This window comes from Heptranchias perlo, chromosome 37 (genome assembly GCF_035084215.1).
Source record: "Heptranchias perlo isolate sHepPer1 chromosome 37, sHepPer1.hap1, whole genome shotgun sequence".
NCBI lineage: Eukaryota > Metazoa > Chordata > Chondrichthyes > Hexanchiformes > Hexanchidae > Heptranchias > Heptranchias perlo.
Window position 1 is genome coordinate 13,113,592 of NC_090361.1, and position 144,179 is coordinate 13,257,770.

Consider the following 144,179-nt stretch of genomic DNA (forward strand, 5'->3'; position numbering starts at 1 on the left):
TCACTCAGACTGAATGTGTGGTGAGCACCCTCGTGTACCATTTGACCCAAATCTGAGCTTCAAAACCCAAATCTTAATCCATCACTAGGACAACAACACTACGTTATTAAATACAAGACTGCTTACTTCCACCTCAACAACATCACCTGTATCTACCTCGACTGCCCTCTCATTGTTGTTGAGACCTTATTCTTACTGTTGTTACCTCCAGACTCAACTTTCCAACATCCTCCTCTCCAGTCTCCTGAGCCCCACCTTTTAGGAACTCCACATGCCCCGTCCTACACTAAATCCTGCTTCCCCATCACCCCATCTCCCCAATCTCCATTGCCTTCCTGTTCCCCCAAAGCATTGAACTCAAATTCCTCACCCTCACTTATTCCATCTCTGGCCGCGCTACCTCCATCTGCATCCTACCTCCTTCGGCCTTGTATCATAGCCTGTGCCATTTGTGACTCCAACATGCACCCCTCCCCCCACTCCGCACATCAGCCACCCTCCCTCGACCCTCTAATCTAACTCATTTCCAGATCAAACGATCTGACCTCCTTTTCCGTAGACACCGGCCCCCATTTTGAAATCCGGTAAGGAGAGCCAGCTTCCATTTTAACCTTACTAATGTATAAGAGCACTGTACAAAATAAAGCCAGACGTTTTCCCTATTTGATATGGAATGAGGGCTTTGTGTTGACGCACACATCGGGCTTGTACAGGAGGGTTGGGTTTCGAGCAGCGAGCTAAGCAGAGTGATGGAAGGGCCAATGTTTGAGTGCAAGATACGCATTGCTGACAGGAGAGCCAACTTTCATCCGTGCAGTGTCAGATGGAAAATGTATTTATATAAATAGCATCCAGCTCTCTGAACTAATCATTCATTCCATCTATTGCGTTGACAGTGTAAAAACCAAAAATATCATCGTTTGATTCACGAATTCACAGCAATTAAGAACCAGGATCTTTGACAAGCCCAGTACTGGAGTAATCCTTCAAAGGATTATTGTAGGATTTGCACGTGAAAATGAAGAAAACAATACATATAAATGTGTGAATTCGTACAATTGCTTTCTGGTTTTTTGCAAGGATGTTCGGAGATGAGAAATATTTGGTCGATTTCTATCATTTTGATGCATCAGATTTCACATTTAGAAATGTACAGAATTCAAACTGATCCTATTTTGAAATCTTTTGTGAGTTTTTCCTGGTTCTGTTTGACGAGGCTTATGTAGGGATGCAGCTGGATGTAGGTACAGTGACATAGGTAGAGGGAGAGAGACACACAGACAGTCAGATAAGAGTGATGGAGACAGGGAGATGAGTACCTGGAGAGACAGAAAGTAAAAGGGTTAGAGAGCAAGGGCAGACAGTAAATTGGCCCCCTCGTGGAGGCTGGCCCCCTCGCGGAGGCTGGCCCCCTCGCGGAGGCTGGCCCTCTCACTGACAGTACCCCTGTCAGACCATGCAGCTCCGACAATTGCTGTGGGCTGGCTACTCCTCCCAATGGCGGTGGGGCAGGACTATTGTCTGCCCCTGTGACCCTGCCACTAACTGCAGCCAATTAAAGGAGCAGAGTGAATATTGACACCACTGTGTCAGCCAATGAGTTGGAGGTGGAGGCGGGACTTGTGATTTTAATTTACGGCTGCGTACAGTGACAGCACAAGTCCCGGCCAGGCTAATGGTGATTGGGTAATTCCTCCGTCAATCACGTTTGGAGACCGCGTTGCTGCAAGTAAACTGGGATTGATTTTATGCACATAATTTGCATTTTGTAACTATTCTCCACTCACTGCGTTTGACTGGAGAAATAATCCGACTGTCCTCGGGATACTCTGCTTGCTGTAGTTTCGGCCATGAGTTCAGAGGCTCTGTAAATTAAGGAGACTTCGCTTTTCAGCAAGCATGTCTAAAGGAGCAGAGACCTCGAGAGAGAGAGAGAGAGAGAGAGAGGGAGGGGGTTGGGGGGAGGGGGTGGAGGGTGGGTGGGGGAGGGGTAGTGGGGGAGGGGGTGAGGGGGAGGTGAGAGGGGTGCGGTCAGCAGCAGGAAGCCACCCAGGTTCACTAACGCATCCTTGGAAATGTTGCTGGCTGTAGTGATAATGAGAAGAGATTGTCTATTGGTCTCTCAAGGCCATTCAGCTTCTGAAAGCAACAGGCCTCTCTTTATTGCGATATTCTGCAGTACAGAGCATGTTACAATGATTATTGAGACTCTCACTGGGCTGCACTGCACCGGATGTATCTAAGCACCTAAAACAAGACATGAGAATTCCAATAGTCTCCTCGGTCCCACTTCTTGCAGTGGTGTGGGCCTCACTGCATCAGTCTGTAGAAGCCATACTAGCATCGTTAGCCATGAAGACAGGAGATAGCCTTGACTATCAATCGACCAGCCCAATACATGGCTACGAGTCATGAGGGCAGGCATGGTGGATTGTCACATGATGAAAGTTTCTTCGGCATCAAACACGATGAGGTGAATCACATCACACACAAGCTGCACATTAATAGAGTGAAAGCCTTTTCTATTCATAAGATTGAGGGGGTTGTCATGTGGAGCTTTGAGTGCCACAGGTATTCCACCAAATGCTGCTTGCACCTATGGGAACCCTGCCAATCTGTAGAAGTGGATAGCTCTCTGTCTCTTTGTTTCTCTGGTTTGAATTATGCAATCATCTTGAATGCACCATCAGTGAGTGATCTTCTTAGTGCAGTGGTGAACTGCTGCCTGGCTAATGTGGCAAAGGTCAAAAGATGCTGCCTGGAAAGAGCTAGTTGCAAAGAAATTCAAGGCAGCAGTGACCTTGACTGGTGTTGAAAATATTGTTCTCCAGGTGGAAGTGAGCTGCAGGTCTTCATTTGACAGTTGACATATCTCCTTAATTACCTCCGGGGTGAAGCACAGATTTCTGAGGCACCGACATTCAGAAAAGTCGAAGTAAGATCTTTTTGTTGTACAAACTCTGGTGAGTGGTTATGGATGTGGAAGCAACAAACACGTTCTGTGATACCTCACTCTAAAAGCCTCCAATCTAGCGTCTTCTATCTCCTCTTTCTCCTTCTCTTCATAACATGGCAATGAGGGCGATCCCATTGGGAATTCCATGCCTCCAGTGCAAAGCTGTGCTTTGATTGGAACTGACTGGATGTAACAGCCAGTATCATGACAGAACAAAACATACATACAGGTTACAACACTGAAACAAGCCATTCGGCCCAACCAGTCCATGTCAGTGTTTACCCTCCACGCGAGCCAATAGTTCTAATCACATTTGCCCATCTGTTTCCACATCTTTGACATCCCAAAGTGCTTTACAACCAATGAAGTACTTTTGAAGTGTAGTCACTATTGTAATGTAGGAAATGCGTCAGCCGATTTGCTCACAGCAAGATCCCACAAACAGCAATGTGATAAATGATCAGAGAATCTGTTTTTAGGTGTTGGTTGAGGAATAAATATTGGCCAAGACACTGGGGAGAACTCCCCTGCTCTTCTTTGAAATAGTGCCATGGGATCTTTTACATCCACCTGAGGCCTCGGTTTAACGTCTCATCCGAAAGACAGCATTCTACAACAGTGCAGCACTCCCTCAGCACTGCACTGAAATGTCAGCCTAGATTATGTGCTCAAGTCTCTGGAGTGGGACTTGAAACCCACAACCTTCTAACTCCAAGGCGTGAGTACTGAGTTACAGCAGACACTGTGAAAGGAATTTATATGAATACAAGTCTTTCATTCTTTCTATAATTGAGGCAATCGAAACTGCCCATAACATTCTAAGAGTGGCTTAACCATTGTTTGGTAGAAATTTACAGTGTGATACCAAAACATGACACAGAAATGGTGACATCAGAATATTATGGATTTGAAATGCATGCTATCATATAATTTTTAATGTACTATTGATAGATATACAGGTAATTAGATTTTTGCAACACTGTTTCCTTGGCTTTACAGGTAAGTACAGTGCCTGAGGGCTGGTACCAAGCTAGACGTACAAAATCAGGGTCTATGTTGTGTTAGCTATTCTCAGCTATGGCAAAAATTAAAACAATATCTATAGCGCCTTTAAAGTAGAAAAGCACCCCAAAGCGCTTCACGGCATAATCAAAAAAAAAGGGCGCCAAGCCAAAAAGGAGGGGAGATCAAAAAATGTTAAGCCTCCCTCTCCATTAAGACCCTCCATAAAACCCACCTCTGACCAAGCTTTTGATCAGCCCTCCCAATATCTCCTTCTGTGGCACATCATTCATTTTTTTGATTGTGCCGTTGTGAAGTGTTCTGAAGTATTTTTCTACGTTAAAAATGTTATATGAGTGCAAGTTGTTGTTGAGGGGAGAGAGGAGGAGAGGTTTAAGGGAGGAATTCCAGAGCTTGGGGCGTAGGCATCTCAAGGCGCCAGCCGCCAATGGTAAGACGAAGAGAGGTGGGGGATGCACTAGAGGCCAGAAAGAGGGCTGGAGGAGGTTACAGAGATAGGGGGAGGGAGGTGAAGCCATAAAGGGACTTAAACACAAGGATGAGAATTTTAAATTTGAGGTGTTGGGGGATGGGGAGCCAATATCGGTCAGTGAGGACAGATGATGGGTGAGCGGGACTCGGCGCGGGATAGGATATGGGCCAGCAGGGGTGTTATCATGGGGATCAGTGTCCCTGGGTAAGGAACGGTAAAATCAGCCACCGTTCCCACTCTTGAGGCATATCCTGCAGCTCTGGTGAGAAGTACATGTGCATGGACAGAAAGTGAGGACGGTTTCGGACTCTACTGTGATACCATGAAAAATGGCACCCTTGGCAAAATACTGGTCTCCAACAAGGTGCCGATAACTAAGAGCAGAGGAAGAAGGTATAGCTTGATAGAGAAAGGAGGAAGCAAAGATTTTAGAGATATCCTGAGGCCTTTCTGAGTGAGACGATTATTTTGGCGCTGGCTATTTGAAATTGAATGTCTTACATTTAACCCAGCTCAGATCAAAATGAGTTTAATTTACTAACCCTTTGCTAGATTACCCTCAAGCTGCTGAGTGAGTGAATTAACTCGTTTTTTGCCAAATCACCAAGGAAAAAAACAGACCACAAGTTATGTACTAAAAACTTTACAATTCACTTATAGTTAATGTTGGGCACACAAACACTAAGTAGACATGGATAAGTGTAATTGGAGTTATCTAGCAGTTGAGCCACAAATCATTAATGGACAGAACTACTTAACAAAATGAGTAGCAAAGGTTACACTGACAATTCAGTGTATCACTGTAAATCAGCAGCAATGATGCTGAGTATTAACCACAACAGTTACCAGAGTCTTCAGTTATAAATTGGTGAGGTTACTTTAAGAGTAATTCCTTAGACAGCTGATAAGTTAACAGCTTTGAATAGCCAGTCTGTTAAATAGCTCAAGTCTACGTCTGCGATTATCAACGTTCAGAGCTTACATGACCTCGTCCTCATGAACAGTGTAGTTGAGCCAATCTTCGTCCTTCCCTGGGACTTAGACGTTTGCTTCTTGACTGTTGAGTCGATGAACCCCCTTTCAGCCTTCGGGTTACCCGTTCTTCAGATCTTCAGTTCTGACTGAACCCACCTTACATACGGGTGATAATTACAGAGAATTATATAGAATTTACAGCACAGAATCAGGCCATTCGGCCTAAGAGGCCCATGCTGGTGTTTATGGTCCACACGAGCCTCCTCCCACCCCCCTTCACATAACCCTATCAGCATAACAGTCTATTCTTTTCTTCTTCATGTGTTTATCTAGCTTCCCGTTAAATGCATCTATGTTATTCGCCTCAACTATTACTTGTGGGAGTGAGTTCCACATTCTCACCACTCTCTGGGTAAAGGGGTTACTCCTGAATTCCCTATTGGATTTATTAATGACTATGTTATATTTATGGTCACTAGTTCTGGTCTCCCCCACAAATGGAAACATCTTCTCTATGTCTACCCTATCAATTCTTTTCATGATCTTAAAGACCTCTATCAGGTCATTCCTCAGTCTTCTCTTTTCTAGAGAAAAGAACCCCAGCCTGTTCAATCTTTCCTAAAAGGGATAACCTCTTAGTTCTGGTATCATCCTAGTAAATCTTTTTTTTGCACCTTCTCCAGTGCCCCTATATCCTTTTTTTAATATGGAGACCAGAACTGTTCACAGTACTCCAAGTGTGGTCTAACCAAGGTTCTATAATATAACTGCCTCCTTTTCAACTCTGTCCCTCTAGAAATGAACCCCACGGCTTTGTTTGTTTTTTATATTAACCTGCGTCGCTATTTTTAGTGTGTATCTGTACCCTGAGATCCCTCTGCTCCTCCATCCCATTTAAACTCTTATTTTCCAAGGAGCATGCGACCTCCTTATTCTTCCTACCAAAAGGTACCACCTCACACTAACCATGCCTGAGCTGACTTCACTTTCGCCTTTCCCTGACCTCGGGCATTATAAAGTTAAGTGACACTTTGCTTTGCCTACAATTGGCTGTCATGGCCACACAAGCTAACTTGGTATTTTGTTCCTTGTCCTGAAACGCTGCATTTGTAAAGACACCTTTCTGTGTCTGCTAGATAAAGGTTCTCACAGAACAAAGAGAAGCTAAGTAAACTAACAGAAAGGCTGCTGCTCCTACAAATACAAAGAGAAAGACAGCTTGATCTCTCTAAACAACGGTTACTACAGACTGTCCACTATTGGTATTGCTACTGACTGCTCAATGCCTAACATACAAACATACAAAATTGATGGTAGAATAAGGCCAGCTGGCCCATCAAGCCTGCCCCACGCACCATGATCCTGATCAGACACTTCCCACCCTCCCTGCAGCCATGTTATCTCCTGGGAGAGGTAAAAACAGAGGAAAACATCCCAGGGCCAATAAGGGAAAAAAATATGCTGGAAATTTCCTCTCCGACCGCTCAGGCGATCGAAACCAGTTCTCGAGATCACATGACCACGTGTTATCTGTAAAGACACTGGGATCTAAATTGGGCCACATACTGCCTGTTGTGTCGACGCTATGCGGACTCCTAATGACCCAAAATGGCGTCCGCGATGCACGCGCACATTTCCGGCGTGGATTGTGCAGCACGCCATATTGCTAAAGGTGTTTGCGCTCACTTAACGAACGCTGGCAGCATGTAAAGTAGGGAATACGTGGTAGCTCAGCGTGCAACGCTGATTTAAAGGGACTGCTGCTATTTTGGAACTCCACGTTCCAAACTCGCACAGCTCAACAGGTCTTAAAAAGCATGGGGGAGTCCCCACCAACCCTATTTAAAGGGATCATGCAGGATTTACAGGTTCGTTGCCGGATTATTGCTTCTGGCTGCTGATGCATTTGTTTTTGGAGGCCTCCTATACTTGAATACTTGGACTACGGGATATAGTCTAAAAGTTAGAGCCAGGGCTTTCAGGAGCGAAGTTAGGAAATGCTTCTACACGGAAAGGGTGGTAGAAGTTTGGAACTCTCTTCCGCAAATGGCAGCTGATGCTAGTTCAATTGTGAATTTTAAATCTGAGATTGATAGATTTTTGGTAATCAAAAGGTATTAAGGGATATGGGGCTAAGGCATATGGAGTTAGGTCACAGATCAGCCATGATCTCATTGAATGGTGGAACAGGCTCGAGGGGCTAAATGGCCTCCTCCTGTTCTTATCTTCCTATGTTCCCATAATAAAGTTTCAATACTCTACAGGGAGTGGGCTGGCTGGCTGACAGGCAACAGCAAGGGCACTGGTGGAGTGGCAGGGGTGGGACAGGAATACTGTCATCCTGAGAGAGGACGGCAGGTTCATGTTCCATGGAGCCACTGCCACTTGCTGCCTCCTGTTATGCGCCACCTTCTCCTGCAAGAAAGCGGGACGTGTGTCGGTGAGTGTCCTGCAGGATGTTTGGGTGTTGTGGCTGTCATGGTTGAATAGCTGCCAGTGTGTGTGACCTGTGAGTTGTGGGTGTGCGGCTTGCAACAGTGGCATTGTGCAAGGGTGAGAGGAAGCATCTGATTGGAAGAGTTGAGTACTGATCGAAAGAGTATGTTGGTATGTGGGTGATGGGGGATGTAGTGAGTGGAGCAGTGGATGTGGCTAGTGGTGCAGTTGGTATGAGACGCCACTTGACAGTTGACCTCACTCACATTGACTACTTGTGTCAAAGCATTGAACTTCTTCCTGCACTGCATCCATGTGCGTGGTGCTATGTGCCTGGCATTGTCTTCGTCCCCTACTGCCTCCCACTGCCTCTTGCCCGCCCCCGTGGATGTCGAATGTCCCTTCTCCTGTCCATCTCTTGCACCAAGGCCTCTAGTGCGTCATCAAAGAACCTTGGTGCACAGTCTCTCAGGCCCGGTACCAACTCAGATTGGCAGATTGGTGGGGTCTGGTATGCAGATTGGAGGGTGTGGGATTTCGTGGTGCACAACCTTTATTCAATGTTTTGAAATAACTCAACAGTTTGTAAACATAGGGACGGAACCTGCATCTGTGTTTTATGCGTGCGATTTCTGATCTATGTTCAGACTCCACGCGGACCCGTATCTTATATTTTGCAAATATCACAGTCCCGCAAACATTGACCAGTCCAGTTGCTCATTAAAAATTCCAGCGTTCCCATCATCACCATGGTCCAGTATATTAAAGCACAGATTCACTCCCCAATTCACTTCCACCGCTTCCTGCAGCCACAGTGCACCTCCCCTTTAAGAGGTGCAGGCTGCCTTTGAGTGGTGCCAGCCACTAGCGATATCTGGAGAGCAGCCACTCAACAACAGGAAGTTGGGCTGGCTGCACGCAGCAAGCACAGAAATCATCAGGCAGCACGGATGACATGTGCTGCCTGCATTTCAACAACCACGCACATCGACCCCCACGCCCGGTTTTGGGGGTAATCCAATATAACCCCCACTTACTTTCTATATGATAACTAACACTGATTAACCTGAAGGGTGCAAAAACCCTTGATTTTTCTATCTTCATTTTAAAGGGAAGTCTCCCTGCATTCACTTAGCCGATTAGGATGACACTGGTGCCAGAAGGACTCGGACCCTTTCTCCTCTTGCCAATCAAAGTTGATGACTGTGGAGCACTGCGGCTGCCATTGAGTCACTGGGACCTGGCAGTTCCTCCAGCGACAGATTCTGTGGGCCAGAGATTGCTCCGGCCAGCATGGCAAAGCCCACAGCAGCCCCTACGAATGAAATGAACAAATTTAACTAACTCATGGCATATCAATGGCGTAGAATTGCTTGAATTGAGAGGCTGGATATAAATCAGAAGATCAACCCAGCCTTGAACAGCATGGGCTGATGCGCACAGCAAATGGCTGTGAGAATAAAAGCCCCGCCCACAAGCAGGTAAGTATAACTCATTCATTTAAAGTGACATTCCCTATGTTAGTGTAAATAAAAATTTAACATACCTTATTATAAAAAGCCAAGGAAATTATTTAATTTACTGAAACTTACAAAAGTTGAAAGCAAAAAAAAAGTTTTTAATTTTACATTTTTTTTAACGATCAAAAAATATTCAAATAAGAGTAATTTGACAGTCCACATTTTTAAAATTTAATTTTTTATTGTTTCGAAGTCATTAACAGTCACCGTGCTTTCCAAAAGTAGTGTAGGGCTGGTATTTTCCAGCATACCTTTTGGGTAAGTTTACGAATATTTCCTGATTGTGTTTGCTTGTAGTGTAGGTGGTCCTTTAACTCGTTACTGTCAAAACATCGGTGAACCAGTCAGACCGAGTTCGCGATTTCGGGGTTTCACTGCGCACGTGCGCATTCGCGAACTTACTCCATTGATTCGCTGGCGGTCGGAGAGGACGCCCTTGCAATACGGCGTCCTCGGGTGAGTAATTTGTGGCCCTTCGTCTCTACAGAGAGAGATGACATTGTTTTGTTCCATTGGATGTTCTACCTCAGGCCTGAACTAAGGATAATGGAATCTCATGCCTGTTAGAAGTGTCTGTAGTATAAACACAGATCTTCCTGGTGCAATTAATCTAAAGGTTTTATGGCTTTAATTGCTTTGGGGCATTTAGCTTAGAAGATTTTATAGCGAAGTTATCTTTGAGAGTCCATGGCCAAAAGCTTGGGTGATGCTTAATTTTGTTTGTATTAGATAAAGGCCTTTACCCAGGATTCAGTTCAACAGTTGACCTCCATTTTGTGTGGTCAAGTTCAAACTAACTCCATTTTAGGCACATTTCAAGGCACTTCCCCCATGAAACTTGAAGGAAATCTTTGGTAATTTAAGGGGCGCAGTTCCTATGCACCCCTTCCTCCACCAGCGCACTATGGCTGCAGTAAGTATGATCTACAGGATACACTGCACCAACTCACCAAACTTACTACGACAATAACAACTCCCTTTCCTTCAACCTCTACCACGGAGAAGGATAAGAGTAGCCATGTTATGGGGATACCATCAAAGTTTCCCTTCAAGCCATACAGCATCCTGACTTGGACATATATCGCCATTCTTTCAATGTCGCTGGGCCAATATCCTGGAATTCCCTGCCTATCACCATCATGGGAGCACTCCAAGGGCTGCAGCAGTTCAAGGAGAAGGCCACCAGCACATTCTCAGGCCAATCATCAACAGGCAATTAATGTAGCCTTATCAACATCTCCCACATAAGAACATAAGAAATAGGAGTAGGCCACATGGCCCCTCGAGCCTGCTCCGCCATTCAATCAGATCATGGCTGATCTTCGACCTCAACTCCACTTTCCTGCCCGATCCCCATATCCCCTGATTCCTCTAGAGTCCAGAAATCTGTCTATCTCAGCCTTGAATATACTCAACTCAGCATTCACAGCCCTCAGGGGTAGAGAATTCCAAAGATTCACAACCATCTGATTGAAGAAATTCCTCCTCATCTCAGTCTTAAATGGCCGACCTCTTATCCTGCGACTATGCCCCCTAGTTCGATCTTGAGTTAACATCTCAAGAACTCACAACCTTCTGTTGCGGTGAATCACTGCTCCTTGATCTCTTCCATGCCCTTTGATTGGACAATGAAAATCTTCTTTCCTTCCTTTTTTAAAGCTTTTAGTTTTGATGTTAACCAATCTTCACCACTGGCGTTATTTGCCTTACTACCCTCACCCTGAGCCTCCTCACTGCCAAAAATTCCCTCGGGACTTCTCCCATTCTGCCACCCTAACTTTGGCCGAAACCCTAAAAGAAACCCTATAAAAGGGGTTTCCGCCAAAGTTAAGGTGGCAGAGCAGGAGAAACCGCAAGGAAATTCCTGGAGTTACTGTCAAATGCAGCTCCCACATCTCCTCATTGCCGAAGCTGTCTTCAAGAAGCTTGGTTTTCTCTTTCATGTTAAACAATTTTCAAGAACATAGTGGCTGAATGCTCCCAATGTTAAAAAAAATGTCCTACTCTACTCTCATACTCCCCAATCCCTCTCAATACCAAACATCTATCTCATTCCCCTTTGAGTTTGCAGACACTCTCTGCCTCCTCTGTCTCCCCAGACAGTCAATTCCATATATTCAGCATCCTTTGTGTGAAGCAGTTAAATCTAAATTATCTTTTGCTGTTCCATCTTCTGAGATTGAGTCCATGCCCTCTTGTTGTAGAGTTTGAAATTGCAACCAAGCATATTGTAGTAGCTCTGTTGAATACCTCAATATGTTCTCCTCTGAGCTTTTCTCCTGTGTAATTGTTCCTTTCTCCACAGTATGTCCTTGTAGCTGAGGTGCCTAATCCAAGGCATCATTGTAATTGCCCTTCACTGTACCCTCTCCACTGAGAGACCTCCTCACTGATATAGTGTGGCTAGAGCTTTACTCAGTACTCCAAGTCAGACTGGACCAGTTTCTCGTGCAACTTTTAACTCTCTGTATTACCTAGTTCCACCCACAATTTCAACGCTGCTCCCATATCTATCAATGATTTTCTAATATCTTTTCACTGTACCTGCCCTGGGAGTGTTTGATGCGACAGCGTAGAGGGAGCTTTACTCTGTATCTAACCCATGCTATAGCTGCCCTGGGAGTGTTTGATGGGACAGTGTAGAGGGAGCTTTACTCTGTATCTAACCTGTGCTGAAGCTGCCCTGGGAGTGTTTGATGGGACAGTGTAGAGGGAGCTTTACTCTGTATCCAACCCGTGCTGTACCTGCCCTGGGAGTGTTTGATGGGACAGCGTAGAGGGAGTTTTACTCTGTATCTAACCAGTGTTGTACCCGTCCTGGGTGTGTTTGATGGGACAGTGTAGAGGGAGTTTTACTCTGTATCTAATCAGTGTTGTACCTGCCCTGGGCGTGTTTGATGGGACAGTGTAGAGGGAGCTTTACTCTGTATCAGAGTTTTTGATGCTGATGATAAGTGCTTGAAATGTTCCATTCCCCCAGTACTAACTTCCCCTGGGAAGAATGTTTAGGAAAAGGAAAATGTTTGTAGAGTGAATGATTCTGCATCCCAGTGAAGCCTGCCACTCACCTGCAAAGTCAGAGGCTTCCTGGAGTTAGTCGATCGGTGACCCTCCCACCAGTGGAAACAGTTTGTCCTTATTTACTCTATCAAAACCCTTCATGATTTTGAAGGTCCCTATTAACCCCTTAACCTTCTCTGCTCTGAGGAGAACAATCCCAGCTTCTCCAGTCTCTCCACATAACTGAAGTCCCTCATCCCAGGTACCATTCTGGTAAATCTCCTCTGCACCCTCTGTAAGGCCTTGACATCCTTCCTTTTTTTTTATTCATTCATGGGATGTGGGCGTCGCTGGCGAGGCCGGCATTTATTGCCCATCCCTAATTGCCCTCGAGAAGGTGGTGGTGAGCCGCCTTCTTGAACCGCTGCAGTCCGTGTGGTGAAGGTTCTCCCACAGTGCTGTTAGGAAGGGAGTTCCAGGATTTTGACCCAGCGACGATGAAGGAACGGCGATATATTTCCAAGTCGGGATGGTGTGTGACTTGGAGGGGAACGTGCAGGTGGTGTTGTTCCCATGTGCCTGCTGCTCTTGTCCTTCCAGGTGGTATATAGTGTGGTACATAGAATTGGACACAATACTCCAGCTGGGGCCTAACCAGTGATTTATAAATGTTTAGCATAACTCCCTTGCTTTTGTACTCTATGTCTCTATTTATATAGCCCAGCGTTCCATATGTTTTTTTAACAGTCTTATCAACTTGTCCTGCCACCTTCTAATACTTGTATATGTACATCCACAGTTCACATTGTTCCTCAGCCACTTTTAAAATTTTACCATTTAGCTTATACTGCCTCTTCTCATTCTTCCTTCCAAAATGCATCACTTCCCACTTTTCCACATTAAATTTTATCTGCCATGTGTCTGCCTATTTCACCAGTCTGTGTCCTCCTGAAGTCTGCTACTATCCTCCTCACTGTTCACTACATTTCCAAATGGCTTAAAATATGTCTATTTATTCCACATGATGTATTTTATCCAGTGACGTCTTCATTAATCATTGACTGTCTGGAGGTGGCCAGCATTTTCCAGTCACAAGATATGTTATTAATGTAGATTCAATGCCAAAAAGCTCCACAGTTTCACCGCTGAATGCTCAGGGTTTGGTAAAGGAGAGTTTTTAGAAAGAATATGAAGTATATGCTTGGAAAAATACCTTGGGCAATTTGTAGCGGTACTTTTTATCTATTTGGTACCGTTTAAATTATTACAAACGTAACCCTTTTCAAATGATACCTTTATGGTCTCTGGAGACAATCATCAGGAAGAATAGAGCCCGTGACAATCTATTCTGGATCACATTTGTGCAACAGTGACTGATTTCCAAGGATCTGGCTTTATTCTTCCAGTGTTATCCTTATCCATATCCTAACTCACACCAGGTCCCATTAACCCATCACCTCCTGTGCTCACTGACCTACATTGGCTCCTGGTCCAGCAACGCCACTATCATAAAATTCTCATCCTTCTGTTCAAATCCTTCCATGGCCTCGCCTCTCCCTATCTCTGTAACCTCCTCCAGCACCACAACTCTCCAAGATCTCTGCACTCCTAAATTCTGGCCTCTTGCACATCCCCGATCTCCTTCGTTCCACCATTGGCGGCTGAGCCTTCAGCCATCGAGGCCCTAAGCTCTGGAATTCCCTCCCTAAACCTCTCCGCCTCTCCACCTCTCTCTCCTCCATTAAGTCGCACCTTAAAACCTACCTCCCTGTCCTAATGGTCCTTATGAGGCTCAGAATCAAATTTTGTTTGATAACGCACCTGTGAGGCGCCTTGGGACGTTTTACTACGTTAAAGGCGCTATATAAATGCAAGTTGTTGTTGTTAATCACACACACACACAAAAAAAAAATCTCCATATACATGTAAAGATGGAGCCCTTTAAATTTAGTGAGGCACCAGCACAGATTCTCACTGGAAGGGGCTGTGGTTCATGGAATTGGCTGTACAGGAGCTGATTTTCCTAACTCTGATGGCCCGTCAAATTCCTTGCTTTTTGCAACAACCGAAAAAAAGAAAGCAAAAAATGGAATCAATATTTAATTTTTTTAACCTTCCTTTGAAGAAAATGAAAAAGAAAAACTTTATTTATTTATTTTCCCACACAGTTGAGTGGGCGCTAGTTAATAAACCTTGGATCGAATCACTCCTGATTGCAGCAAAGAACTATTCAGATTAGTATTGATTTTAACACTGGGCGCAGTGTGTTGGGGAGTGACCCAAAGCTAATTTTAAATAACTCTATTAGAATTGATCCGACTGTGTTCACAGAATCGAAGAATTACATTTGTGTTACGCTGAGGAACAGGTTCATGAATCATTACACATTCATCACGGGCTGCTTAGAAAACTGGAGTGAGAAAATGCTTTCTAATCAGGAGTCAGCAGTCAGCCCAGTGTTAAAGGTGTGATACATCATAGTAAAACACTACACTGCTCTCAGTCTCACTTTAGAACAGCAGTTTATCATCATTCCATGTGAAAATCGAAACTGCAACATCAAAACTGAAGAACCTGCACTTCATTTCCTGTAATGCAAATATATATCAATTGGAATAGGCCGCAGCAAAAGATTGCAGCCTGAGTCCCATGCAGCGCATGCGTTTGACTTCTAGATTTCTGCTCTGCTTCTCCTCCTCTTCTGACTAAGGAGTCTGTAAAGGGATATAGATAGGTTAAGTGAGTGGGCAAAAAAATTGGCAGATGGAGTACAATGTGGGAAAATGTTGACTTGTCCACTTTGGCAGGAGGAATAGCAAAGCAGTACATTATTTAAATAGAGAGAGGTTGCAGAACTCTGAGGTACAGAGGGATCTGGGTGTCCTAGTACATGAATCACAAAAAGTTAGTATGCAGGTACAGCAAGTGATTAGGAAGGCAAATGGAATGTTGTCATTTATTGCAAGGGGAATGGAATATAAAAGTAGAGATGTTTTGCTACAGTTGTACAGGGCACTGGTGAGACCACATCTAGAATATTGTGCGCAGTTTTGGTCTCCTTATTTAAGAAAGGACATAATTGCTTCAGAGGTGGTTCAGAGAAGGTTCACTCGACTGATTCCTGGGATGAGGGGGTTACCTTATGAGGAAAGGTTGGACAAGTTGGGCCTGTATACATTGGAGTTTAAAGAATGAGAGGTGATCTTATTGAAACTTATAAGATCCTGAGGGGCCTTGAAGGGGTAGATCCTGAGAGGATGTTTCCCCTTGTGGGAGAGACTAGAACTAGGGGCCACAGTTTAAAAATAAGGGGTCTCCCATTTAAGACAGTGATGAGGAGAAATTTTTTCTCTCAGAGGGCCGTGAGTCTGTGGAACTCCCTTCCCCAGAGAGCGGTGGAGGCAGGGGCATTGAATATTTTTAAGGCTGAGTTGGATAGATTTCTGATTAACAAGAGAGTCAAAGGTTATAGTAGGTCGACGGGAAAGTAGGGTTGAGGTTAAATCAGATCAGCCATGATCTTATCAAATGGCAGAGCAGGCTAGAGGGGCCGAAAGGCCTACTCCTGCTCTTAATTCGTATGTTCGTATGACTCTTTTTGGGATATGGTTCCTGGGGCATCCTCTGGTCTCACTCAAATAACCATTTGTCATTACTGGGTCAGGTGTGGCTCAGTTGGTAACACTCCCGCCTGTGAGTTAGATGGTTGTGGGTTCAGAGTCCCACTCCAGAGACTTGAGCCCATAATCCAGGCTGACACTCCCAGTGCTGGTACTGAGGGAGCATTGCACTGTTGGAGGTGCCGTCTTTCAGATGAGATGTTAAACTGAGGCCCTGCCTACCCTCTCAGGTAGAAGTAAAAGACCCCATGGTGCTATTTTGAAGAAGAGCAGGGGCGTTCTCCCCAGTGTCCTGGCCAATATTTATCCCTCAACCAACATCGCTAAAGAACAGGGTACCTGGTCATTATCACATTGCTTTTAGTGGGATCTTGCTGTGCGCAAATTGGCGAATGCATTTCCTACATTACAACAGTGACAACACTTCAGAAAAGTACTTCATTGGCTGTAAAGCGCTTTGGGACGTCCTGAGGTCATGAAAGGTACTATATAAATGCAAGTTCTTTCTAATTTCTTCAGTACATCAGTAGCTGCCTGCTGCTTTCTCAATGCCTCCACTCGGCTGGCTTGGTTCATTGCTTGATCTGAAAGTTAAATCAGCATCCAGCTGGAGCCTGTCTGACAGCTTTCCATCTACTGTTCTGTCACAAGTCATCTCATCACCGAGTGCTCCACTCCCACCACGTGAAAGGCTGTCACCCAACTGAACATAGACTCTCCTTCACTCTATCACTTACACTGGGTTTTTCCAAATGCATTATTTTTTTTTCGCTGATTACAAAATGAAAACAAGGCAAACTCAAGCAAATTAATATCCGTTCATCTGTGGTAATCACAAGAAGGAAGTTGTTTATCTCCACATTGATCCACCATTAAATATATTAGTTGCCAGGTTTTATGTCTTCATATCCAACCAGAACTATTCAAGTTTTAAGATCAGAAAAGTGTTTGGTGCAGTCGGGGGCTGATATAAGGGCTGAGACACACTGACGTGACAGTGTAGAGGGAGCTTTACTCTGTATCAAACCCGTGGTGTACCTGCCCTGGGAGTGTTTGATGGGACAGTGTAGAGGGAGCTTTACTCTGTATCTAACCCATGTACCTGCCCTGGGATTGTATGATGAGACACTGTAGAGGGAGCTTTACTCTGTATCTAACCAGTGCTGTATCTGCCCTGGGAGTGTTTCATCGGACTGTGTAGTGAGATGTTTTACTATGTTAAAGGCGCTATGTAAATGCAAATTGTTGGTGCTGTTGTTGAGTCCTGAGAATGAAATCAGTTTATATTACGAGATAATGCAGTAACCCTTGATTTCAACACAATGAGGGTGGATGTTGAGAGGAACAGATTGTAATGGCATGCCCAGCCATTACAGATCTCCACCCATTGCAAGCGTAAAATTAGACCTGTTCCACAAACCTAGCAGTGTTGCCAACATCACTCATGATTCATTCGAAGGAAAGTCCGGATACGATACCCAAGTGGAAGTTTTAATGTAACACCAAAATCAAGCCAAGGGAGATTCCTTCAATTCCACGTCAGTGCGACACCAACACTCTTTTTTGGATACTGTATCAGGAATCTCTTTGAGTAAATCACTGGCTGCCGGAGACAAGGTTTGGCTCAATGGCCCAGGCCCCTCAGTGCTCCCTCCAGCCCTCCTTCCCATAGCCTCAACTCTTGTTTCAGTCCAGGCCCAGCACAAGACTCACCCCCTCACCCAAGGGTTGCCAACCCTTCAGGATTGCCCTGGAGTCTCCAGGATTGCCCTGGAGTCTCCAGGAATTAAAGACTAATTTCTAGGACACTGACGCGAGCAAACCAGGAGAAAGATCATAGGGGCATTAAGAAATTATGTTTTTAAAAGAAAATTCTTTCAACACTTTTCTTTATTTATAAAAATATCTGACATGGGAAAAAAGGACAATCAAGTATTATCCAATCAGGTAATGAAGATTCTATTCACTTTCTGATTGGCATGGGAAGGCGGGGCATCATGAGGATGGACATGTCAGGCGACCAATGGTGGGAGTGGGGGGGCGGGGCAGTTGGAGGCAGGAGGTCATGTGACGAAACCTCCCGGAACACGTCCAACCAGAGTTGGCAACCCGACCTTACCCTGTAACCTTAACTTCAGACTCAAATCAGGGGCCTTTCCAAAATTCCGGCCCCGCTTCCCTCATAGGGTTTGGACGGCAGGGGGAACGAGAGAGGGAAGTTGAGAGAAACAGCGACCGCAGTAACACTGACAGAAGGAGGAAAGCTTGCAATGGACGGAAGGTCATGGAAGGACGCTTGAAATATATGTCATTTCTTGCTGCTTTAATCATAGTAACGTGCAAAATTGATGGGTAGGAAAAGACCAGATGGTCCACACTCATAATCATGGCTAAACACTTCTTCCCTCCCACCCACCCGCAGCCTTGTAATAATCTGGGAGAGGCAAAAAAAAATACTCTGGAAAATTCCTCTCCGACCCCCTCAGGCGAGTGAAACCAGTCCAGGAGATCTCATGGACCACATGTTATCTGCAAGTATTATCCAATCGGGTAATGAAGATTCTATTCGCTTTCTGATTGGCATGGGAAGGCGGGGCATCATGAGGATGGACATGTCAGGCGACCAATGGGGGGAGTGTGGGGGCGGGGCAGTTGGAGGCAGGAGGTCATGTGACGAAACCTCCAGGAACACGTCCAACACATGCGATCTCTGCCTCAGTCAGGAACTGGTCCAGCTCCCGCTTGAAGGCAGAGAGTCGGCACCCACCACACCAGCCGGTAAGGTATTAAATGCTGCAATAACTCTGAGTGCCACATCCCAATGATCCCTCCTCTCCCCACACCCCCATCACTGAGATAGAGTTGAGTGTGCCTCTTGCTGTAATTTATCCAATCAGTTTGCTTTCAGCAGTAGGCTTTGATGTGTTGGTCTTCTTCACACACCTCTGGATCTACACACCATTTCTACAGCGCCTCCAATCACATAAAAACACCTTCGCAAAACCTGCCAATTTTACCGGGAAATAATGGCTCAGCTTAAAATGGTCAGGGAGGGGCCTGAGGGGAGTGGAGTTGGGGGGATGGGGAGGGGAGGGCAGTGGAGGTCGGTCACATCACTGACATCTCTCTCAGACGATGCAGTCGGATGATGGAACGAAGCCACCAGACACAAATTTACTTCTTCAGAGAAAGTAACTGGGAGGTCGCGATCAAACGGTGCAGTGCTGTGGTCAGGCCCCACCTTGAGCACGGTGTCCTGCTCTGGTTGCCAAGAAACAAGGGAGACATCCAAGCGTCTGAGTCATGAAGAACGATGGGAGCGACGCGGGTTTTTCAATCATGAAAGGAGGGGTGGTCTTATATAGAGATATACAAGGTAGCTGGAGTAAAGATAAGGTTAACCTAGAATATTACTTTGAATTAAATCGTGAGAGTAGGACAAGGGAGCCACAGGTTTGAATTAGTAAAAGGCAAATTTAGGACTGATATCAGGAAGCTCTTCTTCACACAGAGGGGTAGATTTTGACTTTTGGTCGGCCGCCTATTCCGAACCCCGCTTCCCCCGTCATTTTGAGGCTCTGGCCTCGTTCACATTCGCCAGACGAGCTGCAGGGAGCCAAACGGGCCTCCTGACACAGCTCGCTAGAATCAGCACAGGAAACCGGGCCGAGCTGCCGCCGGGGGGGATGGCGATCGTTGAGGGTGATGGTTCCAGGGAGGCAGCGGCCTAGATTATTTTTGTAGACCCTGGAGGTGAATTCTTGCTCCTTCGGGGCCCACAAAAATAATTGAACATTTATTTTCGCGAGGCCTCTTCTCTTCCAACGCCCATGGAACTGACCGGAGCCTGCACTGCACAGGTTCCGACCAGTTCCGGTCTAAAATGGCAATCGGGGTCCTTTTTAAGTCACAGGACCTCGATTTCCATTTTAAAAGGGGCCGATCGCCTGAACCTGGCGGGCACTTTGGACACCCGACGGTAGGCCCCCTCTCAAAATGGCGCCGGCCACATCGCCGGTTGTAACGGGGTCGGTGAAGTGACCGACCCCATTTTAGGAGCTTTGCCACCTCGTTAACGCCAGGCTAAGGCCCACTCAAAATCCACCCTAGTGAGCGACAAACACATGGAGTCGATTTTCCTCTCGTTATCATCCCGTTTACACCTGTAAACAGGACAAAAAATTGCTGGAGGACCGCTCGTTCCGATATTTGGGTGGATCTTGATTTAGACGGCCAGAAACAGGCAGGATAAAATTATAAAGCGGAAATAGGGGTAATGGGACTAACTGGACAGAAAATAGGAGCAAGAGTAGGCCATTAGGCCCTTCAGGCCTGCTCCTCCATTCAAAATGATCATGGCTGATTGTCTAACTCAGTACTCTGTTCCTGCTTTTTCCCCATATCCCTTGATCCCTTTAGCATTAAGAAATATATCTATCTCCTTCTTGAATACATCTAATGACTTGGCCTCCACTGCCTTCTGTCGTAGAGAATTACACGGGTTCACCACCTTCTGAGAGAAGAAATTTCTCCTCATCTCGGTTCTAAATGGCATACCCCGTATCCTGAGACTGTGACCCCTGGTTCTGGACTCCTCAGCCATCGGGAACATCCTCCCTGCATCTAGTCTGTCTAGTCCAGTTAGAATTTTATGTTTCGATGAGATCACCTCTCATTCTTCTAAACTCGAGTGAATATAGGCCTAGTCAACCAAATCTCTCCTCATACGTCAGTCGTGCCATCTCAGGAATCAGTCTGGTAAACCTTTGTTGCACTCCCTCCATGGCAAGGACATCCTTCCTCAGATAAGGAGACCAAAACTGCACACAACACTCCAGATGTGGTCTCACCAAGGCCCTGTATAACTGCAGTAAGACATCCCTGCTCCTGTATTCAAATCCTCTTGCAATGAAGGCCAACATACCATTCGCCTTCCTAACTGCTTGCTGCACCTGAATGCTCGCTTTCAGTGACTGATGCACAAGGACACCCAGGTCTCATTGCACCTCCTCTTTTCCCAATCTATCACCATTCAGATAATAATCTGCCTTTCTGTTTTTACAACTAAAGTGAATAACCTCACATTTATCCACGTTATACTGCATCTGCCATGTTCTTGCCCATTCACCCAACTTGTCTAAATCACATTGGAGCCTCTTTGCATCCTCCTCACAGCTCACATTCCATCCCAGCTTTGTGTCATCTACAAACTTGGAAATGTTACATTTAGTTCCCTCATCTCAATCATTGATATATATTGTGAATAGCTGAGGCCCAAGCACTGATCCCTGCGGTACCCCACTAGTCACTGCCTGCCACCCGGAAAAAGACCCATTTATTCCTACTCTCTGTTTCCTGTCTGTCAACCAATTCTCAATCCATGCCAGTATATTACCACCAATCCCATGTGCTTTAATTTTGCAAACTAACCTCTTGTGTGGGACCTTATCAAAAGCCTTCTGAAAATCCAAATACACCACATCCACTGGTTCTCCCCTATCTATTCTACTGGTTACATCCTCAAAAAACTCCAGTAGATTTGTTAAGCATGATTTCCCTTTCATAAACCCATGCTGACTTTGTTCAATCCCGTTAATGCCCTCCAAGTGTTCTGTTATCACATCTTTTATAATAGACTCTAGCATTTTCCCCACTACTGATGTTAGGCTAACTGCTCTGTAATTGCCTGTTTTTTCTCTTCCTCCTTTTTTAAATTGTGGGGTTACATTTGCCACCCTCCAATCTGTAGGAACTGTTCCAGAGTCTATAGAATTTTGGAAGATGATCACCAATGCTTCCATTATTTCCAGGGCCACTTCCTTTAGTACTCTGGGATGTAGATTATCAGGCCCTGGGGATTTGTCAGCCTTTCGCCCATTAATTTCCTTAGCACTATTTTTTTTACTAATACTGGTTTCCTTCAGTTCCTCCCTCTCACTAGACCCTTGGTTCCCTAACATTTCTGTCAGGTTATTTGTGTCTTCCTTTGTGAAGACAGAACCAAAGTATGTGTTTAATTGTTCTGCCATTTCTTTGTTCCCCATTATAATTTCCCACATTTCTGACTGTAAGGGATCTACATTTGTCTTCTCTAATCTTTTTCTCTTGACATATTTATAGAAGCTTTTACAGTCAGTTTTTATGTTCCCTGCTAGTTTACTCTCATACTCTGTTTTTCCACTCTTAATCAATCTCTTTGTCCTCCTTTGCTGAATTCTGAACTGCTCCCAATCCTCAGGCTTGCCACTTTTTCTGGCAATTTTATATGCCTCCTCTTTGGATCTAATACTATCCCTAATTTCTTTTGTAACCCACGGTTGAGCCACCTTTCCTGTTTTATTTTTGCGCCAGATAGGAATGAATAATTGTTGTAATTCCTGCACACATTCTTTAAATATTAGCCATTACCTATCCATTTAGTAAAGTTCCTAAATTTATCATAGCCAACTCGCACCTCATACTTTCGTAATTTCTTTTATTTAGATTCAGGACCCTTGTTTCGGATTCAATTACTTCACTCTCCATCTTAATGAGGAATTCTATCATGTTATGGTCGCTCCTCCCTAAGGGACCCCGCACAACAAGATTGTTAATTAATCCTTTCTCATTGCACAATACCCAGTCCAGGATCGCCTGTTCTCTAGTTGGTTCCTCAACATATTGGTCTAGAAAACCATCACGTACACACTCCAGGAATTCCTCCCCCACAGATTATTGCTAATTTGGTTTGACCAATCTATGTGTAGATTAAAGTCACCCATGATTATAGTTGTACCCTTCTTGCATGTGTCTCTAATTTCCTGTTTAATGCCCTCCCCTACATCTCCACTACTGTTTGGGGGCCTATAGACAACCCCCACCAACGTTTTCTGCCCCTTGGTGTTTCTTAGCTCCACCCATACAGATTCCACATTGTGATTTTCCGAGCCAATATCCTTCCTCACTATTGCATTGATTTCCTCCTTTACTAACAACGCTACCTCACCTCCTTTCCCTTTTTGCCTGTCCTTCCTAAATATTGAATACCCCTGGATGTTCAGTTCCCATCCTTGGTCACCCTGCAGCCATGTCTCGGTAATCACAACTATATCATAACCGTTAATATCTATCTGCGCTGTTGATTCATCTACCTTATTGCGAATGCTCCGCGCATTTAGACACAATGGGCCCGATTTTACCAGGGGTGCGGGTTGGCAGCGGGTGGTCAGTCGGGCTCGAGGAAAACACGCTGTGCGAATTGAGTGCGTTGCGCGTGCGATCGCGGGATGATTGATGTAATTAGCCGGCAGTTACGGGTTCCGCGCTTCTCAGCTGCGTGCCGGCGGCCTGCGCATGCGCATTGACGTCTGAGCTTTGGTGGAGCTCTATTTAAAGGGGCAGTCCACCAAAGCCCCTCCAGCCACAAACTATACTCCATGAAGGATGGAGGAGCGCAGGGGTAAGGCTGCTCCCCATTTCACGGACCACGCCCTCCAGGTGCTGCTGGACGGGGTCCGCATGAGGAGGGAGACGCTGTTCCCCAGGGATGGAAGGAGGTGCCCTGGCAGCGCCACCAAGAGGGCATGGGAGGAGGTGGCCGCGGAGGTCACAAGCAGGGGCAACACCACCCGCACTTGGATTCAGTGCCGCAAGAGATTCAATGACCTCACCAGGTCCGGGAAAGTGAGTACACTAACGCACTCTGCCACACTCCGTCTTCCACATCACCTCAAACACCTCACAACCCCATCTCCACTGACAGCACTGCGCTCCCGCACCAATCCTCACAGCCACCCAACTATCAGCCTCACAGTGCCTGCACGTACCCACCGTCCCTGTCCCCACTCGACCACTACCACACACCCCAATGCCCATACAATGGGATGGCCATGTGGCACACGCATCCTCCCATCCATCTGGCACACGCTCAACCCAATCACACCAATGCTTGAAGCGTCTCACATTGTAATCATCACTCAATAACGTTTTTGTGTTTTGCCCTCACAGGAGAAGAGGGCCAGGAACGCACGCGATAGGGGGCCCGCCACACGAGGTGGCCCTGACAGACGCCGAGGTCGAGGCGTTGGAGATCAGCCGCACGCTGCATTGCCTGTCGGTGGTGGATGGCGAGTCTGGTTCTGGCGAAACGGCCGGTAAGGGAAAGCTGGCACTCATGACTCATGAGCGCGAATGATCTTAGCATCACATGGCATATGCCGCACCGCCGCATTTGGTCACATGCCTGATATTGCCCTCTGTTCTCTTGCAGGACCGTCTGCGATCGACGTTTCGGTTGAGGGCGATTCCTCAGAGGACATGCCCGTCTCTGAGGGTGCATCGTCACACATGAGCCTTGCATCCACCAGCACAGATACACACACCTCGGTGGGTCCTCCCCCCTCAGTTAGTTGGGATTGCACATGGTGAGTCACCGCGCACACGTGAGCATGAGCAGACCCTGGTGGCAGGGTCAGCCGCGGAGGGTCCGCGTCGGTGGGAGCACTCTTCTCCAGGCTCTGCTCAGCCGGACCCAGATGCTGAACCCAGGGGGCCACCAGTCAAAAGGAGAGTCGTCGAGGGGCACCAGCACATTGCTGAGGTACTGGGAGAGGTGCCACGCGCACTCTCCATAATCGCACGGAGGATGGAGGAGTCCAACTCCTGCATGAGGGGAATGGTGGCACAGGTGCAGGAGGGTATTGCCGAGATAGTGTCGCAGGGACGTGAAGGCATCTCTGAGATAGTGTCACGGGTAGGTGTGGGAACGTCTGCGGTGGAGGACAGGCTAGCCTCCCTCGAGCGTCACGCACAGCTCACCAATGAGTCCATCCAGGCCCTCACAACGGCTGTTCGGATTCAGGGTGAGCAACATTCTGCCGCCATCAACAGGTTGACAGATACATTGGAGGTGGCCTTGCAAGGTCTCACCCACGTCATCCAAACTGCCGTCCAGCAGGGTGGAAGGGGTGATGTGGGCCTTGGCCATGAGAGGGAAGATGGTGAACGGGGAAATGGAAGTGTGGACGCTACTCAAGGTGCCCCCACGTCTCACCCGTTGCCCCCCTCTCAACCAGTGCCCGCAATAGTCCATCCTCTCCAGGTGGCCGAGTCTGCCCCTGCACAGGTACAGGAGGAGCAGTCTGTGGAGGTGCCCTCACGGGGGGCTTCGGCCCAAAGAATCAACCAGGTCAGGGCACGAACAGGAGCAACCTGCCACCACCTCTGCTGGAGCCACAGGGGTAGCACCACATAGGGGTACCCGGAAACGAAAGCCTAAAGTTCCGTGAGCACACAGGGATTGCACCAGGGTGTTTGTCTATTTGTTTTTTTTTAATTTCCACTCTTTGAATGTCAACACAAAATAAACTCACTTTTTCTCACCAATGCAGCCACCTCTTGTCCATAATTCTGCGGCTTGTGCAATATGTCCCTTCCGTGCGCCTCATCATGACGACGACCACCCCGTCCCACCCATTGGGCATAATACAGTGGGTGCAGGTGTACAGGCACCACTCTTCTGTGGAGGGAGCCTGTATGGACCCTCGTCTGTGCACGTTATGACTTGTGAACGCCTCACACAGTGTGATGTAAGGAGAACCGTTGGCATATGAGTGCCTCCCTGGCCTGACGAGCACGCAGGTGAGCCGGTGTTCGGCCCATGGGTCGTTCCTCCTCCTCTCCCTCTTCCTCCTCCTCCTCCTCATTGTCGTCCTCAATGTGGGTGGCGGGTGTGCATGGGGCCTCCTCCAGCAGCACCCCTCTCTGTAGTGCCATGTTATGCAGGGCACAGCAGACAACTATAATTCGTCCCACTCGGAGTGGCGTGTATTGGAGCGCTCCCCCGGAACGATCAAGGCACCTGAAGCGCATCTTGAGCAGCCCTATGGCCTGCTCAATTGTAGACCTGGTAGCAATGTGGCTGTCATTATACCGACGCTGCGGCTCGGTAATGGGGTTCCTCAGAGGTGTCATAAGCCACGTGTGCAGGGGATATCCCTTGTCGCCGAGGAGCCAGCCGTTAATGACCTGAAATACCTAGATAAATACACTCAAGTGGAACCCCGCTGGCTTTAATTGCCTGCGGGATTCCCACCAGCGGGGGCTACGCACGCACCCTCGCACGTCAGCGCGGAACCCGGAAGTGGGCGGGATCGAGGCGCAATCCGGTCCCGCTCCTCGAAATCGGGATTTTAGAGGCCCCCCCGCCGAGAACGCACCCGGGACCGGGTGCTAAAATCGGGCCCAATGCCTTTAGACTTGTCTTTTTAAGATTGGTGGTCATCTTAATTTTATTTTGCACTATGGTTTTCTCTCCCTTCCACTATTGCTTCTTCCCTTTCTGTCTTTTGTTTCTATCCTTGTTTCCCCCTCCTCTGTCTCCCTGCTCAGGTTCCCACCCCCCAACAGCACTAGCAAACACCCCCATGAGGCCATTGGCCCCGGTCCTGCTCGGGTGTAACCCGTCCCGCTTGTACAGGTCCCACCTTCCCCAGAACCGGTCCCAATGTCCCAGGAATCTAAATCTGTCCCTCCTACACCATCCCTGCAGCCACGCATTCATCCTGTCTGTTCTCCTGTTCCTATACTCACTAGCACGTGGCACTGGTAGTAATCCTGAGATCACTACCTTTGAGGTCCTGCTTTTTAATTTATCTCCTAACTCCTTAAATTCACCTTGCAGGACCTCATCCCTTTTTTTTACCTGTGTCGTTGGTACCGATGTGGACCACGACTACTGGCTGTTCACCCTCCCCCTCCAGAATGCCCTGCAGCCCCTCCATGTCATCCTTGACCCTAGCACCAGGGAGGCAACATACCATCCTGGAGTCACGTTTGCGGCCACAGAAATGCCTATCTGTTCCCCTTACAATTGAATCCCCTATCACTATAGCCCTGCCACTCTTCTTCCTTCCCCTCCTGTGCAGCAGAGCCACCCGTGGTGCCACGAACTTGGCTCTTGCTGCTTTCCCCTGATAAGCCATCTCCCCCAACAGTATCCAAAGCGATATATCTGTTTGAGAGGGCGATGGTCCCAGGGGACTCCTGCTCTACCTGCCTAGTCCTTTTACTCTGCCTGGCGGTCACCCATTTCCTTTCTGCCTGCGTAATCTTTACCTGTGGTGTGCCCATCTCACTGAACGTGCTATCCACGATAATCTCAGTATCGCGGATGCTCCACAGTGACTCCACCCGCAGCTCCAGCTCCCATATACGGTTAGCCAGTAGCTGCAGCTGGACACACTTCCTGCACACATGGTCGCCAGGGACACTGGTCGTGTCCATGATTTCCCACATAGTGCAGGAGGAGCATATCACGGGTGCGAGCTCTGCCTTAGATTTACACCGCGCTCACCTCTCGGACTCTCCTTTTACACTGCACTCACCTCTCGGACTCTCCTCCCGCTCTCTAGACTCTCCTTTAACACTGTGCTCACCTCTCGGACTCTCCTCCCGCTCTCTAGACTCTCCTTTTACAAAGGACCCATTACCCAATGAGCCACTTGTGATTCTGAACAGTATGGTAGCAGGTGATTCAGCGAGGGGAGGGGGGAGGCAGAGGAGGAGGGGATGGGAGGAGCGGGAGGGGATGGGAGGAGGGGGAGGGGCAGACCAACACCAACACTTCATGCTTCCATTGGTCTTACAAAGAGCCAGCATGGGCTTGATGGGCCGAATGGCCTCCTTCGGTGCTGTAACCATCCTGTGATTCTCTGAGATCACACGGTTAAGACCCCTCTACGCGATCTTCACGTCAATTGGTGCTAATTCCTCGACCCGCCCACAAATCAAAGTAGGAAGGCAGCCATTTCCAGCGCCACTTAAAGGGATCATGAGCTGCAGGAAGTGAACGATGGAAGCAAATCTGGCACTCAATTTTCCTCGACTCCCTTGGGAGCTTTGTGTTTCGAGGCTTCCTTAACGTCATCTCCTTGCTGCTGAGCGTGCTCTTTATCACACTGAAATTAGCTGCTCCGATGACACCCGCTGCCCTCCCCACCCCAATCTTTCCAGCCCTCCCCTTTAAGGCTTTGCAGGCCCATGTTCAGTGTCTTCCACGCCGGATTTCCCGCCATGCCAAACGGCGAGTTGCCTTTAAACATCACGCTTAGCGCTGGCCAGCTCGTCCATTCACCACGAATGTGGCCCCACCACGAACATCGATCGGGCCTCCACCTGATGTCATCTTCTTAAGGCCCTGACTCTTACTTGTTGCCAGGTGACCCGTTACCCAATGAGTCACGTGTGATTCTGAACAGTAGTGGTAGCAGGTGATTCAGCGAGGGGGGAGGGGGAAGGGGGAAGGGGGAAGGGGGAAGGGGGAGGAGGAGGGGGAGGGGGAGGGGGAGGGGGGAGGGGGAGGGGGAGGGAGGAGGGGGAGGGGGAGGGAGGAGGGGCAGACCAACACCAACACCAACACTTCCTGCTTTCATTCTGAGCAGTAGTGGTAGCAGGTGATTCAGTGAGGGTGCAAGAGAGGGGAGAGGGGGGGAGAGGGGGAGGAGGAGGAGGAGGAGGGAGGGAGGGAGGGAGGGAGGGAGGAAGGGATGGGGGGGGGAGGAGGGGCAAACCAGCACCAACACTTCCTGCTTTCATTCTGAACAGCTCCACTTTTGTTCTCAAACTGAACACAATCATTGAGGTCAATTCTTGGTAAACCTCCAACTGCAATTAAAAGATTAAATAGACAATAATGGAAAGATTGGGCCGAGATTGAAAGAACAACACAATTTCAGCACTGAGATGACATCAGAGACTGACAGCGAGGCTCAAACAGCTTAAGGACGTTATCTGAACCCAAACATTGTCTTAAGAGTTTCACTCCCTCCTACCTGCGGTGAGTCGATGTTATGTTATATGTGTGGACTTTATTTTAATTCTTCAAAGCTGCTCATTCACTAAAGATTTGCCATCAATCAGAGATTCCGTCAGCTTCTCTTGCTCTACCCAGCAGGAAGGGCACGAAACAAATCTTCAAAAGTGCAGCAAAAGGATTTGCAGATATCATATAGAAACTGAGTTAGATATTCAGTCATTCACCATGAAAGACACTGTAACACTCTCTGATATCCCCCACACCCCTCACTGTAACACTCTGATATACCCCACACCCCTCACTGTAACACTCTCTGATATCCCCCACACCCCTCACTGTAACACTCTGATATACCCCACACCCCTCACTGTAACACTCTCTGATATCCCCCACACCCCTCACTGTAACACTCTGATATACCCCACACCCCTCACTGTAACACTCTGATATACCCGACACCCCTCACTGTAACACTCTCTGATATATCCCACACCCCTCACTGTAACACTCTCTGATATACCCCACACCCCCCACTGTAACACTCTCTGATATACCCCACATCCCGCTCTGTAACACTCTGATATACCCCACACTCCTCAATGCCACACTGATATATCCCACACTCCTGAATTTACTAGTCTGATATACCCCACACCCCTCACTGTAACACTCTCTGATATAGCCCACACCCCTCACTGTAACACTCTCTGATATAACCCACACCACTCACTGTAATACACTCTGATATACCCCACACCCCTCACTGTAACACTCTCTGATATACCCCACACCCCTCACTGTAACACTCTGATATATCCCACACCCCTCACTGTAACACTCTGATATACCCCACACCCCTCACTGTAACACTCTCTGATATACCCCACACCCCTCACTGTAACACTCTGATATAACCCACACCCCTCACTGTAACACTCTCTGATATACCCCACACCCCTCACTGTAACACTCTCTGATATACCCCACACCCCTCACTGTAACACTCTCTGATATACCCCACACCCGTCACTGTAACACTCTCTGATATACCCCACACCCCTCACTGTAACACTCCCTGATATACCCCACACCCCTCGCTGTAACACTCTCTGATATACCCCACACCCCTCACTGTAACACTCTCTGATATACCCCATACCCCTCACTGTAACACTCTCTGATATACCCCACACCCTCACTGTAACACTCTCTGATATACCCCACACCCCTCACTGTAACACTCTCTGATATACCCCACACCCCTCACTGTAACACTCTCTGATATACCCCACACCCCTCACTGTAACGCTCTCTGATATACCCCACACCCCTAACTGTAACACTCTCTGATATACCCCACACCCCTCACTGTAACACTCTCTGATATACCCCACACCCCTCACTGTAACACTCTCTGATATACCCCACACCCTCACTGTAACACTCTCTGATATACCCCACACCCCTCACTGTAACACTCTCTGATATACCCCATACCCCTCACTGTAACGCTCTCTGATATACCCCACACCCCTAACTGTAACACTCTCTGATATACCCCACACCCCTCACTGTAACACTCTCTGATATACCCCACACCCTCACTGTAACACTCTCTGATATACCCCACACCCCTCACTGTAACACTTCCTGATATACCCCACACCCCTCACTGTAACACTCTCTGATATACCCCACACCCCTCACTGTAACACTCTCTGATATACCCCACACCCCTCACTGTAACACTCTCTGATATACCCCACACCCCTCACTGTAACACTCTCTGATATACCCCACACCCCTCACTGTAACACTCTCTGATATACCCCACACCCTCACTGTAACACTCTCTGATATACCCCACACCCCTCACTGTAACACTCTCTGATATACCCCACACCCCTCACTGTAACACTCTCTGATATACCCCACACCCCTCACTGTAACACTCTCTGATATACCCCACACCCTCACTGTAACACTCTCTGATATACCCCACACCCCTCACTGTAACACTCTCTGATATACCCCACACCCCTCACTGTAACACTCTCTGATATACCCCACACCCTCACTGTAACACTCTCTGATATACCCCACACCCCTCACTGTAACACTCTCTGATATACCCCACACCCCTCACTGTAACACTCTCTGATATAACCCACACCCCTAACTGTAACACTCTCTGATATACCCCACACCCCTCACTGTAACACTCTCTGATATACCCCACACCCCTCACTGTAACACTCTCTGATATACCCCACACCCCTCACTGTAACACTCTCTGATATACCCCACACCCCTCACTGTAACACTCTCTGATATACCCCACACCCCTCACTGTAACACTCTCTGATATACCCCACACCCCTCACTGTAACACTCTCTGATATACCCCACACCACCCAGTCTAATGCTCTGACAATGCATATTTTGATGGACAGCAGTTGTCAGTTGACGATGAGGGAATATCTTTAAATCACTAAACTAAACCTCTGTGCTGAAATTTCATTCCATCCGGCAACTGAAGAACAAACTGTTATCTCCTGCCAGCATCGCTGGTACAAAAAGTCCACACTTAATCCCTGCGAAGCTGGTTGGGTCACTTCTTCTTGTAAATCCCTCTTAACTTTGGAAGAACTATGAATGGAGTCCTAGATTTATGCTCGTCTCCGCTGGCTATTTTATTAAGCATTAAATATTTACAGTGGCTTCCTGCAGTGCTCAGCTTGGCTCTGTTGGTCACTCCCGCCTCTGAGTCAGAAGCTCATGGGTTCAAATTTAGTGCCGGACTGAGGGAGTGCTGCATTGTCAGAGGTGCCATCTTTCAAATGAGATGTTAAACTGAAGCCAGCGGTATTGTAGTTGGATGATGAAGATCCATTGACTCTACTTGAAGAAAAACAGGGCGTTCCCTTGGTGCCCTGGCCAACATTCCTCCCTCAACCCAACACAGATGATTTGGCCTTTTATTGTTTCGAGGACCTTGCTGTTGGTATCGACATTGGCCCACATAACGCAGCAGTGACTCAGTTCAAAAGTAATTCATTGGATGTGTTTTTAGGTTCCAGAGGATTTGTTAAGGCACTATATAAATGTAAGTTCTTCATTTACTCTTCAGCCACTTCACAAGATCCAGCTGCCAAAGAAAATTGACTATGGATAGTTTTTAAAAGAAACTCTTATGTTCTGAACAATTTAGTTTGAGTGGACAGCAAGGGATCTATCTTAACATTTCAATGCAGTAATGATGACATTGTTCCACTAACTGGATAGCCATGAAAGAAAGAAAGATTTTGCATTTATATAGCACTTTTCATGACCTCAGGACATCCCAAAGCACTTTATTAGCCAATGAAGGGTCAAATTCCTGGAACTCCCTTCCTATCAGCATTGTGGGAGAACCTTCACCACACGGACTGCAGCGGTTCAAGAAGGCGGCTCACCACCACCTTCTCAAGGGCAATTAGGGATGGGCAATAAATGCCAGCCTCGCCAGCGACGCCCACATCCCATGAACGAATAAAGAAAAAGTACTTTTGAAATGTCGTCACTGTTCCAAAGAAGGAAATACAGCAGCCAATTTGCACACAGCAAGATTCCACAAATAGCATTGTGATCATGAGTTTTAGATATTGGTTGAGGGATAAATATTTGCCAGGAAAATCTCCCCTGCTCTTCTTTGGTTAGTGCCATGGGATCTTTTACGTCCACCTGAGAGGGCAGACAGGGCCTCAGTTTAAAATCTCATCCTCTGACAGTGCAGCACTCCCTCGGTACTACACTGGAATGCCAGCCTAGATTTTGCGCTCAGTTTTCTGGAGTGGGAATTGAACCTATGACGTACTGACTTTTAGACCAGCGTGCTACCCACCGCGCCATGGCTGTCACATTATGAATAATTGCTTTGAAGAGGCCCTAAACAGAGGTTCAGGATGCTCCTTGCAGCTGGCATAAATAATGACCTGGGAGGGGAGCCATCTCAGTGGAGAAGGACTTTCTCATCAGAGGTGGTTGTATTGTATATTGTTGGGCAAACCCCTTCTGTGATATTCTACCACTTAATGCTAGGGATGTTGTTACTGCCCTTGAGCAGATGTATTGGTGAGCAGCAGAAATATCAGGAAGAAAGCCATTGTTTCAAAGTTGAAGTAGTGGGATTCACCTTATATGGGAGTAGAGGCCTAACCACTTGAGGTGGGTAATGGGGAGCTCGCCGCCATGTTTTTCTTTGCAATAGTTATGTCCCTCCTCTCACCATCCCACTGCACAATTCTTCCTGGTGGCCCTCTCATCTCTTTAAACGTGGTTGTGTATCTTTATGATAGTATCAAACCCAGGATGTTTTTTTTAAGAATTTGTTCTCAGGATGTGGGCGACGCTGGCAAGGCCGCATATATTGACTATCCCTGGTTGCCCTGAAAGGTGATGGTAGGGTGCCCTCTTGGTTGTTTTTATAATCCTTTGGTTTGCTAGGACACTTCAGATGGCATTAAGCGGGCAAATTTCTGCGTGGTTTCTCCTGCTCACCCATCACACCTTCAGTGGAAGAGCCACGGAAACCTCGGGAATAAGAGGGGTAAATGCCATTGTGCCATAGTTATTCCATTAGTCTTTTTGATTACTTTTTGTACCTGTGCATTAGTTTTTTGTGATTTGTGTACCTGGACACCCAAATCCCTTTCTTCCTTCACAGTTCCTAATCTTTTGTCTTAAGAAAATTTTCCAATTAATCTCTCTTGGATCCAAAGCGGATGACCTCATACTTCCCCACATTGAACTTTGTCTGTCCCAGTTTGCCCACTCACTTATTCTGTCTATGTACATTTGCAACTTCCTGCTCCAATCTACATAACTTACTGTGCCTCCTAACAATCTAGTCCCTTCATTATTTTATGGACCTCAATCAAATCGGCCCTGAGCCTACGTTTCTCTAAAGTGTATAAAACCAGTTGTTTAAGCCTTTCTAGGTAGCTAAGGTGTTTTTAACAGGGAATCAATCTAGTGGCTCTCCTCTGAATCTTTTCCAAAGCTTCAATATCAACTACCATGAGACACAGTAAAGAAAGAGAGAAAGAACTTGCATTTATATAGCGCCTTTCATGACCTCAGGACCTCCCAAAGCACTTTACAGTCAATTAAGTACTTTTGAAGTGTAGTCACTGTTGTAATGTTGGAAACCCGGCAGCCAATTTGTGCACAGCAAGATCCCACAAACTGCAATGTGATAATGACCAGATAGTCTGTTTTTTAGTGATGTTGGTTGAGGGATAAATATTAGAATCATAGAATCATAGAAGTTTACAACATGGAGACAGGCCCTTCGGCCCAACATGTCCATGTCGCCCAGTTTATACCACTAAGCTAGTCCCAATTGCCTGCACTTGGCCCATATCCCTCTATACCCATCTTACCCATGTAACTGTCCAAATGCTTTTTAAAAGACAAAATTGTACCCGCCTCTACTACTGCCTCTGGCAGCTCGTTCCAGACACTCACCACCCTTTGAGTGAAAAAATTGCCCCTCTGGACCCTTTTGTATCTCTCCCCTCTCACCTTAAATCTATGCCCCCTCGTTATAGACTCCCCTACCTTTGGGAAAAGATTTTGACTATCTACCTTATTGGCCAACACACCGGGGAGAACTTCCCAACTGTTCTTTGAAATTGCACCGTGGGATCGTTTTTGTCCACCTGAGAGGACAAATGTCTCATTCAACATCTGGGTTAACGCTTTTGTTTTAACGTCTCATACGAAAGACGGCACCTCCGACAGTGCAGCACTCCCTCAGTACTGTGCTGGTGTGCCAGCCTAGATTATGTGCTCAGGTCTCTATTCTAAAGGAGGCCAAACCGAGGTCTTGTACAAGGACAAAATGGAATGTTTTGTTTCATACTGAATAGTCCTGTGGAGTCAGCCCAGTACCCTATTTGCTTTAGATACATCTTCGCTGCATTGGTCGTGAACATTTAAAGAGTTATGAACTATGACACCTAGATCTTTTTCTCTCACTGTTGGCTTCAGTCCGTTCCCTGTAGGATGCATGGATATTTAACATTGGTCCTGCCTACGTGCATAACACTGCTCTTGTCTAAGTTGACATTGGGACCTGCTTGCAGTAGTTTTGGCTCCTCCACTGTCCTAACACTTGCACGTATCTTGGTATCATCTACAAACTTGCAGATCATTCCCCCATAAAACTTACATCTGGGTCATTAATAAAGATAGTAAAGAGCAAAGGCCCTAACACCAATCACTGAGGGACTCCAACAGTGACCGGATTCCAAAGAGATTCACAGCGATTGACAACAAGCTTCTGCCTATAGGCATGCAACCAATTCTTATTCCGTTGTCATAAGCTTCCCACTAATTCCACAGGATTCTATCTTGTAGAGTAGCTTATTGTGCCGTACCTTATCAAAAGCTTTCTGAAAGTCAAGGCAGACAATATCTACTGGATTACCCTCATCCACTAACCTAGTGACTTCTTCAAATAATTCGATCAAATTCGTAATACATGGCCTTCTTCTCCAGAAGCCATGTTGAGTGTTGCTGATGACTCTTTCTCCATCCAGGTGATCATAGATGGCACTTCTTATGATCAAATCCAGCATCTTACCTATAACTGAACTCAAATTAATGGGTCTATAGTTTCCTGATTCTGTCTTGTCACCCTTTTTAAAAATTGGAACTACATTAGCATCTTTCCAATCCGAGGGAACAGTCCTTGACTCTAGGAGAGCTGTTAAAGATATGGGCAAGGGACTGCAAAGCACTTGTCCCGTTTAGTTAAGCATCCTCAGATGGATGTCATCCGGGCCGGCAGCCCAATCTGTTTTGAGGCTCCCTATTCTGTCTCAGATCTGTTTTAATATTTACAATTTTCCTGTTAACAGTGCAACATACTGTTGATAGTTGAGCATCATCTTCAAGAATAAAGACTGATGGCAAGTAATCATTTAGAACCTCTGCCATACCCTGGAAGTCCATTCAAATCTGTCCCAGGGAATCTTTCAATGGCCTTATCCAGTCCATCACAATTGACTCCCTGACCCCTGAAGAAAGAACTCCAGAATGTCCATCTGACCTAAAATGCTTGACCAGTTGCCTTCTTTGGCCTAACATTCTCTTGTCCCCAACAACTCAGGAACCATAATGTTCCATCAACTCCAGCTGTACCTATCCTTCTAGCCCTCAATCCTGCTCCTCACCAGCTATTCACCCAATTGACAGTGTCAATCAACATGGCATTAGACCTTTCTTCAAAAGTCGCATTGATTATGGAATTCAATTTGGTGCCAAGTCTCACTCAGCAACGTGACAAAGCTTTCGGAGGAATTATGGGTTGTAGTGTAATGAAAGTGCTTCATTTTAAATCTGGTCGGCTTGTCCCACATTCCTTTTTAAATGTTTTTTTCACTCACTTTTATCTGTCCAACCCCGTGAACACAACTTAATGAAGTCACTCAGGAGACAGAACATGAAGGTTTGACCCAATTGTAAATCTTATGTGGGAGTTTTAACTCCCGGGCAGTTGGCCAGAAGAACGCATGGGCCTGATGCCCAGGAAAGGCCTGGGCCATTTCAATGGCCAGGCTCATTGAAACATAAATGTGCCCGCTCGAAACGAGCATCCAGAGGCTGGGTTCCGGTGGCGAATATCGAGGGGCCCCAAGGCTACCCGGGCGGCACTCATGTAAATTGTCAGAAGGGGAAATGGGGGTTTCACGAATCTGGAAGAGGAGGAGGCCAGGGGGCAGCTGTGGCCCAAATGTGGTTTCCTTACCTTAGTCTCACCTGGTATGTCCTCCACTTCTTGCCCACCAGGCTTTACTCAGCAGAGCGTCCGCAGCAGACGATCCACCCAGTGGGCGATTAAAAATAACTTCAGGGTCCCACGTATGTCATAGGGCCTCGATTTATATGTATTGATACGGCCCCCGTCCGAGTCAGACGGGCGCCTTAACTACTCGAGAAAATGGCGGCATGAAAATGGCCGCGGGGCTGCAAGAGAGCTGCGAGTATCACATATACCACTTGGATTTCAACTCCCGTTCTGCCCGGTTACCGAGGGAGTTAAAAATACCCTCTCCCAACTTCGCAAAGCGCGGGCAAGTAACATCTCGGATGACCCGGGAGGTGGTGGTCAGGGGGAGAGGAGGGGAGCTGGTGTCCCGAAGCAAACCACGTCATTGGCAGTGGCCCCAAGAGTTAAATTGTTTGAAAGGGAGCTTCCAGTTATTGAGCTAACACTGCCAACCAAAAATTTGTGTGAACAGCCCTGCATTTTGAGCAACCTATAACTGTTACGTGAGTGACTGCAGACCACAGGAAGCTGACTTCTCTGCATACTTGCTCGGCATTCAACAATGGAAATGGTTGAGTAGCTGCCTGGATTCATTCTAAGGAGATACCAGACCCCCTAAAGCTCACAGCTTTGCAATACCATTGAAAAATCATTAGCCTGGCAGAAAAGAGAGCACTTTACATAAACTAAATATCAGGATACTGTTAGTTCTTCTCACAATGCAGGGATGGCACTACTGGCTTTGCAAGGTTAAAACAGCATATTAAAAACTCTTTTGGGGACAATTTAAGTCCCTTATCTTCTACATTGCTAATGGAATGTGGGTTTTAAGAACGAGTCTGTTTCGGGGATTACTAAATTATCACTTTTCCTCCAGTAGCCTGAGACGTTTTAATCCCCGAGAGGAACTGCTGCAGATGGGGCGGGGGGATTTCATTTAGAAGAAAGGGTGATGTTCCATTAAAAGGTGCAGAGTGTATTTTACACAGCAGCGCCCAATCAGCAGGGCGAACGAGAGCCCTGCGACTGAATGCCTTTCCTCCACTGCACAAATCAGAGCAAATGTTGACATGTTAAATTTGCACATCAAAAATGGCCAATGCGTTAGCAACCTTCTCACCTCAACCGAACTGGCACCGTAAAAGCGTCTGAGCCATAGAATCATGGAATCATAGAATGATACAGCACAGATGGAGGCCATTTGGCCCATCGTGCCTGTGCCGGCATATAAACACTCCACCATAATGGGTGATAGAGTGCTTCAGCTTAGTGGTATAGGAAAGGAATATTGCCTGCCTGCTCCTCAATCTAAATCTGCTAATATATTCGACTGCATCTTTATAACTGCTCAACGTGTTTAGTGCTTGATAGGGAGGTTGCTTGCTGCTTGGTAGAATTTAAAAGGGATATTTTTTTAAGTGCTTAAGTTTTATCGTCAATTGGAAACATTTCACACTTGTTTATGTTGGCAATTTACTTTCTCTTCTCTCCGGAGCGTATCGATTCCATGCTCGGCATGATCCCACCGATGCCAATTCAACTGCCAATCCTCCATGCGTGAGCCTTGACAGGAAATGTCGGCAGGTTAATTGACTGCAGGCCTCACCACGTCCCGAAGCCTGATCCTGTCCTCACCCCAACACATCCTGTCGTGTGGACTTTCCAGGGGTCACTGGACTTGTGATCAGCAACGGGACCCCGGCCAACATTCCCCCGCTCCCGATCCCAAGGCACTGAGGCCAATTAAAGCACTGCTGCCACTGCTCCGGCCTACAGCTCTTAGCTTGGTACAGATCGCAACTGGGAATTCTTTGTCCAAATTGATTAATTTATCAATACCGCAAACAGCTAATCAGAAGAGCTTAACTTCAAATCTTTAATTGATCATTCAACAAACTAATTTTCTGCTTTACAGAACCAATTTCCTCTCCTTAAAGTTCTAAAGATGGTTTCTAAGGGGTAAAAAATCAGTTCAGATAAATTTTAAAAGTTATACATGCTGCAGTGACCAAATGGTAGGTTAATTTTGAAAGACTTTTCCAGTCCTATTGTTGCACCTAATGGCTTAGTGGGTAATTGTGCCACTCAGCATGGTGCTGAGCTGTTCAGACCACAAATTCCGAGGCGTGATCCCTGCTTTGATTATCTGACCCAGGGCAGCAGATGTAGAACTACAACTAACCTTAGTGCCCATTGGTTAGAGAGGAGGAAGAAGCAGCTCAGAGTTCCCAACTGTTGGTTGTTGTCTGTTGATCTTTTCCACAAAATATGTGAACACTGGGTACAGGCAGCTTCATTTGGCAGTGATACCATCCACAGTTAAATAGCCCACTAACGCTCCAAGCTCACAACTGAAGAGCGAGCCCTTGGGCAAGATTCTAGATTGCTTGCGGAACTGTGCCCCAAAGAGAGTCAGTGCCTTCAGGAAATGAGGAGAGAACATAGCTTGCCTGTTATCTATTCCTGCACAGTCTTGCGTTTGGCCACTGTCAATGCCAGGTTCCAAGCTCTTCAACCATAGATTGCAAATATAATTGTGATTTTTTTTTTCTCTGGGTAAATTTCTTTCCCTCAGAGCAGATCTGAGTACAGGTTCTTGGTAAGTAAATGCACATAAACTGAGGACTGTGATCCAAGCTAAAGCAAAGAGATCTGTGCATTTTACTGATGGGAAGCCATTTCACTCATTCAAAAGGTGCTGCCATTTAATATACTATTGGAACTAATGGGATAGATCTTTCAGAGGCATGATGGGCCGAATGGTCTCCTCTGTGAGACCACTCCTGGAGTACTGTGTACAGTTTTGGTCTCCTTACCTAAGGAAGAATATGCTTGCCTTAGAGGGGGTGCAATGAAGGTTCACTAGATTGATTCCTGGGGTGAGAGCCTTGTCCTATGAGGAGAGATTGAGTAGAATGGGCCTATACTCTGTGCAGTTTAGAAGAATGAGAGGTGATCTCATTGAAATGTATAAATCTCTTAGCGGGCTGGGCAGGGTAGATGCTAAGAGGCTGTTTCTCCTGGCTGGAGAACTAGGGGGCATAGTCTCAGGATAAGGGATCGGCCATTTAGGACCAAGATGAGGAGAAATTTCTTCACTCAGAAGGTTGTGAATCTTTGGAATTCTCTACCTCAATGAATGCTGAGTCGTTGAGTATATTCAAAACTGAGATCAATAGATTTTTGACTCTAAGGGAATCAAGGGATATGGGGTCAGGGCGGGAAAGTAGAGTTGAGGTAGAAGATCAGCCATGATCTTATTGTGTGGCACAGCAGGCTCGACGGACCGTATGGCCTACTCCTGCTCCTATTTCTTATGTTCTTATGATTCCGTGATTCCATGATACCCCCTCCCGCAACCCACCAGCAACTGCAGGCGATGGGCAAGAGACCATCATCTATGACTGGAATCACAGCAAATGAAGTCGTTTTCAAAGCAAAGATAAACATTTCTACAGCAAATAACTATCGTGGAGCAACTTGATTCCTGGTGGAGAGATCTGGAGGTCCCTCCTGATGTAATGGTGAGGGCGGGGGCAGAGGCACATTTATCTGAATTGTTGAATGTTCCTCAAAATGGCAGTTGGCAATGGATTTGGAATCATCTTCATGAAGATACAAATCTTGTAACACTCGAGGTTGAAAATACTCTCAATCTACTGAGAATCAATTACAATACAATTGCCTTTGAACTCTCAACAAGCAGTTTCCTCATCAATAAACCTGGTCCATACCAACATTTTGAAGGAATTCCCTGGTGGTTGTTTTTTTGATCACTTTGCACATGTCACTTGAGAAGTCTCCTACAGCCACACATGTTTTCTGCTGAGGTGACCATTGCCAATGTCCATTAAGATCTCTGTGAACCAAATCTAGGAAGGATTGCATAGCTGCAGAGGAGAGGGTGCAAACTAAAATTATTTTTAAAATCCTATCCGCTTCACAGATGAGCACCATAATTTGACTCCCATAGCCCACTTAGGTGTCAGGCTTGGCTCAGTGGTAGCACTTCTGCCTTTGAGTCAGAAAGTTGTGGGTTCAAGTCCAACTTCATAGAATCATAGAAAGTCACGGCACAGAAGGAGGCCATTCGGCCCATCAAATCCGTGCTGGCCGAAAAGATAGCTGTCCAGCTTAATCCCACTTTCCAGCACTTGGTCCGTAGCCCTGTAGGTTATCACACTTCAAGTGCACATCCAAGTATGTTTTAAATGAGTTGAGGGTTTCTGCCTCTACCACCCTTTCAGGCAGTGAGTTCCAGACCCCCACCACCCTCTGGGTGAAAACATTTCTCCTCAGCTCCCGTCTAATCCTTCTATCAATTACTTTAAATCTATGCCCTCTGGTCACTGACCCCTCTGCTAAGGGAAATAGGTCCTGCCTATCCACTCTATCTAGTCCTGTCATAATTATGTACACCTCAATTAAATCTTCCCTCAGCCTCCTTTGTTCCAAAGAAAACAACCCCAGCCTATCCAATCTTTCCTCATAGCTAGAATTCTTCAGCCATGCCAACATCCTCGTAAATCTCCTCTGCACCCTCTCTAGTGCAATCACATCTTTCCTGTATAGTGGTGACCAGAACTGTACACAGTACTCAAGCTGTGGCCTAACCAATGTTTTATACAGTTCTAGCATAACCTCCCTGCTCTTATATTCTGTGCCACGGCTAATAAAGGAAAGTATCCCATATGCCTTTTTAACCAATTTATCTACCTATCCTGCGACCTTCAGGGATCTGTGGACATGCACTCCAAGGTCCCTTTGTTCCTCTACACCTCTCAGTATCCTCCCATTTATTGCATACTCCCTTGACTTGAGCACATAATTTAGGCTGACACTTCAGTGCAGTTAATGAGGTAAAGCTGCACTGTCAGAAGTGCCATCTTTTGAATGAGATCTTAAACTGAGGCCCCGTCTGACCTCTCAGGTGGACGTAAAAGATCCCATGACACTATTTGAAGAAGAGCATGATCTCATTGCTGTTTTTGGGACTTTGCTGTGCGCAAATTGGCTGCCGTGTTTCCTACATTACAACAGTGACTACACTTCAAAAGTACTTCGTTGGCTGTAAAGCGCTTTGGGACGTCCTGAGGTTGTGAAAGGCGCTATATAAATGCAAGTTTTTCTTTTATTTTCTTTAACTTTCAGATCTGATAGTCCATTAGCGGCAGCGCTAAAGGCCGTTAGCGAACTGGTGGCCCATTTTACACCCGCTCGACTTACTTTTCTGTTGACTTTCAGGGGACAGAAAATCAGACGGAGTGTTAAACGGGCTGCCGATTCGCTAATGACCATTTTGCGCTACTGCCCAATGTCAATTTTATCTCTCCATAGAGTACTTGCGATGATCTCAGTCAGCGCACCCAACTAAGGTCTTTAGTTCACTGCGTTTCTCGGTGAATTTTTTTCACACTGGTAGGAATTAGACATGAAGGGCAACCCACCCAACTCACGGCTCTCCCAATTTTACCAGTCATTAAAATGAATAACCGGAGAATTGGGAGGCCCATGAATCGCCAGTGCTAACCTCCACCTCTGAATATTCAGGCTGCTCTCCAGTCGAATGAAGATTCTAAACCAAAACCATCAGAGAATCTTACAGTGCCAAAGGAGCCATTTGGCCCATCGTGCCTGTGCCGGCTCTTTGAAGGAGCTATCCCATTAGTCCCACTCCCCTGCCCTTCCCCCATAGCCCTGCAAATGTTTCCTTTTCAGATATTTATCCAATTCCCTTTTGAAAGTTACTGTTGAATCTGCTTCAACCGTCCTTTCAGGCAGTGCATTCCAGATCATAACAACTTGCTGAGTAAAAAAAGTTCTCCTCACCTCCCCTCTGGTTCTTTTGCCAATGATCTTAAATCTATGCCCTCATTAAAATGATCACTATAAACACACCTCCCGTTGACCAATCATAGACCAAGGCATAGATCACAAGGACACAGTCGTCAGGCAACCTGGGATGCCTCACTGTCTCGCTGAGGTACAGAGAACGTGGGATACATCCAAATATTTATGTTTGACAGAATTTCAAAATTGCTTTTCAAGTTATAGAATCATAGAAAAGTTACAGCATGGAAGGAGGCCATTCGGCCCATCAAGTCCACGCCAGCCCTATGCAAGAGCAATCCAGCCAGTCCCGCTCCCCCGCCCTATCCCCGTAACCCTGCAACTTTTTTCCTTTCAAGTACTTATCCAGTTCCCTTTTGAAGGCCATGATTGAATCTGCCTCCACCACCCCCTCGGGCAGTGCATTCCAGATCCTAACCACTCACTGTGTAAAAAAGTTTTCCCTCATGTCACCTTTGGTTCTTTTGCCAATCACCTTAAATCTATGTCCTCTGGTCCTTGACCCTTCCGCCAATGGGAACAGTTTCTCTCTATCTACTCTATCTAGACCCTTCATGATTTTGAACACCTCTATCAAATCTCCTCGCAACCTTCTCTGTTTCAAGGAGAACAACCCCAGCTTCTCCAGTCTAACCATGTAACTAAAATCCTTCATCCCTAGAATCATTCTAGTAAATCTCTTTTGTATCCTCTCTGAGGCCTTCACTCCTTTCCTAAAGTGCGGTGCCCAGAACTGGATACAATACTCCAGTTGAGGCCGCACCAGTGTTTTATAAAGGTTCATCATGACTTCCTTACTTTTGCACCCTATGCCTTTATTTGTAAAGCCCAGGATCCCGTATGCTTTTTTAATCACTTTCTAAACCTGCCCTGCCACCTTCAACGATTTGTGCACATATACCCCCAGATCTCTCTGTTCCTCTCCCCCTTTTAGAATTGTGCCCTCTAGTTTATATTGCCTCTCCTCATTCTTCCTACTGAAATGCATCACCTTTCATTTTTCTGCATTAAATTTCATCTGCCACATGTCCGCCCATGCTACCAGCCTGTCTATATCCTCTTGAAGTCTATCACTATCCTCCTCACTGTTTACTACCCCTCCAAGTTTTGTGTCATCTGCAAATTTTGAAATAGTGCCCTGTACAGCCAAGTCCAAGTCATTAATATATATCAAAAAAGCAGTGGTCCCAGCACCGACCCCTGGGGAACACTGTCGTACACCTCTCTCCAGTCCGATAAACAACCGTTCACCTCTACTCTGTTTCCTGGTCACTTAGCCATTTCTGTATCCATGTTGCTACTGCCCCCTTTATTCTATGGGCCGCAATCTCGATGACAAGCCTACCATGCGGCACTTTATCAAACTCCTTTTGAAAGGCCATATACACCACATCAACTGCATTGCCCTGATCTACCCTCTCTGTTACCTCATCAAAAAACTCTATCACGTTAGTTAAACATGATTTGCCTTTAACAAATCCGTGCTGACTTTCCCTAATCAATCCACACTCATCCAAGTGACTGTTAATTCTGTCCCGGATTATCGTTCCTAAAAGTTTCCCCACCACTGAGGTTAAACTGACTGGCCTATAGTTGCTGGGTTTATCCTTACACCCTTTTTTGAACAAGGGTGTAACATTTGCAATTCTCCAGTCCTCTGGCATCACCTCTGTACCTACAGATGTTTGGAAGATTATGGCCAGTACCTCCGTAATTTCCACCCTTACTTCCCTCAGCAACCTAGGATGCATCCCATCAGGACCGGGTGACTTATCTACTTTAAGTACAGCTAGCCTTTCTAGTAACTCTTCTTTATTAATTTTTAGCCCATCCAGTATCTCAACTATATCTTCCTTTACTGAGACTCTGGCAGCATCTTCTTCCTTGGTAAAGACAGATGCAAAGTACTCATTTAGTACCTCGGCCATCCCCTCTGCCACCCTGAGTAAATCTCCTTTATGGTCCCTAATTGGCCCCACCCCTCCTCTTACTACCCATTTACTGTTTACATGCCTATAGAAGTCTTTAGGATTCCCTTTTATGTTGGCTGCCAGTCTATTCTCATACTCTCTCTTTGCCCCTCTTATTTCATTTTTCACTTCCCCTCTGAACTTTCTATATTCTGCCTGGTTCTCACTTGTGTTATCAACCTGACATCTGTCATACGCCCCTTTTTTCCGCTTCATCTTACTCTCGATCTCTTTTGTCATCCAGGGAGCTCTGGCTTTAGTTGCCCTGCCTTTCTGCCTTGTGGGAATGTATCTAGACTGTACCTGAATCTCTTTAAAGGCCGCCTGCTGTTCAATTACAATTTTGCCTGCCAATCTATGATTCCATTTTACCCGGGCCAGATCTGTTCTTATCCCACTGAAATTGGCCCTCCTCCAATTGAGCATTTTTACTTTAGAGTGGTCTGTGGCCTTTTCCATAGCTATTCTAAACCTTATGATACTATGATCGCTGCTCCCTAAATAATCCCCAGTGACACTTGCTCCACTTGGGCCGCCTCATTCCCTAGAACCAAGTCCAGCGATGCCTCCTTCCTCGTTGGGCCGGAAACGTACTGGTCAAGAAAGTTATCCTGAACACATTTCAGAGATTCCTCCCCCTCTTTGCCCCTTATATTATTACTACCCCAGTCTATATTAGGATAGTTGAAATCCCCAGTTATCACTATGGCTTTTGCACCTCTCTGTAATTTCCCTGCAAATTTACTCCACTATATCCTCCCCACTAGTTGGTGGCCTATAGAATACACCCAGTGTAATGGCACCTCTATTTTTTCTTAACTCTAACCAAATAGATTCTGTCCTTGACCCCTCCAGGACATCCTCTCTCTCCAGTACTGCAATATTCTCCTTAATCAATACTGCCACCCCCCTCCTTTCTTCCCTTCCCTATCATTCTTGAACGCCTTGTATCCAGGAATATTTAGTACCCAATCCTGCCATTTTTTGAGACAACATCATATTCCTCTATGGCTATTTGTGCCTGCAGCTCACCAACCTTGTTTACCACACTTTGTGCGTTTACTCACATGCACTGCAAACCAGTCTGAGGCTTTCTTGTATTCTCTCTTAGTCTGACCCCACCTAATACTGTACTATTTCTTGCTTTAGTGCTATCTTTCTCTCCTGATCCTTTGTGCTCCTTGTTTCTCCTTTCTAATGCTACATCCTGGTCCCCATCCCCCTGCCAAATTAGTATAAACCCCCCCCACAGCGTTAGCGAACCTCCCCTCGAGAATATCGGTCCCAGCTCCGTTGAGGTGCAACCCGTCCGGCCTGTACAGGTCCCACCTTCCCCAGAACTGGTCCCAATGCTCCAGGAATCTAAAGCCCTCCCTCCTGCACCATCTCTCCAGCCACGCATTCATCTGCTCTATCCTCCTGTTTCTATACTCACTAGTACATGGCACTGGGAGTAATCCAGAGATTACTTCCTTTGAGGCTCTGCTTGTTAATCTCTTTCCTCCCTCCTTAAAACCTGCCTGTAAGACCTCATTCTTCTTCCTACCTATGTCGTTGGTACCGATATGGACCACGACCTCTGGCTGTTCACCCACCCCCTCCAGAATGTTCTGCAGCTGCTCAGTGACATCCTTCACCTTGGGACCAGGGAGGCAACATACCATCCTGGAATCACGTCTGCGGCTGCAGAAACCCTGCCTGCTCCCCTAACTATTGAATCCCCAATCACTATTGCTCTCCAGACCTTTCTCCTCCCCTCCCTGTAGAGCTGAGCCACCCATGGTGCTGTGGACTTGGCTCTGGCTGCACTCCGCTGAGGAACCCTCTCCCTCACCAGCATTCAGAACTGAATACTGATTAGAGAGTGAGATGCCCTTAGGGGACTCCTGCACTACCTGCCTGGTCCTCCTTGTCTGTCTGGCGGTCACCCAGTCCCTCTCTGCCGCTGCGGGATGACCACCTCCTGAAACATGCTATCCACGTGGCTCTCAACCTCGCGGATGCACTGCAGTGACGCCAGCTACTGATCGAGCTCCGAAATCCTGGAAGCGTCCTGGAGTTCCCACATGGCACAGGACGTGCATTCCAAGGGACTTTCCATTACAGCAGAGCCTCTCCGTATCACTGTCATTGCGAGCTATTCAAATGGCATCTTCAGAGTGGGATGTGTTACAGAAGAAAACCATTCTGGTGAGAGTGCTGTTATGAAGAGGGGACAGTAAGCTAAAAAAATATGAAGTGAAAATTGTGCATTAGCTGTTCAACAGTAACTGAACATACCTTACTGCTTAAAGTGCTTCCTAAGAGTCGCATGAAGAGGAACGATAAACGCCACAAAAAGATGCTCTAAGTTGTCAGCTCTTCACTATAGTGAATGGCTCCATGTTTAAAGTTGAAGAAGGGTCTTTATTTTTCCATTAAAATCAACAACAACTTGCATTTATATAGCGCCTTTAATGTCGTAAAACGCCCCAAGGCACTTCACAGGAGCGTTATCAAACAAAATTTGACACCGAGCCACGTAAGGAGATATTAGGACAGGTTTGGTCAAAGTTTTAAAGAGCGTCTCAAAGGAGGAGAGAGAGGCGGAGAGGTTTAGGGAGGAAATTTCAGAGCTTAGGGCCTAGGCAGCTGAAGGCACGGCCGCCAATGGTGGAGCGATGTAAATCGGGGCTGTGCATGAGGCCTGAATTGGAGGAGTGCAGAGATCTCGGAGGGATGTAGGGCTGGAGGAGGTTACAGAGATAGGGAGGGGCGAGGTCATGGAGGGATTTGAAAAGAGTTGACGGTAGCACCTTGGATTGGCAGACCTCGGACCTCGATTCAAGTCCTGGTCATGGTGATGGGACGAGTGCCTCCCTTCATTGTTGCCAGGAAGGTTCCTGGGCAAAAATAGTGTTTGGGGGGCCTTGTCCTAGTGGGCATAAGCCAAAAAAATGCCCAAATTCAAAGCCAACTGCCTCTATATTAACAATTTGTCTGAAGATGGCAGGTGTGGGCAAGGGGAAAATTGACATTGATGCAGTAGGGGAAACTCTTCTGAAGTTTGTCTTAAGATGTATTGACAGAGCATAGAGGTAGCTTTATCCTGCACCTAACCTGTGTTATAGGTGATCCTGGAGTGCTCAGTGGGTCCAAAAAGTGACAAAATGTCCCATTCCCAATTACTACCTAATGAATGGCGTCAGGCTGGATAGGGGAGAGACCGAATGAGATCTGGGAGCAATAGTAGGCTCAATACGGATCACGTCCATTCATTTTGAAGCAGCAAACAGAATGCTGGGCGATATTGCCAATCAGTAGAGTAAATGTCTGAGGTTGTCCTCTTGAAGCTGTATAGGGCACTGGTCAGGCTGCACCTTGAGCACTGCTTTCTGTTCTGCTCAACAAGGCCCAAGGGAAAAGTCTAAGCCCTAGAAATAGTTCAGAGAACTGCCACGAGGCTGGTCCCTAGTGTCAGAGCCTCGGGATATCAGGAAAGGTCAGAAAAACTTGTACTCTTCAGCTCTGAAAGGAGGCGATGAGAGGGGACCTTATAGAGGTAAATAAGGTACAAAATGGAAGGGAAACGGTTAATCTTGAGCACTGTTTGAAGTTAAATCGTGATTTACACGGGAAGGAATATAGGAACAGGAGTAGGCCCACTAGCCTGTTCCACCACTCAGGTAGATCATGGCCGATCATGACTTCAGGATAATGTAACCCAGGCACAAACTGATCAAAGGGAAAGTTCAGGAATGTTATCAGGAAACACTTCTTCACAGACGGAGTGATCAATACCTGGAATGGGATCCAGGGAGGGGCGAAGAGGCAAAAAGTCTGGAATCGTTCAAGAGGCAGTGGGGAAGGGGGGGTACTGGAGGTTTCTACAGAAGAGTGTGCTTGACGGGCCGAATGGCCTCCTTTATCGATACGTATCTTCCTGCAACTTGACGAGCACAGAATTCGCCAAAAAAGTAATGATTGAAGCTTTGGTCCGTGCTATTGGAGAGGAAGTAAATTCTGCTCTAAATGCGCCTTGATTTGAAATAGGAGAACAATGTCCTAATGCATACAGTAATCCAGCATCAGCATCTTCATTAGTATTAGCCTGCAACACATTTGGCACAGCCTTATCTCACACTCCGTATACAGGAGGCAACAGACCACAGCTTAGACTGTTCGACTGCCGTGGCGTTTTCCTATTGTCCCTTTATATTGGAGTGTGACATTTTACATAAAAGGCAATTTAAAGGGAAAGAATGAATCTGGAAATGAATAATTTGTTTAAATATCATCTTTCAATTTCTGTTACTATGGAAACATTCAGGAAAAATGCTTGATCTGTTTGGTATTAAAACCTTGCAATTCTATTGTAGTGTCCGCATTGTGACACTAGCCATCCAATTCAAAATGGCTGGCTATTGGGGCCAAATATAATTCATAGGACGACGCAATGTTGCAGTGGGTTAGACACTGACCTTTCAACTTTGGGACGTGGGTTCAATAACAGGCCACAATGATGGCATCAAATTCTCCTCTTTCTGCTGGGTGTAAAAGTCCCAGATGAAATGAGTTGTTCAGTCTCAAACTTGTTCCTACACCTTAATGAGTATAAAAAAAAATCACCCCACCAAAAATCCAAAAGAAATAAAAGAAGGTTTACATTTTGTGAATTGGCAAAAACGCCTTCTGATTATTGTTGAAAATGTAATTTGTTGTTAGCCTCAAATTAACTGTATGGGACAGTTTGTTAACTGTGCTAACTTTTCATCGTTTTTCATGTGGAATCTTGTTTGCCTGCACTGATGAAACAAAGGTTTTCTCTCTCTCTCTCTCTCTCTCTTTGATGAGTTTAAATAGTACTAAGTGGTAGACTTAGTCCAGCTCCCAGATCCAACACTCAGTGTTTGAGTTTGGACAATCTCAGTCCCGTTCCCCACACTCAGTGTTTGAGTTTGGACAATCTCAGTCCCGTTCCCCACACTCAGTGTTTGAGTTTGGACAGTCTCAGTCCCGTTCCCCACACTCAGTGTTTGAGTTTGGACAATCTCAGTCCAGTTCCCTGCACCCTGTGTATTGAGTTTGGACAGTCTCAGTCCAGTTCCCCACACTCAGTGTTTGAGTTTGGACAGTCTCAGTCCAGTTCCCTGCACCCTGTGTATTGAGTTTGGACAGTCTCAGTCCAGTTCCCTGCACCCTGTGTATTGAGTTTGGACAGTCTCAGTCCCGTTCCCTGCACCCTGTGTATTGAGTTTGGACAGTCTCAGTCTAGTTCCCCACACTCAGTGTTTGAGTTTGGACAGTCTCAGTCCAGTTCCCTGCACCCTGTGTATTGAGTTTGGACAGTCTCAGTCCAGTTCCCCACACTCAGTGTTTGAGTTTGGACAGTCTCAGTCCCGTTCCCTGCACCCTGTGTATTGAGTTTGGACAGTCTCAGTCCCGTTCCCTGCACCCTGTGTATTGAGTTTGGACAGTCTCAGTCCCGTTCCCTGCACCCTGTGTATTGAGTTTGGACAGTCTCAGTCTAGTTCCCTGCACCCTGTGTATTGAGTTTGGACAATCTCAGTCCCGTTCCCCACACTCAGTGTTTGAGTTTGGACAATCTCAGTCCCGTTCCCCACACTCAGTGTTTGAGTTTGGACAGTCTCAGTCCAGTTCCCCACACTCAGTGTATCGAGGTTAGACAGTCTCAGTCCAGTTCCCTGCACTCTGTGTATTGAGTTTGGACAGTTTCACGATCTCAGGATCTCCCAAAGCAGTTTAGAGCCAAGGAAGTACTTTTTGAAGTGCAGTCACTGTTATAGTGTAGGGAAACATGGCAGCCAATTTGCGCACAGCAAAAGATCCCATGGCACTCTTTGAAGAAGAGCAGTGAAGCTCCCCGGTTTCCTGGCCAATGTTTATCCCTCAACCAACACCAAAAATAGATTAGCTGGTCATTATCATTTTGTAGTTTTGGGATCTTGCAAATTGCAAATGGCTACCGTGTTTCCTACATTACAACAGTGACTATGTTTCAAAAGTACTTCATTGGCTGTAAAGCACTTTGGGATGTCCTGAGGTTGTAAAAGGTGCTATATAAATGCAAGCTCGCTCTTTGTCTATTAAACAGGCCTTTAAATCCCTGCAGCGGCTCCAGCTCCTGCCCCGCAAACTCTGAGCTTCCAATAACTGTTGTGTGGAGGAAGATATTCGGGCATGACAGGCAGAGCGTAGTGTATTTAAAGGAGGGTGAAGGACCAGGCAAGATGTGGAATGGCCTGTAAAGGAAAGAAAGACTTACATTTATATAGCACCTTTCACAACCCCAGGACACCCCAAAGCACTTTCCAGCCAATGAAGTGTAGTCACTGTTGTAACATAGGGAAATGCAGCAGCCAATCCACACAAGCAAGATCCCACAAACAGCAATGAGATAAAGACCGGATAATCTGTTTTAGTGAGGGATAAATGTTGGCCAGGACATTGGGGCGAAATCCACTGCATTTCTTCAAATGTGATCTTTTACAACCACCTGAGAGGGCACTTTAATATCTCATCTGAAAGACAGCACCTCTGACAGAGCAACACTCCCTCAATACTGCACTGGGAGTGTCAGCCCAGTTGATACGCTCAAATTCTGAGAGTAGGAGTTGAACCCTTTACCTTAGAGACAAGATTGCTACCAACCAAGCCATGGCTGACACCTTAGTAGGTTCATGTTTAGCCTGATGTTCAACGATTTTGGGTGCAAGACAAAGTGAAGATGGTGTTTCAGGGAATTGTACGACAGGTTGGCAGGCAAGAAGAGAGCAGTAGAAGATCCAACTCAAACTTAAGGCACACACTAGAATCAGTTTCCCTTCTTCTGATCTGTATGTGTTCAACTATGAATCGGGTACAGATTGAGTGAGTACCAAATTAGAGTTTTATAGCTCAAAGCCAACACTTTCCAGTGTTGTTTAACTCCACAGGCTATACAGTAAAACAATCAAGTATTACGTTTGTAATGTACAGGTCCTCATTATAAAGTTCCTCTGGGTGTTTTTTGTAATTAAAATGTTTTGCTTCAAAGATTTTTTTTTCCCAAAACATCTCCGAAGACAGAGACGGTCGCCAGCGCTGTCTGTACTTTCAAGGCCTGCTTGTTTTTAATTAAAGAAAGTGTTTGGAAAGAAGTTGTCAGTTGTCTAAACGGATGGTTCGGTAGATTGCGAGCTCATAATGAAAGCCAACTGTCAAGGTTATCCCGCTGTGCCCTTATGATTTGTTCCTTCTGCCTCCACCTCCGCAGCCCTTGTCTGAAGCAATGTAATGGAAATGTCCAGGGTTCAATGGAATTTCAATTCCTCAGACAAACCTCCAAAATTGCTTGCTGGGCATTAATTGTGTTTTTAATCTTTGCATCTATTTGTAATACATTTCAAATTGGAAGTTCTCGACCTTCTTAATACCAATTACTGTTGCATACCTCAGTGAATTTTTGTGCTCGTCAAGGTAAGAGAACAAAATTCTCATCCTCGTGTTCAAATCCCTCCATGGCCTCGCCCCTCTCTATCTCTGTGGCCTCCTCCGGTACTACAACCCTCCAAGATCTCTGCGCTCCTCCAACTCTGGCCTCTTGCAGATCCCCGATTTTCATCGCTCCACCATTGGCGGCCGTGCCTTCAGCTGCCTAGGCCCTAAGCTCTGGAATCACCTCCCTAAACCTCTCCACCTCTCTACCTCTCTCTCCTCCTTTAAGACGCTCCTTAAAACCTACCTCTTTGACCAAGCACATGTTGACCTGCCCTAATATCTCTTGATGTGGCTCGGTGTCATATTTCATCTGATAATCACTCCTGTGAAGCGTCTTGGGATGTTTTACTATGTTAAAGGCGCTATATAAATGCAAGTTCTTGTTGTTGTTCAGGAATATTGGGAAACAGTGTGCTTTCTCGTTTTAGATGTCTGCGGTTCATTCCCTGACATTGTGTTGCCGGAGGTACGAGGCAGCATTGCAAACGATTTTCAAACCATTCATTTAATTCCTATATGTGTCACTGTTAGGCGAGGTGAACAAAGTCGGAGAATTACCCCCTTATTGTCAGGTCAAACACTCCCAAGGCAGGTACAGCATGGGTTAGATACAGAGTAAAGCTCCTTCTACACTGTCCCATCAAACACTCCCAGGGCAGGTACAGCAGGGGTTAGATACAGAGTAAATCTCCCTCTACACTGTCCCATCAAACACTCCCAGGCAGGTACAGCACGGGTTAGATAAAGTGTAAAGCTCCCTCTATACTGTCCCATTAAACACTCCCAGGGCAGGTACAGCACAGGTTAGATACAGTGTAAAGCTCCCTCTACACTGTCCCATCAAACACTCCCAGGCAGGTACAGCACGGGTTAGATACAGTGTAAATCTCCCTCTACACTGTCCCATCAAACACTCCCAGGGCAGGTACAGCACGGGTTAGACACAGAGTAAAGCTCTCTCTACGCTGTCCCATCAAACACTCCCAGGGCAGGTACAGCACGGGTTGAATACAGAGTAACAATCAACACTGCTCCAATGATGTGTTTCATCCCTAACCTCAGAAAACCTCCCTTTTTCGTACCAATGCACTATTTCTTGCATTTTCCCCTCCAGTCATCCTGCAGGGTCTCTATGTGAGATTATCAGTTTAACTCCAATTAGGGTTGGTTTTGTGCTGTGGACCCATGCCAACAAGGAGTTGGATTGAAACTTTCACATCGCACTCTTTCACTCAGCAAAAGGAATCTCTCGTTGCATCAGGAATTTAATCCAGCCACCAGTGGTGAAAGGCAAAGGGACAACATTACCAGTCCATGCTATGCTCATGGTTACCAGATTGTCCTTTGTCTTTCCGAATGTTTGGTATGGTCTGCCCCTGGCATCATGCACTTGCAAGATTGCCCCCCGCCCCTGCTGAAGTACCAGTGTCCACCAGGCAGTACATCAATAATGCCAAATAAATTCCACCTGATTGTTGGTGGGAGATTAAACTACTGTCCCTTGGTCCAATTGTTAGGACTCTCACTCTTGAGTCAGGAGGGTTGTAGCTACAAGTTGCACTGTGGACTTGAGCACATAATCTAAGCTGACACTTCAGTGCAGTTTTGAGGGAGTGCTGCATTGTAACTGGGCTGGGGTATTAGCTTGATAAGAACATAAGAACATAAGAAATAGGAGCAGGAGTAGGCCATTCAGCCCCTCAAGCCTGCTCCGCCATTCAATAAGATCATGGCTGATCTGATCCTAACCTCAAATCTAAATTCATGTCCAATTTCCTGCCCGCTCCCCGTAACCCCTAATTCCCTTTACTTCTAGGAAACTGTCTATTTCTGTTTTAAATTTATTTAATGATGTAGCTTCCACAGCTTCCTGGGGCAGCAAATTCCACAGACCTACCACCCTCTGAGTGAAGAAGTTTCTCCTCATCTCAGTTTTGAAAGAGCAGCCCCTTATTCTAAGATTATGCCCCCTAGTTCTAGTTTCACCCATCCTTGGGAACATCCTTACCGCATCCACCCGATCAAGCCCCTTCACAATCTTATATGTTTCAATAAGATCGCTTCTCAATCTTCTGAACTCCAATGAGTAGAGTCCCAATCTACTCAACCTCTCCTCATATGTCCGCCCCCTCATCCCCGGGATTAACCGAGTGAAACTTCTTTGTACTGCCTCGAGAGCAAGTATGTCTTTTCTTAAGTATGGACACCAAAACTGTATGCAGTATTCCAGGTGCGTTCTCACCAATACCTTATATAACTGCAGCAATACCTCCCTGTTTTTATATTCTATCCCCCTAGCAATAAAAGCCAACATTCTTGATCACCTGCTGCACCTGCATACTAACTTTTTGATTTTCTTGCACTAAGACCCAGATGCCCCAGATGGATGTTGAAACCCCCTGTCATTATTTCAAGAAGAGCAGGGACTTCTCCCAGTGCCCTGGCCAATGCTTAGCCCTCAATCAACACCCACCAAAAACAGATTAATCTTGTCATTTATCTCATTGCTGTTTGTGACACCATGCAGTGCACTTGTCTACATATCAAAAGTGATTGGATCCATTTTGAGGTGCATTCATTCTAATTCATTGGACATCCCAAGGCCATGATAAATGCAAGTTCTTTCTTTCTTACTGGTTAAGGAATATACTGCTCATTATTTACCTAAAGGGCCTTGATAGTCACCATAAGAAACATCATCCCTGTTACTGTAATGATGTTTAAAACCTTGGATAAAACATTTCAAAATGTTGATGTTTGTAAAGTGAAGGGAGTGCCCAGAGTAAACATTATTCTGTGGTACAACGGTCCTCACAGATGCACCCTGGGAGATTTCCGTTGCATTTATCAAGGCTAATGGCAAATAACTTGGTTGCTGAGATGAGAGCTTCCCAAACGACAGCACCTGGCAACAAAATCAATGGCTTCCAATGAGTTTTAGCATCGAGCTGTCTAATTACAGAGTTGGAACCAAATGCCCTTGCTCACTCTGGTTGGAAGTTAAGGAAACTGTCCTGCCCCAAGTCAGAAATCTGCTCCCTTCAAGGTGATCAGTTAAGAGTAGATACCTTTCTGAGCAAGCTCTCCCCACACACACATGTTCCCTTTCTCTTATCTCCATCTGCACATCTCATCTGTCCTTCTTGGGGGGGGATAGGCAGACTGCCTTTTCCCAGATGACACAGTCAGTCTCACCTGATGCACTCCACTCACCATCTTGATCAGTGGGATATGGTAGTGAGTGCCCCTATACTATGACGTTGCATGATTCACGTGGTAATTCTCCCAGTTGTTCATTCATATCAGTACCTGTGGATCCAGGTGAATGTCGACGTCAGCCTGGACGCAGTCCTTCAGGTCCGTGCCAAGAAGGGACAAAAGCCACCATGGTCTTCCTCATTCTTCTTCAGTGCCAGCAAGGTCCCTGTGCAGGTTGAGCTGGCAGTGTGTAAGACATGATTAACTGGTTCTCCTTCATGGTTCAAAACTTCTTGGCAGGCAACAGAAGGCCTTCCTCCTGCCTTTGTGAGATATCCAGAATCAAGCTGTGAGGTGGATTTGTGGCAAAATGGGGAAACATTTTCAGGAAGGAAAGGTTCGGGCCTACACTGAACTATGACCCAGTGGAGGTATCATCAGTGTCACAGTGGGCCTGCCTCCTTTGCTAAAGACCCTCACATGGGGACCTGGATTAAGCAGTTGGTGATGAGTAAGTTTGCTATATAGCATCGTATTTTAACATCTAGAATATCAAGGTGGAGGACACATCACAAGCTGTCCTTTCTAGGTTTCTCTGCCTTGTTGAAGGCAGGTGTCGATCATGTAGCTGATGAAGAAATTCTGAGACTTCAGACAGTTGGCGTGTGTCCTCTGTGGCTCAATGGGTAACACTCTCATCTGTGAGTTATAAGGTTGTGGGTTCAAGCCCCACTCCAGAGACATCGAGCACAAAATCCAGGCTGACACTCCCAGTGCTGCACCGTCGGACATGTGGTCTTCCAGATGAGACGTTAAACTGAGGCCCAATCAGCCCTTTCTGGTGAACACAAAAGATCCCATGGCACTATTTTGAAGAAGAGCTGGGGAGTTCTCCCTGGTGCCCTGACCAATATTTATCCCTCAACCAACATCACTAAAACAAATTATCTGGTCGTTATCTCATTGCTGTTTGTGGGATCTTGCTGTGCGCAAATTGGCTGTTATATTTTTTACATTACAACAGCGACCACACTTCAGAAGTACTTAATTGGCTGTAAAGCACTTTGGGATATCCTGAGGTCGTGAAAGGCGCTATATAAATGCAAGTCTTTCTTTCTTTTGGTTGGAGTAGCTAGGAGGCTGGATTTAAGAACACATGTTAACATACCCAGGGCTTGGTGCTAACCATGATTGGGTTGCATAGAAGCAAGCAGCATCTGCGGAGGTTGCGCAACTGTAACTGGTGAACGACTGTTCGATGGAGTATGGTGTGTGCCTGTGCAGAGATCCGGAAGATGGTAGCAGTGCACTCTTTTGATGGTACTCATTAAGCCCCTCTTGAGAAGCCCCTGGTACATACGGTCAACTTAGCTACGGCTCAAACTCATGCTTGTCTGCTATTTAATGACCAACTAGTGACTATTCTCCTAAGGGTTGGGAGGTAAGTGCCATCCCTTTGGGGTTGAGGTGGTCTCAAGGTGACACACCTGGGAATGGAAATTCAGATCCAAGTCGACTTTCCAATACCTGAGTCAGTCTGGTCCACAATACGTTGATCCACACAACCTGTGCACCTGTGAGCAACTGATAGCAAGACATATGGCTGACCAGTGAATAATTGGCCCCTCCTTTACTTCAAACAACCTCCTTCTGTTTGGATCTATCCAGTGAGGAGAGTGGAGGCAGGAGAGGGAGATGGTCGTAGCAGACATGTCAACGATGCATGTAGTGGGATTCAGCGTGGCCCAGAGACAGGCTTGTTGCATAATACATTGAGAGGAAGGTAGTTTGGACACTTCCTGATCTGTTTTCTCAAAATTATCTCCATTGTATCGGCATCATTGCAGATTGTGCAGGACCCTTTAACACTCCCTCCACTCCTCTAACACTGGGCTTCTCCTCATCCCTCGCTCCCTCCACTCCTCTAACACTGGGCTTCTCCTCATCCCTCGCTCCCTCCACTCCTCTAACACTGGGCTTCTCCTCATCCCTCGCTCCCTCCACTCCTCCAACACTGGGCTTCTCCTCATCCCTCGCTCCCTCCACTCCTCTAACACTGGGCTTCTCCTCATCCCTCGCTCCCTCCACTCCTCTAACACTGGGCTTCTCCTCATCCCTCGCTCCCTCCACTCCTCTAACACTGGGCTTCTCCTCATCCCTCACTCCCTCCACTCCTCTAACACTGGGCTTCTCCTCATTCCTCACTCCCTCCACTCCTCTAACACCAGGCTTCTCCTCATCCCTCACTCCCTCCACTCCTCTAACACTGGGCTTCTCCTCATTCCTCACTCCCTCCACTCCTCTAACACTGGGCTTCTCCTCATCCCTCGCTCCCTCCACTCCTCTAACACCAGGCTTCTCCTCATCCCTCGCTCCCTCCACTCCTCTAACACCGGGCTTCTCCTCATCCCTCGCTCCCTCCACTCCTCTAACACCAGGCTTCTCCTCATCCCTCGCTCCCTCCACTCCTCTAACACCAGGCTTCTCCTCATCCCTCGCTCCCTCCACTCCTCTAACACCAGGCTTCTCCTCATCCCTCGCTCCCTCCACTCCTCTAACACCAGGCTTCTCCTCATCCCTCGCTCCCTCCACTCCTCCAACACTGGGCTTCTCCTCATCCCTCGCTCCCTCCACTCCTCTAACACTGGGCTTCTCCCCATCCCTCGCTCCCTCCACTCCTCCAACACTGGGCTTCTCCTCATCCCTCGCTCCCTCCACTCCTCCAACACTGGGCTTCTCCTCATCCCTCGCTCCCTCCACTCCTCTAACACTGGGCTTCTCCCCATCCCTCACTCCCTCCACTCCTCTAACACTGGGCTTCTCCTCATCCCTCGCTCCCTCCACTCCTCTAACACCAGGCTTCTCCTCATCCCTCGCTCCCTCCACTCCTCTAACACTGGGCTTCTCCTCATCCCTCAATCCCTGCACTCCAACATCATTCGCTGTTCACTGAACCGCTACAGTTCTGCCCTCTGGAATTCTCTACACAATTTCCTCTCCCTTGCCGCCGACAAAAACTCTCCTTTTTGACTGTACCTCCAGTGCCCCATCCCAGACTCTCTCTTCCTCTCCCCTTCCTCTGATCTTATCCTGACGAGGAGCTCTGTATAAATACAAGTCTTTGCTGTTGGAGCTGTTAAGTCCCACTGTTAAATTTGCTGGCAGTGAATAGAGTAAAGCTTGGGCTCGACGATGATTTAAAAATAATTCCTATTTCAGCTCTGTGGTCTATCTCTGGCTCCTGGAATGAATTATGACCTGACAGACCAGTGGGAAAAAGTGCTGGTTCTCAAACTCAGGAAAAGGATGCCCTAGCTTGAGAAAATACTAAACCCTAACAGACCATAAGAGTCTCAATTCCTGCTGTCTACGTATCTCAGTTGGGGCAATAGTTGGGGTGCTAGGGTTGGTCTCATTGCCCATAGCCTGATAGGGTAAAATCAGCCATTACTCCAGCTTCTAATTGCCGTGTGGATATTGGCCGAGACAGGACTGGACTAAGCCATGATGCCTTCCATGGTCAAACAGCTTCCTAACATCCATTGGACTAGCACAAGAAGAATGGCAACTTGGGTGAACCAACAGGAGGGGGGCAGTGCCAATGGAATGAAGAGTCAATGGCTTCAGGAACAGAAAGATGGAAAAAACCAAAGACAGAAAATGTATCTGCTCTGAAAGTTAAGCTTGCTGAGGTGAATTCGAAGCACCTTTTCCATTAAAATAATTTATAAATTGAACTGAAACCATCAGCAGCTTCAAGCTCTGTAATCACAAGCTCTCCAGTAGTGTCACAATGACAATGCTATTTTAACACAATGTCAATGCTATTTTAACACAATGACAGTGCTATTTTAACACAATGACAGTGCTATTTTAACACAATGACAGTGCTATTTTAACACAATGACTGGGCTACACCATTAATATTTCACAACGCTTGTAGTGGTCACAAATTTCTTAAGCCTTTAAGTCCAATATCTGCCCTTTGAAGCCTTGTGTGACAGTGAAAAATATTTTATCATTCATTGTTTTCATTGTGTGCATGTGTGTGTACACGTGTGCGTGAGTGTGTGTACTTGTGCAGGGGAGTGTACATGCGCATGTGTGCGTGAGTGTGTACATGTGTACATTGGCCTGTGTGCACGTGTGTGTGCATACATGTCTATGTACATACGTGAGTGTGTACGTGTGTATGTGCATGTGTACGGCCTGTGTGCACGTGTGTGTGTGCATACATGTCTATGAACATACGTGAGTGTGTACGTGTGTGGTGTATTAAAGTCCCTGTCCTGCCCCATTGTAGGATCGAACATCTTTTCCTAGAGGCTTGGCCTCATGTTGGTGCCAGTGTGAGTCTCGTTGTGTGGATACATTTCATGTTTCCTGTTTCATTATAAATTAACATTAGATTTATCCACATTAAAATCCCTCGGCCATTGCCTGCCCATCGGATTAATTGCCCCAGATTCCCTTTCCAGGTAGTTTAGGAATGACGTGGACAAACGGGAGTCCAGAACAAACCCCTGCAGACCAGACCCTTCCACTGGTATCGGCCTCCCAAGCACAACTCTTCACCATTTGTAATTACCTTCTGTTTCCCACTTCCAAACCAATTTTCAATCCTGCTAACTAATTCAGCATTAAATCTATCAGGAAAGGTGCAAAAGGGAGAGGATTCTGAGTAGTTTTTGGCTCTTCACTGAAAGTAGACAGACAATACAGAGCTGTTATCAACAAAGCCCATCAAATAGAGGGATACATCTCGAGGGTGTGTGAATACAACAATAACTAGCATTGATACAGCGCCTTTAATGGAGTGAAACATCCCAAGGCACTTGGCAGGAGCGCAATCAGATGAAATTTGACACCGAGCCAGAGAAGAGAGAGTTGGTGTATTTTAGGGAGGGAATTCCAGAGCTTAGGGCCTAGACAGCTGAAGGCACGGCCGCCAATGGAGGGGCGAAGGAAATCGGGGATGTGCAAGAGGCCAGAGTTGGAGGAGCGCAGAGATCGCGAAGGGTTACAGAGATAGGGAGGGGCGAGGCCTCAGAGCAATTTGAACAAAAGGATAAAACTGTTAAATTTGAGCCATTGCTGGACTGAGAGCCAATGTAGTTCAGCGAGCACAGGGGTGATAAAGTGAAACAAGTTAATCTAACCTGGTGTAGGATGTTGGTGAAGTTACATTTGGAATACCATGTGTAATTTTGGAGATTCTGTGACCGAAATCTTCTGACTCTCAGACTGTAAAAAGAATTTTTTGTGGGTCAGTGGGGGCAGAATTTAGGGTGGGTGAGACAAATCTCTCAGATTTGAGATAGGGGTGTACAAGGTGTTTTCCTCCACTTGCGCCCAGGCTATGTTGGACGTAAGAGTTGCGGGTGGGGAGGGGCGCGGGGGCTGAGTGTCCTTGTCCAGAATTGTCTGGGAGGTGGGTTATCAAATTCAAATCTGATGTTCTACCATTGCAATCCATCACTTGCAGTATGAAAAATGTGACACACAAACCCTGCTCATGATTTTAATAAAACTCTTTGGCTGGAATATCCACACTCTCTACGCCTTGGCAAAGTGCCACAGCATACTCTCTCCCCCGTCTAAGGTGCTGTAAACAGTTTGGGCGCCCACCTGCATTATGCAACTCCCTGGGATTTGAGATGAGGTCGGGGAGCATTCATAGGGCAGGTGGGAGTTCTGCTCCATCCCAGATCTGCCTCCGAAAGTCTTTGCCCAAAATTTGGAAGCCCCCACTTTCAACCAATCATTCTCTCAACTCTAGACTCCAGCCTCCTTCTCCATCTGAATGTTTCCTTGTCTCTCTCTCTCTCTCTTTTGTCAACTTTACTGCAGCCCCATGCTTGTTCCTCCAACATTGCAAATAACCCAATCCATCTGCTTTCCCTCCTCCCTGCATCCTCACCGTGTTGAAATCAAGGCGCGTCTCATCATCTCCAACTCCAACTCATTCTTTGCCAGTACCTCAAAACTAGGGGATGTCTCACTGGTGATTTTCACCTCAGTCAGTTTTTAACTAGAAGCACTAGTGCAAATCCAGCCAGACTGGGAAACTGCTAAGAGCATGCAATTTTAAAGAGTAAAGCTCTCTTGCATAATTATTCACAGGTCTAAGTGCAGATTTAGACAGGTGTAGGACTGGCAGTGGAAGTGGGAGTGAGAAATTTCATGTCAGTGAAATTTAAAGGGATGTGGTCCATTAAAAGGGAGTGTCATAGTGGGGAGACAAAAATTCCACAAGCCTTTCAAAAGGCATCACAGCCTATTGCCAGCCTTTTCCAAGGTTGGAGGGGCAGGATGAAATGGTAGGCAAAAATGATGAGGAGGGAAACCCTAGATGCTACAGGAGTCTGCAGGCAAGTGACATTTCAGCCTAACACTTGACCCCTTCTGCTGACCCACACCCAGAGAAGACACTGTCATTGCCAGTGAATTCTGCCAGGACCTGTTGGTAGTATCTTGGGGTGCGGCCAATCAGGCAATGCTGTCTCTTGGTCATCTTGGCATGCCTTCCTTCATGTAGTGCAATTGGAATTATGACTTGGCTGTGATCGGGGTGCTCTCAAGGAAGCATACAACATTATTCGACAGCATCTCCCAAACCCACGACCTCTACCTCCTAGAAGGACAAGGGCAGCAGGTGCATGGGAACAACACCACCTCTAAGTTCCCCTCCAAGTCACAGCCCAACCAAACTTGGACATATATCAGCCGTTCCTTCCTGGAACTCCCGACCTAACAGCACTGAGGGAGTACCTTCACCACACGGACTGCAACAGTTCAGGAAGAAGGCTCACCACCACCTTCTCAAGGGGCAGCTAGGGATGAGCAATAAATGCCGGCCTTGTTAGTGACGCCCATATCTCAAGACTGAATTTAAAAAAAATTATAGTTAGGTAAAAATATCATAGTGGTGCCTCCTTTAAAATGGCAGTGAGAGGAATGTCACAGAAATGGGTTAAGTGTTTGAAGAAAACATCGCTGGCAGTAAGTTCCAGGCTTAGTAAGTATTTTTCATGGAGTATTAGATATATGGAATCAGCAAAAGTAGCTGAGGCTGAGTTAATTAACTTCTTAAACGTATTAAAAGTTATGGGGAGAGAGCAGGAAAGTGGGATGAGTTTAGTGGTCATGTGGGTAAAAATACCAGCTCAGATTAGATGGGCTGAATAGCCTGATTCTGTACTGTCGCATTCTAACTTGCATTAATATAGTGCATTTAATAAAACCTTCACTTAGCACAGAGACCGACTGAGCGGTGGAGAATTTAGGAGACAAACTGAGCAACAGAGGAATGAGGGGAGAGATTGACCAAGCAACAGAGGGTTTAGGGGAATTGGCGATAGTCACAGTCAAAAAGTTGGGTTTCTGAGGAGGTTTTTAAAGGCAGAGAGGGAAGTAGAAAGGTGAAGAGGTTTAGGGAAGGAGTTCCAGGGGGTGGGGCCAGGACAGCAGAAAGCTGTTCCACCAAGTGAGAAATGCTGGGGGACAGGAGGATTCAGGGATAGAGTGGGTGAGGCATGGAGGAGCTTGGAAATTAGATACAGGAGTGATCATTCATGCCCTCTGACAATTGTCTTCTGGATCTGTCTTGTTTCCAGCTCGATATGTTAATTGTTTACATGGAGGTTTGCATGGAGTAGATGGAAAAGATGTGCCAGCCAACAATTATCCCTGAAGCAACACCTAAAACAGTTGATCTGGTCATTTATCTCATTTCTATTGGCGGGACCTTGCTGTGAGCAAATTGGCTGCTACATTTCCCTACATTACAACAGTGACTACACTTCAAAAGTACCTCATGGGCTATGAAGCACTCTAGGACGCCCTGAGATTGTGAAAGGCGCTATATAAATGCAAGTTCTTCCTTTCTTTCTTTACTTCCTGTGGCAAAGCATTCCTTGTTTTGTTTTAGGACCAATTTAGTGAAACGCAGGCTAAGATCTGAGTAAGAGCCGATGAGCATTGATCACTCGAACGCACCAAAGTCAAACCTTTCAAAGATTAGCAGAAAATTCTGACCATTTTGGACAAGATGCTGCTTTGGATATTGAGTTTCGCATCTGGGTTTTTTTTGGTTTTTATAAAGAGTTAAAGATTTCCCATTAGATGAGCTTATATCACCAAATCTGATGTTCCTCCTTGACCTGCTATCAATTTCCATAATTTCGTCTCCAGTTTATGTCATAGAAATCATTGCAAATATGAAATTGACTGTAAAAAATAACTAATTTTCTGGTGTGTGCTATGCCTGAACTGTTTGCAATTATAGCTTCAGAATCTGCTTGATGGTGTTGTCTTTGATTGCATTCTTTATAGAAGGTTCCAGTAAGTATCTATAAGCATGTTTTCATGCTGGAATCATGTTTTTTTTTCCCCAGCTGCACTCCCCTACCCTCTCTCCTGGAGGTTCTGGCTCCTTATTTGTTCTGGGGCTACGGGCGAGGCTGCAGGTATTGTGATTGCTTGTACAACTGAGCAATATAGGAATAGGAGTGGGCCATTCACCTCCTCGAGCCAGTTCTGCCATTCAGTTGTATCTCAACTCGATCTAACTGCCGCTGTTCCATATCCCTTGATACCCTTAGCCAATAAAAATCTATCAATCTCAGTTTTGAAATTTTCAATTGACCCCCCAATCTCAACAGCTTTTTGGGGGAGAGAGTTCCAGATTTCCACTCCCCTTTGTGTGAAGAAGTGCTTCCTGACATCACCCCTGAACGGCCCAGCTCTGATTTTAAGGTTATTCCCCCTTGTTCTGGACTCCCCCCACCAGAGGAAATAGTTTCTCTCTATCTACCCTAACAAATCCTGTAATCATCTCAATTAGATCACCCCTTAATCTTCTAAACTCAAGGGAACACAAGCCTAGTCTATGCAACCTGTCCTCATAATTTAATCCTCTAAGGCCCAGTATCATTTTGGTCAATCTACGCTGCATTGCCTCCAAGGCGAATATATCCTTCCTGAGATGCGGTGCCCAGAACTGAACGCATTACTCCAGATGCGGTCTGACCAAAGCTCTATACAAGTGTAGCATAACTTCCCCCCACACTTTGTATTCCAGCCCCACGTTGAGATAAAGGCTAACATGAACTGACTGACTTGCTCGGCTGCTTCAGAGGCCAACAAGGGTCAACAATGTAGTGTGGAGTAGAATCGTGTGTAGGTCAGACAGGTTCCCTCCCTGAAAGAAATTAGTGAAACAGTTGGCTTTTTATGACAATCCGGCAGCTTTCAAAGCAATTTTCCTGGTGCAGATTTATTGAATTGCGGTTTCACAATTTACATACATAGAATTATGTAGAATTCACAGCAAAGAAACAGGCCATTCAGCCCAACAGGTCTATGCCGGGTGTTTATGCTCCACACGAGCCTCCTCCCATCCTACTTCATCTAAACCTATCAACATATCCTTCTATTCCTTTCTCCCTCATGTGCTTATCTAGCTTCCCCTTAAATGTATCTATGCTATTTGCCTCAACTACTCCTTGTGGTAGCGAGTTTCATATTCTACCCACTCTCTGAGTAAAGAGGTTTCTCCTAAGGTTTGAACTCAATGGTGCTGGGTTGCTTGTCCAGTACCATCACGTTTACACAGGCAGCAGTCGCCCTAGGGAAAAAAGAAAGACTTTCATTTCTGTAGCACCTTTCATGACCTCAGGATGTCCCAATGTGCCTTTCAACCAATTAGGTACTGTTGAAATGTAGTCACTGAGGTAATGCAGGCAACTGTTGTAACCTAGGAAACAATAGGGTCCATTCTTCATTTGTCAGCCTAGATTGTCCAATTGGCATAACACAGGGGTGCTCCTGTTGGAGTGTTTGCAGGCTATTCACAAGTGGGAGCTGTCACACCCGAGCCTCATCCTACCCGCACCTGAAGTTCGTACATGCACACTTTGCAGTCGGGTTCACTTGTAAGGTCGCCAACTCTGGTTGGACGTATTCCGGAAGGTTTCATCACATGACCTCTCACCTCCAACTGTCCCGCCCCCATCCCCAAGGCTCACGCCATTGGTTAGCTGACAAGTCCATCCTCACGGAGCAGCGCCTTCCCACACCAATTGGAATTAGAACAGAATCTTCATCCATGCCAATTGGACGATTCTTCATGGTCAGTCAAACTGCCTTTTTTTCCCTGTCTCCAATATTTTTATAACTAATAAACTAAACTGTTCAAAGAAAATGAAAAAATACATTTTTTTTAATGCCCCATGAGTGTTTTCTCCCCGTTTGCTGGCGGCAGTGTCCAGGAGATTAATCTTTAATTTCTGGAGACCCCAGGACAATCCGGAAGGGTTGTTGAACCAAGTCACTAGACCGCCATCTGCAGCAGGACCTCAGGCTGGTTGTCCCCTATCTCGCTCAGGTTGGCTGAAGCCAATTGGTGCAACTCTACTTCCATCTTGGTTGACGTCAGCTAACTTAGCACAGGCCGAGGGCTTTCTGGTCCTTACGGCTGTAGCCTCATCAACCAGGCCGTCAGGGGATTTGCCAGTTGGGAGTTCTTGTATTGGAAATGTGCACACCAGCTAACCTGAACTGAACTGTAAAGCGTTGCATAACCCTGGCTGGTTTTGCTCTTGTACTGAGTATCACTGAGTGATAGTTTCGTGCTGAAGTGCTGGGGTAATTCTGGAAAGCTAAATGAGCAATGGGTGATTTCAGTAAATAGCTTAAATATTACATAGAGTTACATGGAATTTACAGCACAGAAACAGGCCATTCGGCCCAACAGGTCTATGCCGGTGTTTATGCTCCACACGAGCCTCCTCCCACCCTACTTCATCTCACCCTATCAGCAGATCCTTCTATTCCTTTCTCCCTCATGTGTTTATCTCGCTTCCCCTTAAATGCATCTATGCTATTCGCCTCAACTATTCCATGTGGTAGCCAGTTCCACATTCTCGCCATTCTCTGAGTAAAGAAGTTTCTCCTGAATTCCTTACTGGATTTATTGGTGACTGTCTTATATTTATGGCCCCTTGTTTTAGATTCCCCCACAAGTGGAAACATCTCTTCTTCAATTCGACACGTCATAAGAACATACTTTGCGAAAGGAGAACAGGCCATTTTTCCCTCCAACTGATATGTAGTGTTGTGGTCTTTCCCCAAGTTGTTTCGCCTCCCGACAGAGGTGAATATGTGCACTTGTTGAGAGTATTTCATGAGCGTATTAATTCCCATTTAACTGCTGTCTTTTACGGTTTAGTTTAGCCCCTCAATGAATTGGTTACGAGCTCCTATTTTAATCTATTCGAAGACCCATCATCAACTTTGCAGGGCAACTAGCGATGGATAATAAATTGAGTCTTGCATTAGTTACTGGTTTTAATTTCTCTAACTTTCCCCCTTTTCTCTCCTCCTGTCCTGTACGACCCATCACAAAGTGAACAACCCATTGGACCATCTGAATGAATGGTAGGCTTTCTTCTTGACTGACATTGCTTATTGTGCCTGCCTAATTCGGTCTACAAAATACAAATGAACAGTCTTGGTGCCCAGTGTTGATTTAATGCCAAACCTTCTCATGAACACAAGGGCCTGGATTTTCCTCCGTTATATCAAGTTGGATAGCAGCAGAAACTGTTGGAAAATCCGGGAAGCAAGGCCTACCACAATCCCTGCGTACTGGCCTTAACTACCCTCCACCCATCCCTGCTGGGACCATTGCCAGATGCCTTTTCCATGTCTGCTGCATGCAAATGCCCATGGGAGGATGGGTCCTAGGATCCCAGCCCATTCTCCTTCTGTCCGCCCATTGTACCACCTCTCCTTGAGGCCACCAGCTGAAGCCTGGCAGTAGTCCTTGGACTCACAGCAGAAGGCCTTCCATTTTTGGACCGATCCATTATCTGCTGAAGGCCTTAGTCTTGTCCAGACAAGTGAGTGCTACAGTTTGTTACATCTACATTATCTGCCACCATTTTGAAGAGCAGAATCTTCTCTGTGTGTTTTTTCCGAGGAGAAAAGCTTGAATTTTGTCAACATTGGACCACTATGAATGGACATTCTAGAGGGCTTCACAAACAATGAAGTTTTTGCCTGCAAACAAGGCACCAATTATCACACAGCAATGTAACACTAATAACGAGTAACTAGTTAACCTGTTATTGGTTGAGAGAGGAATGTTGGCCAGGACACTGAGGGAACTCCCTGCTTGTCCTCCAATTGTGCCCTGGGATACATCGACAGGCAGGTCGATGTAAAATTAACAACTCATCGGAAAGCCGGCGCTTCCAACAATGTAGCATTCCTTCAGTACCCCATTCAGTCTACATTATGTGGTCAGATCCTGGAGTGGGACTTGATCTCACAACTTCCAACTGAGCCAAACTAACAATCCTCAGAAGCAGTCTACCTTCTGCTTTTCTTTTCCCTGGATAACTTTCCGTCAAGCTTTTTCAAAGAATCAATTGCAGAACCTCACCAATTGCCCCCTGAGAATCCGAGTATATCATATCCATTCAACTTGCTAATTTTGTTATCTTCTCAAAGAATTCCATTAGACTTGCAAACTTTAACCCTATGCTTCTAAAAACATGCTGACAGAGGGGATTGGGAGCCGCAGTGTGTCAGACACTAGCATTTTGTCCCTGGGATTAGGGTTGAACATCTCCTCTGTGATGGCTCAATGGTAGCACTCTTGGCCTTCTTTCAGAAGGATGTAGATTCATGTCCCACTCCAGAGACTCGAGCACATAATCCAGGCTGACATTTCAGTGCAGTACTGAGGGAATGCTGCACTGTCGGAGGTGCCGTCTTTCGGATGAGACGTTAAACCCCGTCTGCCCTCTCAGGTGGACAGAAAAGATCCGTTGGCACTATTTCGAAGAAGCACAGGGGAGTTCTCCCCGGTATCCTGGCCAATATTTATCCCTCAACCAACATCGCAGAAACAGATTATCTGGTCATTATCACGTTGCTGTTTGTGGGATCTTGCAGTGTGCAAATTGGCAGCCACGTTTTCCTACATTACAACAGTGACTACAATTCGAAAAATACTTCATTGGCTGTAAAGCGCTTTGGGACATCCTGAGGTCATGAAAGGCACTATAGAAATGCAAGTTATTTCTTTCTCTTCTTTCTTTAATCACATTCAGAGAGGATTGTTGGTGTATGAAATGGAGAAATGTCATATTAGCGGAGTAGTGTGCCTTCGTCTGGGCAAAGTAGAGGGAACTTACTCTGAATGCTATACGTGACTTTTGGGCCTGGACACAAATTCCCAGTGCTAAAGTCCCTCACTTTGATCTGCACAAATTATTTAAGTTGGCTTCCTTTTCCTTTAATGAGCATTGACACAGTCCTGCAGAATTATATTGAACGTTTTCTGTCCTGTTCCCTGATGTTGGACTAATTGACCTATAACTCCCCAATTCACGTTTCACTCCTTTTGTATTGACCAAGGTTACATGAATCCTTCCTCATCTACTTCTTCTGATTCATAGTCCAAATTATTCACAGCTTCAACGAGTTCTTTAATCATTTCTTTGTAGACCCTCGGGTGTTTCCCACCTGATCCTGGTTCGCTGTCGATGTTCAAAGCTTTGTGCTTTGATATAGATTCCTGAGGCATTGGCCGGATCTGAATTTATTCAGTTTTCAACTGATGCGGATAGCTGTCACCTTCTGATTCCTCGTTTTTCTGCCCGATTTATCATTAACACAAGGGTTTTCAAGTTTTCATCCTCATGGCTGTATAGGTTAGTACCATAGGGTCTTAAGAGCTACGTATATCAATATTCCATAAATTTGCAGATATCTCAAGTTGTTCATATCAACGTATCTTAGTATTATGATTCAGGATTTACGCACCAATGAGGCAACAGCGTTAAGTACTGCCCTTTCCAATCTCCAGGCCCATAAAATACAAACTACCAAATGAGAAATACAAACGCAAATATATTTTGCAGAGTGGGTGATTATAAAGAGAGCTGTGACACTGAGGGAGCAGCTTGGGGGCAGAATCAAAAAATTAAGGTAAAGTCTAAAAATGACGTCACAGCACAAGGAGGAGGCCCGAGGGTAAGTCAGTAAGTATTTAGTTTATTGATCAGTGTTTTAGTGGTTAGTGTCTTTAGTGGTTGGTTAGTGTTTTTTAGTGGTTAGTGTTTTAGTGTTAGATAAACAGTCAATTGCCTTAAAGCTAAACAAACAGTTTAAATCGCTGTTAGCTAACATGGCAGGACAGCAGGGGCCCGTCACATACACATCCTGTGCCATGTGGGAACTCCAAAACACTTTGTGCGTCCTGGGAAACCAAATATGCAGGAGCTGCAGCCAACTGCTCGAGCTGGCGTCATTACAGTGCACGCGGGAAGCTGAGAGTTTCGTGGAAAGCACGTTTCAGGAGGTGGTCACCCTGCAGCTACAGAGAGTTCAGGCGGAGAGGGAGTGGGTGAGGACCAGACAGACTAGGAGGAACAGGCAGGCAGTGCAGGAATCCCCTGGGATTGTGGCACTCACAAGCCGGTATTCCATGTTGAATACCAGTGAGGGTGTTGACAGCTTGGGGGGGCGTGCAGTCAGGAGCAAATCCACGGCACGTGGGAGACTCGGCTGCACAGGGGGCACAGGAAATGCAGTAGTTATAGGGGACTCGATAGTCAGGGAGATAGACAGGCATTTCTGCAACCGCCAACATGAGCCCTGCATGATGTGTTGCCTCCCTGGTGCCAGGGTAAAGGACATCACTGAGATGGTGCAGAACATTTTGAGGGGGGGAAGGGAACAGCCAGAAGTCGTGGCCCATGTGGGAACCAACGACATAGGATGGAAAAGGGATGAGGTTCTGCAGTCAGAGTTTCAGGAGCTAGGGAAGAAGTTAAAAAGCAGGTCCTCAAAAGTAGTAATCTCTGGATTACTCCCAATGCCACACACTAGTGAGTGCAGGAATAATAGGATAAGACAGGTTAATGCGTGGCTGGAGCAATGGTGCAGGAGGGAGGGCTTCAGATTCGTGGAGCATTGGGCCCCGTTCTGGGGCAGGAGGGACCTGTTCAAGATGGACGGTTGCATCTCAACAGAGCTGGGACCAATATCCTCATGGGGAGGTTCACTAGTGCTGTGGGGGAGGGTTTAAACTAATTTGGCTGGGGGATGGGCACCAGGATGAAACATTAGAGAGAAGAAACAAGGTGCACAGAGGACTGGGACGGACAAATAGAACCAGGGTAAAGAATAATGCAGAAATAGGAGGGATCAAACAAGGGGCAAATGCAAGGCAGTCTAAGATGAGTTTGGAGTGCATGTTTATAAATGTACAGAGTCGTACAACACCAGGTTATAGTCCAACAGCTTTATTTTAAATCACAAGCTTTCGGAGCTTAGCTCCTTCGTCAGGTGAGTGAAGAAGGGTTTCCATAAAAGCATCGCATATATAGTCAGAGAACAATGTCTGGTGATTCCAGATAATCTTTCCAACTGCCCGTTATCACCCCTCGGCAGAGAGATAATTACAGAAATCAAAGGAGTGGATAGTGTTCAGACAGGTTTAGTCTGGGACACATTACGTTCAAGAATACTGAATACACACGGGGTCAGATAACAAAGACAGAGAGAGAGAGAGAGAGAGAGGAACCCGAAAGGCAGAGAGAGAGAGAGAATGACCCGTTGTATTAAAAACAGATAACTTTTTTTCGCTGGTGGGGTTACGTGTAGCGTGACATGAACCCAAGATCCCGGTTGAGGCTGTCCTGATGGGTGCGGAACTTGGCTATCAATTTCTGCTCGACGATTTTGCGTTGTCGTGTGTCTCGAAGGCCGCCTTAGAGAACGCTTACCCGAAGATCGGAGGCTGAATGTCCTTGACTGCTGAAGTGTTCCCCGACTGGGAGGGAACCCTCCTGTCTGGCGATTGTTGTGCGGTGTCCGTTCATCCGTTGTCGCAATGTCTGCATGGTCTCGCCAATGTACCATGCTCCGGGGCATCCTTTCCTGCAACGTATGAGGTAGACAACGTTGGCCGAGTCACAGGAGTATGAGCCATGTACCTGGTGGATAGTGTCCTCTCGTGTGATGGTGGTATCTGTGTCGATGATCTGGCATGTCTTGCAGAGGTTGCCGTGGCAGGGTTGTGTGGTGTCGTAGATGCTGTTCTCCTGAAAGCTGGGTAATTTGCTGTTAACGACAGTCTGTTTGAGGTTAGGTGGCTGTTTGAAGGCGAGTAGTGGAGGTGTGGGGATGGCCTTAGCGAGGTGTTCGTCGTCATCGATGATATGTTGAAGGCTGCGAAGAACATGGCGTAGTTTCTCCACTCCGGGGAAGTACTGGACGACGAAGGGTACTCTGTTGGTTGTGTCCCGTGTTTGTCTTCTGAGGAGGTCTATGCGATTTTTTGCTGTGGCCTGTCGGAACTGTCAATCGACGAGTCGAGCGTCATATCCCGTTCTTACGAGGATATCCCATTCCAGTCGGGGAACACTTCAGCAGTCAAGGACATTCAGCCTCCGATCTTCGGGTAAGCGTTCTCCAAGGCGGCCTTCGAGACACACGACAACGCTTGTGATTTAAAATAAAGCTGTTGGACTATAACCTGGTGTTGTACGACTCTGTACATTTGTCCACCCCAGTCCATCACCGGCATCTCCACATCATGTTTATAAATGCACAGAGCATGTAAATAAGGTTGGTGAGCTGCAAAGAGGAGATACTTAAAAGATTGGCAGTACTCAAAGTAGAACAGTCACCTGGTCCAGATGGGAAATAAAAGTGGAAATTGCGAAGGCTCTGGCCACAACCTTTCAATCCTCTTTAGATACGGGGATGGTGCTGGAGGACTGGAGGATTGCAAATATTATACCCCTGTTCAAAAAAGGGGAGAGAGATAAACCCGGTGACTACAGGCCAGTCAGCCTAACGTCAGTGGTGGGGAAACTTTTAGAGACAATAATCCGGGACAAAATTAATTGGCACTTGGAAAAGTATGGGTTAATAAATGAAAGTCAGCACGGATTTGTTAAAGTAAAATCATGTTTGACTAACTTGCTTGAGGAAGTTATGGAGAGGGTTGATGAGGGGAGTGTGGTTGATGTTTGCATGGACTTTCAAAAAGCATTTGATACAGTATTACATCATAGACTTGTAAGAAAAATTAAAACCCATTGGATTAAAGGGACAGTGGCAGCGTGGATACAAAATTGGCTAAGGGGCAGAAAGCAGAGAGTAGCAGTGCACAGTTGTTTTTCAGACTGGAGGGAAATACACAGTGGTGTTCCCCGAGTATCAGAACCACTATTCTTTTTGATATATATTAATGAGCTGGACTTGGGTATACAGTGCATAATTTTAAAGTTTGCAGATGACACGAAACTCGAAAATGTAGTAAACAAGGTGGAGGATAGTAACAGACTTCAGGAGGACATGGACAGACTGGTGAAATGGGCAGACACATGGTGGATGAAATTTAATGCAGAGAAGTGTGAAGTGATTCATTTTGGTAGGTAGAATGAGGAGAGGCAATATAAACTAAATGGTACAATTTTAAAGGGAGTGCAGGAACAGAGAGACCTGGGGGTGCATGTTCACAAATCTTTGAAGGTGGCAGGACAAGTTGAGATGGCTGTTAAAAAAGCATATGTGATCCTGGGCTTTATTAATAGAGGCATAGAGTACAAAAGCAAGGAAGTTATGCTAAACATTTATAAAACACTGGTTAGGCCGCAGCTGGAGTATTGTGTCCAATTCTGGCCCCACACTTTAGGGAGAAAGTCAAGGCCTTAGAGAGGGTGCAGAAGAGATTTACTAGACTGGTACCAGGGATGAGGGACTTCAGTTATGTGGAGAGACTGGAGAATTTGGGGTTGTTCTCCTTAGAACAGAGAAGGTTAAGGGGAGATTTGACAGAGGTGTTCTAAATCATGAACGGTTTTGACAGAGTAAATAAGGAGAGAGTTCCAGATTTCCACTCCCCTTTGTGTGAAGAAGTGCTTCCTGACATCACTCCTGAACGGCCTAGCTCTAATTTTAAGGTTATGCCCCCTTGTTCTGGACTCCCCCCACCAGAGGAAATAGTTTCTCTCTATCTACCCTACTGAGTCCTTTATTCATCTTAAACTCCTCAATTAGATCACCCCTCAATCTTCTATATTCAAGGGAATGCAAGTTTAGTCTATGCAACCTGTCCTTGTAATTTAACCCTTTTGGCCAGTGTTCCTCTGTCACTTTAGCGGATACAGTGTAATGCTAAGTAAGGGTGGGCAGAAGATTGCAAATTCAATTGCTGTATGTGTTACAATTGGTAAACCTCAGCTTCGCTGCCTACACTCACATATTGCCTCGGACGAGGTCCCAGTGGGTGTGTGTGGCAGTGTACACCAGCTAATAAAGAAGAGAATCGGCCTTGAGAAAAAGGTTGATTTAGAAATGGAGCAAGTCAATTTTTGGTGGAACTGTAATCCTTGCGTCTTAAATCATCTCTACATAAAAATAACTCAAATCCCCAAACCGAGATTACAGCCAACAGCCCTGACTGAGATAGACATAGATAGGGCTGTCGATTAACCCTTAACTCACCACAGAGACATCAAGGACTTGACATGACACAGTTTGTTCTATGCAGTAGAACAATCAGCTTAATCATCTTAAACCCAAACATAAAAGCCAATTTTCAGGGCTTCAGTAACATAGTCTCAGCTTTGATTAACTTAAGCAGCATAACGGCTTTTAACTTCTGTAATCAAACAGTACAATAGCAAGTGACATAACATCTAGTTTTGGGCTAGAAATTACTAGTGCTGATTATTGCTAATGGGTGTTTAACACGAACATATGAGATTCATATTTTTATGCTAACATTCTGGATTGAGGAAGATCAACAGCATTTCTATAATGTCTTTAACATAGAAAAATGTTCCATGACACTTCACAGACGTGTAATCAGACAAAAATGGAAACTGAGTCAAAGAAGGAGATATTAGGAGGGGCGACCAAAAACTTGGTCAAAGTGGTGAGTTTTAAGGAGGATCTTAAAGAAATAGAGAGATGTGGAGAGGTTTAGGGAGAGAATTCCAGCGCGTGGAGTCTCTGGAACCACCCTGCAGTGCCCGCTAGTCACCATCTCCTACAGAACCCATTAGTTAACTCCCTGCAGTGCTCACTAGTTAACTCCCTGCAGTGCCCACTAGTAACCTCACTGCAGTGTCCACTAGTTACCACCCTATAGTACCCACTAGGAAACTCCCTGCAGTGCCTACTAGTAACCTCCATATAGTAGCTACTAGTAACCTCCCTATAGTAGTCACTAGTAACCTCCCTTCAGTGCCCACTAGTAACCTCCCTATAATACCCACTAGTAACCTCCCTAAATTATCCACGAGTAACCTCCCTAAATTACCCACTAGTAACCTCCCTGCAGTACCCACTAGTAACCTCCCTATAGTAGTCACTAGTAACCTCCCTGCAGTACCCACTAGTAATCTCCCTATAATACCCACTAGTAACCTCCCTATAGTAGTTACTAGTAACCTCCCTGCAGTGCCCACTAGTAACCTCCCTATAATACCCACTAGTAACCTCCCTGCAGTGCCCACTAGTAACCTCCCTATAGACACCACCCACCAGGTGCATGGTTCATACTCCTGTGACTCGGCCAACGTTGTCTACCTCATACGTTGCAGGAAAGGATGCCTCAGAGCATGGTACATTGGCGAGACCATGCAGACGCTGCGACAACGGATGAACGGACACCGCGCAACAATCGCCAAACAGGAGGGTTCCCTCCCAGTCGGGGAACACTTCAGCAGTCATGGACATTCATCCACCGACCTTCGGGTAAGCGTACTCCAAGGCGGCCTTCGAGACACACGACAACGCAAAATCGTCGAGCAGAAATTGATAGCCAAGTTCCGCACCCATGAGGACGGCCTCAACCGGGATCTTGGGTTCATGTCACGCTACACGTTACCCCACCAGCGAACAAATGTTATCTGTTTTTAATATAATGGGTCATTTGCTGGCTCTCTCTGCCTTCCGGATGTTTCTGCCTCTCTCTGTGTTTTTTTTCTCTGTTTTTTTTCCCTGTTTGTTTTTTTGTTGAATGTGTATTCGGGGGTTCTGCAGGTGACACCTCTCTGTCTGAACACGGTGATTGCCTTGGCAACGGGCAGTTGCAGGGGCAGTCTGTAAACACCATGTATTGTTCAATATGTATAAATGCGTAGGCTTCAAGGAGCTCTTGAAACATTTGCCTGAGGAAGGAGAAAATCTCCGAAAGCTTGTGAATTTAAAATAAAATTGCTGGACTATAACTTGGTGTTGTAAAATTGTTTACAATTCCCTATAATACCCACTAGTAACCTCCCTGCAGTGCCCACTAGTAACCTCCCTATAATACCCACTAGTAACCTCCCTGCAGTGCCCACTAGTAACCTCCCTATAATACCCACTAGTAACCTCCCTGCAGTGCCCATTAGTAACCTCCCTATAATACCCACTAGTAACCTCCCTTCAGTGCCCACTAGTTATCTCCCTGCAGTATACTCCATTCACGTACCTGTTAGTCACCTCTTTCCATGCAGATGTTGCTCCCTTATTGACTCTCCTTTTGAATCTTTGACTCAACCAGTTAGTTTCCCATTTCAAAAGCTTCCGTCCTATTGCCTGCCTTACGATTTTATGGTTTCCTGTCTGGTATTTTATCAAAAGCTTCACTAAAGCCGAGGTACGTTAAATCCACTGTGTTCATTCCATCATCAGCTAGCACAGTTACATCCTTAGGAACTTCAGTAGTTTTGTTAAGCATGACCTACCACCTGTAAATCCATGTTTATCATCCTCTGATTCCCCCGATGCGTCACTACTCTCTCTGTCAGGATATTTGGTGATATTTTCCCAACTATTGAGGACCATAATTCCCTGAATTATCCTTCCATCCTTCAATATACAATCGAACCATATTTTTCTTTCCTCTCTTCCTTGATATAATTCCCATATTTGACGTTTCCCAGTAAGATTAGACCCATTTCATTTGGTCCCACCAATAATATTCTGCTTTGCAATCCTTTAGGGCTGGGAGTCTTGCTTTCCTGTTGTGTGTCAGCAGTGGCTCAGTTGGTAGCACTTCTTGTCTTATGAGTCCAGAAGGCTGTGGGTTTAAGCTCTGCTCTAGAGACTTGAGCACAAAATCTAGGGTAACACTCCAGTGCAGTACTAAGGGAGTGCTGCACTATCAAAGGTGCTGTCTTTGAGATGTTGAACCGAAGCCCCATGTGCCCTCTCAGTTGGATGTAAAAGATCCCATGGCACTATTTTGAAGAGTTCTTCCCAGTGTCCCTCACTAAAAACAGATTATGTGGTCAAAGTAAAATTGGCTGCCGCGTTTTCTACATTGCAATAGTGACTGCACTTCAAGAGTACTTTATTGGCTGTAAAGCACGTTGGGATGTCCTGAGGTCGTGAAAGGCGCTATAGAAATGCAAGACTCTTGCTTCGCCTTGCTCAGTCTGTCTTGTCACCTCGTCTGAAGTCAGAGGAGAAGCAGAGACTCAATCTATTGAATAGCTTCAAGATGGGACTTTGATTTAATTCCATCCCCAAAAGACATCAAATTACATTGTTAAATCTGTTGCAAGAGTGAAGTATCGCTGAGTGGAAAATCCAAAGTCTGAATCTGAAAATTGAGCTAATGGCCCATCTGTTCCTGTTTAATTAACAACAACTTTGACTTTCTCACTGCCATCAACTCGTTCTGAAACAAATATAAATCTTTTCCCTTCAAGGGTTTCCCAAACCTTTGAGAAAGTTTTTTTGTTTCGACCAGTTAGACTCCCCTTGCTCGATCAGCTGAAATAAAGTTTGGCCTGGTACTGAGGCCAAGACTGGTCGCACTGCCTCCTACTCTAACACATTGGGTTAAGAGGGCAGTTGTGCCCATTAAAAAAAGGAAAGAACTTGCATTTATATCGCACTTTTCACAACCTCAGGATGTCTCAAAGCGCTTTACAGCCAATGAAGTTCTTTTGAAGTGTAGTCACTGTTGTAATTTAGGAAACGTGGCAGCCAATTTGCGCACAGCAAGATCCCACAAACAGCAATGTGATAATGACCAGATAATCTGTTTTAGTGATGTTTGTTAAGGGATAAATGTTGGCCAGGAAACTGGGGAAAACTCCCCTGCTCTTCTTTGAAATAGTGCCATGGGATTTTTAACGTCCACCTGAGAGGGCGGATGGGGCCTCGGTTTAACATCTCATCTGAAAGACGACACCTCCGACAGTGCGGCACTCCCTCAGTACTACAATGGATTGTCAGCCTAGATTTTGTGCTCAAGTCTCTGGATTGGGGCTTGAACCCGGGAGCTGCTGACACTGAGTATGGGGCACAATAAACAAGGACACGAGGGTCTTGGTTTGTACAGTGCATGGAATAGTCACTGTTGTAATGTAGGAAACGCAGCAGCCAATTTACGCACAGCAAGATCCCACAAACAGCAATGTGATAATGACCAGATAATAATTATTCTATTAATGATGATTTAATTGTATACCTCGGTTCCTAAATTGAGACGAGACACCTTTGTTTTATCTCCACCTATCTGACAAACATTAATGATTTCCGTTTCGAACAGACAGGAAATTCCTTTTGTCTCTGAAGAAAAGGCTAGTTAACCTTGTGTTTAGTACAAGTTCACACGATTTTTTCAGCAGAATCAACATCCAATATTAATGTTTAATATTTGGCACCGTAATTTGAATGTCTGTCCCGCAGCCTTCGGGTTATTGTTCTTTATTCTGTCGTTCTCTTGCAATATTCTCCTTTTTCTCATATGGACAATAAGAGGATGCACAGCACCAGTGTGGTCCTGAGCCAGACAGATCAGAAGGTTATGGCTTCTCGCTGGTCTGTCCTGAGTTAGTTGGGGGAGCTACTGGGCAGAGTCTTCAGAAGGATAGCAGGGCTTAAAGGGATTAAGTTATGAGGACAGTTTGCATAAACTCGGCTTGTATTCCCTTGAGTTTAGAAGGTTGAGGGGTGATCTAGCTGAGGTGTTTAACACGCTAAAAGGGATTTGATGGGGTAGGTGGAGAGAAACTATTTCCTCTGGTGGGGAAATCCAGAACAAGGGGACATAACCTTAAACTTAGAGCTGGGTCGTCCAGGGGTGAAATCAGGAAGCATTTTTTCACACAAAGGGTAGTGGAAATCTGGAATTCTCTCTCCAAATGACTGTGGATGCTGGGACAATTTAAATTTCACTGAGCTCGATAGATTTTTATTGGATAAGGGTATCAAGGGATATAGAGCTAATGGGGGTAAATGGAGTTGAGATACAGAACAGCCATGATCGAGTTGAATGGCGGAACAGGATTGAGAGGCTGAATGGCCTACTCCTGCTTCCTATGTACTTTCCTATGTTCCAATGCCTCAGCCAGGCCTGTAGTTGGATCTTCACCCCAATTGGCCTCAGTGCCCCCAGAAAAGAGAGGGGGAGAATCAGCCAGGGTTCCCACTCCTGCTCACTATCAAGTCACCAACGTTGAGGGTTGTGTGTGCAAGGATGTTGGATAAGGAGAAGATCAGGCTCAGCACTGATTCATGATTTACCGACCTGCCGACACTTAGGGATGCATAGCTTGGAAAGTAGGGCTGGAGGTTGCAGAGGCTGAGTGAAGGGGAGATTTGTAAATGAGAACGAGGTACATTGGGGTAAGGGGAGCCAATATAGAAACATAGAAACATAGAAAATAGGAGCAAGAGTAGGCCATTCGGCTCTTCGGGTCTGCTCCACCATTCAAAATGATCATGGCTAATCATCTAACTCAGTATCCTGTTCCCGCTTTTTCCCCATATCCCTTGATCCCTTCAGCATTAAGAAATATATCTATCTCCTTCTTGAATACATCTAATGACTTGGCCTCCACTGCCTTCTGTGGTAGAGAATTCCACAGGTTCACCACCCTCTGAGTGAAGAAATTTCTCCTCATCTCAGTTCTAAATGGCAAACCCCGTATCCTGAGACTGTGACCCCTGGTTCTGGACTCCCCAGCCATAGGGAACATCCTCCCTGCATCTAGTCTGTCTAGTCCTGTTAGAATTTTATATGTTTCGATGAGATCGCCTCTCAGTCTTCTAAACTCTAGTGAATATAGGCCTAGTCGACCCAATCTCTCCTCATACGTCAGTCCTGCCATCCCAGGAATCAAAGGAGGTCAGGAGGACACGGGGGAGTCAATGAGCAAATTGAACACAATACAGAACTTAGACTGGGTTCACACATCGGCAGGTGGGAATTCCTTCAGGAATGGAGTGCACGACCAAACAAGAAGGCCCCAGGCCAGCCCCAAATTGGGCCTTTACTATTTGGGTTGAGCTGCTGGAGCCTGTCGCACCTCCGCAGGCACCTCACCAATTTTAAAAAGATGAATTTCAGCCCGCTTTAAGATATGTCCAGGGAAGGGGGAGGGTGTATGGTGGCAATGGGGGGGGAACGATCGAGATACTGGGAAGTCGGGGGAGTACAACAGTTCCCCCTGGGCTTTAGGGGAATATTTACTTTTTCTTTTTAACAACTAACCTTAAGCCTCAGCAACTGCTGAAGAATCCCAAGCGGAGCAGGCCCGGCTTTCACTGGAATCATAGAATCATTACAGCACAGGAGGGGGCCATTCGGCCCATCGAGCTTGTGCCGGCTCTTTGTAAGAGCAATCCAGTTAGTCCCATTCCCCTGTCCTTTCCCCGTAGCCATGCAAATTTTTTCTCTTCAAATATTTATCCAATTCCTTTTTGAAAGCCACGATTGAATCTGCCCTTTCAGGCAGTGCATTCCAGATCCTAACTACTCACTGCATAAAAAAGTTTTTCCTCACGTTGCCTTTGGTTCTTTTGCCAATCACCATAAATTCAGCTATTCAGCTCTGCGATGTCCAATTTGGTAGAGGGGGCCTCTCATTTACATATGTAAGGAGCCTTATGCATGTTTTAGATGGCCACCAGGATGCCTGAAAAATGGCCCGATGGTTGGTCATCTTTCAGGTCTCCTTTGAGCGCAGTACATTGGTCCCTGAAATTGGCCCTCGTTGTGCCCATTTTACACCTGTAAAACAGGCGCAATGCCAGGTGAGGTGCCAGGGAAATATCTATAATCCAGCAAGGAAAGAAGGGAAGATATTCAGGCAACTCACAGAGCAATGTACGTCTCACAACTAGTGAGCTCAGTGTTAGCGAAGTTTACTGGATCCTCTCCTCTATTGGGCTCAGTCACCGTTCTGCCTCGTTGGTAGGGTTTCTCCTGCTGTTCGGGCCACTCTTGGTGGAGTCGATATCCATGGGAGCAAGGGGCCAGGGTGTAGGCCTTGTCACCCAGAAACCATCCATTGACCTGATCTTCTTTCGTGAAGAGGTGAGGGAGGGCCACATTTCGAAAGATAAATGCATCGTGACATGTGAGATCCTCTGCATATTGTCACACTGAGGGAATGGCAGCCTCTCTTATTGATGTAGTTGGGGAGGAACCACAAATCACAGGAGTGACACTATGCCTATACAGGACATTGGTTCAGCCCATCTGGGGTATTATGTGCTGTTTTGGGCACCATATTACATGAAGGCCATCATAGCACTGGGAAAGTGGCAGCAAAGGACCACCTATCTGATACCCAGGGTCAGACTTTGTGTGAGCCTCGGCTCAGTTAGTAGCAATCTTACCTCAGAGTCAGAAAGTTATGGGTTCAAAGTCCCATTCCAGGACTTTAGCATATGATCCAGACTGGCAATTCAGTACAGTACTGAGGAAATGTTGCCCTATCAGAGATGCTGTCTTTTGGATGAAATGTTAAACCGAGGCCCCGTCCGCTCTCTCGGGTAGATGTGAATGATACCTTGGCACTATTTGAAGACGAGCAGGGAAGTTCTCACAGTGTCCTGTCCAACATTTATCCCTCAACCAACATCGCTAAAACAGATGATCTGGTCATTGCTATTTGTGGGATTTTGCTGTGTGCAAATTGGCTGCTGTGTTTCCGACCTTATATGGAGTTAGGTCACAGGTCAGCCGTGGTCTCATTGAATGGCGGAAAAGGCTCGAGGGGCTAAATGGCCTACTCCTGTTCCTATGTTTCTATGATTAGACTTCAAAAGTACTTCATTCGCTGTGAAGCCCATTGGAATGTCCTGGTGTCATCAAAGGCACTTTATAAATGCAAGTTCCTCCTTTATATGCCACTTAGGAACATAGGAACAGGGGTAGGCCATTCAGCCCCTCGTGCCTGCTCCACCATTTGATAAGATCATGGCTGATCTGTGATCTAACTCCATATGCCTGCCTTTGGCCCATATCCCTTAATACCTTTGGTTGCCAAAAAGCTATCTATCTCAGATTTAAATTTAGCAATTGAGCTAGTATCAATTGCCGTTTGCGGAAGAGAGTTCCAAACTTCTACCACCCTTTGTGTGTAGAAATGTTTTCTAATCTCACTCCTGAAAGGTCTGGCTCTAATTTTTCGACTGTGCCCCCTACTCCTAAAATCCCCAACCAGCGGAAATAGTTTCTCTCTATCCACCCTATCTGTTCCCCTTAATATCTTATAAACTTCGATCAGATCACCCCTTAACCTTCGAAACTCTAGAGAATACAACCCCAATTTGTGTAATCTCTCCTCGTAACTTAACCCTTGAAGTCCGGGTATCATTCTAGTAAACCTACGCTGCACTCCCTCCAAGGCCAATATGTCCTTCCGAAGGTGAGCAACAAGGGAAGATTATAGAATTTGGTGACACAGGGGCAAACTGAAAGGGGATCTTGTTGAGATGTTCTGAATCCAAAAGGGCACCGACCTGTTGAACCCGAAGAAATGGGCCTAAGATTGGTAAAGAGGGACCTTGAGATGAACCTTAGAAGAGGGGAGGTGCGCGGACAGTTCCTTCACACCGAGAGCAGGGAATGTCTGGAATGGAGGAGACGGAGGCTGATAGCATCAGTCATTTCGAGATGCAGTTAGACAGGCAACTGGTGAGAAAAATCAATTGAGGGATTATAGCGGTTAACTGTGGAGCTCTGGAGCTGCCAGGTGGCTCGTGATGGCTTTTTCTGGTCCTCTACGTTTCTGTGCTCCATTTAAAACAGAAGACAAATCAATACTGAAACACAACTTTCTTATAGATCAGATTTCTCAGCCCTCAGGTGCTTGTGACAGTGTTGCTGTTGTCAGCTTAGAAAACGGCTAAACGTTTCATTCAGAGGTAGGCAATCGCTGTTAAGCACCATCTCACCAGCTGCTGCCCGATCTTCCGCATGAACCCACTTGCTGTTTCCCATTTCCCTCCAGGGCCTGCGACCTCTTGCTTCCGAGCGACAGTGCCGACTTCAGGCAAATCCAATCAAGCACCATCTGCCTCTCTGCCCTTTTGAAAGCTGGCCATGGAGAGAGAGAGAGAGAGAGGGGGGGGGGGAGAGAGACGGAGAAGGTGCACTGAGCGGAAAATGAGTCCAAATTACAAGGCAGGAGGTGAGATCGCAGACCTCTCCAGCCCTGTTGGTTCTGTGGAGATCTGGAAAGAAGCCTGCTCCTCAATGTGAGACCAGCTCAGTGAGAAATGTAATGGCAGGAGAGTAGGTAACCAGAGGACACAGGTTTAAGATAATTGGCAAAAGAACCAGCGGGGGAGATGAGGAGATTTTTTTTTAACCCAGCGAGTTGTTATGATCTGGAATGCACTGCCTGAAAGGGCGGTGGAAGCAGATTCAATAGTAACTTTCAAAAGGGAATTGAGTATATACTTGAAAAGGAAAGATTTGCAGGGCTATGGGGGAGTGGGACTAATTGGATAGCTCTTTCAAAGAGCCAGCACAGGCACGATGGGCCGAATGCCTTCTTCCGTGCTGTATGATTCTGCAAAAAGGAATATTTCTCGGCATCTAAACTAACTCTTTGCCTCCACACTTCATATGCATGTCGACTAGCGCCTACCCACCTATCCACAAATAACCTGGCCAACCAAACCCTCTCTATACCTGTGTCTCTTTAAAGTAAATAATCCTGACTCTTAGACCTAGAATTTCCTGAAAATGAGTTACCGCTTTTAAAGGGAGTTGCACACGAGTTTCCTGGGGTCTGCTCACTTCCATTCCCATTAGGTGCAGGCGTTGGTGTAAAATCGGTGTAAAATGGATGTAAGCAGCTGAACTGCCTGGAAGCTGGGGTGCAGCCTTTCGAAAGATAGTGCAGCAGAACACTGGGGGACAATCAGGTCAGAGAGGAGCAGTGCTCGGCTCTCTCACTTCACTCATTAAGAACCTCTCTCCCTTTTCTCCGTTTGCCCGCGCTGGGCACCAGCGCACTCTTCACCCTCTTAAAGTAACAATTGCTCAAGCAGCCCTTCCAGTGCTCCCTAGTTAACGGTGGCTCCAACTCAGCATCTTGCACTGTGGATTCCCCGTTCCCCTTAGAACGATTACTTACACGTTCAACCCTAAAACCCCTTCCTCCACTTTAACAGCCTCATACCCCCAAATCTCTTACTTCACCTCCCCCATGTCACTTGGGACACACTCCTCAACCTCTGGCCTTGTCTTCATTAATTCCATCTTCTTGCAGGACAAATTGGCATACAATGCCTGCCATAGGCAGGGCATCAGAGGGGGCTGCCCAACTTTATGTACCTCTCTCGCTTCAAGGAGAAGGCTACGGACCTCATGCGGGAGGCCCACAACTCTTGCCCTGGGAGACGGTGAGATTGGTGGCATCTTTCCTGCGCTAGGTTTCTCACTGGGCAGCTACGCTTTCACTGAGGCACAACCTTTCACCCTCCTTCTCTGTCTCCTTAATCACAAGGGGGTGGTGCTCACCCGTTTTTTCGCTCTGACCCTCCTTCCCTACAGGTTCACCATAGCAATGGGCCGCACAGGACGAGGAAGACGATGGTGAAGAGGGTGATGAAGACCAAGCCACCCAGGAGTCGCAGCTCCATGATTGTGCCACCTCTCAGGACAGCATCACCTGCCAGGCCTCCAGCTAACTCCCCCTCAACCCACCTCACAGCTCTAGGCCAATGGACCATGGGGTGAGCAACACACGACACTAGGCTGTCAAGTAGCAAGCTGACACGAGACGAGGACCAACTTGGCCCCATGTCCCTTGTGGACAGCGTGGCAAGATGATTTACCCGCCCTTGCAGTCCATTCTCGTAACTAAGAGAAAGCTGTAGGACCCCTCAGCACCCCTAGACTAGCGAGAGGTAAAAAAAATCAGGAAGGATTCACGATACCCGGGCAAAATGGAATGACCCCGGCTGGGTGAGACACTGGCAAGATCGAACTGGGCGTAGTGCCAGTCAAATTTCCTCTAAGCTCACGTACGATGAATGCTTGAGTGAGGCTCCAAGGGGTGATTGGTGCCTGTGGGACCTTCCTCCTGCCTCAGTTCAACAGGACCGGGAGAAGAAGAGGGAAGAAAAGAGAGGAGAAGCTGATTTTTTAAAAAGGAGCACTTGTCCCCTGTAAGTAATAGAAATGAACACTGCTTGTATCCCAGCCTGTGCCAAGATCTTTCAACGCTGCCAGTGACCTATGGTGCAGCATCTGACTGGCAACAAGCACAGGGCAATAATGGGAGGGCAACGTTTACTGAAGCAGTTGCCACACTGCCTGGTGGCAGAGTAGCAGAAAGCTGGGGAGGGAGACCAATATTGTGCAGGACGCTGATGAAAGTGCAGCTCCAATATTACAAGCTGTCAAAGACTCCAAGGGTGAACCTATGAATTAATGAACCTGGCCTAGTGACAAAATAGATCTTCTGGCTCATTGCTCCCCCTGGTTGCTCATCTAGGTGCCAGGGCTGGGCGTGGAAGGCAGTAGAAATGCAGCCAATGCAAAGGGGAATGTGTCAATTGTGCTCCATTCCAAAATTTCTCTCCTTCTCCTTTTCCTAAAGTCGTTGGCTTAATATAGAGGACACTCCAAGAATTTCAGCCGCCCTCCATATTTTCACCCATTCTTTATATTTGAGACTTAACCATAAGTGCAACTGGGTTAGTCAATGTAGATCCTCCTCTCATCGAATAACTATGCATGTGAGCGACACACACAAACATACACACACGCACGCTAACACGCACACATGTGCACACGCATGCACACAAGCAAGCACATGCGCGCGCACGCATACATGCACACATACACACACACATATGCACACACACATAACTGCACACACACACATACACACACACATATGCACACACACACATAACTGCACACACACACATGCGCACACACACACATGCACACACACACACATACACACACATGCACACACACGCACATGCAGGCATTCCACCAAAGCTACTGTTTAGTGATTAGGAGCAGAAGCCTTGACCTTCCACCCGGTCTCTATGGTTCATCTTCTCACTGCCTTAATCAACTGAGCAATAGGGGGACCTCCTAAATGTGTAATTATAAAATTTTAATGAAGGTGGAGAAGGACATTTCAGTGCTTTTCTTTTACGCCCGGGCAGTATGCAGAAGTAAACTCCTCCTATGTGTCTTTCCAACTCAGAGACGACAATCAAACAGACCCTTTGATAAGGTTTGACTGAATGCTGCTGTCATGATCCAAGTGTCACATGTTCACAGCAGCATTTTAAAACATGGACCAGTCACAGAATTACCAATCACATGTGTATGTTCTATTGATGCCCGTACACGATGACTTCTAGGGATGTGGGCATCGCTGGCAAGGCCGGCATTTATTGCCCACCCCTAATTGCCCTTGAGAAGGTGGTGGGCCGCCTTCTTCTTGAAACGCTGCAGTCCGTGTGGCTTAGGTGTTCCCACAGTGCTGTTAGGTCGGGAGTTCCAGGATTTTGACCCAGTGACAATGAAGGAACGGGCAATATATGTCCCAAGTCGGGATGGTTTGCGACTTGGAGGGGATCTCGGAGGTGAACAGGTCCATGTCCTGAGCTACAGTGTGTTGAATAGGATGGGGTAACATTCTGCTCTCCTGGCCGGCCTCCCACCTTGCACCGTCAATAAATTTGAGCTCATCAAGAACTCTGCTGCCTGTATCCTATCTCGCACCAAGTCCATTCACCCATCATCCCTGTTTTCGCTGACCCACATTGGCTCCCGGTCCGGCAATGCCACGATTTTTAAAATTCTCATCCTTGTTTTCAAATCCCTCCATGGCCTCGCCCCTCCCTATCTCTGTAATCTCCTCCAGCCCTACAACCCTCCAAGATCTCTGCGTTCCTCCAATTCCGGCCTCTTGCGCATCACTGATTTTCATCGCTCCACCATTGGCGGCCGTACCTTCAGTTGCTTAGGCCCTAAGCTCTGGAATTCCCTCCCTAAACCTCTCCGCCTCTCTCTCCTCTTTTAAGACACTCCTTAAAACCTACCTCTTTGACTACTGTCCTAATATCTCCTTATGTGGTTCGGTGTCAAGTTTTGTCTGATGACGCTTCTGTGAATCGCCTTGGGACGTTTCACTCCATGAAAGGCGCTATATAAATGCAAGTTGTTGATGTACGTGTCGCTGGTATTTTCAACTGTCCATGCGCAGCGACGAAAGGAAAAGAACAAAATAATATTCCACAGGCAGCAATGCTCCGTATTTCTCACAGCTGCACTGATGAACCAGGAAATAGTGCCCTCACCCACCTCATGCAGCAGGTACTCTGACTTTACCCACCATCAAACAGGTGATGCCAGGTGCCACTCCATCACCACGCAAAAAAATCTATTTCCTGACGTTCACTTTTGTTCCATCAGTCACTTTTTTTTTGGGGGGTGTGAGGACCCTACTTTTAGAATATTTTTTTTATTCGTTCATGGGATGTGGGTATCGCTGGTGAGGCCGGCATTTATTGCCCATCCCTAATTGCCCCTTGAGAAGGTGGTGGTGAGCCGCCTTCTTGAACTGCTGCAGTCCGTGTGGTGACGGTTCTCCCACAATGCTGTTAGGAAGGGAGTTCCAGGATTTTGACCCAGCGACGATGAAGGAACGGCGATATATTTCCAAGTCGGGATGGTGTGTGACTTGCAGGGGAACGTGCAGGTGGTGTTGTTCCCATGTACCTGCTGCTCTTGTCCTTCTAGGTGGTAGAGGTCGCGGGTTTGGGAGGTGCTGTTGAAGAAGCCTTGGCGAGTTGCTGCAGTGCATCCTGTGGATGGTACACAGTGCGGCGGTGGTGGAGGGAGTGAATGTTTAGGGTGGTGGATGGGGTGCCAATCAAGCAGGCTGCTTTTTCCTGGATGGTGTCGAGCTTCTTGAGTGTTGTTGGAGCTGCACTCATCCAAGCAAGTGGAGAGTATTCCATCACACTCCTGACTTGTGCCTTGTAGATGGTGGAAAGGCTTTGGGGAGTCAGGAGGTGAGTCACTCGCTGCAGAATACCCAGCCTCTGACCTGCTCTTGTTGCCCTTGCAAAAGGTGCAACAATTTTTTTTGCCCCCATCTACCTCCTGCTCTGCGTTTAACATTTCTCTTCCTCTATTAAAAGGTTGAAAAAAATTAATCAAAGTTGGAAATTCAGCACCATGCTTCCAACCGTATGTAATTATTGTGTTCTGCGGAATGTTCCTAAACTAAAGTAGGCACAACATCCAACATGGCTGTCTGGTGTCTGATTAAAGACTAAAAAACAATGCATCCCTTTCGGGCCTCTCGTGACCTCAGGTATCTCAAAATGTTTCATTGTCGATGAATTTGCTGAAGTTGGCAAACACAGCCGCCAATTTGAACATAGCAAGGTCCTACAAGTAGCAAGATATGGGTGACCAGTTAACAGTTTGGTTTATAGATGAAGGTTGGCCCATGCATCAAAACTCCCTGTTCTCCATAAAGCCGTGGGGTATATGGAGAACAGGGATTTCTCAGTTCAACATCTGATCCAAAAGATAACACCTCCAGCAATGTAGCACTCCTCCTGTACTGTAGGGAAGTGTGAGCCTAGACCATTTGATCCCATCCAGTGATAGAGCTTGGACCCACAACTTCCTACCGCTACAACAACAACTTGCACTTATACAGTGCCTTTATCGTGGTAAAACGTCCCAAGGCGCTTCACAGGAGTGTTATCAGACAAAATTTGACACTGAGCCATATAAGGAGGTATTAGGACAGGTGACCAAAAGCTTGGTCAAAGAGGCAGGTTTTAAGGAGCGTCTTAAAAGGAGGAGAGAGAGGTGGAGAGGTTTAGGGAGGGAATTCCAGAGCTTAGGGCCTAGGCAGCTGAAAGCACGACCGCCAATGGTGGAGCGATGAAAATCGGAGATGCACAGGAAGCCAGAATTGGAGGAGTGCAGAGATCTCGGAGGGTTGTAGGACTGGAGGAGGTTACAGAGATAGGGAGGGGCGAGGCCACAGTGGAAAGGGTACACCATATGAGCCAAGCGGACATTTACATTTGGCTGCGTCATGGGGGTGACTTCCAGCAAGAGAAACCTTGCAGAAACTCACCTCCAAATGTTCCCATTGATCCGTGATTAGCATAGACCGATTAACATTGTTACAGACACACTACTTTATTGCAATAGTGTAGACAGACAGAAAATCTTTATAATAGAGAGGACTACTTTAGCCCAGTCAAATAAGGTATAATTTTTCTCTAAACATCCTCCTTCTGATCGCAGATTGAATTTTCTTGTAAAACGTCTTGGTCCAATGTTGGAAAAAGTGTCAGCCTTGGCTCAGTGATGGCACTCTCACCCCTCAGTCAGAAGGTTGTAGGTTCATAGAATCATAGAATGATATGGTGCAAAAGGAGGCCATTCAGCCCATCGTGCCTGTGCCAGCTCTTTGAAAGCGCTATCCAATTAGTCCCACTCCCCTGCTCTTTTCCCAAAACCCTGCAAATTTTCCTCCTTTGAGTATTTATCCAATTCCCTTTTGAGAGTTACTATTGAATCTGCTTCCACCACCCTTTCAGGCAGCGCATTCCAGATCATAACAACTTGTTGTGTAAAAATTGTTTTCCTCTTGTCGCCTCTGGTTCTTTTGCTGACTACTTTAAATCTATATTCCCTGGTTACCGACCCTTCTGCCACTGGCAACAGTTTCTCCTTATTTACTCTGTCAAAACCCTTCATGATTTTGAACACCTCTATCAAATCTCCCCTTAACCTTCTATGTTCTAAGAAGAACAATCCCAGCTTCTCCAATCTCTCCTCATCCCTGGTACCATTCTAGTAAATCTCTTCTGGACCCTCTCTAAGGCCTTGACATCTTTCCTAAAGTGTGGTGACCAGAATTGGACACAATGCTCCAGCTGGGGCCTAACCAGTGTTTTATAAAGGTGTAGCATAACTTCCTTGCATTTGCCCCTATTTATAAAGCCAACATCCCATATGCTTTTTTAACAGCCTTGTCCTGTCACCGTCAAAGATTTGTGTATGTGCACCCCCAGGTCTCTCTCTTCCTGCACCCCCTTTAAAATTGTACCGTTTAATTTATATTGCCTCTCCTCATTCTTCCTAATAAAATGAATCACTTCACACTTCTCTTCATTAATTTCATCGGCCATGTGTCTGCCCATTTCACCAGTCTGTCTATGCCCTTCTGAAGTCTGTTACTATCCTGTTCACTATTTACTACATTTCTGAGTTTCATGTCATCTGCAAACTTTGAAATTATGCCCTGTATACCCAAGTCCACATCATCAATATATATTAAAAAGAGCAGTGATCTCAACATCAACCCCTGGGGGATATCACTGTATACTTCCCTCCAGTCTGTAAAATAACCGTTCACCATCACTCTCTGCTTTCTCTCCCTTAGCCAAATTCGTATCCACATGGCAACTGCCCCTTTAATCCCATGGGCTTCAATTTTGATAATAAATCTATTAAATGCATTTTGATGGTCCATATACACAACATGAACTGCACTACCCTCTCCGCTACTTCATCAAAGAACTCAATCAGGTTAGTCAAACACAATTTGCCGTTAACAAATCCATGCTCCTTTCGTTTATTAACCCATATTTTTCCAAGTGACAATTAATTTTGTCCCGGATTATTGCATCTAAAAATTTCCCCGCCACCGACATTAGGCTGACTGGTCTGTAGTTACCGGGTTTATCCCTCTCCCCTTTTTTTGAGCAGGAATGTAACATTTGCAATCCTCCAGTCCTCTGGCACCGTCCTCGTATCTAAGGAGGATTGGAAGACTGTGGCCAGAGCCTCCACAAATTCCATCCTCAGTAACCGAGGATGCATCACATCTGGGCCGGGTGACTTTTCTACTTTGAACGCTACCAATCTTTTTAGTGCCTTCTCTTTATTTATTTTTATCCTATCAAATCTCTCTACTACCTCCTCCTTTACTGTGACATTAGCAGCATCCTCTTCTTTAGTGAAGACAGATGCAAGGTTTTCATTTAGTACCTCAGCCATGCCCTCTGCCTCCACAAGAAGATCTCCTTTTTGGTCCTTAATCGGCCCCACCCTTCCTTTGACTACCCTTTTACTATTTATTTATTTATAAAAGACTTTTAGGTTCCCTTTTATGTTACCCGTTAATCTAGCCTCATATACTCTCTTTGCCCCTCTTATTTCCTGATTTAGTTCTCCCCTGTACTTTTTGTATTCAGCTTCATTCTTTACTGAATTATGAACCTGGCATTTAGCATAAGCCTCCTTTTTCTGTTTGATTTTAATCTCTATATCTTTAGTCATCCAGGGAGCTGTGGCTTTGGATGCCCTTCCTTTCCCCCTTGTGGGAACGTATACCCAAACTATCTCCTCTTTGAAGGCCTCCCATTGCTGATTTACTGCTTTACCTGCCAATCTTTGATTGCAATCCACCTGGGCTAGATGCCTTTTTATCTCATTGAAATTAGCCCTCCTCCAATTGAGTATTTTCACATTTGATTTTTCCTTGCCTTTCTAAACCCAATGATATTGTGATCACTGTTTCCCAAATGCTCCCCCACTTAAACATGCTCCATTTGCCCCTCTTCATTCCCCAGAGCTAGGTCCAGCACTGCTTCCATTTTCATTGGGCTGGAAACATATTGATCAAAAAAGTTCTCTTGTACACATTTCAGGAATTCCTCCCCCTCTATGCCCTGTACACTGTTACTATCTCAGTCTATATTAGGATAATTGAAGTCCCCCATTAGCACTACTCTAAAATTCTTGCATGTTTCTGCAATTTGCCTGCAAATTTACTTCTCTATCCCCTTCCCACTATTTGGTGGCCTGTAGTATACACCCAGTAGCATATCGGCTCCTCTATTCTTCCTTAATGGTGTGGAGATGCCGGTGATGGACTGGGGTTGACAATTGTAAACAATTTTACAACACCAAGTTATAGTCCAGCAATTTTATTTTAAATTCACAAGCTTTCGGAGGCTACCTCCTTCCTCAGGTGAACGATGCGGAAACTTAATGGATTCTGTCTTTGAACCCTCAAGTATATTGTCCCTTTCTAGTGTTGTAACAGTATCTTTGATCAATACTGCCACAAACCGCCGCCCCCCCATTGTAGCCAGGAATATTAAATGCCTGTTCCTCCCCTTGTTTGAGCCAGGTCTCCGTTATTGCCACTATATCATAATCCCAGCTGCTCACCAACCTTATATATCGTGCTCCGTGCACTCTAAACCCATCTGAGTCTGCCTCACATTTCCCTCCTGTCTGATCCCTCCTATTTCTGAACTACTCTTCTAATGCTTGGTTCTCTATTGAAGCTCTACTCCAGAGACTTCAGCACACGATCTGGGCTGTGGTACTGAGATAGTGCTGCCTTTCAGATGAGACATTAAACTGAAGCCCCGTCTGCCCTCTCAGGTGGATGTAAAAGATCCCATGACACTATTTGATGAAGAGCAGGAGTGTTTTCCTGGTGTGCTGGCCAACATTTATCCCTCAACCAAAAACACTAAAACAGATTATCTGGCCATTTATCTCATTGCTGTTTGTGGGAGCTTGCTGTGCATAAATTGGATGCCACATTTCCTACATTTCAACAGTGACTTCAAAGGTACTTCATTGGCTGTGAAGCGCTTTGGGATATCCCGAGGTCGTGAAAGGCGCTATATAAATGCAAGTTCTTTCTTTACCTAAACTTAATGTGAATCTGCACAGTTGTACTCTAATCTAGTAGAAGCACAAGAGCGAGTCTGGACGTGAGCATTGTCAGAAACTGGACAGGAAAGCTCACCAACAGGAGATAGTGGAGAACTTGTGTGTATGATGAAGAATAATGGATAGCAAGGAGCAAGCTTCAAACAGACAGTGTCTGAGCTTAGTGGTCATTACAAAGTGCTTGAGATTTGCTCATCTAATGGGAAGGCTGACCCATCCAACAGTCATTGTCTATGTAACATGCAAAGACGCCTATCAATTCAGTGAAGCACCTGCTCATCCTGACACATGATACTGTCACCGTGTGGCGACATCATATGGCAATGCTTCCGATGCAGGAAGTGGTTCTGTTGACGATGCTGATGAATGTGCTGGTGGTTTTATTGGTGATGGTGCTTTGTTGTTTGAGATGATTAAAGGAGTTGATAGGGTAGATGGAGAGAAATTATTTCCCCTGGTGGTGGGGAGTTCAGAACAAGGGGCTAATGTATCTTTAAAATTAGAGCTAGGCCGTTCAGGGGTGATGTCAGGAAGCATTTCTTCACACAAAGGGTAATTGGGATCTGGAACTCTCTCCTCCAAAAAGTTGTTGAGGCTGGGGGGTCAATTGAAAATGTCAAAACTGAGATCGATAGATTTTTGTTGGGTAAGGGTATTAAGGGTTATGGAACCAAGGCGGGTAAATGGAGTTAAGATACAGATCAGTCATGATCTAATTGAATGGCGGAACAGGCTCGAGGGGCTCAATGGTCTATTCCTGCTTCTGCTGGTGCTGGTGGTGTTGTTGGTGATGATGGTGCTGGTCCTCATGATGATAATCATCATGATCCTGTTGGTGCTGGTGGTGGCCCTGGTTTTGCTGGTGCTGGTGGTGGCCCTGGTTTTGCTGGTGCTGGTGGTGGCCCTGGTTCTGCTGGTGCTGGTGGTGGCCCTGGTTCTGCTGGTGCTGGTGGTGTCCCTGGTTCTGCTGGTGATGGTCCTGGTTCTGCTGGTGCTGGTGGTGGTCCTGGTTCTGCTGGTGGCAGCCCTGGTTCTTCTTATGCTGGTGGTCCTGGTTCTGCTGGTGCTGGTGGTGTCCCTGGTTCTGCTGTTGGTGGCATTGGTTCTGCTGGTGGTGTCCCTGGTTCTGCCGGTGCTGATGGCGTCCCTGGTTCTGCTGGTGGTGGCCTTGGTTCTGCTGGTGGTGGCCCTGGTTCTGCTGGTGCTGGTGGTCCTGGTTCTGCTGGTGTTGGTGGTGTCCCTGGTTCTGCTGTTGGTGGTCCTGGTTCTGCTGGTGCTGGTGGTGTCCCTGGTTCTGCTGTTGGTGGTCCTGGTTCTGCTGGTGGTGTCCCTGGTTCTGCTGGTGGTGGCCTTGGTTCTGCTGGTGCTGATGGTGTCCCTGGTTCTGCTGGTGATGTCCCTGGTTCTGCTGGTGGTGTCCCTGGTTCTGCCGGTGCTGATGGCGTCCCTGGTTCTGCTGGTGGTGGCCTTGGTTCTGCTGGTGGTGGCCCTGGTTCTGCTGGTGCTGGTGGTCCTGGTTCTGCTGGTGTTGGTGGTGTCCCTGGTTCTGCTGTTGGTGGTCCTGGTTCTGCTGGTGCTGGTGGTGTCCCTGGTTCTGCTGTTGGTGGTCCTGGTTCTGCTGGTGGTGTCCCTGGTTCTGCTGGTGGTGGCCTTGGTTCTGCTGGTGCTGATGGTGTCCCTGGTTCTGCTGGTGATGTCCCTGGTTCTGCTGGTGGTGTCCCTGGTTCTGCCGGTGCTGATGGCGTCCCTGGTTCTGCTGGTGGTGGCCTTGGTTCTGCTGGTGGTGGCCCTGGTTCTGCTGGTGCTGGTGGTGTCCCTGGTTCTGCTGTTGGTGGTCCTGGTTCTGCTGGTGCTGGTGGTGTCCCTGGTTCTGCTGTTGGTGTCCCTGATTCTGCTGGTGGTGGCCTTGGTTCTGCTGGTGCTGATGGTGTCCCTGGTTCTGCTGGTGATGTCCCTGGTTCTGCTGGTGATGTCCCTGGTTCTGCTGGTGGTGTCCCTTGTTCTGCTGGTGGTGTCCCTGGTTCTGCTGGTGCTGGTGGTGTCCCTGGTTCTGCTGTTCGTGGTCCTGGTTCTGCTGGTGGTGGCCCTGGTTCTGCTGGTGGTGACCCTAGTTCTGCTGGTGATGTCGCTGGTTCTGCTGGTGGTGTCCCTGGTTCTGCTGGTGGTTGCTCTGGTGATACTGGGGTTGTTTTAACAGTTCCTTTGTTAGTCTTTGAAGATGGCAGTGGCCCTGGTAATGCTGGTGGTGGCCCTGGTGATGTTAGGGATGGTTCAGCTGATCGGTTCAGCTGATCGTGGTGATTCTGATTATGCTCACGGTGATGTTGGTGGTCCGGCTGGTGCTGCAGGTGATCGATCATATAAACTGAAGTTATCAATATAAAAAATAAAGTGGAAGAAATGACCAGATAGGAATAATGGAGGAAGATGTAACACATTCTGAAGCTACAATATAATCAAAGGCTCCAGGCAACTTTTTCAAATCGTTTTCACTTCACTGACGCAGTGTATGACAGTGCCTGAACCCACTGATTGCGTTGTAATCATATCAACAGCCAGCAGATACTCTCTCTGCACTTATTCTTTTTTCAACACATTTCTCATGATCTTACTTTCACACACCCTCTTCATTCACAAGTTGAAGAGACAGCTAGCCTTTATATATTGAGTGCTCCGTGCTCTGTTTGTGTCTATGGATAGACACAATGGAGGGTTCATCAACACGTTGGTTTGTTTGAGTCAGTTTAGCTTCCCGACCTGGACGCAGGTGAAGGGTAGATGTACTATCGGGGCATCAACCAATTCTCTCATTCTGGATTGACACTGATTTTTTTTTCACCTTTTTCCTGTGAATTTAATGCTCATCAAGGGATGGTACACCCAGGGAATGGAACACTTTCTGTCTTTGGGACCCATCAAGCGCCCTCCCCCACCCATCCCCCCCAGAAGTTAGATACAGAGTAAAGCTCTCTTAACACGACCCCATCAAGTACGTCAAGGGCAGGTACAGCACAGGCTAGACAAAGAGTAAAGCTCTCTAAACACGACCCCATCAAGCACCTTGAGGTCAGATACATGCATCAGCTGACAGTAGGCAATGCCACTGTCAATTTACAAGCATCAATTAAAATCCTTGAGTTGGTAGTGATGTGACAATCTCCATGCCCTTGAAATCAGTGGGTTAATTCTATTAAGGGGACAGTATCGCCTGTTATTCTTGTTTCCTCCAGAAATGGAGCTGTAATCTCTCTCAGCTTGTTACAGCAAACACCACCAAAAGACATGTCATCTCCTCTAACTGTGAGCAACACTAAGGTAACAGAATTACTGTTTATTCAGCAGGGTAAGGGTCACTCACTGTGTAACTGTACAGAGTTACCGTTTATTCAGCAGGGTAAGGATCACTCACTGTGTAACTGTACAGAGTTACTGTTTATTCAGCAGGGTAAGGATCACTCACTGTGTAACTGTACAGAGTCACTGTTTATTCAGCAGGGTAAAGGTCACTCTGTGTAACTGTACAGAGTTACTGTTTATTCAGCAGGGTAAGGGTCACTCTGTGTAACTGTACAGAGTTACTGTTTATTCAGCAGGGTAAGGGTCACTCTGTGTAACTGTACAGAGTTACTGTTTATTCAGCAGGGTAAGGGTCACTCTGTGTAACTGTACAGAGTTACTGTTTATTCAGCAGGGTAAGGATCACTCACTGTGTAACTGTACAGAGTTACCGTTTATTCAGCAGGGTAAGGGTCACTCACTGTGTAACTGTACAGAGTCACTGTTTGTTTAGCAGGGTAAGGGTCACTCACTGTGTAACTGTACAGACTCACAGTTTATTCAGCAGGGTAAGGGTCACTCACTGTGTAACTGTACAGAGTCACTGTTTATTCAGCAGGGTAAGGGTCACTTACTGGGCCCAATTCTCTGACCAAGGCCTGGCAGTGGGGGACCATCTGAGTATGCAATTTTCCAGGCAAGACTCCCCACCATCTGTGCGTACTGAGAAGTTCGTCCCACCGAGTAACCCTTACCCTGCTGAATGAAAAGGAATTCTGTACACCTTTCCTGCAATCTCTTCCCAATCCATGCTGAATGAGATTGTCCAATCAGCACTGAAAGCTGGCACATTCCCACCATGGGCTGACTGTACCCAGAAACGCCAACTTTGTAGATCGGCTCAGTATTAACCAGAAGCCACGAGCCAAGGAACAAGAAAGAGGAACTGGGACTGAGTGCAGCGTGCCTTCAACTAGAAGGGAAATTTCATCTGGTCCATCGCGAAAGCCAACAACAATCTGTCCTGCCGATCAACATTTGTACCACTGACTAACTGTGCCAGCTACTGTTCAGCTTCAAGTGTTGCTGGAAACTTGGCTGCAGTTGGAAAAAACACACTGAGAGATACCCATTTACTGTCATTAGTGCTAACTGCAATTTCAGATACACAGACCTATCTAACTCCACATGGTAGGGATTTCCCAGAGTTTCTCATACAGACTGTAACTAATGTGGAAACAGGAAGAGATCAAAACTGAATGCTGTCGTTGGTCTTTTTTCTTCATTGTGAAGAGTGCCTGGATGGTGGGAAGAAATGTTTTTTAGACTGGCAAAGAGTTGTAACTGGTGTTAGATGGGTGGGGCCGTTGCTATAACAGAATACCAGTGCCAGGCAGGCAAGAGCATCAATCTAATTTACAGCCAGTACTCCTTCTGTGTATCTGTGTGTGTTTGTGTATAAGTGTGTGTTTGTGTTTGTGTTTGTGGTGATTGTGTGTGTGTAAGGTATGTTTGTATGTGTGTTTGTGGTGGAAGTGTGTGTGTTTGTGTGTGTGTGTTTGTGTTTTTGTGAGTGTGTATGCGTGCATGTGTGTTTATGTGCATGTGTGTGCGTGTGTGTGTACATGTGCATGTGGCGTGTGTGTATCTGTGTTTGTTTGTGTGCGTGTGTGTGTACATGCGCATGCGCGCTTGTGTGTATGTGTGTTTGTGTGTGTGTACATGTGCATGTGTGCGCGCTTGCGTGAGTGTGTGCGTGCATGCGTGTGTGTTTGTGTGCATGTGTGTGTACATGTGCATGCGCGCTCGTGTGTGTGCATGCATGCGTGTGTGTGTCATTGTGATCTGCAGAGCTGAGGGAAGTTTTTGAACTTGTCTGTAAGTCAGTCCTCAGCAGATGGCTTAGCTCGGTCATTGCAGAAGCAGAGAGGAAGAAGAAGACTTGCATTTATATAGCGCCTTTTACGTCCTCAGGATGTCCCAAAGCGCTTTACAGCCAATGAAGTACTTTTGAAGTGTAGTCACTGTGAGAAACGCAGCAGCCAAATTGGGCACAGCAAGATCCCACAAACAGCAATGTGAAAATGATGTGCTGAGGTAACCAACAAGATTCAGTACCTTTAAGAAAGGAGGGGTGAAAACTGGGGGCAAAAAAAGAGGCCCCAAAGACAGAGAGAGGGTCTAACTCTTTAAATTACCAGCACCAAGGCTTTACTGTACAATAATTGACAGGCCCCTAAATAAATCGGGACAGTTGGACCCTGGTTGCCTTGTTGTGAGGGGACCAATCCAATTTAGACTATTTTATCTTCCCTGAGGAGATGCCCGGGCAATGTGGTGTCATCCAATTTGCACACTTCGATGACCCTCTAATAGTTTGTGCATAAATATTATCTCTGTGAAGTAATTTGATGATAAGGATTAATCTGTCAGGGTGAAAAGAAGATTACAATTTCAAAACAAGAATCATTTAGTATTGATTTCCCATTGAACTCTATGAACCTGATCGAATATTCAATCTGATGAGGGCCTGAAAGTTTTCCAACCTTTACGTGTACACGGCCCAGTGAGTCGCTGACCCGTACAGATCAACAAGATCCCAGGTACGATTCCAACTGGGAGGTGAGGGGGGGCAGATGTGGTGAGGTAGCTCCATCCTGGGCTCACTGGGTGGCATTCTTGCCTCTGACTCAGAAGATCGTGGATTTGAGTCCTACTCTAGAGACTTAAGAACCTAATCTAGGTCAAGACTCGCAGTGCAGTACTGAGGGAGTGCTGCACTGTCAGAGGTGCAGTCTTTCAGATGAGATATTAAACCGAGGCCCCGTCTGCCCTCTCAGCAATGAAATAAATGACAAGATAATCTGTTTTTTAAGTGTTGTTGGTCGAGGGATAAATATTGGCCAGGGCACCGGGGAGAACTCCCCTGCTCTTCTTCAAAATAGTGCTGTGGGATCTTTTACATCCACCTGGGAGGGCAGACAGGACCAAGGTTTAATGTCACCTGAAAAGCAGGATCTTCTAACACTGCAGCTCTCCCTCAGTACTGCACTGGGAGAATCGGCCTGGATTATGTGCTTAAGTCTCCGGAGTGGAACTCAACTCTACAACCTTCTTGACTCAGAGGCAAGCATGCTACCCACTGAGCCACAGCTGCCATGTAGCATCAGTAGGGTTATTTATTGCTTGCCAGTTGCAGTGGGCATCGCTGCGCTTTTTTTTTTGCCGGTCAGAGAGGCTCTTGTTCAGCCGGGGAAATGGGATCTTAACTGCGCGATAATGACTTTGTGGAGGGCTGCAGGCAAATCTGCAAAGCCTCATTCGTGAGAAGCACAGCACCATTGCGACTGTGAAAAATGAACTGGGAATTTCATCCCTCTCAACCCCACGTGCACATAAAGATATGGAGCGAAAATGCCCAGATCCGTTTTGGCTGCCGGCTTTTCTGTCTGTCACTGGAGTCAAAGCTTCATTAATCAAGATAGTGTTCAGAAAATCATCTGTCAGCAGATAATAACACAGTGACAGCGGGTTTAAAACAGCTTCGCATTCCTTAAGAGATCTGTAAATCAATGAGCGCCCTTTCAGGATCTGCTCCTCTCTCCTGAAGATGCTGAGTCCTGGACTTTTGTTTCTCCGTTTGAATGGACCTTTGTCACGTGTGAGGCCACAGCGCTAATGACAGGCATTTATGCAGGGCCAACAACCGAGTGCAGGTCACCTGAGTTACTTCACAGGGGAGAGAATAGGCACGGATTAGGAGAAGGGTTCGGGGAGGTGACCAAAAGGCACACTTGAAGAGTTGGGTTTCGTAGCTGAGGGGAGAGGCAGCAAGGAAGAGGGGTCGCAGCAAGGAGATACAGAGTAAGGAGCCTGGCCAGCTAAGGCTCTGTCACTGAATGTGAAGCGAGGGAAGGATGCAAGGGAGAAGAGAGGTGGGACAGTGGAGGGAGCCACGACTGTGCCCCCTTGCTATTTGACTATGGAGGCATCACATCCCAGTCCGATCTAGTCTTCATCAAACATCCACATACATGTGTTTTACATTAGGAATTAGTGTCACTTTTTTGGTACAGTACAAAGGGAGCTTTACTCTGTTTCTAATCCGTGCTGTATTTTTGATGAGACAGCATAGAGGGAGCTTAACTCTGTATCTAACCCGTGCTGTACCTGCCCTGGGAATGTTTGATTGGACAGTGTAGAGGGAGCTTTACTCTGTATCTAACCCGTGCGGTACCTGCCCTGGGAGTGTTTTATGGGACAGTGTAGAGGCAGCTTTACTCTGTATCTAATCCGTGCTGTACCTGCCACGAGAGTGTTTGATGGGGCATTTAGAGGGAGCTTTACTCTGTATCTAACCCGTGCTGTACCTGCCCGGGGATTATTTGATGGGGCATTTAGAGGGAGCTTTACTCTGTATCTAACCCGTGCTGCACGTGACCTGGGAGTCTTTGATGGGGCAGTGTAGAGGGAGCTTTACTCTGTATCTAACCCGTGCTGTACCTGCCCTGGGAATGTTTGATTGGACAGTGTAGAGGGAGCTTTACTCTGTATCTAACCCGTGCGGTACCTGCCCTGGGAGTGTTTTATGGGACAGTGTAGAGGCAGCTTTACTCTGTATCTAACCCGTGCTGTACCTGCCCGGGGATTATTTGATGGGGCATTTAGAGGGAGCTTTACTCTGTATCTAACCCGTGCTGCACCTGACCTGGGAGTCTTTGATGGGGCAGTGTAGAGGGAGCTTTACTCTGTATCTAACCTGTGCTGTACCTGACCCTGGGAATGTTTGAATGAAGGGAGCAGTCTATAATCGGACGGTGCACTTGTAGTTTAGGAGAAACTAGAGAGGAAAATTTAAAGGAGCACTAACCAAGTATTGATAAAAGGTGTGATAGAAAGAAAAGTAAGAGAATTAGATGAGAGAAGGATCAACTATCAGGATATGAGGAATTCCTTGGTTGCCCTGTGTACTTGGTGGGAGCTTCCTCTAACAATTATTTGTGTAACTGATGGCTTGTGAAGTGACTTGAGAGGACATTAAGTTAACCATATTGCATGGATTGGAATCTCATCAGCCAGGCTGGGTTAATTAGAACAATCAGGAAGGATATACTTGCCTTAGAGGGGTTGCAATAAAGGTTCACTAGATTGATTCCTGGAATGAGAGGATTGTCCGATGAAGAGAGATTTTGTAGAATGGGCCTGTATTCTGTGGAGTTTAGAAGAATGAGAGGTGATCTCATTGAAAAATATAAAATTCTTCGAGGGCCTGACAGGGTAGATGCTGAGAGGCTGTTTCCCCTGGCTGGAGAGTCTAGAACTAGGGGGCATAGTCTCAGGATAAAGGGTCGGCCATTTAGGACCGAGATGAGGAGGAATTTCTTCACTCAGAGGGTTGTGAATCTTTGGAATTCTCTACCCAACAGGGCCGCGGATGCTGAATCATTGAGCAATTGATGGATATTTAGACACTAAGGGAATCAAGGGATATGGGGACAGGGCAGGAAAGGTAAATGATCAGCTATGATCTTACTGAATGGCAAAGCCTGCTCACGGGGCCATTTGGCCTACTCCTTATGTTTCATAAGGATTTCCTCCCCACACCCTGCAATTATACAAGTAACCAGGTTAATTGAATTTTATGACTTTGCATTATTGTGGAGTTAAACCTCCAACTCCTAATTGGGTTATATTAGTCTAGTACCATAACCTTTACTCCACAAGAGATATTAGCATCAGTAGCCTTTTATCTTGGGTTCTATCCACAGGAGCCTCTCGGTAAATGGGAGTAGCATTACAGGCCTGGGCATTAACTTGACGTTAAGTGAGAGAGTTAACGGCAAAGAGACGATCGCAGACTGCAGCTTGTCATATGCCCGGCTGCCTCTGGAAGCCATGTAGGATTAAATTCATTGTGACAAAACGCACGGCTTCTCTATGATAATGTGCTGTACTTATCAGAGAGTGTCACAGCCTTCTGCGTGCTGCTCTGCATAATGCATAGCATATCCAGGTAAAAGAGAAAACGCACAGGATAAGCAGAGTAAGCACAGACTGTGCTGTAGATCATTTGTACAGGAGACTCTGGCTCCCTTGCTCAACATTTCACATGTGATCCTTTAATCTGCCACTGAGTCGATTTGTTCAGCTCGAGATAAAACCTCACCCTGTTTATTTCCTGCTGCCTCCTTATCAACGTGGGATCCGAAAATCGGAGGGTTGGTGAATCCTGGACAAATGCATTCCCGATCCAGGGATATATGCTCCAGCACGGCATTCCCAACGCAGGGCTGTGTGTGTGGCAGGTTGCGACTAGTTCTGTACAGTGTTCAGCTACTCTACATTAAAAAAAAATTGATAAAAGGAAAGAACTTGCATTTATATAGCGCCTTTCACAACCCCATGACGTCCCAAAGTGCTTTACAGCCAATGACGTACTTTTGAAGTGTAGTCGCTGTTGTAACGTAGGAAACACGGCAGCCAATTTGTGCACAGCAAGATCCCACAAACAGCAATGTGATAATGACCAGATAATCTGTTTTTTTTAGTGATGTTGGTGAGTGATAAATATTGGCCCAGGATACCAGGGAGAACTCCCCTGCTCTTCTTCAAAATAGTGCCATTGGATCTTTTAGCTCCACCTGGGAGAGCAGTCTGGACATTGGTTTAACGCCTCATCCAAAAGAAGGCACCTCTGACAGTGCAGCACTCCCTCAGTACCGCACTGGAGTGCCGGCCTGGTTTCTGATCTCGAGTCTCTGGAGTAGGACTTGAACCCACGACCTTCTGACTGAGAGGCGAGAGCGCTACCAACTGAGACTGACCACCTATCACCGAAGGCAAAGGTAAGGCCTCTTTTTCAGTTATACGATTGGTCCATTGCACTCAACGACCAGCAATGTTCTTGACATTGATTGGTCAGGCCTTCACTTAACCCATGACCACAACCTGTGCTTTCCACCCTGATGTGCAACCTCAGATCACTCCATACCACACTCCCTGGCGTTAGGCCCCTCCAGCCTCCCCATCCTACCATTGCACCACTCCATGCTCCATTTTCTGGCTTCAAATTACTCCAAAGAGCTAATGAATTAATAAGCAGTTTTGAAGTGCAGCAGTTCAAGAAGGAGGCCCACCACTACCTTCTCAGGGTATCTAGGGATGGACAATAAATGCTGGCCTGGCCAGCGACACCCTCATCCTGAGAATAAATATCTAAAAAACAAGGAGCTAGCCTGAGAGCCTTCACAAACGTTCTGTATCTTCCTTGAACAGCAATCAAGATTTCACTGTTACGAGCTGTTTACATAAAATTAAAACTATACTGAATGGATGTCATTCATCATTTCCTACTGTAACTTCCTGTCAATAAAAATAAAATGATGTTGATTGCTGATCTGGTTATGAAAGTCGTGTAATTTACTGCCATTCATCACTCCCCACATGAGTAGAAATGGCACAACACTTTGCAATACAGCACTGTCCCCTTGGAGGAGAGGTTTTGCAGGTGTTCGGGATGTCACTCAGCCTGGTGTCAGAGAGTTGGGCGGTTGCAATGAGCAACTATAACTTAATACTTGAGAAAACCTTCAGACCCACACAGCCCAGACCCACCCAACCTAGACCTGTACAGTCCGGACGCATCTCATCCAAAAGACGCCACCTCCGACAGTGCAGCACTCACTCAGTACTGCACTGAAATGTTCAGCTTAGATTTTGTGCTCAAGTCTTTGGAGTGGGACTTAAATCCACCACCTTCATAACTCAGAGGGCTACCCACTGAGCCACAACTGAATGGTAATGTAAAATGTAGGGCAAGGCTTCCTGAGTATAAGAGTGAAAATAATTCCAGTACCTCCAGTGGATCCCAAGACATGGCCAAACACCTCCACGTGCCATTGAGCAGTTCACCTCCTACCAAGTATTTTCACCTTGATGATCAGGTCCTGGAACAGGACGCACATTCTCAAGGACAGATGGGACAGTGGAAGTCCCGGAATTAGGGATGGATGAAGTTATCCCGTTCCTAACTCCATCGTGTGCATGTGATGCCAATGGAAGGTTGAACGTACCCTGAAACGCAACAGGAATTATCCTGGGGTGTTCCTCCAGCAGAACCCCCACATTCGTCAGCCCCATCAGGAATTCCCGGTGAGGGGGAGGCCGAGAGAAAATTGGAAAAAGAAAATCACGAGAAAAAACAAATCTTTAAGAACGTAAGGATTAAGATTCCTTCCACACATGAACCTCCGATCTCTCTGATTGATGCTAATGTGTTCTTCATTACTCACGCAAGAAATCTTCGTAAAGTACAAGGAGGGAAAGTGCTGGAGGACAGCCAGTTCTTACCCTGTCAAGTGTAGACAGTTTAATATAAAAAATTCGCAAACATTGAATACAAAATTTTTTTTATCTGGAAGCGAGCAGAGATGTGAATTTAGATTTACTTTCAAGATACATTCACAATTTGTATTTCAATGGGATGTTATTTTTACCATTTCTTTCCCTCCACTGTTCGGGCCTCCTCTCCTGAATGTGATGACTCTAGCTCGGATACGGTTGCTTTTCCAGCTGTCGCCCTTTGCACTGTGACCTTAGAGAATGAATGATGGCAGGCTAAACCATTGTAGGAGCAACATCAAAGACCAACCCAACCCTAACCTCACCCAGTGTTGCTGGAGTCACCAGACACTGAGCAGGAACAGATACCCTAACTCACCTCTCGCTGTGTCACTGGAGTAACTAGACACCGAACTGGAACTCTAACTGATTTTTTTTCTCTCTGTAACCCAGGGACATTGGGGCTGGTTGTCGCACCGCTACTGCCTCCCTGGCTGAGATCAGTTGAGTCAGCACAGACCAGGGGTTCGAAGCTGGCCCCTTCCTTGGGCGCGTGATTCAATTCCACAGCATGTGTCATCGGGGAGGGGCAGTTAGATGGTCAACCTTAATGAGAGGTGACGTCACCCAGAATTGCTGGTTTTCGAGAGAAGGGTTAATGTGGTGCGAGCCCACACACTGAGTGCTCGTGTGCTTTGGTCCAACAAGGGACAAAGTTCTAGGTAATGACACTGTCCCAGAATGAGGTCCATTTGGTGGAGAATCTGTGTGCAAAGCTTCAGTACCAGTGATCATCTTGATGTTCTTGATATAAACTTGAAGGCATGGCTTAAGCTCTAGTAGCCCATGTGATTCCACTTGTGTCTTGTAGAAGACTAACAGCCTGGTCACACCCCTGCGATGAATTAGTTGTCAAGTCCTCTGGGTTTCATTATCATGGACCATCCCTCAAAGATACAAAAGCTTTGTAGAATTCGAAATTTTTTTTTTCCCTTTTCCTGAACTCACATTCCCGTGTAATTCCATGGCCACTTGTGCCCTGCAGTACCTCGTTCCTTTTGTAAACTTAGGTAGGGAGTGTCAACGAGCCAGTAAGTCACATAGTCAGCCCAGATCCTGTTTTCCCCAGCATCCACGCTCATACATTTCCGGGGTCTTATTTTCAGCTTCCCCTTTCCCCCAGTCGGGTACGGTCACCAACGTGAGCTTGCACTGGGAGCATGAGGGTGGATAATTTACCCTAAAGCATTTCCAGCAGGGGTCACTAAAGAGCAACCGTGAGCAGGAACCCTGGCTGCAGGGTACTGAGGCCAAATAGACACCACAGGGCACTGAGGCCAAATAGACACCACAGGGCACTGAGGCCAAATAGACAACACAGGGCACTGGGGCCAACTAGACAACATAGGACACTGAGGCCAACTAGACAACACAGGGCACTGGGGCCAACTAGACAACATAGGACACTGAGGCCAACTAGACAACACAGGGCACTGGGGCCAACTAGACAACATAGGGCACTGAGGCCAACTAGACGCCACAGGGCACTGATGCCAACTAGACGCCACAGGGCACTGATGCCAACTAGACGCCACAGGGCACTGATGTCAACTAGATGCCATGGGGCACTGATGCCAACTAGACACCACAGGGCACTGAGGCCAACTAGACACCACAGGGCACTGATGCCAACTAGATGCCACAGGGCACTGAGGCCAACTAGACAACACAGGACACTGAGGCCAACTTGACAACATAGGGCACTGATGCCAACTAGACGCCACAGGGCACTGAGGCCAACTAGACACCACAGGGCACTGAGGCCAACTAGACTGCCTCCCAAACTGAGACCATCTAGCTCAACACAGACCAAAGGATTGATAGCTGAGACCTACCTGATCCATATTACACTGAGTAATCCACTTCTCCCGGAACCAGATCATGCTTAAATCAGTGAGATGACGGCCGCAGACTGTACAAACTGATGCCAGGAGTGATCAGTGACTCAGGAGCCTCCTTGCGAGCATCCTAATAGTTTGGCTGCTCCGGGGGAAACATGTTCTTTTGGTTCAATTTGTTGTGGAATAATATAAAAACGTCCCGTTAGGGAAACAAATTCTCTCTTTGTTTCAGACACGTCGAGGGTGATTTGTAGTCAAAGCATTTGCTTGCGGTAAGATTGGGCAACCTCTCAGGTCCCTCCGATCCGACAGAGCTGCTCAGCCCACATCTTGCAGCAGCTCCAGTTCACTGCGGAAGGGTACGGTGGTGCAGTCGTTGTGTTGCTGGACTGGTAATGCAGAGGCCCCTGGACTGCTAATCCTGGAAAAGTGACCATGAAGCTTTCGGATTGTCGTAAAAGACCCAACTGGTTCACGAATGCCCTTTAGGGGAGGAAACCTGCTGTCTTTACCCAGTCTGAACTAAACGTGACTCCAGTCCCACCCTAACATGGTTGACTCTTAACTGCCCTCTGAAATGGTCTAGCAAGCCATTCAGTTGTATCACCATCTTATCAGGGCCACTCGGACTAGAAAATAAATACTGGTTTTGCCAGTGACGCCCACATTCCAAGAATGAATTCAAAGAAAAATTTTGAAACAGCGTCGATGCCTTGCATTTTTTTTTTATTCGTTCATGGGATGTGGGCGTCGCTGGCGAGGCCGACATTTATTGCCCACCCTAATTGCCCTTGAGAAGGTGGTGGTGAGCCGACTTCTTGAACCGCTGCAGTCCGTGTGGTGAAGGTTCTCCCACAATGCTGTTAGGAAGGGAGTTCCAGGATTTTGACCCAGCGACGATGAAGGAACGGCCGATATATTTCCAAGTCGGGATGGTGTGTGACTTGGAGGGGAACGTGCAGGTGGTGTTGTTCCCATGTGCCTGCTGCCCTTGTCCTTCTAGGTGGTAGAGGTCGCGGGTTCGGGAGGTGCTGTCGAAGAAGCCTTGGCGAGTTGCTGCAGTGCATCCTGGGGATATGTATTAAAGCCTCGTGCGCATACGTCACTGTTTGGGCATCACACACATAAGTCAAAAGTAGGAGGAAAAGACCATGAAAGTCGGTCATTTGCCGTTGTTCTTTTCTGACCTTGATTTCCTGTTCCTCTCCCCAAGAGAGCACCCAAGGATTTACAAGCAGCTGCCAATCTACAGGAGCCTTTCTCAACAATTGGACTTTATTTGACCTCTGGATATATCTAACATTACCGCTTCCTGAGGTGTGGAAATAAAGGGACAGGCAGGTTGAACAGTTCCATCTTAGCGGGTGACTCGTCACAACCGAGCTCAATGTCCTTAGCTACTCGTGAGCAATGCCACGGGAGATCAGCCAGTAGTCACAAATGTCTTAAAGCAACACTTACTGCCTTTTATTTCTCAATGAGGGCACTTGTGTGCCCAAAGCAAGGCATGGCAGAACCTTCAAGGCAACCTTTTTTTTAATTGGTTTGTTGAGTACGTTTGCCATGGCGATGTAAATGACACGGTTTATGCCGTCATGTCACTGCAAAAACTGACTCATGGATTTACCGGTGGATTTCTCATCAAACAAAGTAAAAAGTTTGTCCAACACTTATTGATCAAGACATTGACCTTTTAGAAAAGGTCCTGTTGGCAGTTCAGCTGTACTGTGGGGGATGCATTTCAGAGGAACCTAGATAAACATGAGTGAGAAAGGAATAGAAGGATATGCTGATAGGGTTAGATGTAGTAAGCTGAGAGGAGGCTCATGTGGTGCACAGATCTATTGGGCCGAATGGCCTGTTACTGTGCTGTACATTCTATGTAATTCCATGTTACATCGAATTCGAAACCTTGGGTCCTAGCTATGCCTGTCTATTTGTGGGATACATGGAACGTTCTTTGTTCCAGTCCTACTCAGGACCCTCCCTCACCTCTTTTCCCAGTACACTGATGACTGTATCGGTGCTGTTTCCTGCTCTCGCCCCAAACTGGAACATTTCATTAACTTTGCTTCCAATTTCCACCCTTCCCTCACCTTCACATGGTCCATCTCCGACTCTTCCCTTCCCTTCCTCGACTTCTCTATCTCCATTTCTGGGGATAGGCTGTCAACCAATATCTACTATAAGCCCACCGACTCCCACAGCTACCTTCATTACACTTCCTCCCACCCCGCTTCCTGTAAGGACTCTGTTCCCTTCTCCCAGTTTCTCCACTTCCATCTCATCTGTTCTGATGATACCACCTTCTACACCAGTGCTTCCGATATGTCTTCCTTTTTCCTCAACCGAGGATTCCCCTTCACTGTAGTTGACAGAGCCCTCGACCATGTCCGTTCCATTTCCCGCACTTCTGCCCTCACCCCTTCCCCTCCCTCCCAGAACCACGAAAGGGTCCCCCTTGTCCTCACCTTCCACCCACCAGCCTCCACATTCAACGTATCATCCTCCGCCATTTCCGCCACCTCCAGCGCGATCCCACCACCAAACACATCTTCCCCTCCCGCCCACCCCCCACTTCAGCATTCTGAAGGGATCGTTCCCTCCGCGACACCCTCGTCCACTCTTCCATCACCTCCAACACCTGCTCCCCTCCCCACGGCACCTTCCCGTGCGAGCACAGGAGATGCAACACCTGCCCCTTCACCTCCTCCCTTCCCACCATCCAGGGCCCCAAACACTCCTTCCAGGTGAAACAGCGATTTACTTGTACTTCTTTCAATTTACTATAGTGTATCCGCTGCTCACAATGTGGTCTCCTCTACATTGGGGAGACCAAACGCAGATTGGGTGATCACTTTGCTGAACATCTCCACTCAGTCCGCAAGCGTGACCCTGACCTGCCGGTCGCTTGCCATTTTAATTCTCCGTCCCATTCCCTCTCTGTCCTCGGCCTGCTACACCCTCCCAATGAAGCTCAACGGAAGCTCGAGGAACAGCACCTCATCTTTCATTTAGGCACTTTACAACCTTCCAGGCTCAACATTGATTTCAATAGCTTCAGATCACAAACACTGCTCCCATTTTCTCAGACAGCAAGTGTTGGTAATGGTTCTGATGTTGCCATTTACAGCTCCTCTAGACCCATCTCTTGTTTCTTTACTCGTCCCATTACCACCCTCTTTGCCTTGCACCATTATCCCTTTGTCATTTAATCACTTCTGCCCTCCACCCTATCATAGACCTTCCCTTTTGTTCTTTCCTCCCCCACCCCACTTCCCCTGGCTCTGTACTTGCTTAAAAACTTTAACTCTTTAACTTCTTCCAGTTCTGACGAAAGGTCTTCGACCTGAAACATTAACTCTGTTTCTTTCTCCACAGATGCAGCCTGACTTGCTGAGCTTCTCCAGCATTTTCTGTTTTTATTTCAGATTTCCAATATCTGCTTTTGAGTATGTGATGATAATGGGTGATGCTGCACAGCAATATCTCTTATTTATATGGTGCCCTTCACACGGAGCATGTCGTGGAGCACTTTACAAGGGGATGGGGAGCCACCAAGCAGAAGATGGGGAGGGACGAAGGGGAAGGAGATTTCTGAAGAAAGTGAGAGAGAGAAAGAGAGAGAGAGAGGTAGCAAGGGAAAGATCTGGTGTAGATTTCCAAAGAGCAGGAGTATAGTGATTGAAAGAATGACCTCCAATGGTTGAGCAAAGGGATTAGGCAACAGTCCAGAGTATGAGTAGCAGACCTTGTGCCCATCCATTGTGCCAGTTCCTTGTACCCAAGCCTTTTGCCCATCCATTGTGCATATTCCTTGTGCCCAGCCCTTGTATCCAACCCATGTGCCCATCCTTCGTGCTCATTCCTTGTATCCAACCTCTGTACCCATCCATTGTGCCCATTCCTTATGCTCATCTATTGTGCCCATTGCTTGTATCCAACCCTTGTGCCCATCCATTGTGCCCAATCCTTGTGCCCATGTTATTTTTTTCTTCAAGCACATTTGAGTCTTGCATGGTGTGTCATTTTTTTGGGTGCTTGATGGGAGTTTCCTGCAGTCCTCAAGATATTCCTGTAGTTTTAGAAAGTTTTATGAGTGCAAGCCAGCCTATTATAATTGCTTATAACTGTCTGAAGATGTCTGGAGTGTGACATCTGGAGTGCGACAGCTGCAGTGTGACATCTGGCGTGTGACAGCTGTAGTGTGACATCTGGAGTGTGACATCTGGAGTGTGATGTCTATGGTGTAAAACCTAGACTGTGAAGTCTAGAGTGTGACCTCTTGATTGTGAAGTCTAGAGTGTGACACCCAGACTGTGACATCTAGAGTGTGACCTCTGGAGTATGATGCCTAGACTGTGACACCTAGACTGCGATGTCTGGAGTGTGACCACTTGAGTGTGACGTCTAGAGTGTGACCTCTTGTGTGTGATGTCTAGACTGTGACACCCAGACTGCGATTTCCGGAATGTGATGTCTAGAGTGCGACACCTAGACTGTGACGTCTGGAGTATGATTTCCAGAGTGTGATGTCTAGAGTGTGACACCTAGACTGTGACGTCTGGAGTATGATTTCCAGAGTGTGATGTCTAGAGTGTGACATCTAGACTGTGACGTCTGGAGTATGATTTCCAGAGTGTGATGTCTAGAGTGTGACACCTAGACTGTGACGTCTGGAGTATGATTTCCAGAGTGTGATGTCTAGAGTGTGACATCTAGACTGTGACGTCTGGAGTATGATTTCCAGAGTGTGATGTCTAGAGTGTGACATCTAGACTGTGACGTCTGCAGTGCGACGACGCGCTGAAAGTGTTCATATAAATATATTTTGGGATACAGGGCACCAGATTGAGGTCCCTGAAAACAATTCAACCCCAAATATTAACCCACCTTTCTCTTTCAAATGCTGACAGGCCTACCAGATTATTCTCAGCATTTGCTTATTTTTAAAAATTTAATTCCGTTAGGTTTTCTGAACTTTGCAATGAGGTAGAGGCAGTATCCGAGTCCTCCACCGTGTGGCTGCACTTAGCACCTCCTACACATCGTGAAACAATTAAGCCCCATTGCTTGGGTCAAGCCCCTTGCTTCTGGTAGTCATGGCGATTTATTTTAAATTATTCCAGGCAGCTAATGTCTCAATTTAGATAAGCTAGAGATTTTAAGTCTTGAGGTAATGGATGATAAGGAGCATAGGAATAGGAGTAGGCCACTCAGCCCCTCGAGCCTGTTCCATCATTCAATCGGATCATGGCTGATCTGTATCTCAACTCCATTTACCCGCCTTGATTCCATAACCCTTAATACCCTTACCCAACAAAAATCTATCAATCTCAGTTTTGAAATTTTCAATTGACCCCCAGCCTTTTTTGAGGGAAGGAATTCCACATTTCTACTATCCTTTGTGTGAAGAAGTGCACCCCTTGAAAGGCCCAGCTCTAATTTTAAGGCTATGCCCCCTTGAAAGGCCCAGCTCTAATTTTAAGGCTATGCCCCCTTGAAAGGCCTGGCTCTAATTTTAAGGTTATGCCCCCTTGAAAGGCCTAGCTCTAATTTTAAGGCTATGCCCCCTTGAAAGGCCTAGCTCTAATTTTAAGGCTATGCCCCCTTGAAAGGCCTGGCTCTAATTTTAAGGCTATGCCCCCTTGAAAGGCCTGGCTCTAATTTTAAGGCTATGCCCCCTTGAAAGGCCTGGCTCTAATTTTAAGGCTATGCCCCCTTGAAAGGCCTGGCTCTAATTTTAAGGCTATGCCCCCTTGAAAGGCCTAGCTCTAATTTTAAGGCTATGCCCCCTTGAAAGGCCCAGCTCTAATTTTAAGGCTATGCCCCCTTGAAAGGCCTAGCTCTAATTTTAAGGCTATGCCCCCTTGAAAGGCCCAGCTCTAATTTTAAGGCTATGCCCCCTTGAAAGGCCTGGCTCTAATTTTAAGGCTATGCCCCCTTGAAAGGCCTGGCTCTAATTTTAAGGCTATGCCCCCTTGTTCTGGACTCACCCCCCAACCAGAGAAAATAAGAAAGAACTTGCAACTGCATAGTGCTCTAACAGGTCCTCAAGACGTCTCAAAGCCCCTTACAAAGAATGGATTACTTTTGAAGTGCAGACGCCATTGCCATTTAGGCAAACAATAGGGCTGAAAATGGTGGATGGGGGGTTTTCATTTTTGGAGAACAAACATAAAGTCAGCCTCCATCCATCACTCAGTCTCTGTCTGTGGGCGCCACCTGCCCTTCCTCAGTAACACACAACAATCCCGGAGATTATCTGTCAGGACCTTTACAATGCCGCGTTGCCCTGGAAGTGGATCCGAAATGCGCCAAAATGAATCCTGTTCCATTATAAAGGAATGGAAAAGACACAGACGCAATAATATGCCAAACTCACACTGCAGTAAACCCTGCTGGATTGAACTTGACCTGGAAATCCAATCAACAGAATCGGGATGAAACTGCTGCTAGATATGAAGAGACCGGGTAAGTGCATGTAAAAGAACTTAACTGCACTTATGACAGTCACAAATGAAATAAAGATGAACACTTTCACTCCTACAGTCCTGTTTGATGGATTTGCACCTTCTCTTGCAATCCATGTGACATTTTCTTTTGCTGGCTGAGCTGTATCTTCTGTATTGCATTGGTATGAACTCAATGCGAGGTATACAGGGTTACTTGGGGTACAGTACGCAACACACCCGCCTTGTGTGGTGAAAGAAAAGAACAGTTTGCATTTATATAGCGCCTTTCACAACCTCAGATGTCCCAAAATGCTTTACAACCAATTAAATACTTTTTGAAGTGTGGTCACTGTTGTAATGTAGGAAACGCAGCAGCCAATTTGCGCACAGCAAGATCCCACAAACAGCAATGAGATAATGACCGGATAATATGTTTTTGTGATGTTGGTTGAGGGATGAACATTGGCCAGGACACCGGGGAGAACTCCCCTGCTCTTCTTCCAAAAAGCCTCGACCGTGTATCTGATATCTGTGTTCTCCCTCCATCCCCTCCCATGTTCATGGTGACATAACAAGGCTATTCCTCTCCTCGTGTTATGTCACCCTGCAGATGAACTTTGACCGGACCTGTGGCGGCCTTCGCATTTATTGACCGCCATCAGGAGCCCACTGAGTTGCAGTATGGGCCCCCCCCCTCCCCTCCTCAATGCAATGTGTTTCTGATCCAGTGCACTGGGGCTTCACAGTTTCTCAGAACAAGTGGGACTTTCTGGTGATTAAAAAAACAAACCAGGCGGAGTGACGAGAATTTAACTGCAGGCAGAGTCACGAGTGCAGTAACGCAGAAATGAAAGGTGGCCAGCTTGGCTCTCTGGACAGGCTAGATGGTTGCTACAGTGCTGCAGGTCCTAGATGTGGCTCAGTGGGTAGCATAGCACTCTCGCCTCTGCGTCTGATGGTTGTGGGTTCAAGTCCCACTCCGAGAGACTTGAGCACAAAACCTAGGCTGGCACTCCCACTGCGGTACTGAGCAAACGCTTACGAAACATTAAACCGAGGCCCCGTCTGTCCTCTCAGGTGGACGTAAAAGATCCCACGGCCACTATTGGAAGAAAAGCAGGGATATTCTCCCCGGTATCCTGGCCGATATTTATCCCTCAAACCAACATCACGAAGAAGCAGATTATCTGATTATTATCACATTGCTGTTTGTGGGATCTTGCTGTGCGCAAATTGGCTGCCACATTACAACAGTGACTACACTTCAAAAGTACTTCATTGGCTGTAAAGTGCTTTGGAACATCCTGAGGTTGTTAAAGGCGAGTCCTTCCTTTTCTCTTGTCCTAAATTAGGTAGCAAGATCCCAGGTTTAATGCCCATTAGTGGATCTCAGATCGAATAGTACTTGTCCTCACTGCCCCGTGGCTAGACAGAAAAAATCCCGTCAAGGTTTCTCCTGCTCACCATCACTGTCCAATGACACGCCCACCCCCCGCCCCCCCCGCCCGCTCCCCATAAAAAGTCAAGTGAAAACATTATCCGTTTCAGCTGCGATGCCTCCGCAGGCGAATAACCTGCTGACGCTCACCGTCTCGGCTCACGCATGAAGAAGGGACCCTGGGGTAAGCTAAAGCTGTCATGTACCAAACTGTAGCCCAGCAGCAAGCCAGGGGAGGAGTTGTGAAGGAGAGAATGCGAGCAGCCAAATCGGACTGAATGGAGAAAGCTAACAAAAACTTGGAATCTCTCCGTTCCCTCCCCCGAGACTGTCCTGAGCTCACGTGTGTGCTGTTAGCTTCGGTTCTGCAATATCAGTGCCTTCGATTTGCAAAGGGGGGGTGGGGTCACATCTGACGGGCAGGGGGTGGCAAAGGTCAAACCGAACTCAAACCACAGTTTGCAGCTGGTTCACTCGCTCCAGCTGTGCAGCCTTCCTGTTGCGTCGATTTTAATCGTGTGTTTTAATGGTGCAGGCAACCTGCTCTCCCTCCCCCTTCTCTCCAGTGACTGTGTCTGGTTCCACACCAATAAACTGAGACTCTGTTGATGTTGTGATGTGAGTATTGAGGGAACACTTGCGTCTGACTTCAATCTCGGTTAACACTTTCACCCTCCTGTCCCAGCATGGAAAATCCCTGTTTTATTTTTTTTTTTGCCAACCTCCTCCCCCTTTCCCTCCTAAAGGCCTTTGGTTTCTCACTGGGGTACAGTTCTACAGGAATGAGCTGTGACCTCCCTCCGACACTTCATTCATTTTAAATCAGTTGGAGTTGGAGCTGATTTCAGGGGCTGATGTTAACCTGTGAGTGGACGCCAGCGGGGTAATCAATTATAGGGAGGGCACCACAGCCAAGCTCAACACTGTCCTTACCCAATACACACATTCACACACACTAATGCACACACTCACGCACTCACATACACACACACACACTCATGCACACTAACGCACGCAGTCAAACACACATACACTCACGCACACTAATGCACACACACACTCACACACACATTCACACACACTAATGCACACACACACACTCACACACACTAATGCACACACACACACACTCACACACACATTCACACACACTAATGCACACACACACACACTCACACACACATTCACACACACTCACACACACTAATGCACACACACACACTAATGCACACACACACTCACACATACATTCACACACACTCACACACACTAATGCACACACACACACTCACACACACATTCACACACACTCACACACACTAATGCACACACACACTCACACACACTAATGCACACACACACACACTCACACACACTAATGCACACACACACACACACTCACACACACTCACACACACTAATGCACACACACACACTCACACACACTAATGCACACACACTCACACACACATTCACACACACTCACACACACTAATGCACACTAATGTGGTTGATTCTTAATTGCCCTCTGAAATGGCCTAGCAAGCCACTCAGTTGTAAAATCTCACGACGAAAAGTCACAATAAGAATAAAACCGGACGGACCACCCGGCATCGGACCACTAGGCACCGGACACGACAACGGCAAAACACCAAGCCCAGTCGACCCTGCAAGGTCCTCCTTACTAACATCTGGGGACTTGTGCCAAAATTGGGAGAGCTGTCCCACAGACTAGTCAAGCAACAGCCTGACATAGCCATACTCACAGAATCATATCTTTCAGCCAACGTCCCAGACTCTTCCATCACCATCCCTGGGTATGTCCTGTCCCACCGGCAGGACAGACCCACCAGAGGTGGCGGTACAGTGATATACAGTCAGAAGGGAGTGGCCCTGGGAGTCCTCAACATTGACTCTGAACCCCATGAAATCTCATGGCATCAGGTCAAACATGGGCAAGGAAACCTCCTGCTGATTACCACCTACCGTCCTCCCTCAGCTGATGAATCAGTCCTCCTCCATGTTGAGCACCACTTGGAGGAAGCACTGAGGGTAGCAAGGGCACAAAATGTACTCTGGGTGGGGGACTTCAATGTCCATCACCAAGAGTGGCTCGGTAGCACCACTACTGACCGAGCTGGCCGAGTCCTGAAGGACATAGCTGCTAGACTGGGCCTGCGGCAGGTGGTGAGCGAACCAACACGAGGGAAAAACTTACTTGACCTCGTCCTCACCAATCTACCTGTCGCAAATGCATCTGTCCATGACAGTATTGGTAGGAGTGACCACCGCACAGTCCTCGTGGAGATGAAATCCCGTCTTCGCACTGAGGACACCATCCAACGTGTTGAGTGGCACTACCACCGTGCTAAATGGGATAGATTCAGAACAGATCTAGCAGCTCAAAACTGGGCATCCATGAGGCGCTGTGGGCCATCAGCAGCAGCAGAATTGTATTCCAGCACAATCTGTAACCTCATGGCCCGGCATATTCCTCACTCTACCATTACCAACAAGCTAGGGGATCAACCCTGGTTCAATGAGGAGTGTAGAAGAGCATGCCAGGAGCAGCACCAGGCGTACCGAAAAATGAGGTGCCAACCTGGTGAAGCTACAACTCAGGACTACATGCATGCTAAACAGCGGAAGCAACATGCTATAGACAGAGCTAAGCGATTCCACAACCAACGGATCAGATCAAAGCTCTGCAGTCCTGCCACATCCAGTCGTGAATGGTGGTGGACAATTAAACAACTAACGGGAGGAGGAGGCTCTGCAAACATCCCCATTCTCAATGATGGCGGAGTCCAGCACGTGAGTGCAAAAGACAAGGCTGAAGCGTTTGCAACCATCTTCAGCCAGAAGTGCCGAGTGGATAATCCATCTCAGCCTCCTCCCGATATCCCCACCATCACGGAAGCCATTCTTCGGCCAATTCGATTCACTCCACGTGATATCAAGAAACGGCTGAGTGCACTGGATACAGCAAAGGCTATGGGCCCTGACAACATCCCAGCTGTAGTGCTGAAGACTTGTGCTCCAGAACTAGCTGCGCCTCTAGCCAAGCTGTTCCAGTACAGCTACAACACTGGCATCCACCCGACAATGTGGAAAATTGCCCAGGTATGTCCTGTCCACAAAAAGCTGGACAAATCCAATCCGGCCAATTACCACCCCATCAGTCTACTCTCAATCATCAGCAAAGTGATGGAAGGTGTCGTCGACAGTGCTATCAAGCGGCACTTACTCACCAATAACCTGCTCACCGATGCTCAGTTTGGGTTCCGCCAGGACCACTCGGCTCCAGACCTCATTACAGCCTTGGTCCAAACATGGACAAAAGAGCTGAATTCCAGAGGTGAGGTGAGAGTGACTGCCCTTGACATCAAGGCAGCATTTGACCGAGTGTGGCACCAAGGAGCCCTAGTAAAATTGAAGTCAATGGGAATCAGGGGGAAAACTCTCCAGTGGCTGGAGTCATACCTAGCACAAAGGAAGATGGTAGTGGTTGTTGGAGGCCAATCATCTCAGCCCCAGGGCATTGCTGCAGGAGTTCCTCAGGGCAGTGTCCTAGGCCCAACCATCTTCAGCTGCTTCATCAATGAACTTCCCTCCATCATAAGGTCAGAAATGGGGATGTTCGCTGATGACTGCACAGTGTTCAGTTCCATTCGCAACCCCTCAGATAATGAAGCAGTCCAAGCCTGCATGCAGCAAGACCTGGACAACATCCAGGCTTGGGCTGATAAGTGGCAAGTAACATTCGCGCCAGATAAGTGCCAGGCAATGACCATCTCCAACAAGAGAGAGTCCAACCACCTCCCCTTGACATTCAACGGCATTACCATCGCCGAATCCCCCACCATCAACATCCTGGGGGTCACCATTGACCAGAAACTTAACTGGACCAGCCATATAAATACTGTGGCTACGAGAGCAGGTCAGAGGCTGGGTATTCTGCGGCGAGTGACTCACCTCCTGACTCCCCAAAGCCTTTCCACCATCTACAAGGCACAAGTCAGGAGTGTGATGGAATACTCTCCACTTGCCTGGATGAGTGCAGCTCCAACAACACTCAAGAAGCTCGACACCATCCAAGATAAAGCAGCCTGTTTGATTGGCACCCCATCCACCACCCTAAACATTCACTCCCTTCACCACCGGCGCACAGTGGCTGCAGTGTGCACCATCCACAGGATGCACTGCAGCAACTCGCCAAGGCTTCTTCGACAGCACCTCCCAAACCCGCGACCTCTACCACCTAGAAGGACAAGGGCAGCAGGCGCATGGGAACAACACCACCTGCACGTTCCCCTCCAAGTCACACACCATCCCGACTTGGAAATATATCGCTGTTCCTTCATTGTCGCTGGGTCAAAATCCTGGAACTCCCTTCCTAACAGCACTGTGGGAGAACATTCACCACACGGACTGCAGCGGTTCAAGAAGGCGGCTCACCACCACCTTCTCGAGGGCAATTAGGGATGGGCAATAAATGCCGGCCTTGCCAGCGACGCCCACATCCCGTGAACGAATAAAAAAAAACACACACACTCACACACACATTCACACACACTCACACACACTAATGCACACACACACACATACACACTCACACACACATTCACACACACACTAATGCACACACTCACACACACACTAATGCACACACACACGTACACTAACGCACACTAACGCACACACACACATTCACACACACTCACACACACTAATGCACACACTCACACACACTAATGCACACACACACGTACACTAACGCATGCACTCACACACATTTACACACACACACATACGCACACGCACACACTCATGCACACTAACACACATACTCACACACTCACACACACACTCACGCACACTAACGCATGCACTCACATACACGTACACTAACGCACACACACATACACACACTCACACTCACGCACACTAACGCACACACTCACACACACACACATATACACATACACACACACGCACACATATACACACGCACACTAAAGCACGCACTCACACATGCACACATGCACACACAGATACACTCACGCACACTAACACACGGACTCACACACGCACACACTGACACACTCTCATACTCTCACACATACTCAAACACTGACACACGCACTCACACTCTCAAACACACTCACGCATACTAGTGCACACACACACACACTTACATAATCAAACACTCACACATACACATTCAACCACTCTCACACACACTAATGCACACACACACAAACTCACACACACGCACACACACACACACTCAAACACTCAAATACTCTTAAACTCACGCTCACATATTCAAACACTAAAACACTCTCACACACACATGCACGTACACTTTTAAGCAGGTGTCACAAGATCACAAGATAATTTCCCTTATCTTGATCCATCGATTCAGAAAGACCCTCAAATCTCCCCACCATTCTGCCATCTTGGTCCATCTATCCAGAAGCCTTTAAGATGACCCTGGATGGTGACCAGGAGCTGGATTCCTGGCTGATTTACCCAACCACCACCCAAACCTGTGAAAGCCCATTGTAGCACCCCAGCTGAGACCAGGAAACTCAGCACTGTCCAGGAAATAAAGCTGGGATCTTTTACTTTATTTATTTTATTCTGCTTTGAGCAGCTCAGTTAGTTGCTGAACTGTTAGGAGTGCTTTGAAAATTCTGGTATATATAGATCCCAGCACTCGTCCCAGTGGATGTCCCACCAGGCTGGGCATCCATGAGGTGCTGTGGGCCATCAGCAGCAGCAGAATTGTATTCCACCACAATCTGTAACCTCATGGCCCAGCATATCCCTTACTCCTCCATCACCAGCAAGCCAGATGTAGAAGAGCACGCCAGGAGCAGCACCAAGCATACCTGGAAATGAGGTGCTTACCTGGTGAAGCTACAACTCAGGACTACATGCGATGCTAAACAGCGGAAGCAGCATGCTATAGCTAGAGCTAAGCGATCCCTCAACCAATAGATCAGGTCAAAGCTCTGCGGTCCTGCCACATCCAACCGGAATGTTGGTGGGCAATTAAACAAGTAACGGGAGGAGGAGGCGCCGTGAACATCCCCATCCTCAATGATGGCGGAGTCCAGCACGTGAGTGCAAAAGACAAGGCTGAAGCATTTTCAACCATCTTCAGCCAGAAGTGCCGAGTGGATGATCCTTCTCGGCCTCCTCCCAATATCCCCACCATCACAGAAGCCAGTCTTCGGCCAATTCGATTCACTCCACGTGATACCAAGAAACGGCCGAGTGCACTCGATACAGCAAAGGCTATGGGCCCCGACAACATCCCGGCTGTAATGCTGAAGGCTTGTGCTCCAGAACGAGCCGTGCCTCTAGCTAAGCTGTTCCAGTGCAGCTAACATGCTTGCTGGCATCTACCCGACAATGTGGAAAATTGCCCAGGTATGTCCTGTCCACAAAAAGCAGGACAAATCCAATCTGGCCAATTACCGCCCCATCAGTCTACTTTCAATCATCAGCAAAGTGATGGAGGGTGTCGTCAACAATGCTATCAAGTGGCACTTACTCACCAATAACCTGCTCACCGATACTCAGTTTGGGTTCTGCCAGGACCACTCGGCTCCAGACCTCATTACAGCCTTGATCCAAACAGTGACAAAAGAGCTGAATTCCAGAGGTGAGGTGAGAGTGACTGCCCTTGACATCAGGGCAGCATTTGACCGAGTGTGGCACCAAGGAGCCCTAGTAAAACTGAAGTCAATGGGAATCAGGGGGAAAACTCTCCAGTGACTGGAGTCATACCTAGCACAAAGGAACTTGGTAGTGGTTGTTGGAGGCCAATCATCATAGCCCAAGGATATCGCTGCAGGAGTTCCTCAGGGCAGTGTCCTAGGCTCAGCTATTTTCAGCTGTTTCATCAATGACCTTCCCTCCATCATAAGGTCAGAAATGGGGATGTTCGCTGAAGATTGCACAGTGTTCAGTTCCAATCGCAACCCCTCAAATAATGAAGCAGTCCACGCCCACATGCAGAAAGACCTGGACAATAATCCAGGCTTGGGTTGACAAATGGAAAGTAACATCAATGCTACACAAGTGCCAGGCAATGACCATCTCTAGCAAGAGAGAGTCTAACCACTTCTCCTTGACATTCAATGGCATTACCATCGCCGAATCCCCCACAATCAACATCCTGGGGGTCACCATTGACCAGAAACTTAACTGGACTAGCCACATAAATGCGGTAGCTATAAGAGCAGGTCAGAGGCTGGGTATTCTGCGGTGAGTGACTCGTCTCCTAACTCTCCAAAGCCTTTCCACCATCTACAAGGCACAAGTCAGGAGCATGATGGAATACTCTCCACTTGCCTGGATGAGTGCAGCTGCAACAACACTCAAGATGCTTGATACCATCCAGGACAAAGCAAGAGTGCTCCCCTCAGACCCCTCAAGGAAACCTTCAGCCTCCCCTAGCCCCAATCGCCAGTCTCTCCCCAGCCCTCCCGATTGCAGGCCTCTCCTCCCCCCTCCTGATTGCCAGCCTCCCCATCCAACCCGGATTGCCAGGAACCATCCCCAAGGGTCCCTGACTGCGGCCTACTGACGCTGGTGCTCCCTACGGCCAGGCTGTCCGTTTGGCCGGCTGCTGGGCTGGAAGTGGAGCTACAAGATGTTAATGAGGTCCTGTTATTAAGGTCACCCATTTTCTCACCCTCACCCGCTCCCTAAAAATCTGGGCCGAAGTGTAAGTAGTGTGACGTATGTTAGTCGCCTACAGGCAGGTTAAGATGAGCACTTGAGATCAGCCCCAGTTCCAGCTGATTTAAAATCATCACCAACTCCAGCCAAGTTAAAATCACCCCTTGCTCTTCTTTGAAATAGTGCCATGAGGTCTTTTACATCCACCTGAGAGGGCAGATAGGGTCTTGGTTTAACATCTCATCCAAAAGACTGCACCTCCGACAATGCAGCACTCACCCAGTGCTGCACCTGGCAGCGTCAACTTAGATTGTGTGCTCAAGTCTCTGGAGTGGGAAACATAGAAACATAGAAAATAGGAGCAAGAGTAGGCCATTCGGCCCTTCGGACCTGCTCCGCCATTCAAAATGATCATGGCTGATCGTCTAACTCAGTACCCTGTTCCCGCTTTTTCCCCCATATCCCTTGAACCCTTTAGCATTAAGAAATATATCCATCTCCTTCTTGAATACATCTAATGACTTGGCCTCCACTGCCTTCTGTGGTAGAGAATTCCACAGGTTCACCAACCTCTGAGCGAAGAAATTTCTCCTCATCTCGGTTCTAAATGGCATACCTCGTATCCTGAGACTGTGACCCCTGGTTCTGGACTCCCCAGCCATCGGGAACATCCTCCCTGCATCTAGTCTGTCTAGTCCTGTTAGAATTTTATATGTTTTGATGAGATCACCTCTCATTCGTCTAAACTCTAGTGAATATATGCCTAGTCGACCCAATTTCTCCTCATATGTCAGTCCTGCCATCCCAGGGATCAGTCTGGTAAACCTTTGTTGCACTCCCTCCAATGGCAAGGACATCCTTCCTCAGATAAGGAGACCAAAACTGCACACAACACTCCAGATGTGGTCTCACCAAGGCCCCGTACAACTGCAGTAAGACATCCCTGCTCCTGTACTGAAATCCTCTTGCAATGAAGGCCAACATACCATTCGCCTTCCTAACTGCTTGCTGCACCTGAATGCTCACTTTCAGCGACTGGTGTACAAGGACACCCAGGTCCCGTTGCACCTCCCCTTTTCCCAATCTATCACCATTCAGATAATAATCTGCCTTTCTGTTTTTATAACCAAAGTGAATAACCTCACATTTATCCACGTTATACTGCATCTGCCATGTTCTTGCCCACTCACCCAACTTGTCTAAATCACATTGGAGCCTCTTTTCATCCTCCTCACAGCTTACATTCCACCCCAGCTTTGTGTCGTCTGCAAACTTGGAAATGTTACATTTGGTTCCCTCATCTCAATCATTGATATATATTGTGAATAGCTGAGGCCCAAGCACTGATCCCTGCGGTACCCCACTAGTCACTGCCTGCCACCCTGAAAAAGACCCGTTTATTCCTACTCTCTGTTTCCTGTCTGTCAACCAATTCTCAATCCATGCCAGTATATTCCCCCCAATCCCATGTGCTTTAATTTTGCAAACTAACCTCTTGTGTGGGACCTTATCAAAAGCCTTCTGAAAATCCAAATACACCACATCCACTGGTTCTCCCCTATCTATTCTACTAGTTACATCCTCAAAAAACTCCAGTAGATTTGTTAAGCATGATTTCCCTTTCATAAACCCATGATGAACCAAAGTATGTGTTTAATTGTTCTGCCATTTCTTTGTTCCCCATTATAATTTCCCCCATTTCTGACTGTAAGGGACCTACATTTGTCTTCACTAATCTTTTTCTTTTGACATATTTATAGAAGCTTTTACAGTCAGCTTTTATGTTCCCTGCTAGTTTACTCTCATACTCTATTTTTCCCCTCTTAATCAATCTCTTTGTCCTCCTTTGCTGAATTCTAAACTGCTCCCAATCCTCAGGCTTGCAACTTTTTCTGGCAATTTTATATGTCTCCTCTTTGGATCTAATACTATCCCTAATTTCTTTTGTAAGCCACGGTTGAGCCACCTTTCCTGTTATATTTTTGCGCCAGACAGGAATGAATAATTCTTGTAATTCCTGCACACGTTCTTTAAATATTAGCCATTGCCTATCCACCGTCATCCCTTTTAGTAAAGTTCCCCAATCTATCATAGCCAACTCGCACCTCATACTTTCGTAATTTCCTTTATTTAGATTCAGGACTCTAGTTTTGGATTCAACTACTTCACTCTCCATCTTAATGAGGAATTCTATCATGTTATGGTCACTCTTCCCTAAGGGACCCCACACAACAAGATTGTTAATTAATCCTTTCTCGTTGCACAATACCCAGTCTAGGATCGCCTGTTCTCTAGTTGGTTCCTCAACGTATTGGTCTAGAAAACCATCACGTACACACTCCAGGAATTCCTCCCCCACAGTATTATTGCTAATTTGTTTAACCAATCTATGTGTAGATTAAAGTCACCCATGATTATATTTGTTCCCTTCTTGCATACATTTCTAATTTCCTGTTTAATGCCCTCCCCTAAATCGCCACTGCTGTTTGGGGGCCTATAGACAACCCCCACCAACGTTTTCTGCCCCTTGGTGTTACTTAGCACCACCCATACAGATTCCACATTGTGATTTTCCGAGCCAATATCCTTCCTCACTATTGCATTGATTTCCTCCTTTACAAATAACGATACCCCACCTCCTTTCCATTTTTGCCTGTCCTTCCTAAATATTGAATACCCCTGGATGTTCAGTTCCCATCCTTGGTCACCCTGCAGCCATGTCTCCGTAATCGCAACTATATCATAACCGTTAATATCTATCTGCGCTGATAATTCATCTACCTTATTGAGAATGCTCCGCACATTAAGACACAATGCCTTTAGACTCGTCTTTTTAAGATTGATAGTCATCTTAGTTTTATTTTGCACTATGGCCCTATTTGTTTTTTGCCCTTGTTTTCTCTGCCTTCCACTATTGCTTCTTCCCTTTCTGTCTTTTGTTTCTATCCTTGTTTCCCCCTCCTCTGTCTCCCTGCTCAGGTTCCCATCCCCCTGCCATTCTAGTTTACAGGGGGGACTCAAACCCACCACCTTCATGAGTCTGAGTCAAGAGAGCTACCCACTGAGCCATGGCTGACACATCAAGGGCCAACTCACCTTCCCTTCCCCAGCTCCGAGGTCACTGAGACCCACTGTCGTACGTCAGAGGGTCGTGCCTGGGACCTTTGGGCCCACATGGATTATCGGGCGGTGCCTTCAGGCTGATTCATTTAACAGTTTGCAGCTAACTTCCAGAAGGCCTCTGATAATGTGTTCGATGAGAGACTTCTCTGCAAATTAAGGTCGCTGAGTATCAAGGGTAAGACAGGGATAGAAAATTAGGAAGGAGTTCGATAGGGTAGATGTAGAGAAGTTGATTCAATTTGTGAGGGAGTCCAAAACTAAGGGTCATAAATATAAGATAGTCACTAATAAATCCAATAAAAAATTCAGAAGAAACCTCTTTACCTAGAGAGTAGTTAGAATGTGGAACTTGCTACCACAAGGAGCAGTTGAGGTGAATAGCATAGATGCATTTAAGGGGAAGCTAGATATGTACATGAGGAAGAAAGGAATAGAAGGATATGGTGATAGGGATCAAATAAAGTAAGATGGGAGGAGGCTCGTGTGGATCATAAACACCAGCATAGACCAGTTGGGCCGAATGGCCTGTTTCTGTGCTGCAACATTCTATGTATCTAACCATGGCTAATTGGGGTGGTGATGAAAGAGTTAAAATAGGATCAATTTCAACTTAATCCTCTCTCTCTCTGGAATTGACTGTCCTATTGAGGTGGATGGAGAGAGCAGTCTGCAACAATATTGATCGCCCCAGAGTTTAGATCTTACAGCAGATGCAACAGCAGTGGCACAGGAAAGGCCACAGTCACGTCCAAGAAGCCCTGGTGCCTGCTCGAGATAGCAAGAAAGCAGCGGAACAGATGCTGTTTACACAGTAAAGTCATGCAAATGTCTGTTTGTTTGTCACATTGGCTCTGCTGGGAATGCAGATTCTGTATTGCTGTGATAAACTGCTGCAAATCTTCACACTGTTGGAAAAAAAAGGACTGGCCGGAATCGGGTTACAGCCTTCAGGCACGCTCTCTGCCACCCCTAACCCTCGCCCCCTAATTCCCCAAACCTCACCCCCTTTCCTCATTCGCTATGCCTCACGCCCCTCATCATTATCCCTCACCCCCTCTCCATTTCCCTAACCCTCACCCCCTGTCATCATTCGCTATCCCTCACCCCCTCCCCTCATTCCCTATCCCTCACCCCTTCTCCTCATTCCTTATCCCTCACCCCCTCTCCTCATTCCCTATCCCTCACCCCCTCGCCACATTCCCTATCCCTCACCCCCTCTCCACATTCCCTATCCCTCACCCCCTCGCCACATTCCCTATCCCTCACCCCCTCTCCTCATTCCTTATCCCTCACCCCATCTCCTCATTATCCCTCTCCTCCTCCCCTCATTCCCTATCCCTCACCCCCTCTCCTCATTCCCTATCCATCACCCCCTCTCCTCATTCCCTATCCATCACCCCATCTCCTCATTATCCCTCACCCCCTCTCCACATTCCCTATCTCTCACCCCATCTCCTCATTCCCTATCCCTCACCCCCTCTCCTCATTATCCCTCACCCCCTCTCCACATTCCCTATCCCTCACCCCCTCTCCTCATTCCCTATCCCTCAACCCCTCTCCTCATTATCCCTCACCCCCTCTCCACATTCCCTATCTCTCACCCCATCTCCTCATTCCCTATCCCTCACCCCCTCTCCTCATTATCCCTCACCCCCTCTCCACATTCCCTATCTCTCACCCCATCTCCTCATTCCCTATCCCTCACCCCCTCTCCTCATTATCCCTCACCCCCTCTCCACATTCCCTATCTCTCACCCCATCTCCTCATTCCCTATCCCTCACCCCCTCTCCTCATTATCCCTCACCCCATCTCCTCATTCCCTATCCCTCACCCCCTCTCCTCATTATCCCTCACCCCATCTCCTCATTCCCTATCCCTCACCCCCTCTCCACATTCCCTATCCTTTACCACAGAAACCCGCTTTGCAGTGAATGCACACAGGTACAGTTCCAATAGCTTTGCTGTCTATTTTCACCAATGAACAATAACGACTGGAGCTATAAAGAAGAAAGAAAGACTTGCATTTATATAGCGCCTTTCACAACCTCAGGACATCCCAAAGCGCTTTACAGCCAATGAAGTACTTTTGAATTGTAGTCACTATTGTAATGTAGGAAACATGGCAGCCAATTTGTGCACAGCAAGATCCCACAAACAGCAATGTGATAATGACCAGATAATCTGTTTTTTTAGTGATGTTGGTTGAGGGATAAATATTGACCAGGACACCGGGGAGAACTCTTCTACTCTTTTTCAAATAGTACCATGAAATCTTTTATGCCCACCTGAGAAGGCAGACAGGGCCTCATTTTAACATCTCAACTGAAAGGCTGCACCTCCGACAGTGTCGCACTCTCTCAGTATTGCAATGGGAGCGTCAGCTTGGATTATGTGCTCAAATTTCTGGAGTGGGACTTCAACCAACAACCTTCTGGCTCACAGGTGAGATAGCTGTCACATGACCAGAAAGCTACTCGTGCCTATTAATCTGTGCCCAGCAAGAGTGACTTAGATGCAGAAACTCAATGTAAATGGGCCAAGATGGACAGCAAGTGGAGTTAGATAAAATCTACAATTGGGCAAAATAATGGCAAGTACGACACATTGGCAGGATTAATGGATGCCACAAGTATTTTACGGAGAATGAAAGGCAGCTACTGGTGAAGCAGGAAGGGCATTCAAAAATGTTGCTACCGCTTTGGATATTGTTGAGGGGGATGACTTATCAGGGGAAGGCAGCAGCAGCCAACTTCCTGGCACCAGGGGTAGCTCTGCTGCACAGGCTGGGAGGAAAAAGAGTGGAAGAGCTATAGTGGTAGGGGATTCTATCGTAAGGGGAACAGACAGGCGTTTCTGTGGCCGTAAACGTGACTCCAGGATGGTTTGTTGCCTCCCTGGTGCCAGGGTCATGGATGTCACTGAGCGGCTACAGGGCATTCTCAAGGGGGAGGGTGAGCAGGCAGAGGTCGTGGTCCACATTGGGACCAACGACATAGGTAGGAAGGGAGATGAGGTCCTGCATCAAGAATTTAGGGAGCTAGGTAGCAGATTAAAGAGCAGGACCTCAAAGGTTGTAATCTCTGGATTTCTCCCAGTGCCACGGGCTAGTGAGTATAGAAATAGGAGGATAGAACAGATGAATGCGTGGCTAAAGAGTTGGTGCAGGAGGGAGGGTTTCAGTTTCCTGGATCACTGGGCCTGCTTCTGGGGAAGGTGGGACTTGTACAAGTCGGACGGGTTGCACCTGAACCAGAGCGGGACAAATATCCTTGCGGGGAGGTTTGCTAGCACTGTTGGGGGGGGTTTAAACTAACTTGGCAGGGGGATGGGATACAGAGTGGAGCTACAATAGGGGGTGATGTGCAGCTAAATATAGAGAAAAAAACAAGTCAGCTTGGAAGACAGGGCAAATATGTGAGGGCAAGGCTGGATGGCATCTATTTTAATGCAAGGAGTCTTGCGAATAAGGTGGATGAACTGAAGATGTTGATAAACACATGGGAGTATGATATTGTTGCTGTCACAGAGACATGGTTGAGGGAGGGGCAAGACTGGCAGCTCAATATTCCGGGGTACAGAATCTTCAGGCGAGACAGAGGGGGAGGTATAAGAGGAGGGGGGGTCGCAATATTAATTAAAGAATCAATTACTGCCATAAGGAGGGATGATATATTAGCAGGTTCCTCTAATGAGGCCATATGGGTGGAGCTTAAAAACAAAAAGGGGGCAAGCACTTTGATGGGAGTGTACTATAGGCCCCCAAACAGTCAGGGGGAGATAGAGGAACAGATATGTAGGCAAATCTCAGAAAATTGTGCAAATAATAGGGTAATAATAGTGGGGGATTTCAACTTCCCCAATATTAACTGGGATACTCAGAGTGTAAAAGGCTTAGAGGGTACAAAATTCTTAACGTGCATCCAGGAGAGCTTTTTGAGCCAGCATGTAGAAAGTCCTACAAGAGAGGGGGCGGTACTGGACCTAATTCTAGGGAATGTGGCCGGCCAAGTGGAAGAAGTGCTAGTAGGTGAGCACTTTGGTGACAGTGACCATAATTCGGTGAGATTTAAGGTGGTCATGGAAAAGGACAGGGAGGGGCCGGAAATAAAGGTTCTAAATTGGGGGAAGGCCGATTTTAATAGGATAAGGCAGGATCTGGCCAAAATGGACTGGGATCAGCTGCTTGTAGGAAAATCCGCATCGGAGCAATGGGAGTCTTTCAGAAGGGAGATTGAGACCATACAATGGCAACATGTTCCCGTAAAGGTCAAGGGTGGTTCCAAGAACTCCAGGGAACCTTGGATGTCAGGGGATATACGAGAATGGATTAGGAAAAAAAGGAGGGCTTTTGGCAGATACAAAAGGCTAAAGACGGAGGAAGCCCTAGAGGAGTACAAAAAGTGCAGGGGGATACTTAAAAAAGAAATTAGGAGATCAAGGAGGGGCCATGAAATAACACTGGCGAGCAAAATAAAGGAAAATCCTAAGATGTTTTATAAGTATATTAAGGGTAAGAGGATGACTAGGGAAAAAATAGGGCCCATTAGGGACAAAAATGGCAATCTGTGTGTGGAGCCGGCAGATGTAGGAGGGGTTCTAAATGAATTTTTTGCATCTGTTTTCACTATGGAGAAGGACGATGTAGACATAGAAATACGGCAGGGGGACTGTGATATAATCGAACATATTAACATCGAGCGGGAGGAGGTATTGGCGGTTTTAGCAGGCCTAAAAATGGATAAATCCCCAGGCCCGGACGAAATGTATCCCAGGCTACTGTGTGAGGCAAAGGAGGAGATTGCGGGGGCTCTGACACATATATTCAGAACCTCTCTGGCCACAGGGGATGTGCCAGAGGACTGGAGAACCGCTAATGTAATACCATTATTCAAGAAGGGGAGTAGGGAAAAACCGGGGAACTACAGGCCAGTGAGCCTAACATCAGTGGTAGGAAAATTATTGGAAAAAATTCTGAAGGACAAAATTAGTCTCCACTTGGAGAAGCAAGGATTAATCAGGGATAGTCAACATGGCTTTGTCAAGGGAAGATCATGTCTGACTAATTTGATTGAATTTTTTGAGGGGGTGACTAGGCGTGTGGATGAGGGTAACGCAGTGGATGTGGTATACATGGATTTCAGTAAGGCCTTCGATAAAGTCCCCCACAGGAGACTGGTCAAGAAGGTACGAGCCCATAGAATCCAGGGTGCCTTGGCACTTTGGATACAAAACTGGCTTAGTGGCAGAAGGCAGAGGGTGATGGTCGAAGGTTATTTTTGTGACTGGAAGCCTGTGGCCAGTGGGGTACCACAAGGATCGGTGCTGGGTCCCTTGCTGTTTGTGGTCTACATTAATGACTTGGATATGAATGTAAAAGGTATGATCAGTAAGTTTGCTGATGATACAAAAATTGGTAGGGTGGTAAATAGCGAGGAGGATAGCCTCAGTCTGCAGGACGATATAGATGGGTTGGTCAGATGGGCGGAACAGTGGCAAATGGAATTTAACCCGGAAAAGTGTGAGCTGATGCACTTTGGAGGGACTAACAAGGCAAGGGAATACACAATGAATGGGAGGACCCTAGGCAAGACAGAGGGTCAGAGGGATCTTGGTGTGCAAGTTCACAGATCCCTGAAGGCGGCGGAACAGGTAGATAAGGTGGTAAAGAAGGCATATGGGATACTTGCCTTTATTAGCCGAGGCATAGAATATAAGAGCAAGGAGGTTATGATGGAGCTGTATAAAACACTGGTTAGGCCACAGCTGGAGTACTGTGTGCAGTTCTGGTCGCCACACTACAGGAAAGATGTGATCGCTTTGGAGAGGGTGCAGAGGAGATTCACCAGGATGTTACCAGGGCTGGAGCGCTTCAGCTATGAAGAGAGACTGGGAAGATTGGGTTTGTTTTCCTTGGAGCAGAGGAGGCTGAGGGGGGACATGATTGAGGTGTACAAAATTATGAGGGGCACAGATAGGATGGATACGAAGGAGCTTTTTCCCTTCGTTGAGGGTTCTATAACAAGGGGACATAGATTCAAGGTAAAAGGCGGGAGGTTTAGAGGGGATTTGAGAAAGAACTTTTTCACCCAGAGGGTGGTTGGAGTCTGGAACTCACTGTCTGAAAGGGTTGTGGAGGCAGGAACCCTCACAACATTCAAGAAGCATTTGGATGAGCACTTGAAATGCCATAGCATACAAGGCTACGGACCAAATGCTGGAATATGGGATTAGAGTAGACAGGGCTGATGGCCGGCACGGACACGATGGGCCGAAGGGCCTCTATCCGTGCTGTATAACTCTATGACTCTGTGACTCTATGTCATAACACTGCAGGCCAGCATTAAAAAAAGTGAATAGAATGCTTACTTATATCGTTGAGGATAAAGCAGAAGATGCCACATTGGAACTGCATCGTGCCCTGGTCAGACTGCACCTGGAGTAGTGGGTTCAGATTTCATCAAAGGAAACATTCGAGCTACAGAGACCGTCCTGTGAAAGGAAAGGCTGGAGAAACTGGGGCTTTTTAGCTTTGGAAGGAGGCAACTGAGAGGGGACCTTAGAAAAGCATCCAAGATATGAAGTGGCATGAGGTGAATCAGAATTAGTACTTCATAGCTTGCCAGGATATTAGATCAAGGGAACATAAAACTGGTGAAAGGTAAGCTTAGGATGGACATCAAGAAGACCTTCTTCACAGAAACAGTGATTGACACTCGGAAACATCTTCTGGGTCGTGTCATGAGAGAAAAAAACCAGAGACTCATTCAACAGGCAGTTAGATAATGTAATGGAAGGGCTGTAGATCTTCCGTCTGAATGGATGAACTAAGATGGGTGAAATGGCCTCCCTAATTTGTGTCCAACTCGTTACCTTCTGAGATCACCTATTGCCCATTTGGACCCCCAGTTTCCATTAGCTCCAACAGGGATCTTCGATCACAGGATAGAACGCGCCAGGGACCAGAATGCCCATCTATGGGTGTCAAGGGTTTAGAACCAACCCAGAGCAGTGTGGCTACGTAAAATCGGCTGTGCATGAGAGGCCAACGCTGTCTTTAGTTGGAGACTAGATAAAAGAGGAAGCACAGGAGTTAATGGAATCGGTGAAGTCTCCCCAAAAATGATGCATAGGGAGCTTTGGTGACATTTCTAATAATCAAGTGCCCGTAATTGAATATCTTGGTACAGGAGTCTGGCAATCATTTTAAACATGAGTTACTGTTAGTCGCTTCCTCAAGCTGCAGAAGATACACATTATTGTCTGGTGTGCAAAAGGTCACTTCAAAGCCATTATTCCAAGGAAACATTTCCTGTCACCTATCTGCATAGGTGTCATCCTATTGAATTTAATCATCTTGACACTCAAGCCGGATACAGATAGATAGGCTGAGCACTATCTTTGAATGCGACTGTGAGTTGTAGGTTTTTTTGGATGGAGCAAATACAGTTTGGAATCCTGTAGATGTCTGGCCATGTAATATAATTATGAGTGATACATTTTTAATGTCCTTTGTTCCGGGACATCTTCAAAGGATTTTGAATGGTCCATCTGAGGCCCAACTCCCTCCAAGTCAACTGTCATTTTGAACCTGACAGCTGGGGCTCTTTTCTTTAGAAATGAGAAGGCTGAGGGTTGACCTAACAGAGGTCTTCAAGGTCATGAAACATCTTGATAGGGTAGAGGTCGAGATGTTTCCACTTGTGGGGGAGTCCAAAACTAGGGGCCATAAATATAAGACAGTCACCAATAAATCCAATAAGGAATTCAGGAGAAACTTCTTTACCCAGATCGTGGTAAGACTGTGGAGCTTGCTACCACATGGAGTGGTTGAGGCGAATAGCATAGATACATTTAAGTGGAAGCTAGATAAGTACATGAGGGAGAAAGGAATAGAAAGATATACTGATAGGGTTAGATGAAGTAGGGTGGGAGAAGGCTCATGTGGAGCATAAACACCAATTGGGCCGACATAACACATGAAGGACCATGTTTAAAGGTAGTCATGATGTGGAGATGCCGGTGATGGACTGGGGTTGACAATTGTAAACAATTTTACAACACCAAGTTATAGTCCAGCAATTTTATTTTAAGCAGCATTTGCACCAGTTCTAAAACATTCCAAACGGACTCGGACTTGATGATGCAAATTGGCCCTATCTGTCTTCACAGCCTCCCTGGCCAATCTGTATGATAGTTCTAAATTTCTTGTGCATCTTCCCTTCTCTAAGCTTGGTACCGTGACCCCTGGTTCTAGAGTTTGTGGACAATCTTGAACATATTATCGGGGTTCAATTGATCGATTCACTTAAGAATCTTGAATTGTTAAGTATCATCTCCCATAGGAATTCTCTTCGCGAGCACAAACATTCCAGACTCTTCGCCCTCTCCTCATAGCTCAGATGATCCAAGCTCAGTATTGGCTGGGTTGCCCTTTTCTGCATTGCCTCCATTTCCTGGATCTCCTTGTTATAGTACGGTGACCAGAATTGTACCTAGTATGCCAAGTGTGGCCGCAACCAGTGCCCATTATCACCGCCAGGGATTTGGGCTATAGCCCTCTGGATTTACTGCATTGTTCATTTCAGTCTACCAATATTATGTAGCGTGCATCAATACTAAATTGTGATTGGTTAAATAAATTTAAAATGGAGTTGGTTCATCCATAGCTCCAGCATTGTTTCCTGCGATCTTATTGATTCGTAGTAACCACATTATCATTGAACGCATTGTTCCTTGCTGCCTTTTAAATTGATTGGTTCAGCTTCCACTTAATCCATATCCCTGGCCTGCAACCCACTCCCCAATCGCAGTCTCAGGTCACTGCACGCCCTCGTTCAGCGGCCTCGTTCTACGCTAGCGCCCAGCTTTAGGAGGCTTCTGGCCCCACTCCTCGCCCTTGAGCTATCCCAGAGATCCAGTTGTGTGTGAACGATCAACTGGCAGCTGATGAAAGATAAACTATACAAGATGACGAGCAACAGATTGGATTGTTCCAAAGGTGAAGTGTGGTGCGCTGTTTGCGCGCATGACGCCCAGCACGTGACAGGAGAACACGCTTCCAATTAATATCCAAATGATGTTCAACCAAGCATAGGTCCGTCGGGATGGACTTTTGGAACAAATGTTCTAAATTGAGCTGAAAAAATGGTTGGCAGCCCAGTCTAGTTTACAGTGTCAGCCATGGATCAATGGGCAGCAGTCTCGCCTCCGAGTCAGAAGGTCTTGGCTTCAAGACACACTCAGAGACATGAGCACATAATCCAGGCTAACATTCGCAGTGCAGTAGAGGGAGTGCTGCACTGTCGGAGGTGCTGTCATTTGGATGAGACGTTAGACCGAGGCCCCGTCTGCCCTCTCATTTGGATGTAAAAGATCCCATGGCACTATTTTGAAGAAGAGCAGGGGAGTTCTCCCCTGTGTCTTGGCCAATATTTATCCCTCAACCAACATCACTAAAACAGATGATCTGGTCATCATCACATTGCTGTTTGTGAGACTGTCCTTTCTGTGTTTCCTACATTACAACAGTGACTACACTTCAGAAGCACTTCATTGGCTGTAAAGCGCTTTAGGACGTCCTAAGGTCATGAAAGGCTCTATATAAATGTAAGTATTTTTTTCTTTCAATAAGGGAAGGGATACAAAACCTTAGAGCATGCGACATCCCCAGCGATGACTGTGAGGAATTGGAAAGGACATGGAGATGCATTGCCATGTTTGCTGGAATCTCTCACTTTGAATAAACATTTGTGTAAGATAATAAAAATAAAACGGACACACAGTGGCTGCACCAACTAACTGACTGCACCAGACCACTCTATGGTGTGACCAGTGTGACAAGGCTTGTCATTCATGCATTGGGCTCATCAGTCACCAGTTGATGGATTGAGAAAGTGCTGTTGGTCTACTCAGGTGTGAGAAGATGCTGATTTAAGCTTCTGGCCCATGTCCTCTGAATCACAAAGACCACTTACATTCACCTACAAATCATCGCTGACCTTTGCCTCCACTTCAATCCATCTACTTCCAGGCTCGACTATTCCAATGCTCCCCTGGCTGGCCTTCCATCCTCCACCGTCCATAAATGGCAGCTCATCCAAAACTTGGCTGCCCGTATCCTATCCCACACCAAGTCCCATTCACCCATTAACACTGTCCTTGTTAACCTACTTTGGCTCACAGTGCCCCATTGCCTCAAATTTAAAATTCTTACCATTGTGTTTAAATCCCTTTGTGGCCTCGCTCATTCCTATCTCTGTAATGCCCTCCTGCTCTACAGCCCGCTCTGAACTCTCCATTGCTGGCTCTGGGCTCTTGTACGTCCCACCCTCTTCCCTTCACCTCAGCATTGGCAGCTGTGTGTTCAACACCCCGGGTGCCACACACTGGAATTCCTTCCCAAAATTCCACACTCAACCTGACCTTCAGGAACTGCCTTGAAAATCATTCACGTCTTTTGTCCAAGCTTTCGGTCACCCCTTCTTAATCTCTCCTTCTTTGGGTCGGTGTTTTTCATCAAGTCTGTGAAGCACCTTGGGACGTTCTTCTCTGTTTAAGGATCCGTATAAACACAAGTTCTTGTGATTGACTGCACACGCGGGGCTGATTTTCCGAACGTGGGCAGCCCGAGATTTCCCAACATGCCCAGCAGGCTGCTGTAGCTCCCCATCTCCAGCTCTCCCACAGCGTCAAAGAGCTGCTCCCCATGCAACACCATGATTCACACCATCGAAATCATATCAAATGGAAAGACTTAAAACCTCTCCCTGCATTAAATCAGACAAAACTGTTGGCACAGCACAAGAGAATCCGATCTCACTTCATGCATTTTGACTGCTGCTGTTTAGCGAGGATTACATTTCATCCTCAAAGCCATTAATAGAATTTACCCTGTCAGTACTCTTTGATTACTGGGATGCCCGGTGATGTGATGACTCACTGAAATAAGTGACAACTTAGTGTTTGCCCCTTGATGGACTTCCCAGCAGAGGCGTGGAAGGTTTCCCAGATTTCTATCATTTTCCAATCCTCGCTGGCTACAGGCAAGGTGCCGAAGGATTGGAGGACTGCTAACGTTGTACCCGTTATTTAAAAAGGGAGAAAGGGATAGACTGAGTAAGTACAGGCAAGTCAGCCTAACCTCGGTGGTGGGCAAATTATTGGAAAACAATTCTGAGGGACAGTATTAATCGTCATTTAGAAAGGCACGGATTAATCAAGAACAGTCAGCATGGATTTGTTAAGGGAAGGTCATGTCTCACTAACTTGATTGAATTTTTTGAGGAGGTAACAATGAGGGCAGTGCATTTGATGTAGTCCACATCGATTTTAGCAAGGCTTTTGACAAGGTCCCACATGGCAGGCTGGTCAGGAAAGTAAAAGCCCATGGGATCCAAGGGAAAGTGGCAAGTTGGATCCAAAATTGGCTCAGTGGCAGAAAGGAAACGGTAATGGTTGACGGTTGTTTTTGTGACTGGAAGGCTGTTTCCAGTGGGGTTCTCCAGGGCTCAGTACTAGGTCCCTTGCTTTTTATGGTGTATATTAATGATTTGGACCTAAATGTAGGGGGCATGATTAAGAAGTTTGCAGATGATACAAAAATTGACCATGTGGTTGATAGTGAGGAAGAAAGCTGTAGACTGCAGGAAGATATCAATGGACTGGTCAGGTGGGCAGAAAAATGGCAAATTGAGTTCAATCTGAAGAAGTGTGAGGTAATGCCTTTGGGGAGGGCAAACAAGGCAAGGGAATACACAATAAATGGGAGGATACTGAGAGATGTAGAGGAACAGAGGGACCTTGGCGTGCATGTCCACATCCCTGAAGGTAGCAGGACAGGTAGATAAGTGGTTAAGAAGGCATACGGGATACTTTCCTTTATTAGCTGAGGCATAGAATATAAGAGTGGGGAGGTTAAGCCAGAGCTTTATAAAATACTAGTTAGACCACAGCTAGAGTATTGCGTACAGTTCTGGTCACCACATTACAGGAAAGATGTAATTGCACTAGAGAGGGTACAGAGGAGATTTACGAGGATGTTGCCAGGACTAGAGAATTTTAGCTATGAGGAAAGATTAGATAGGCTGGGGTTGTTTTCTTTGGAACAGAGGAGGCTGAGGGGAGATTTAATTGAGGTGTATAAAATTATGACGGGACTAGATAGTGTGGATAGGGAGGACCTATTTCCCTTAGCAGAAAGGTCAATAACCAGGAGGCATAGATTTAAAGTGATTGGTAGAAGGATTAGAGGGGAACTGAGGAGAATTTGTTTCACCCAGAGGGTGGTGGGGGTCTGGAACTCACTGCCTGAAAGGGTGGTAGAGGCAGAAATAAAAAAAGTACTTGGATGTGCACTTGAAATGCCATAAACGACAGGGCTACGGACCGAGTGCTGGAAAGTGGGATTAGGCTGGATAGCTCCTTATCGGCCGGCATTGACACGATGGGCTGAATGGCCTCCTTCTGTGCCGTAAATTTCTATGATTGTATGATCCTATGATCTGGAGCTGGTTATCTGGGAGAGGTGGAGAAGGTACGCTAGAGGGGAGTGTGATACTTCCTACATTTAATCATCAAGTACTAATGTTAGTCGGTGATGGTTTATCTTAATGTTTAACGATGACACGTTCACAATCTATCTTCATTGATGTTATTCACAATGAGTAATTTACTCTCAATGTGTTGTTGATGATATGTCATTCCTAATGGATTATTTTTTTAGCTGAGCATGAGGTGCTTTTTGTGTATGAAGGTGAATGATGTTAATGCTGGGGAATCATTATTAAATCTTAGTTCGATACAGAATAAAGCAACCTCTATACTGTCTCAACAAACACTTCCAGGGTCAGGTACAGCACGGGTTAGATACAAAGTAAAGCTCCCTCTACACTGTCCCATCAAACACTCCGAGATCAGGTACAGCATGGGTTAGATACAGAGTAAAGCTCCCTCTACACTGTCCCATCAAAGGAAATACACACAAAGGACCTTCAAAAGGCTTGAAAATCTACAGGCCTTTAAAAGGCCCTTCCACCTCCATGTCCCCCCGAGACCTTCTTCCTCCCAGGTTTTATTGGGCGTGCTGGTGATTTGGTGACCAGTAGATCCACAGGCCAGAAAATGGCACAGCGCCCTAAATCATCCCCTTTAAATGTGCAAAGCACGTTTCCCATTAGGTTCAGTCCTGAGCTCTGTGCACCACAAAAAAATAACTCTCCCCGGCAAACCAGCTGATCCCCAAAATCAGCAGATAAACAGATGGGACTAAATGCCCCTCCATTTCCAGATCGCTACCACCTTGTTTTTGAGCACAAATGGGGAATGTAAGGGAGATAAAATCGCCACCAAATAGCTTTTGTAATAATGAATCAGGGCATCTCATTGTCGCATTATCTCAATACCTGGAAAAGTAAAAGAAATCACGTGACAAGATGTAATGGTGAGAGACGCACATCGACAGGTAGTGTAGCAATCCAAAGGAGTAGGACTTTCATCTTCCAATGATGAGGGAGGAGGAGACCACAAACAGCCAGGCCCGACAGCAGAGCGCACGTTTACGGGCATTATAATAACGTCAACATTTTTAGCGTAACTAGAAAATTAGCTTCTTGGTATCTAGACTAGAGAGAGACTAAATAATTAGAGATTGCACATCCCACCTGCACACTGCTTACTGCCCATTACCGTCTGCACTCCAAATAAATCAATGACCACTAATGCATATTAGAGAATAATATTCTAAAGTGCCATTTGTTTAGAGCCTTTCACTGAAGCATATTTTTTAGAACTGCTAGAGTGATGGCACAGTGTGGAAAATACACCACCCAGTGTAATACATACACCATCCAGTGTAATACATACACCACCCAGTGTAATATATACACCATCCAGTGTAATATATACACCACCCAGTGTAATACATACACCACCCAGTGTAATACATACACCACCCAGTGTAATATATACACCACCCAGTGTAATATATACACCACCCAATGTAATATATACACCACCCAGTGTAATATATACACCATCCAGTGCAATACATACACCACCCAGTGTAATACATACACCATCCAGTGCAATACATACACCACCCAGTGAAATACATACACCACCCAGTGTAATATATACACCACCCAGTGCAATATATACACCACCCAGTGTAATATATACACCACCCAGTGTAATATATACACCACCCAGTGTAATACATACACCACCCAGTGTAATACATACACCATCCAGTGCAATACATACACCACCCAGTGTAATACATACACCATCCAGTGCAATACATACACCACCCAGTGTAATATATACACCACCCAGTGCAATATATACACCACCCAGTGTAATATATACACCACCCAGTGTAATACATACAACACCCAGTGTAATACATACACCACCCAGTGTAATACATACACCATCCAGTGCAATACATACACCACCCAGTGCAATACATACACCACCCAGTGCAATGCATACACCACCCAGTGTAATATATACACCACCTAGTGTAACACATACACCACCCAGTGCAATATATACACCACCCAGTGCAATATATACACCACCCAGTGTAATATATACACCACCCAGTGCAATGCATACACCACCCAGTGCAATATATACACCACCCAGTGTAATATATACACCACCCAGTGTAATATATACACCACCCAGTGCAATACATACACCACCCAGTGTAATACATACACCACCTAGTGCAATACATACACCACCCAGTGCAATACATACACCACCCAGTGCAATATATACACCACCCAGTGCAATACATACACCACCTAGTGCAATACATACACCACCCAGTGCAATACATGCACCATCCAGTTGGATGCATACACCACCCAGTGCAATATATACACCACCCAGTGTAATATATACACCACTCAGTGCAATACATACACCACCCAGTTTAATATATACACCACCCAGTGCAATACATACACCACCCAGTGCAATACATACACCACCTAGTGTAATACATACACCACCCAGTGCAATACATACACCACCCAGTGCAATACATACACCACCCAGTGCAATACATACACCACCCAGTGCAATACATGCACCATCCAGTGGGATGCATACACCACCCAGTGCAATATATACACCACCCAGTGTAATATATACACCACTCAGTGCAATACATACACCACCCAGTTTAATATATACACCACCCAGTGCAATACATACACCACCCAGTGCAATACATACACCACCTAGTGTAATACATACACCACCCAGTGCAATACATACACCACCCAGTGCAATACATACACCACCCAGTGTAATACATACACCACCCAGTGCAATATATACACCACCCAGTGTAATACATACACCACCCAGTGTAATATATACACCACCCAGTGCAATACATACACCACCTAGTGTAATACATACACCACCCAGTGCAATACATACACCACCTAGTGTAATACATACACCACCCAGTGCAATGCATACACCACCCAGTGCAATATATACACCACCCAGTGCAATACATACACCACCCAGTGTAATATATACACCACCCAGTGTAATACATACACTACCCAGTGCAATACATACACCACCCAGTGCAATACATACACCACCCAGTGTAATACATACACCACCCAGTGCAATACATACACCACCCAGTGTAATACATACACCACCCAGTGCAATACATACACCTTCCAGTGCAATATATACACCACCCAGTGTAATACATACACCACCCAGTGCAATATATACACCATCCAGTGTAATACATACACCACCCAGTGCAATACATACACCACCCAGTGCAATACATACACCACCCAGTTTAATATATACACCACCCAGTGCAATACATACACCACCCAGTGCAATACATACACCACCTAGTGTAATACATACACCACCCAGTGCAATACATACACCACCCAGTGCAATACATACACCACCCAGTGTAATACATACACCACCCAGTGCAATACATACACCACCCAGTGCAATATATACACCACCCAGTGTAATACATACACCACCCAGTGTAATATATACACCACCCAGTGCAATACATACACCACCTAGTGTAATACATACACCACCCAGTGCAATACATACACCACCTAGTGTAATACATACACCACCCTGTGCAATGCATACACCACCCAGTGCAATATATACACCACCCAGTGTAATATATACACCACCCAGTGTAATATATACACCACCCAGTGTAATACATACACCACCCAGTGTAATACATACACCATCCAGTGCAATACATACACCACCCAGTGTAATACATACACCATCCAGTGCAATACATACACCACCCAGTGTAATATATACACCACCCAGTGCAATATATACACCACCCAGTGTAATATATACACCACCCAGTGTAATACATACAACACCCAGTGTAATACATACACCACCCAGTGTAATACATACACCATCCAGTGCAATACATACACCACCCAGTGCAATACATACACCACCCAGTGCAATGCATACACCACCCAGTGTAATATATACACCACCTAGTGTAACACATACACCACCCAGTGCAATATATACACCACCCAGTGCAATATATACACCACCCAGTGTAATATATACACCACCCAGTGCAATGCATACACCACCCAGTGCAATATATACACCACCCAGTGTAATATATACACCACCCAGTGTAATATATACACCACCCAGTGCAATACATACACCACCCAGTGTAATACATACACCACCTAGTGCAATACATACACCACCCAGTGCAATACATACACCACCCAGTGCAATATATACACCACCCAGTGCAATACATACACCACCTAGTGCAATACATACACCACCCAGTGCAATACATGCACCATCCAGTTGGATGCATACACCACCCAGTGCAATATATACACCACCCAGTGTAATATATACACCACTCAGTGCAATACATACACCACCCAGTTTAATATATACACCACCCAGTGCAATACATACACCACCCAGTGCAATACATACACCACCTAGTGTAATACATACACCACCCAGTGCAATACATACACCACCCAGTGCAATACATACACCACCCAGTGCAATACATACACCACCCAGTGCAATACATGCACCATCCAGTGGGATGCATACACCACCCAGTGCAATATATACACCACCCAGTGTAATATATACACCACTCAGTGCAATACATACACCACCCAGTTTAATATATACACCACCCAGTGCAATACATACACCACCCAGTGCAATACATACACCACCTAGTGTAATACATACACCACCCAGTGCAATACATACACCACCCAGTGCAATACATACACCACCCAGTGTAATACATACACCACCCAGTGCAATATATACACCACCCAGTGTAATACATACACCACCCAGTGTAATATATACACCACCCAGTGCAATACATACACCACCTAGTGTAATACATACACCACCCAGTGCAATACATACACCACCTAGTGTAATACATACACCACCCAGTGCAATGCATACACCACCCAGTGCAATATATACACCACCCAGTGCAATACATACACCACCCAGTGTAATATATACACCACCCAGTGTAATACATACACTACCCAGTGCAATACATACACCACCCAGTGCAATACATACACCACCCAGTGTAATACATACACCACCCAGTGCAATACATACACCACCCAGTGTAATACATACACCACCCAGTGCAATACATACACCTTCCAGTGCAATATATACACCACCCAGTGTAATACATACACCACCCAGTGCAATATATACACCATCCAGTGTAATACATACACCACCCAGTGCAATACATACACCACCCAGTGCAATACATACACCACCCAGTGCAATACATGCACCATCCAGTGGGATGCATACACCACCCAGTGCAATATATACACCACCCAGTGTAATATATACACCACTCAGTGCAATACATACACCACCCAGTTTAATATATACACCACCCAGTGCAATACATACACCACCCAGTGCAATACATACACCACCTAGTGTAATACATACACCACCCAGTGCAATACATACACCACCCAGTGCAATACATACACCACCCAGTGTAATACATACACCACCCAGTGCAATACATACACCACCCAGTGCAATATATACACCACCCAGTGTAATACATACACCACCCAGTGTAATATATACACCACCCAGTGCAATACATACACCACCTAGTGTAATACATACACCACCCAGTGCAATACATACACCACCTAGTGTAATACATACACCACCCTGTGCAATGCATACACCACCCAGTGCAATATATACACCACCCAGTGCAATACATACACCACCCAGTGTAATATATACACCACCCAGTGTAATACATACACTACCCAGTGCAATACATACACCACCCAGTGCAATATATACACCACCCAGTGTAATACATACACCACCCAGTGCAATACATACACCTTCCAGTGCAATATATACACCACCCAGTGTAATACATACACCACCCAGTGCAATATATACACCATCCAGTGTAATACATACACCACCCAGTGCAATATATACAACACCCAGTGCAATACATGCACCATCCAGTGGGATGCATACACCACCCAGTGTAATATATACACCACCCAGTGCAATACATGCACCATCCAGTGTGATACATACACCACCCTGTGTAATAAATACACCCCCCAGTGCAATGCATGCACCATCCAGTGTGATACATATATCACCCAGTGCGATACATAAGCTATCCAGTGTGGTAGGTACACCACCCAGTGTAATACATATACCACCCAGTGGAATACATACACAACTCAGTGTGATACATAATCTATCCAGTGTGATATATACACCATCCAGTGTGATACATACTCCACCAAGTGTGATATATGCAGCAAGACCTGGACAACATCCAGGCTTGGGCTCATAAGTGGCAAGTAACATTCGCGCCAGATAAGTGCCAGGCAATGACCATCTCCAACAAGAGAGAGACTAACCACCTCCCCTTGACATTCAACGGCATTACCATCGCCGAATCCCCCACCATCAACATCCTGGGAGTCACCACTGACCAGAAACTTAACTGGACCAGCCATATAAATACTGTGGCTACGAGAGCAGGTCAGAGGCTGGGTATTCTGCGGCAAGTGACTCACCTCCTGACTCACCAAAGCCTTTCCACCATCTACAAGGCACAAGTCAGGAGTGTGATCGAATACTCTCCACTTGCTTGGATGAGTGCAGCTCCAATAACACTCAAGAAACTCGATACCATCCAAGATAAAGCGGCCCGCTTGATTGGCACCCCATCCACCACCCTAAACATTCACTCCCTTCACCACCGGCGCACTGTGGCTGCAGTGTGTACCATCCACAGGATGCACTGCAGCAACTCGCCAAGGCTTCTTCGACAGCACCTCCCAAACCCGTGACCTCTACCACCTAGAAGGACAAGAGCAGCAGGCACATGGGAACGACACCACCTGCACGTTCCCCTCCAAATCACGCACCATCCCGACTTGGAAATATATCACCGTTCCTTCATCGTCGCTGGGTCAAAATCCTGGACCTCCCTTCCTAACAGCACTGTGGGAGAACCTTCACCACACGGACTGCAGCGGTTCAAGAAGGCGGCTCACCACCACCTTCTCGAGGGCAATTAGGGATGGGCAATAAATGCTGGCCTCGCCAGCGACGCCCACATCCCGTGAACAAATTTTTAAAAATATACACTACCCAGTGCGATATATGCATCATCCAGTGTAA